Source organism: Schistocerca americana, chromosome 2, assembly GCF_021461395.2.
Source record: "Schistocerca americana isolate TAMUIC-IGC-003095 chromosome 2, iqSchAmer2.1, whole genome shotgun sequence".
Lineage (NCBI taxonomy): Eukaryota > Metazoa > Arthropoda > Insecta > Orthoptera > Acrididae > Schistocerca > Schistocerca americana.
The window spans coordinates 923,718,020-923,862,198 of NC_060120.1; the positions used below are offsets into that span (position 1 = coordinate 923,718,020).

The 144,179-nt window shown below is 43.2% G+C and overlaps 1 protein-coding gene across 1 annotated transcript; it reads right to left on the minus strand.

The window, feature by feature from the left end:
* Positions 1–27,784: 27,784 nt before the first annotated feature.
* Positions 27,785–60,267, minus strand: LOC124594978 (UDP-glucosyltransferase 2-like). Its single transcript, XM_047133505.1, has 7 exons — positions 60,158–60,267; positions 55,488–55,672; positions 47,449–47,630; positions 44,012–44,471; positions 40,009–40,231; positions 33,937–34,156; positions 27,785–30,143 (listed from the first exon to the last, which is right to left on the minus strand). Exons 2-7 carry the CDS (start codon positions 55,662–55,664, stop codon positions 29,864–29,866), a joined length of 1,542 nt encoding a protein of 513 aa, XP_046989461.1. The 5' UTR covers positions 55,665–55,672; positions 60,158–60,267; the 3' UTR covers positions 27,785–29,863.
* Between the last annotated feature and the right edge of the window lie 83,912 nt (positions 60,268–144,179).

Consider the following 144,179-nt stretch of genomic DNA (forward strand, 5'->3'; position numbering starts at 1 on the left):
GTGATTTCAGGGCTCTGGTAGAGAGTAGATTGCGATCCATCTGCCTGATCGCTAAACTATGAGATTTTTGCATTTCTTTCATGGCCGCGATCGATTCACATGTACCGCCTCCATGTCTCACCTCCACCATCGCTCACATCTCGCCAGCTGAAAGGCACGTCACCACACGAAGCAAACCGAGTAACTTACTGCCGCTCCGGCATTGTCAGGGCGTACAGATCTCAGTCACTACTTACTCTCAGCTGTACCTATGTAGAGAAACTTCAGTAGATTTGATCAATCAAAGTCTGCTCAGCGTCAGATCAATTCAGCTTAAGTTGTCCACATTTTTAGGGCCAGAGTACTTGACTCACTGATCACCTAGTTAAACTGTCTTTGCTAACCAGGGTCCACCAAGCGAGAAATTAAATCACCTGTTAGTTGTTTAGGATATTCAATCTATAACTTTTTTAGTATAATTTATGTCTAGTTTGAAAAAATAAATGTTGTTAGTACACTAAATTTTGCCTACATTCTCAATCCATTATGAAGTCCCATGGAAGAGACCTGGAGACACTGGAAGATTTCAGATCGATTACATCATGGCTAGACAGAGATTTAGGAACCATATTTTGAATTTTAAGACATTTCCAGGGGAAGATGCTGACTCTGAGCACAATTTATTGGTTATGACCTACAGATTGAAACTGAAGAAACTGCAAAAAGAGGTAGGAATTTAAGGAGGGACCTGGGTAAACTGAAAGAACCAGAGGTTTTAGAGGTTTTCAGAGGGAGCATTAGGGAACGAGTGTTAAGAACAGTGGAAAGGAACGCAGTAGAAGAAGATGAATGAGTAGCTTTGAGAGATGAGATAGTGAAGCCAGGAGAGGATGAAGTAGGCAAAAAACGAGGGCTAGTAGAAATCCTTGGGTGAAACAAGAGATATTGAATTCAATGAATGAAAGGAGGAAATATGAAAATGCAATAAATGAAGCAGGCGAAAGGGAATATAAACGTCTAAAAAATGAGATTCACAGGATGTGCAAAATGGCTAAGCAGAAAGGACTAGAGGACAAATGTGGGGATATAGGAGCATATATCACTCGGGGTAAGATAAATTAAAAAGACCTTTGGAGAAAGGAGAATCAGCTTCATGAATATCAGAAGCTCGAATGGAAAACCAGTTCCAAGCAAGGAAGGGAAAGCAGAAAGGTGGAAGGAGTATACAGGGGTTCTATACAAAGAAGATATAACTAAGGGTTATATTATGGAAATGGAAGAGGACGTAGAGGAAGATGAGAAGGGAGATATGGTACTGCATGAAGAATTTGATAAAGAACTGAAAGACAGTAAAGGACTTGGAAGAGCAGTTGAATGGAATGGATAGGATCTTGAAAGGAGGATATAAGACGAATATCAACAATAGCAAAACGAGGATAATGAAATGTAGTCGAAATAAATCACATGATGCTGAGGAAATTAGATTAGGAAATGACTCACTCAAAGTAGTAAATGTGTTTCGCAATTTTGGAAGCAAATAACTGATGATGGTCGAAGTAGGGAAGATACGAAATGTAGATTGGGAATGGCAAGAAAACATTTCTGAAAAAAAGAGATATTTGTTAACATAGAGTATTGATTGAAATATCAGTAAGTCTTCCTGAAAGTATTTGTATTCAGTGTAGCCATGCATGGAAGTGAAACGTGGATGATAAACAGTTTAGACAAGAAGAGAACAGAATCTTTTGAAATGTGGTGCTACAGAAGAGTGCTGAAAATTAGCTGAGTAGATCACATAACTAATGAGGAGGTACGGAATAGAATTGGGGAGAAGAGAAATTTGTGGTACAACCTGACTAAAAGAAGGGACCGTTTGGTAGGACACATTCTGAGGCATCAAGGGATCACCAATTTAGTATTGAAGGAAAGCGTGGAGGGTAAAATCGTGCAGGGAAACCAAGAGATGAATACACTAAACAGATTCGGAACGACACAGGTTGCAGCAGTTACTGGGAAATGAAGAGGCTTGCACAGGTTAGCGTAGCGTGGAGAGCTGCATCAAACCAGTCTATGGACTGAAGAAAGCTGAAGATATGAATTGAAAGCTGTACTAGCCATTACACCATTGTAGCAGTATATGTAACACAGCTACACGGACTACCCTAGTCCACTGCGCTCCCTAATATAAACTTCAGTTCCAAACGTTGGTGACTTCGTTCATTTTTCACTGTATAAATTATGACAAAACTGACATATTAAACATTTCAACCACTTGCTGAGACAACTGGCTGACTGGCGTGTTAACCTCACTGCTCTAACACTGCAATATGGGTTGTGCAAAAACCAAGGGAAACAAAACCACGCGCATTGCAGGACTGGTTAGAGATGTGAGACGGATTCGTGCTCAAATGTGTAAATACAAATTCCTGTTTGAATTGGGAGGCCTCCCTATTGAGTGGCATTTTGTGGTGTTCAGCGACGAGTTTAGTTTTGTGGCAGTCAGATCAACGCCAACGTGTCGATATTCGATTGGGGAAATGCAACAGGAAGGAGCGCTTCTCGAGACGCATACGTTTCCAACACTTGGGCTCATGGCGTGGAGGAGTTGCTGATATGACAACAGGACTGTTTTGGTAACTGCTGAACGTAGGTTGCTTGCTCACAACTACGAAAACCATGTTGTCATATCCCTCATGACTCGGATACTAAATGGCATGCATCATCAGGATAATATAGGAACTCACATTGCTGTTTATATCAAAAACGCTTCGAGGAACGTACGCATCCTTGACTAACCTGCCCAGTCCCCTGACTCTTCGCCCCTTTGAATGTGTCTACAATGTGGTGCTAAGATACATACTTTCATTCCAGCCTCCAGCAACCAGTCGTCATGAACTGCAGTAACATATATTTCTGGTATCACAAGTTATTTCTCAAAGTGACATTTCGAGAGGGTTTGCTCCACGCCACAACGAATGCAAGAAATTTAAAGTGCCCATATGGGTCACACACCACACTGTTGTTGATTATGGACTAGTTACGAGCTGAAAATTTCCACAAAGTTTTATAAACGTGGGACTTGTGCTTCGTGGCTTAATGCTTCCGATTTACGCCAGGGTAGGTACAATACGATATTATTTCTGAACCAATCATACACATAATTTATGTAAACCAAGGTGCAGAAATTTTGATCAATATGCATAAATACGAGGGGCGTTCGATAAGTAAAGCAACAAACATTTTTCTCGGCCAATTTCGGTTTCAAAAATGAGGTATTTGTTGCGGAACATTGTGTAATATTCCCTTCCAGCTCCTATAGTTTCATCAAGCTACGATAACTGGTGACACTACACGTAGCCTTCGAAATGGCGTCTGTAACAGAGGTGCGTTGAGAGCTATCATTGAGTTCCTTTCAGGGGAAAACCAGAGCATCGTAGATATTCACAGGCGCTTGCAGAATGCCTGCGGATCCCTGTCAATGAACAAAAGTAAGTTGAGTCGTTGGGCGAGGCTTCTGTCATCATTGTAAGTAGGTTGTGCAAATGTATCGCGATCTCCCGCGCAGGCCAGCCGCATACAGCTGTGCGGACTCTCTCATTCGAGGTGATCGACAGACCACAGTCAAGCAACTCGCTACTCGACTGGACGTCTCTGTTGGTAGTGCCGACATAACCGTCCATCAGCTGGGGTTCTCAAAAGTGTGTGCTCGATGGGTTCCTGGCCGTCTAACGGAAGACCATTACGAGCAGCGAAGGACCTTCTATGTGTTCGTCTCCACAAAAGATGCAAACGAACTTCTCCTTATCCATCACAAAGCAAGTTGTCACACTCGTCTTCTTACCGGAGAGGAGCTCACAGATCTTCATTGAACCATTCTTCCTTATCCTCCTTACAGCCCAGATCTCGCACCGAAGACTTCCATCCCTTTGGCCCAATGAAGGATGCACTCACGGAAAGCAGTACATGCAGAAGTTATTGATGCAAGACGTCGACCAGTAGAGTGGTACCATGCGGGCATACAGATGGCGTAAGACCGTCGCACTGAACGGAGATTATGTTGAAAAATAGGGTGCTGTTGCCAGAAGAGTGGGAATAATATGGTATATTGGAATTCTGAATAAAACCAACATGCTTTCAGAAAGAAGTGATGCGTTACTTATTGAACACCCCTCTTAAGTTAGAGACTATGACGTGGCTGGAAATATTTGATTCGACCTGTGATGTAAGATACCTACTCGGAGGATTTCGAACCCCCTCCCCCCCCCCCCCCCCCGCCACAATGACAATGAGGATAAAACAAAAAGAGTATTCCAAATCTTCACTAATGATCCGAAACCGCAATAGAAATTTTAACTGAGACATCTACATTCGGTATTACATTTATGTGATAAAGGTAGAAAATCGCGGAGATGTATTACAATGCGTCCTATTGCTAGGAGGGCGATGGCCATACATACAGGTCCACAATGTGCAATAAAACTTATCCTTACCTTATCACCTCGCTTCTGGACTGGGCGCGAGATACCCCGTAGGTGCTAGTTTGAACGCCCACCATTTTTATGTATACCGTAGTATCCGCGGTCGTCAGAAGTAAACGATAACGTCAGAGCTAACGAGCACGTTATCGAAGTTTAACTGAAAAGAAAAAAGACTGCAGAACTTAGCTTCAGTATTTTGAAAGTGGGATACGGTGGCATTGAAGGTCACATTGTTAACTTAAATGATAGCAAAACTGCATGGTGTTGCAAGCGAAAGTATGTCAAAGTGTTGTCTCAGATATCACACACAAAAAATTGTAGCTGTCTTGCGAGGATGTATATATGTGACTAATGGTCGAAAGATTAGCCTTTTAACTAATAGCCCACCACCGCACGCTGATAATGAGCCAACGAACATTGCCTCTCCTACACGAGCGTCGGTTCGGGCACTCACTGAGGAGACAGAAGACCGTGTTCAGTATTAATGCTAGACACATAATGGCTTCTATTGGGTACGTTTACACCTGTGCGTCTCAAACCTAGTCGCCGTGCGCTTGTGTTTGCCTCATGCGAGAAGAGGCATATGTGTGTAGTTCCACGCTTCTTTTTCTACATGTGCACATGCATGTGTCCATTCACACCTAGACAGAGCCGCGGCGAGTGACCGCGTGGTTTGAGGCCCCATTTCACGGATTGCACCGCCACTCAGGCAGGAGGTTTGACTCCTCCCTCGGGCATGGGTGTGTGTTTAGTTCTTAGCATAAGTTAGTTTAAGTAGTGTGTAAGTCTAGAGACTGACGACCTCACTTGTTTCGTCCCTTAGGCATTCACACACACACACGCACACACACCTTTGAACCTAGACAGATCTACGCACGCTGTTCCAGTGATCAAGATGTTCACATTGCTAGAAGCAGCTATCACCGTAACCAGAATATTTTGGGACAAATAAAATCCTATAAATAATGGTAAGTACTGGGAGAGTTAACTCCTTCTGCGCAGTGCATGTGTGTGTGGTGGGAGAGGTGAAGATGACAAGGAATGTTCTGTTTAATGACGGTACTCTTGATTTCGAAATAATATTTCATCATGTGGCCAACTGGTAGCGAAGGAAGTACAGGATACGCAGACGCTATACCAGTGGCGACAAGATTACCTCAGGTACGTCGAATTTTTGCTACTATGGACAATTACCCCATTTTTAAGATCCAGTTTTTTGTGAGGGCAGTCACCGAATGTGTGTGCGAATGGCAGTTATTCGTGGTTCGCTAGAAACACACTTTTATTTAGGTATCATTGCATACAGTTATAAACAAGTTCAGTAATTAAGGTGAGACCCAAGACGCAAATGCCGGCAGCGGTGGCCGAGCGGTTCTAGGCGCTTCGGTCCGGAACTGCGCGACTGCTACGGTCGCAGGTTCGAATCCTGCATCGGGCATGGATATGTTTGATGTCCTTAGGTTGGTTAGGTTTAAGTAGTTCTAAGTTCTAGGGGACTGATGACCTCAGATGTTAAGTCTCATAGTGCTCCGAGCCATTTGAGTCATTTGAGCCATTTTTGAACCAAGACCCAGATGACTGGATAAAATGATCGTTTTAAATCAGAATTTATGATGGTTCAGACGCTAAGAGCAGACGTGGGAAGTGAAGTTCACTTGTATATCAAGTCCAAATAATCCATTTGATGTTGAGTTTGGCGGAGAGTTGTCACCTGGAGGATTAGTCCAATTATTATAAGTTATTTTGTCATTTGGAGACTAAATCCAGCTAGAAGATTCACTGTTCATTTAGTCATTAAGTCTAAGGCAGTGGTCTATGGTGAGGACGACAGCTTCATTCAGGCGATGCCTTCGCAGCTCACTTACTGTTCTATTGATGACAACGTTCAGTGAGACAATGATCGATGGTGGGGGCAACGGTTTCACTCTGACGACAGCTTGGCTGCTCGCTGACTTGCTAGAGGGTATTTGGGACTGTCTTCGAAACTTGAACTGACTGACTAGTGCCAGACGGCCTCTTAAGTACTTACTGTATGAGAAGTTACATGTACTGCTCAAGTGGATACATGACCACCATAGAGAAATGGTCTGGTGAACGTAGCACTGCCTGTGGCGATATTGGATCAGTGGGTCCACGCAATGCTGTCCTTAAGCCAGCCAGTATATATGTGTTTACTGACCAGTGGATGATGCATGCTGGTGCGGTAACAGTTCAGCCTTGGCTGAGCTGCAGTGAAGCCGCTCTCCTAGGATACAGCATCCCCCACCCCGACAGGAGAGAGATGGTGTAGCCATATAGATGACGAGTAGTCTTTTCTCGACGTGCATGCCGGCTGGATGAGGCGTCATTGGGTCGCCATTATCGATATCCGTGGTGATAAGGGTGTTGCGTTCTCTCCTTGTAGGTGTGGTCCTGAAGATGGGAATGAATATTCCGGCTGTGGAAGCTGCGGGCTGACCTGGGGACAGGGTGTCTCTGGAAAACAAAAACTGGTGGTACCATTGTCATACAAGACTGAATCTCGGTGTGGACGGAACCAACTGAGGTGCTTTCTGGCCTGGGCCTAAGTTTACATTTGAACTTCCGAGATGGAGCAACCAAGAACTGGGTAAGCCTTGCCTACAATCATTGTCATGTGTCCCGATGATCAACAGACGCAACACGTCGTCCTCGAGCTTGAAGTTACGAAAATGGATGAGCGGCGACAGATCGCTGTGATACATTGGGTTGCTAAGAGGCAAAGATGCTCTATGGGGTGACCGTGTAGGAGTATCGCAGGGTGCACACCATCGGAACGCATTTTTGGCGTGCAGATTCCCTAAAAATACTGCAAGCCCAAGAAACACTTATGTATCATAGTAAAATGCGTGATTGAAAGTTGCAGTGTAATTCGCACTTCAAAGTCCATAACATCAGCAAGGTTGTCGTCGAAGTGAGTTGTGGATTTGTTGACAAGATCCAGGCGAGGTATGAGGTGTAATGGAGCTCCTAACAGAGCGACGGAGTCGAGTTCTGGCAGACCTAATTGGACGGTAGTAGGCTGCTTCGGCATCATTATTGTCACTGGTCAAAGGTAACAGCTGTGTTCAGCCTCACTGTTGGTGTGGGTGCCAACGGAACGGTCAGACGTTGCATCTGATGTTGAGGGAGTATTGATTTCTAAGGGAGAAAGGGAGAGGATGTCTCCATGGAGCGTACAACGTACTTACGTGCCTCATCTGTGTGCAGCCTCTTCCATCAGAACTGGCACCAAACCACGTCCGACAGTAAATTATAATGTAGGGCAGTTGATAATTAGGATAAAAAACGGAGCTTCACAAGTGTCTGAGAATCCTTCCCCCAAGAGACTGGTTTCGTGAATTGTGGAACCAGTGGAAACGTGGGGTAGGTACAGAGAGAGCTGTAATGCTGCTAAAGCAGGTAAAGATGGAAGCCATTGTGGTGGTACTGACCTGATTGCCATACGACCGAGCCTGGTGCTGTGGTTTTGTTGTGGCTTAAATGATGGAAAAGGATGTTGCAATGTTGTTCTCAAACAACATCAAAATTACAAACTTTCTTCTGCAGCATGTTTCAAGTTTCATCCTTGGATGGGGAGTAGTGCATGCAAGCAATATTGAAGCTCACATATATAGTACGGAGCAAGGGTTTATGTCGAGCAACAAGTATCTAGGCCACGAAAATATTTACCGAAACTAAACAGCCTATTTAATGATCCTTGAGAATACCTAATACACCCAGGACAAGTGAATGGATGAGCAAAGAAGGCAACATCTTATTACCAAATTTAGCGTTACATAACAGGAAGAACACTTCAAATTTCATTTTTCAATTATGCAGTCCTCAGATTAACCCGTTGAACTGGTAAGGCCCAACTAAAACAGAGAAATTATAAAACCGTAAGGCCAGGCAGAACCGGCCACAAATGACATAGACAGTGAAACTCTAAGGATTCCTTTTAACAACTGAACAACAAGATCTTATATAATAAAACCGTTTAGTACTAGATAGTAAAAATCTTTAAGAATATTGAACCTTAAGAAACCAAATAACAAAATTTAAGATTTGTGATCTTAACTGCAGATAATGAGCTCTTTAAGAACATTTAAATAACACTGACCTACTCCAACTCTATGATTTTAACTTAGATACTCTTTCTGGCAAACTCAATAACTGTGTTGCTACACCACAGCAGTCAAATTATTTATAACAAACAGCTTACGTACTTGTGATAGTGCACAACAGTTCACTATGAGGTATACGAGAATTTTGAGTTCCACAACTTACAGTCCATTGTAAGATTAGTGTTTAACAACTTAGAAATCAAGCACCCCCCAGGTTAGCCGAGAGCGCTAATGCGCTGTTTCCTGGACTCGGGTAGGGACGCCAGCCCCGGATCGAATCCACCTGGCGGCTTAACGACGGAGGCCGGCGTACCGGCCAGCCTGGATGTGGTTTTTAGGGGGTTTTCCACATCCTACTAGGTGAATACCGGGCTGGGCCCCACGTCCCGCCTCAGATACATGGTTCGCAGACATCTGAACACATTCGGACTATTCCATGGATTTTGCACTAGGCGCAGACAGTTGGGGTACACTAATTCCGTCCTGGGGGACGGGGGGTGGTGGTATCTGGACACCCCTTAAATTAACCTTGCCAAATCCGATTAACCTTGCCGACCCTGCGTCATCGCAGGAAAAAGGCATAAACCAAAGAAAGAAATTTAGAAATCAAGCAAAGAGCAAATGGTCAGTAGAAACCGATCACTACAACCACGATAAAATATGCAAATGGTATTCAGGGTGAATCCTTAGGACAATAACACGTGGAGAAAGTGGAAAAGGTGAGCTCTTTTTCAAGGGAACAGCTCATGCATCGAACACACACGACACTCACCTTTTGCTAACATCATCCTGCCAAACGATGCATCCAGCTGTTTGGGTCAGCCATTTCCTCAAACTATCCCTTCATCAGCGACCACCATACAGCAGAACATACCAGGTCACACCTCGTCCCAAAATGAACAAGTACATTCGACGTACAACAAATGGCTCAGCTCTACCAAGACACCATTGCGTCACGTAAACCACAAGTGGTGCCGGGGACGAGGGACGAGAATACACAGGCTGCCCACAGCTGAATGAGGATGAGGTTTGCCCCTTCTACCTAGCGGACTCGGATATCAACGTGAATACGGCTGTGTCTACACTCCATACGGAATGTGGGCGCAACCCCACAGTTAACACTGACTGATGCACAGCACGTCACAGCCATAAGGCAGAACTCTGCTGTTTGCCTTCTTGGGCCCACTCGTGCCGAGCCCGTCCGTTCACGGCTAGAAGAAGCCTCACCAAAAACCATGGTGGCGCCAACAGAGCGGCCGCTCCCATGATCATATGAATGGTAGCACGCGTAAAATCAAATGGAGCTATCGCACTCGAGCCAGCAGCGAACTGGCTCAACATACAGCATTATTTTGCTGTCTCTAGTGAAAAGTTTCTAACAGTGTGCATCTTTAGCAAGACGCCATGTGTGGTTACACGAGCACCAGCTACCGGTGTGGCAGTTTCTATCGGTTTTGTAGTGCTGTTTTTTCTTGTGCAGTGAATACTGCTTATAAACAGAAGAGTAAGTCTTGAAACTTCATTATGCAGATGTGTTAGCTAATGCTTACCTGGAAGACAACAAACTTACTGATCCTTGCTGGGAAGAGGAAGCCTGACTTTGGCTACTGGATGGATAATAAGTCCAGAAGAAGAAGAAAACTGAATGATGTACGATATGATAGTTTTGCGCACTGGCCAGACTATAGGCCGAAAAGGAAGATATTATAACTGTTGCAGACTTTATTACTGTATATCGGTACACTAGCGCTGCCTGGCGCGGCAGATAGCCAACCAGCTACAACACTTTCGAGACGAGATTTTCGCCTATATGAACAAATATTAATGAGCATTTAGCATCACAGGTTGCCCCAGAGAGCATCCCAGGGTGCCCCAGAGAGCTACAACACCAAGAAGAATCGCTTCTCGGCTATTGGCAAGATCAATGTGTAGCTTTGTTTTAACAGATAAGGATTAAGGATAAGGAAGGGAACTTTATTTATTTTCTATAATAATGAGTCAGATCACCAACGAGTGAGATCTTTTTACAGTTGTCAACACCTTTCACCCACACTGAGACAGATTCCGATTCATTTATTTTACGACGGTTCCTGGTCCTGAGAACCAAAGGTTCTAATCTCTGTTGTACTCTTCACAAATCTGAAATGTCCCATAAGCGATGACATCACGTGAATTGAAATTATCTAGCCCTTTTACTTTATCGACTTTTGGCCCACGTACAAGAGCAACGGTGATCCAGCCGTTACAGTGTTCATTCGTATCCCTATTAGCGAGAGTCCACCGCAAAACCACAACGGACCATGCAAGATGACTTGGGCGCCTACGAAATCCTTGGTAGTAATAGAAATTTTGCTTTAAAAACTGTAAGACGCGAACGCCTGCTCCTCCTAAAATGGCGCGGCATAACTAATCTATCTCGATGCTGCTGCACGTGCGGAATCTGTCTCAGTGTGGGTAAAAGGTGTTGACAACTGTAAAAAGATCGCACTCGTTGGTGATCTGACTCATAATTATAGACATTAAATAAAGTTCCCTTCCTTATCCATAATCCTTATGCATTTCATGTTATCGGTATGGTGGTTGATTGTCGTCGCACGTACTTTGTATGATGTGAAATTTGACAGTTAATTGTTTGCTGTTCGTCTCACGCATCCTATATTATTAGCGATGTCATCCTATTTTATTTATTCTGTAGGGAAGGTATGCTGTTGCCTCTTAAGCTTGACTATTTTACTTCTGTTTCCACAAACCTGTTTCACTTCTGCTGTACAATTTTTATCCATTTGTTTTAAAATACTTGATTTATAAATGTACTCTTTGCCAGACCTTTGTAGGACACTACCGTCCGATTCTTATTTTGATATTCGGTTACCATTGATATCAGCCAATTTCGTTTCTCAAGATGACAATTTAAACTGTGAAAAACGATCAACTGAACTAAGTAAAGGTTTTCTTGTGCACCTGACAACTCACTTTTTACCTTTTTGAAATGTTCTGCAGCTAGCTGAATCACAGCTAGGAACAAAAATCACTGTAGCATTTATATTGAAGCATCCGTGTGCCTTTTTTGTGGACAATGTTACTTAAAGGCAACATACCGTATTTTGAAAAATGGATGTAAAAGTTTTTACGTAATCATACATACCTACTTTAAGTAACTCAGTATTTTTTCTTCACAATATTTCTGTGTGTGCCAAACGAAGGGTTGGTGATGGGCCAAGTCCGTATAAATACCGCGTATTTTAGCCAGTCAGTATCAGTCGCCGCCTGCAACCAGCTACCAGAAGTACTCCAAGTCAGTCATCGTCCTACCTCTGCTAGACAGTCTCATCACTAAGCTGTGGGACTGCCTGCTACGCCTAAGTCCAAATACCAATGCTAGCTGAACTGGTGCCTTCCAGCCAGTTGCCTACAAACTTCCATCGACTGCTTGGGGGGTCCTTGGTTCACGCCCGGGTCTGAAAGGCTGCCTGGTATGGGCATAGTCTACTACTGCCCATTAGCTAGTGTGGCCACACTCTACTGCTGCTGGTTTCCTCTGTGTAAGCAAAGGCTCACGTACCTTAGTGCTTCCTGCACCAGCGCTGGACCTCAAGGGCACCTTCTCCAGAGGCTTGCACAGCTGTTTACGGACGCTTTGGACGGAGCTGTGAATCTGCGGTTCCTCCCTGCCTTAATGCTGACGACAAGGTACTGGACCACTGCAGCCGGCCTATTCTGTGAGACACATAACTCTGTCTGCATCTCGTGGTCGTTGGTTATGGTGCTTGGTCAGTCAGTGTAGAGGCTGTCGGGAAGTAGAAATGATCCCTCCCCCCCCCCCCCCCCCCCTCACCTTGAGGATTAGCAGTTTCTTTAACACTCAGTAATTTTGTTTAGTTTCTTTTTTCACGTATTTCTGACATCACTGAGGCTTTTGGCAGATGATGCTGTGGTTTATCGAGAGGTTGTAACAATGGACAATTGTACTGAAATGCAGGAGGATCTGAAGCGAATTGACGCATGGTGCAGGGAATGGCAATTGAATCTCAATGTAGACAAGAGTAATGTGCTGCGAATACATAGAAAGATAGATCCCTTATCATTTAGCTACAAAATAGCAGGTCAGCAACTGGAAGCAGTTAATTCCATAAATTATCTGGGAGTACGCATTAGGAGTGATTTAAAATGGAATGATCATATAATGTTGATCGTCGGTAAAGCAGATGCCAGACTGAGATTCATTGGAAGAATCCTAAGGAAATGCAATCCGAAAACAATGGAAGTAGGTTACAGTACGCTTGTTCTCCCACTGCTTGAATACTGCTCAGCAGTGTGGGATCCGTAACAGATAGGGTTGATAGAAGAGATAGAGAAGATCCAACGGAGAGCAGCGCGTTTCGTTACAGGACCATTTAGTAATCGAGAAAGCGTTACGGAGATCATAGGTAAACTCCAGTGGAAGACTCTGCAGGAGAGACGCTCAGTAGCTCGGTACGGGCTTTTGTTAAAGTTTCGAGAACATACCTCCACCGAAGAGTCAAGCAGTATATTGCTCCCTCCTACGTATATCTCGCGAAGAGACCATGAGGATAAAATCGGAGAGATTAGAGCCCACACAGAAGCATACCGACAATCCTTCTTTCCACGAACAATACGAGACTGGAATAGAAGGGAGAACCGATAGAGGTACTCAAGGTACCCTCCGCCACACAACGTCAGGTGGCTTGCGGAGTATGGATGTAGATGTAGATGTAAGGATCCCACTCCGCGCAGCAGTATTCTAAAAGAGGACGGACAAGCGTAATGTAGGCAGTCTCCTTAGTAGGTGCGTTACATTTTCTAAGTGTCATGCCAATATAACTCAACCTTTGGTTAGCCTTCCCCACAACGTTTTCTATGTGTTCTTTCCAGTTTAAGTTTTCGTAATTATAATACCTAGGTATTTAGTTGAATTTACGGCTTTTAGATTAGACTGATTTATCGTGTAACCGAAGTTTGAGTTCCTTTTATCACTCACGTGAATTACCTCACACTTTTCGTTATTTAGGATCAACTGCCACTTTTCGCACCATTCAGATATTTTTTTCTAAATCGTTTTGCAGTTTGTTTTGGTCTTCTGATGACTTTATAAGTCGTTAAACGACAGCGTCATCTGCAAACAACCGAAGACGGCTGCTCAGATTGTCTCCCAAGTCGTTTATATAGATAAGGAACAGCAAAGGGCCTATAACACTACCTTGGGGAGCGCCTGAAATCACTTCTGTTTAACGCGATGACTTTCCGTCAATTACTACGAACTGTGACCTGTCTGACAGGAAATCACAGATTCAGTCGCATAACTGAGAAGATATTCCATAAGCACGCAATTTTACTACGAGCCGCTTGTGTGGTACAGTGTCAAAAGCCTTCCGGAAATCCATGAATACGGAATCGATCTGATGTCCCTTGTCAATAGCACTCAGCACTTCGTGTGAATAAAGAGCTAGTTGTGTTTCACAGGAAGGATGTTTTCTAAACCCATGTAGACTGTGTGTCAATAGACTATATTCTTCGAGGTAATTCATAATGTTCTAACACAATATATGTTCTAAAAACTTGCTAAGTATCGACGTTAACGATATGGGCCTGTAATTTAGTGGATTACTCCTACTACCTTTCTTGAATATTGGTGTCACCTGTGCATCTTTCCAGTCTTTGGGTACGGATCTTTCGTCGAGCGAACGGTTGTATATGATTGTTAAGTATGGAGCTAATGCATCAGCATACTCCGAAAGAAACGTAATTGGTATACAGTCTGGACCAGAAGACTTGCTTTTATTAAGTGATTTAAGTTGCTTCACTACTCCGAGGATATCTGCTTCTATGTTACTAATGTTGGCAGCTGTTCTCGATTAGAATTGTGGATTATTTACTTCGTCTTCTTTTGTGAAGGCATTTCGGAAGGCTGTGTTTAGTAAATCTGCTCTGGCAGCACTGTCTTCGATAGTATCTCCATTGTTATCGCCCAGAGAAGGCATTGATTGTTTCTTGCCGCTAACATACTTCACTTACGACCAGAATCTCTTTGGATTTTCTGCCAGGTTTCGAGAGAAAGTTTCGCTGTGAAAACTGTTATAGGCGTCTCGCATTGAACTCCGTTCCAAGTTTCGAGCTTCTGTAAAGGATCGCCAGTCTTTGGGATTTGGCGTCTGTTTAATTTTGGCATGTTTGTTTCGTTGTATCTGCAACAGTGTTCTATCCCCTATTGTGTACCAAGGAGGATCAACTCCGTCGTTTGTTAGTTTATTTGGTATAAACCTCTCTGTTGCTGCAGAAACTGTTTCTTTGAATGTAAGCCACATCTGGCCCATACATACATTATTAATTTGTAAAGAGTGGAGATTGTCTCTCAGGAAGGCGTCAAGTGAATTTTTATCAGATTTTTTGAATAGGTACATTTTTCGCTTATTTTTCGAGGATTTGGGGATTACAATATTTCGTCTCGCTACGATAACCCTGTTTTCACTAATCACTATATCGGTTTTGATGCTGGTTATTAACTCAGGATTATTTGTTGCTAAGAGGTCAAGTGTGTTTTCACAACCGTTTACTATTCGCGTGGGCTCTTGAACCAACAGCTCGAAATAATTTTCAGAGAATGCGTTTAGCACAATTTCGGATGATATTTTATGCGTACCTCCGGAATTAAACATGTATTTTCGCCAACATATCGAGGGTAAATTAAAGTCACCACCAACTATTATCGTATGAGTCGGGTGCTTGTTTGAAATCAAACTCAAGTTTTCTTTGAACCTTTCAGCAACTGTATCATCTGAACTGGGAGGTCGGTAAAAGAATCCAATTATTATTTTATTCCGGTTGCCAACAATGACCTCTGCCCATACTAACTCACAGAACGTATCCAATTGAATTTCGCGACAAGTTAAACTGCTTCTAACAGCAACAAACACGCCACCGCCAACCGTGTTTAGCCTATCTTTTCGGAACACTGTAGGTTCTTCGCAAAAATTTCGGCTGAGCTTATATCCGGCTTTAGCCAGCTGTCAGTGCCTGTAACGATCGTGGATAATTTCCTCCACGATAGGACTTTCTTGGTTACTCAGAAGAGGTCAACGCTCGAGCGCACGTCACATTTCGATGGATACTGCGAGCCACTACGGACGAGAAATACCCATTTGCGAGCTACACTGGGTCGAGAAAACCATTTATGACGTGCCGCGGTTTCTCTCTATGCGCGAGATCTGGAGAAACACACTGGTTGCAGTGGGTGATCTCACTAATTTTAGTTCAGAGCCAGTTATCTAGTAAAATTAGATGGCTCGAGCCCCCAAGTGCTTCTGCACGAAAAAACAAAAAACAAAAAAAACAGTTATCACCCAAGTACCACATAGCATGCATCCCCTTATGGTTCCGTGAAATGTGGTTGGACTTATTAACTAAATTGGCTACGTTAGGTCTGAGGGGTGCCAACCACATCCGCTGCACTGTCACCCGTAATTTTAAATTAATGTCAAGTTTATACAACAAATGTTAGCAGGCAGGAATAATTTTTTAATGAACACAGCACACTTTTAAGTAACTGGGGTTTATTTTATCTTGTTCAGGACAGATTTGACTGAAATACTGTTAAGTGTTCTTGATTTGACCTCAGATATTTACCGAGTGAGTTTAATAGCGCCTCTCAAATATTAATCACAATCATTCAGCAGTTATTCACTTAATGTTTCTTTTAAAATAGCTGAAACTCCAAGATGAACAAAGTTCCAAGCGGAGAATACTTCTCGAAAAAAATAGTAACAATAAACCAAACACAATCCGAAGTCCAACAGCAAGCTGAAATCTGTATGTCCCACAGCGGTTGTTCAGAGTTAAAAGTTCGACACGACTTCGAGGTACAAAAATATTTGAAGTTCAACTCGTGCACGAAATTTTCACAAGTCTCACAAACGCATCACAGAGAATTCTTCATAGTCCAGTTGCACCCAACTGCTGAAAATCACAAGTTCCACGAGACTTCGCGGTCCAATTCGTGCACGGACTTTTGCCAGTCACACGTGCTACCCTTTTCAACTCAACTGAATGACTGCCCTCTACCACAGAAAATGTCCGCCCTTAAAAGCCCTTGGTTTGAAAACTCTGAAGTCAAATCAAGTTTGTTTGCACATAAAATTTACTTTTACAATTTATAGATGCAATAAAATGCGTGTAACACTTCTATTCAGATGGAAACTCTCTGCTGAATTCAGATCATCATCAGAATATCTGTACAGAATCTTATTCTCACATTATTAAAATTTATGTATTCTTCACATAGAACTTTTCATTACTTAAAATACTTTCAATGCATAAATAACTGACATTATTATTGTATTACCTATATCCTTATGTTAACTTTTCTGTACTACCGCTATCTTTATAGTTCCTATTTTTTATTTATCAAAATTCTGCATTTTTAATCACTAAAACAGCATTCTCGCTCCTCATTTGAATTTTTAAAACATGTAGAAAAAAGTTACATAGATATCTTAATACTACTCATTCAGACCTTTCATTTGACACCTCGTTCGTAAAATTTTGTCAAAGCGTCTCCAAGATGTCCAATTTACAATCTTACTTAGTTATTAAAATATTCAACTTATTATCATTCAAAAACCACCAGGGCGACTAGAGGCACGTTTATAAGAGCACAACCGGCTAATTTTCTGCTTTGAAATGAGCCTACAAGCTCCTTTGTGCCACATTGGGATCAGTTTTTATTTATCTCTACATCATACATTCACTTTAGCTCTATGCTAAAAGCGTCCAAGAGAAAGCCCGCCATGAGCCAGCGTGCTGGCCGTTGAGATTCCTCGTCACGTGACTGGACCCCAAACTGACCGTACTCGTTTTAAAGTACTGCCATCTGCCGGTCAGTGCCGAAACTAGGACGATTCTGCTGCTGTCAAGGCGGCTGACTTACACCCATCTTAGATGTAAACACGCCAGATTCTAGACTGCCACTTTGCCGCGATTTTTACTACAGAAACTGCGGTTTTCAGATCCGCCTCCCAAAGTCTGTCACCTCACAATACACCTCATGGCTCTGTGTTGTCTCTCATCCTTTTTAACATTTATGTTAACGATATGCCAGTCCTCCGACACTGCCACCTGGCGCAATACGCCAATGATGCGACGCTCTATACCACCGGCCGCAACACAGGCCAGCTCATTGCTCGCCTCCAGAGGCTGGTGTACGCAACAGTGATCTGGTGTTGTTCAAATAAGATTGAACTCAATGCCGCCAAAACTAAGGCAGTCTACTTCACTAAACGGCGCCCCATCCTCTGCTGCAACATCACTATTGCAGGTGTCCAGGTCCCATGGTCCCCTGATACCAAATATCTAGGGGTCTGGACGGATAAAAAACTGGTCTTCCATCGCCGTCCTGAATACATAACCCAAAAAGGACACAAGCTGATAAAAGCGCACCCAATGTTCACCAGCAGAGAACTGAACCCCGACACCAAGCTCCAGCTGTACCAGATGGTTGTCCTCTCTTTCCTACCCATGACTCCACTACATTGGCTTTTTTTTCCTTATTTTGATTCATTCCCCTGCCCCATATGCGCAGGGGTGGGCTGTCAGTGGCACAATCCGCTGCTCTTCAGCTGAGTGCCATGACAGCTAATAGAAGAAGAAAATGTTATATATAGAGGCGAAAAAAATGGGAACATAAAAACAGAGTAAGGGGAGATAATGGAGGGAAAAATACACTGACATGGAGATGTTCATGGGGAGACAATTAAAAAAGTCCACATAAAGTTAAAAAAACACAGTTGGCTGTTCGTAGACCGCAAAATGGGCACTGAAGTCACACACACAGGTTAAAAGTTGGCCACAGTATTAAAAACACTCCAGAACAACACACTTTAAACCCACTTGGAGCACACACGATGAAGAATAAACTGTCAGGTAGACCTGCCGAGGGAGAGGCCTGAGAGGATGGAAAAGGAGGAGAGATCAAGGTGCAGTAGGTGAGGGGCAGGATGAAAAGAATGGGGGTGTCAGCTGGTGCACCAAGAGGCAGGAGACAGGTGGGGTGGGAGATGAAGAGGGAAGACAAGGCAGGAGGGAGTGCAGAGACACTGAAGGGGAGCACAGGAAAGGGAGGGGGCATAGGAGGGGAAAGTCCCTCAGGAGAGGGAAGGGGGAGGCAGGAGGAAGGTGGGGTTAGAGTTGGTCGGAAGGATAGGTCAGTTCGAAGCTCATCATCCAGGAGGGTTAGATGCTGGAAGTTGCGTTGGGAAAGTCGACGGAGGGTGTGGAGATGTAGAGTGAGTGGGACACAACGGTAAAGGCGCGGCAACGGGCTGGGGGTGAAGAGGAAGGGAGAAACCAGGGGGTGAGGGGGATCGAGGCAGTGGACAATATATAGGGTGTGGATGTGTTCAAGGAAAAGGAGAAGTGGGGGAAGGGGATGAGGTCGTAGAGGATGCGCGTGGGGGACAGAAGGCGGATGCGGAATGCGAGGTGGAGAGCATGGCGTACTACCTCTTGCTTGCAATCTGAACTTTCGGGATCACAGGGTGGTATGGAAGTTCAAGTACCACTGCCACACTTTCAATGTGCGCTCCAGTGATGTCTTTGGAATTACGTCATTGTCGAATGGAACAGTTTCACTATCCACCAAGACAGTCAGACCGTGAGCCAACGGTGAAGTTGTATTTCAACCAGCCAGAAAAAAAAGATTCAAAGGGCAGTCGAGCAGCAGCGAGACGCAGTGGAATTTACACTGGTTACCGAGAGAGAGCAGTGACGCTGCCAGTCGTCATCGTTGCAGTAATGGACGTACCATGGTAGGTGGTGAGCTGTATGAGTCCAGAGTTTATTTTGGCCGATTACGGAAGCAACTCTCGTGAGTGGACGGCGAGGCGTGAGGCTTCACGCTAATATCGGATTGGGGCCTTGCTGCGTCTGGAGGACAGTGTAATCATGCAGAGGCCTGATTACAACCGCCTGCCGCTGCCACCTTCAGCTATGTTAACTGTGGTGGACAAGCTGTTTTCTCGCCCAGGATCGTACAAGAACGATTAACTGGTGGGTAGCATTTTACGATTTTCACATTGACCTATGGTATCTCAAATGCGCTGTCGCTTTTTGTGTATGGGACCTCCTCGCCCTGTAAGTGCCGTTACAAGTACTACCTATAACTATTGCGTAATGTAGGTACTGGGTCCAACTTTCGAAAGCTGTGCAAATTGTTCATACTGTATAGATGTTGCGTCCGGGAAATTCTGCTGGAATAATACCTCTTTATTTGAAGACCAATGCCTGGAAAGTTCTATAAGCGCGACTGTGGTAAAGTCTGTTATGTTGTTTGAAATATGTTGTATTGAATAACAGCGTGTGTAGTCTTAAGTGTTAATCAGTCACATTAGTGGTAACGGTTGCTCCTGTAGTACTAGATTCTGTATTAGTTACCTCTACTCTACTGTGTGCGCAAGCAACTCAAATTATGCAATGCCGTTTTAGTTCTTATTTTAAAGTGTCGACTTCATCTTAATCGTATAATCAGCTGTGCTTTTATTGCTTTGAGAACTGCTAGAGTATTTCAATACGCCTCCTCCTCAACTCATTTGACGGCAAAAGTTGAAATGAAATTCTCCTATGTTCTTTAAAGTATTGCAATTTGCTTTAAGAACTTCGGGCTTATTGGCTGTTTGCGAGGCTGTACGTCAATATCTAAGATCTTGCAAGCAAAATATAGGTTCGCTTCACAGATGGGGAAAAACTGACCATTACTAATACTAATGCATCATCTTGGTTCCGAGGGTTCCGGAACCTGTACAGAAAATTGGAATAGAGATCAACATAAACATCATTTCCGCACTTTTTATTACTCATGAGAACCACGTATTGCCTGTTCCACCATACAGTGAGACCTTCAGAGGTGGTGGTCCAGACTGCTGTACACGTTGGCACCTCTAATATCCATCAGCACTTCCTCTTGCATTGTATACCTGTATTCGTCATGGCATACTGTCCACAAGTTCATCAAGGCACCGTTGGTCCACATTGCCCACTCCTCAGCGGTGATTCGACGTACATCCCTGAGAGTAGTTAGTGGGTCACGTCGTCCATAAACAGTCCTTTTCCAACCATCCCACGCATGTTCGATAGGTTTCATGTCTGGAGACCATCCGCCACTCTGGTCGAGCGATGTCGTTATCCTGAAGGAAGTCATTCAGAAGACGTGCACGATGGGGGCGCGAATTGTCGTCCATGAAGACGAATGCCTCGCCAATATGCTGCCGATATGGTTGCACTATCGGTCGGAGGATGGCATTCACATATCGTACAGCCGTTACGGCGCCTTCCATGACCACCAGCGACGTACGTCGGCCCCACATAATGCCACCCCAAAACAGTAGCAAACTTCCACCTTGCTGCAGTCGCTGGACACTGTGTCTAAGGCGTTCAGCCTGACCAGGTTGCCTCTAAACACGTCTCCGACGATTGTCTGGTTGAAGGCATATGAGACACTCATCGGTGAAGATAACGTGATACCAGTCCTGAGCGCTGAATTCGGCATGTTGTTGGACCCATCTGTACCGTGCTGCATATTGTCGTGGTTGCATAGATGGACCTCGCCATGGACGTCTGGAGTGACGTTGCGCTTCATGCAGCCTATTGCACACAGGTTGAGTCGTAATACGACGTCCTGTGGCTGCACGAAAATCATTACTCAACATGATGGCGTTGCAGTCAGGGTTCCTCCGTAGGTAGCGGTCATCCACTGCAGCAGTAGCCCTTGGGCGTCCTGAGCGAGGCATCCCATCGACAGTTCCTTTCTCTCTGGATCTCCTCCTTGTCCGAACATCGCTTTGGTTCACTCCGAGACGCCTGGACACTTCCCTTGTTGAGAGCCCTTCTGGCACAAAGTAATAATGCAGACGCGATCGAACCGCGATATTGACCGTCTAGGCATGGTGGAACTACAGACAACACGAGCCGTCTACCTCCTTCCAGGTGGAATGACTGGAACTGATCGGCTGTCAGACTCCCTTCGTCTAATAGGCGCTGCTCACGCATGGTTGTTTACATCTTTGGGCGGGTTTGGTGACATCTCTGAACAGTCAAATAAAGTGTCTCTGTGGTACAATACAATACCCCCAGTCAACATCTATTTTCAGGAGTTCTGGGAACCGGGGAGAAGAAAAAACTTTTTTTAAGAAACTTCCTGGGAGATTAAAACTGTGTGCCCGACCGAGACTCGAACTCGGGACCTTTGCCTTTCGCGGGCAAGTGCTCTACCAACTGAGCTACCGAAGCACGACTCACGCCCGGTACTCACAGCTTTACTTTTGCCAGTACCTCGTCTCCTACCTTCCAAACTTTACAGAAGCTCTCCTGCGAAACTTGCAGAACTAGCACTCCTGAAAGAAAGGATATTGCGGAGACATGGCTTAGCCACAGCCTGGGGGATGTTTCCAGAATGAGATTTTCACTCTGCAGCGGAGTGTGCGCTGATATGAAACTTCCTGGCAGATTAAAACTGTGTGCCCGACCGAGACTCGAACTCGGGACCTTTGCCTTTCGCGAGCAAGTGCTCTACCAACTGAGCTACCGAAGCACGACTCACGCCCGGTACTCACAGCTTTACTTCTGCCAGTACCTCGTCTCCTACCTTCCAAACTTTACAGAAGCTCTCCTGCGAAACTTGCAGAACTAGCACTCCTGAAAGAAAGGATATTGCGGAGACATGGCTTAGCCACAGCCTGGGGGATGTTTCCAGAATGAGATTTTCACTCTGCAGCGGAGTGTGCGCTGATATGAAACTTCCTGGCAGATTTTTTTAATGTTTGTAGTTAAACTGGGAATTATTTAACCTGAAGAAAACATGTAACTTTGTCTTCGTTTAATAAATGAGGATCGACAAGTGTCGTAAAAAATATTGTTATGAAACTTTGTCTTAGAGGTAGGACATGTTTAAACTTGGCCATTATGCAACTGTTGGAGTTAAATGCCTTCTTCATTTTCTTCCAACAGTAAGTACAACAATAATTCGCGATCACTAATTTGAAAAATGTGCGTGTATTTCCACGAAATGCTGCGGTTCCTGTCCGTTGAGCGCTCGGGTAGCACGCACGGCGCCAGTCGGCACAAGTAAAACTTCTACCTTTTCAATACTGTATTGAAATATGGCTTTCGTTCCAACTTTAAAAACAATTTCGATATATGAGCTACATTTCGTTCGCAGCAACATATCACCTAAAATGAACGAAACGGAAAGTAGTCAGCGACAGCGTTTTTCGCTGAAAACCCTTCAAAATTTATGCTAAATAGTACTTCGGAACTGGGTATCACAGTAACTATGATCAACATCGCCAAAATAGGCACTTCGACACCAAACTATAATGTAAAACAATAAGGTATTGACAGTGACTTCCTTCAATAAAAGAAGGAATTTTTAAAAGGTGGAACTTGTGACAAAGCTTAGTTGTAAAATATAGCTTTCTTCTTCTTTTAAGAAACAAGAAGGTTTAAGGAAAGACTTTACAGATATTCTACTTGTTCAAAGCAAACACTTTAGACAAAACTATTTGACAGAAGACTAACAAGCCTGGCGGTTCCGGAAGGGTTTGAAATCTTTTGAATAATTTAAAACATCAAAAACAAGCTTCAGTTTTGAAGCAGGAAGGACGGACGGACAACAGGGCTGAAGTGGACTGCCTACCCTTTGTAGACGACATAGCAATAGCAAGTGAGACGGAAGAAGACGCAAAGACACAACTCGACACCTTAAGTAAGGTGGCGAGAAAGATGGGGGCTGAGGATCGCCTATAACAAGACAAAGACATTCAATACCACTGCAGACCGGGAAACACCAGAAAGCACTGTGCAAATGGTGGACAAATTTAAATACCTGGGAGAATTTATAACAGGAAGGAACAGAAGCACGGAGGGAATAACAGAGAGGATAAAGAAGATGAGGTATGACGAGAGAGATATACAATAAGAAGAATATATGCACAGAGGCAAAGATAAGCCACTACAATGCAACAGCCGGCCGCGGTGGTCTCGCGGTTCTAGGCGCGCAGTCCGGAGCCGTGCGACTGCTACGGTCGCAGGTTCGAATCCTGCCTCGGGCATGGATGTGTGTGACGTCCTTAGGTTAGTTAGGTTTAAGTAGTTCTAAGTTCTAGGGGACTGATGACCACAGCTGTTAAGTCCCATAGTGCTCAGAGCCATTTGAACCATTTACAATGCAACATCGAGGAATGCAGTATTATATACTGCTGAGACGATGACACTAGGAAAAAACTGGGCAGAGAAAGAAGAGAGGAAAATACTGAGAAAAGTACTAGGTCCCAAAAGAGGTGGAGAGAGATGGATGCGAAAACCTAGGGAAGAACTGTACCGGGACATGAGAACAATATCCGGGGAAATCAACTCAAAAGGGCAGGTTTTGCTGGCTATGTAATTAGGATAAGTATGGATAGAATGACGAACAGAGTGTGAGAAACAACAGGGAGGACAAGGGGAAAGACAGGAACCAACTGGGTGGTTGAAGTTCGTAACGAATCGTTGGAATTGGGGATCCAGGTCGAAGGAAAGGAAAATTGGAGGAACAAATATACACCGACCAATATGCTGGAGATCAACGACAGAGAAGAATACAGGAATAGAATAGAATGTCAACAGTGGAAGCGACAGGAGAAAAGGACACTGAAGATCTCGGAAGAAGAGCGGTAGAGAAGAAGAGAAAGAACGATGAGGTTCTGGGAGAAGAAGAGGAAAATGCAATCCACGAAGGGGCTACCCGTGGTCCTACAGAGGCCGTAACGCAAGATGAAGACTGTTTTCTGCTATTATCATTATTGCTTGTTTCGATGGCTGGTAAATAAAGTTTGTTGTTGGGATCCTCTGCGAGCTTGGTCCTTTCACTCTCCCACAGCCCTGAGACCTGGTAGCGAAATAACAATTTTGCAACTGGTTTACTTACTAGACTTTACGAGACAATGAACAACAACAATCTAAGACCTGACAGCTGCTCAGATTGTCTCCTAAATCGTTTATATAGATAGGGAACAGCATAGGGTCTATAACACTATCTTTGGGAACACCAGGAATCTCTTCCGTTTTACTCGATGACTTTCCGTCAGATACTGCGAACTGTGACGTCTCTGATAGGAAATCACGAATCCAGTTTCCGAAAGTACGCAATATGATTAGAAACAGATCATGTGGTACGGTGTCAAAAGTCTTCTGAAAATATAGAAATCTATAATACGGAATCGGTTTGAAATCCTTGTCGATAGCACTCCACACTTCGTGTGAGTAAAGAGAGAGTTCTGTTTCATAAGAACGATGTTTTCTAAATCCGTGTTGACTATGTGTCAATAATCCGTTCTCTTCTAGGTAGCTCATAAAGTTCGAACTCAATTCAATTTTTTGCGTAAATTTTAGTGCATTCTTTGTGTGAGGCGACTTTCTGATGGAATATAAGCTGGATATTGTGTGGCAGCAGAACGTAGATTGCAACCAGCGATGTCTTGGGTTAGTGTTACTTTATTTGTGATACAATTATAAACTGATTAAAGATGGATAGGTACTGCAAGTGTTGTATACAGATGCGGGAGGAATTGGCCATTGTCTGTAAACAGGTTGAGCTGCGTTGACCACGGCTGACAGGCTCCAGGCTGTCGCTCTGGGCTGCCGTGATGTTGGTGGACCTGACACGAATGCTTTGGCACCTCTGCAGCTTACATCGCCATCTGGGATCCCTGATACTGCTGCTCCTCCCGCATCGCAGGTGCCGGTGAATGGCGAACGGTGGCGGGGTATAAAATCTCTGGGCAGAAGGTGAAAATGGGTACCAGCCGCACGGCTGTCACTTTATGCCTCAAAACAAAGTATGAGTTATATATGACGTTGCAGCATTATGCAGGCGAAAAATCGGTCAGAAACGTGTTTTATAATTGAAATAAACGGTTGTAGCTCCATTACAATTTGTATTGAGAAGCACCTTTCGTTATTTCTTGATGAGACTAGTTGTGGACACCTGTGTCCAGTTTCAGACCATCTGTATCATGAGTGTGACAATACAGGCGATAGAATATGTACAGAAACTGCAGTGCCGTTTTGCTCATCACTGCAAGGGCTGCTTTTATACATAGGCTATTGCCTGTATTGTCACATTCATGATATAGATGGTTTGAAAATGGACACAGGTGTCCTAAGCTAGTCACCCTGAAGAAATAAAAAAAAGGAACAAGACACACGAAAATTCATACAGTAAGAGCAAAAGATCTTCCAGCAAAATTTACTGAAATGAGCAATAAACACTGAGCCATGCTGGAGCTCGCGTTGGTGCTGTGTAGGTTTCCGCCCTCGGTTGGAACCCAGACCGTATCGTTTAGTTGGCACGGTTGCAGTTGTTTCTCTTCTTCTCGTGTTGACTGGCGCCACTCCATTTCGCAAGCGTTGCCTGTCTGCTAGTGGCAGCAGCGATATGCAGTAACTGCTGCCCTGCTTTGGGGCGATGTCGCTATTTTTATGGGTCGTGTAAGTGTGGAGTCGGTTGGGGACTGAGGAGGAACCAGGTCCACCCAGTGCGAGAACATGCTGGGGCCGCTGATGGTGCGCATAGACTGCCGGATCGAAGGGCTGTGGATATAAGGGTGCACGACCTCGTCGTAAACCGAATCCTGAAAGCTTTAAGATGAGTGTACTTGAATTCAAGTAGAGAAACCTCCACCAGTGTGATATCTCACGATTTTCCAGTGACTTGGGTTGTGTTGTTGCTCGTAGTGTAGCTGAGGCAAAGAGCAGAGAGTGGACTGTCTGGGGAAGGCAGATCTGATTAGCTTTCCTTGACTCCTTATTACTGTTCACTGCGTTCAGCTCGTTACAATTTGTTAAGTTCAACCAGCGGTATTTTTCCTGCCTGGTAGCCTCTAACACCCCAGTTACCTGCCTCGTGAGTTGGTGTATGTAACGGCAGTGTACGTTTCCTCACCTTGCCGATGCTGTCCGGTAAGTTTTGACAGCTTTCTTGATTGTAGGCCGGTTGGTGATTTTTCGACTCTGGTGGTAGTGATTCCTTTCTCGTTCTGTGCGCTCTAAACACTGTATTCGGGGGACGTAGTGCAGACCGCCGGTTCCGGCTTTGGCGTATTGTTCCATCGTTGTATTTGGTTTGTCGGACGTCAGGCAGCTTCAGCAAGTCATCATTAGTCATTCGTTGGACTGACACTAGTCTGAGTTAACATCTTGTGAAGTGAATACAACTCTTGGCTGCCTATCTCATCGCTTGCGAAAGTGTTTGTTCTCAGAGGTCGATTCCTGGATCACCGTCTGTGACTGGTCCTTGTGTTTTATTATTCTATTATTTATTATAATACCTTGTAATGCCTACATTAAAGGTTATGTATGCCTAGTTAATAGTCTTGGTCGCCTTCTGAAATAAATCTAGCAATGTAAGGGTTGTCTTACAAGATTTACCATCATTTTATTTCACCTGTTTTTGGTGATCAGTTGCTTGTTTTTTTTTTTTAATTAACCTTTGCTATTGTGTTTGCTGTTTTACGGCAGGTTTCTAAATTTTTTAATGTAATTGCCGTTCCTGTCGTGTAAGGCCTTCAGCCATAATTGTGGTTACTTGCCTTAAATTCTAATTTGGTATTGGTATTTTTAGCAGTAAGCCTTAAAATCTTATTTACTGCCATGTCTGGCGTTTGATGCCTTCTGCTGTGTTTGTGGCTACCGACCTGTAATATTTTGATATTTGTAAGTTGTAAATTGCAGCGAGCTCTTAAATATTCTTAATTTATTGGCATTCTTGGCGTATAAGGCCTTCAGCCGTGATAACAGTGGCTTGTTTTTAAAACATTATCTGTTGTATCTATATTTTATGGTGATTGTTACGCACTGAAAACAACTATTATTTTACACAGTTCTTCATTCCTTCATTAATAACGAGTGGTTTTTTTATTTATTGTTGAGTATGGAATTACTGGTTTAAAATAAATGTGTATAACTATAAAGGGCAACCAATAGTAACTGACTGCGGCGCTGCCCACAATTGTAACCAAATCCTGCCTTCCCCTGACTACTAGACCTCAGACACATCACCCCAAACGAAACTCATGCTTAGCAAAAAATTATATGAGCAAGATGATCATGCAGAACACAGGAACAAAACAACAGTTTGTGAGAAATATTGTATTTATGCCTAAATAATAAATACAGATATATTTAATCCTCACTGTCATATACAAAACTGTCATATTGATGTAATATTTGTTAATGTTACATCTGTAAATTATTTTTGCCATTAATTCACTGCCATAATTGTTTCACACCAAATACCACTTTATAAAAAAATCACATAAAAATCTGTTTGTAAGAGATATCAGTCAGATTTTGATACAGCACTTATGGTCTACAGTAATAAAGAGTATCTTCTATCAAACTTAAAGAAGAATATTTGCACATTAACATATGAAACACTGGCAAATTTCCAATGACTAAAAACAGTGGGCACCAGGAGGGTGGAATCAAGAGATTAATAAGGCACTGAAGGGAAACAGACGTTTACAACAATCTTCTACAAGAGAACGTTTTAAAATGAAATAAATTACAAACAGAAAAGAAACGAGGCGAAAAGTATTCCGTCATACTCATCGGTAAAACTTAGTTCATTTATAAGTAACATATAACATAGTCTACATGGTAGACAGGAATACGCATACGACAGATTGTAACACTGAATTAAAGAGGAGAAAGACACAGTTGATTTATATGAGGAAGTATGAGACACTCTCAAAACAATTGAAAATTTTGACCGGACGACATGCTAAATTGTGTATTGCTGTTACATCTTTTGAATGTTCTGGAATCAAAAAAATCCTCAAAAAATTGATTTCAGTCAAATTCGTGCCATTTGTTAAGAAGAGGAATAAATTGATTGTAAGAGTTGTATAAAAATACTGGAATCATAAAAAGTGCAGATGTCACCTTGAACGAAGGCTTAAACGGATTCTACAAAGGTTGCTCATAATTTTATTATGTATTTAGTAAGCAACATATAATCTAGAAGTGCTGGCATTATGATTTCAAAATGCACATTGCTTTTTTTGATTACGCAAAAGCGATCAGTAGTGTTTTAAAATAGAAACAGTGTGAAATACTTTCTGACAAAAGTTTTTCGTGCTATATCACACAAGGTACAAAACATATGTAGAATTAGATCCCATTTCAGTAGACAATAATACTTTTGAGGTTAACAAAACCATAAAAATCAACAACCACGCTACATCAGACTCCACTCTCTCTCCATTATTATTCTCTTTATTCGTTGACAAAATGGTCTGAGAATGAAAAGGAGGCAACTACTTAGATTCAGCAACGTTCTCCAGAAGACTGTAAGTAGAAGGAAATAATTTATTTGAGGAGAACCGCGTTTTGATTTAGTATGTAGCATGCTGCTGACGTACTGCGTTGGAGAAACACAAATTAAATTCTACAAAACAATGTCTATACCAGCTCTGACACACATGGGAGAGACAAGGCGGCTAAAATGCACAGTTTAATTACAGAACAAGCAGAAATAAAATCCTGTTAAGAGCTCCTTCGAGAGAGATGACACAAGAACTAATTTTTTTGGAAAAGAACCAGAGATTCATGCTGTAATGTTACGGTAAGGTTAGGGTATAATATCCACTGACGATGACTCCTTTAGAGACAGAGTATACGCTCAAAAACGGGAAGACTGGGAAAGGAAACTGGCCATGCCTCTTCAGGGAACTATTGCCTTAAAGGATTTAGGGAAATCACTAAAACCCACCATCCTCCAAAATATAGTCTAGTGTCTTACCACTGCAACACATGGTTAGTAATGAATATCAGAATAAATAGTTCAAACATGTGACGAGGAAGGAACGAAGGAAGGAAGGTAGGTTAAGGTTTAATGTCTCGTCGATATCGAGGTCATTAGAGATCAATGAGAATCAATCAAGAATATGTACCAAAATTCCAGAATGAACTTCGACGCTACAGTGGAATAGAATATGTTTACCAAAATAAGCTGTACACTAAACTCCTACAGACATATGCAGTGTGTGATGTTCCAAAAACAGGTGTAATTTTAAAATAAAGCCTACCAGGTGCCCCAACGCGTCAACATAATTGTGATGACGACAATTTCCCGTTATTCTTTGCTGAAAATGTCTCGTGCAGGTCTGACGTGTAGAAAAGTCTCAGCGAACTTGGATGTATATCACAGATACGCTTTTCAGTAGCTGTGCATCAGCAGATCTACTCGGTTTTGAATTTCACTCTAAAATCGGAGAGGAACTGAACAAGTCGCCGAGTAGACAGGTACAGCAGGTAGGCTCCAATGGCGGTCACCAGAAGGACGAAAGCGATGACGTCCAGCAGTAGCCGCTGCCACCAGTGCAGATCGAGGGCGGCACTGCGCAAGTGCGGGGCCCCCTTGTGACGTATCACGTACTCCAGCCACCACACCGCGCGCTCTACAGAGTCCGCCTTGTGCTCGCGGAATATTGATGACAAAGTCCTCATGTTGTCCTTGTACCTATAGAAACAAAAGCACAAAGTCATACATTTTAGCGTACTGTTACTTGAGGAAAGGTAGAGACTGAGCAAGACAAAAGTCCAGCTAATCACACAAAATATCAAATATTCTATCATATTGCATTAAGTTTATGCAAAATCTATAGGTGTGATACAAATTACACTACTGCCCATTAAAATTGCTACACCAAGAAGAAATGCAAATGATAAACGGGTATTCATTGGACAAATATATTATACTACAACTGACATGTGATTACATTTTCACGCAATTTGGGTGCATAGATCCTGAGAAATCAGTACCCAGAACAATCACCTCTGGCCGTAATAACGGCCTTCATACGCCTGGGCATTGAGTCAAACAGAGCTTGGATGGCGTGTACAAGTACAACTGCCCATGCAGCTTCAACACGATACCACAGTCCATCAAGAGTGGTGAATGGCGTATTGTGACGAGCCACTTGCTCGGCCACCATCGACCAGACGGTTTCAATTGATGAGAGATCTGGAGAATGTGCTGGCCAGGGCAGCAGTCGAACATTTTCTGTATCCAGAAAGGCCCGTACAGGTCCTGCAACATGCGGTCGTGCATTATCCTGCTGAAATGTAGGATTTCGCAGGGTTCGAATGAAGGGTAGAGCCACGGGTCGTAACACATCTGAAATGTAACGTCCACTGTTCAAAGTGCCGTCATTGCGAGCAAGAGGTGAAAGACGTGTAACCAATGGCACCCCATACCATCACGCCGGGTGATACGCCAGTATTGCGATGACGAATACACGCTTCCAATGTGCGTTCACCGCGATGTCGCCAAACACGGAGGCGACCATCATGATGCTGTAAACAGAACCTGGATTCATACGAAAAAATGACGTTTTGCCATTCGTGCACCCAGCTTCGTCGTTGAGTACACCATCGCAGGCGCTCCTGTCTGTGATGCAGCGTCAAGGGTAACCGCAGCCATGGTCTCCGAGTTGATGGTCCATGCTGCTGCAAACGTCGTCGAACTGTTCGTGCAGATGGTTGTTGTCTTGCAAACGTCCCCATCTGTTGACTCAGGGATCGAGACGTGGCTGCACGATCCGTTACAGCCATGCGGATAAGATGCCTGTCATCTCGACTGCTACTGATACGAAGCTGTTGAGATGCAGCACGGCGTTTCGTATTACCCTCCTGAACCCACCGGTTCCATATTCTGCCAACAGTCATTGTATCTCGACCGACGCGAGCAGCAATGTCGCGATACGATAAACCGCAATCGCGATAGGCTACAATCCGACCTTTATCAAAGTCGGAAACGTGATGGTACGCATTTCTCCTCCTTACACTAGGCATCAGAACAACGTTTCACCAGGCAATGCCGGTCAACTGCTGTTTGTGTATGAGAAATGGGTTGGAAACTTTCCTCATGTCAGCACGTTGCAGGTGTCGCCTCCGTCACCAGCTAATCATTTGCGTCTCACAGCATCTTCTTCCTGTTGGTTAAATTTTGCGTATGTAGCACGTCATCTTCGTGGTGTAGCAATTTTAATGGCCAGTAGTGTACGTAAATGAAGGCGAAAGGGGAGGATGGAAAGGATACAGAAGGAACTAATGACATCAGCTGCATCAGGACTTCATGCAGAATCAGCACGATGAGTGAAACTGTGTGCCGACTGGAACCCGAACCTGGGATTGCCAGCTTATTAGGTAGCTGCGTTTCTCGCTACTCTCCTCGGTTGACACACACTCCCAACTATCACCACCTATCCTCATATCCTCACCCCTCGTCCATGTCCTCCATACTCGCTAATTTTAAATTCTCAAAAGAATAGATACAGCACGTTCATATAGCTGATTCTGCTCGGTGGGTAATTAATCCACAACCTTCCAAGAGGATGCACTTTTGTGTTCAACCGCCAGTGGAACCTGAAATTAACAGTCATGGGGTCTCGGATGGGAACTGCGGATAGGCGACTCTGGATGGGAGTGTGGGTCAGTCAGGGAGTGTACCGAAATAGTCTGCACATTTGTGCTAAACACTGTGTCCAGGTGGTGCAGCTGTTAATGCGACTACCTAGTATGCTGGGGAACCTGGGTTCGAATCCCAGTCTGTCATTCATCGTTGCATTATGTTCCGATGCAGTTGATATCATTAGTTCCCTTCTTTTTGTTTGCTTTCCCCACCCTCCACCTTCAATTACAGTACCAAGTATTCTGCTTCAGCAATAGCATTCACTTTGTGTAGGCAGACAAGTAGTGATAAAAGTCATGGGATAGCTATGTGCACATATACAGATGACGTTAGTATAGCGTACACAAGCTGTAAACGGACAATATATTGACAGAGCAGCCATTTGTACTCGGGTGATTCTGGTGAAAATGTTTCTGACGTTGTTATGGCACACGACGGGAATTAACAGACGTTGTATGCGGAACGATAGTTGGAGCTGGAAGCGTGGGACATTACGTTTTGGGAGTTAGGGAATTCAATATTCCGCGATCCATAGTGTCAATTGTGTGCCGACAATATGAGATTTAATGCATTACCTCTCACCAAGGACAACGCAGTGGCCGACGACCTTCACGTATCGACCGAGCGCAGCGGCGTTTGCGTAGAGTTGTCGCGGCTAACAGACAATAACCACTTCGTGAAATAACCGCAGAAATCAATGTGGGACATACGAGTAGTGTATCCTTTAGGTCAGTGCGGTGAAATATGGCTTTTGGCAGCAGACGACCGACTCGAGCACATTTGCTAACAGCACTACATCGCCAGCAGCTCCTCTCCTGGGCTCGTGACGATATGATTGGGTGCTAGACGACTGGAAAATCGTGATCTGGTCAGACGGGTCCCAATCTCAATTGGTAAGAGCTGATGGTAGGGTTCGGGTATGGCGCATACCCCACGAAACCACGGACCCAAGTTGTCAAAAAGGCAATGTGCAAGCTGGTGGTGGCTCCAAAATGGTGTAGGCTGTGTTTGCGTGGAATGGGCTGGGTCCTCTGGTCCATCTGAAGCGATCATTGGCTGGAAATGGCTGTGTTCAGCTACTTGGAGGCCAAAGCACGATCTAATTTTTTAATGACAGTATGCCAGTCACCGGACCACAATCGTTCGTAACTGATTTGAAGACCATTGTGGTCAGTTCAAGCAAATGATTTGGCCACCCAGATCACCCGACATGAAACCAGTCGAACATTTATGGGACATTATCGATAGTCAGTTCGTGCACAAAATCCTGCACCAGCAACACTTTCGCAATCACAGATGGCTGCAGCGGAAGTATGGCTCAGTATTTGTTCACGGTACCCGCAACAACTTGTTCAGTCAATACCACGTCGAGTTACTACACCGGGTAAAGGAGGTCCGGCAGAATGTTAGGTGATATCCCGTGTCTTTTGTCACCTCAGTGTGTATCTTAGTAGCTGAAACGCTCAATTATAGAGGGTTGGTTAAGGTGCAACGGCCTTGCCGCAGTGGATACACCGGTCCCTGAGAGATCACCGAAGTTAAGTGCCTTTGGGCGTGGCCGGCACTTGGATGGGTGACCACCCAGGCCGCCATGTGCTGTTGTCATTTTTCGGGATGCACTCAGCCTCATAATGTCAATTGAGGAGCTACACGACCAAATAGTAGCGGCTCCGGTCAAAGAAAACGACCGGGAGAGCGGTGTGGACCACATGCCCCTCCTATCTGCATCCCTAATGAGGAAGACACGGCGGTCGGATGGTCCCGATGGGCCACTTGTGGCCTGAAGACGGATTGTCGGTTGTCAAGGTAATGCAGCAAAATCACGTAAATTATGGCTTACTTGGGATCTTGCAGGGCAGTTCGTATGTCTCTCAGCAAGGTGTCCTTGGTGACGTCACTGTACTCCAGCCGTACGCCTATCCCCGCTTGCTGTATCTTGGCAGCGTTGTGCGCCTGGTCGGAGAAGAACGGGATGACGAGCAGCGGCACGGCGTGGTACGTGGCTTCGTTCAGACTTTGCAGGCCGCCTTGCATGATGAAAAGCCGCACGTTTGGATGGGCTGTAATAACAAAACAACATAAACGTTACCAAAACATATTGCTTCAAATTCATCTCGTTTGTATTTGGTCACAGAAGACTCTGGCATTGTTCCCCTGGAAACGGGTGTAAGCTGCGCTGATTTTTAACTGTTTGATTAGTTTTTCTCGTGTTGCTGGTGATTGTATCACAATGTCCAAACAGTGTCATAGTATATCCCGAAATTATTCCACTGCTTAATTTGATAATATCGAAAGCCGTCAGTTCGTTGACAAATACTGAAGAATGTACCATCCTACTATTCGATATATAGGTCGTTTAAAACGGGAGCAGGATTATACAGTTATTTTATGTTGATGTTAACACTCCTGGAGACGAAGAAAAATTTGAATTTCGCTGCACCCAAAGACGATTCTTAGGCACTTTATATTGGTGGGTTGCTACTTTTTCGTGGTCCTTTTTCTGTTTTGTTTATTCCTTTAACCTTTTCCAGTATCTTCGTGGAATTTTAACATATGTGTCTAAGTAATGAACACTTTATAGTACCAGTAATTGCAAAATTACAAGATATGAGAAAAACAAATTCAGATATACATCGAATACACTTTATATTTTTAATATGTGACGAACATTACGCACAATGGTAAACCATCGTGCTTGACCGTACGCTTGTGAGAACTATGCTTCATTTAATAATAACTAACCAGAATGAAATTTTCACTCTGAAGCAGAGTGTGCGGTGATATGAAACTTCCTGGCAGATTAAAACTGTATGCCGGATCGAGACTCAAACTCGGGACCGTCGCCTTTCGCGGGCAAGTGCTCTACCATCTGAGCTAGCGAAGCATTGCTCACGACTCGTCCTCACAGCTTCAATTGTACCAGTACCTCGTCTCCTACTTTCCAAACATCACGGAAGCTCTCCTGCAACTTTTAGAACTAGCACTCCTGGAAGAAAGGATATTGCGGAGACATGGCTTAGCCACAGCCTGGGGGATGTTTCCAGAATGAAATTTTCACTCTGCTGTGGAGTGTGCACTGATGTGAAACTTCCTCGCAGGTTAAAACTGTGCCCCATGTCACCGCAATATCCTTTTTTCCGAGAGTGCTAGTTCTGCAAGGTTGCAGGAGAGCTTCGGTGAAGTTTGAAAGGTAGGAGACGAGATACTGGCGGAATTGAAGCTGTGATGGTGAGTCGAGAATCGTGCTTGGGTAGCTGAGATGGTAGAACACTTGCCTGCGAAAGGCGAATGTCCCGAGTTTGAGTCTAGGTCTGGCACACAGTTTTAACCTTCCAGGAAGTTTCAATAATTAACCACTCTAATAAACCCAGAAAAAGTTTCAAGGAGCCAAGATCGCTATTAATGTATTTATTTCGATAGCCAGTTTATATATACTGCGTTACCAACACTTGATCATGCGATCTTGTCAAGTGTACAGTTACATGTGTAGCCACTTTAATAGGCGACGCGCCGAATGCTCGAATTACTTGTTCGTTTGCAACCTCACTTGCGGTCTGTTCACTTTTCAGCCGTTATTTGTGCAATTTTGTCAACAGCCACCAGTATTCAGCAATAGACGAAACACTAAAAAGAATGAGCCATTTTTTTTTAACTACGTATCTTCGGCGTATTTTCTTACACATTTTCATTCATTCGCCAAGACTGAGAACAGTATCGATTACTGAGGTTTCTGACAGTTATGCAATTTTAATTTGTTCTGACTGTCCGCACAGCTGTCCCTCCCTTTCCGCAGCACAATACGGTGCAGAACGGTCGTCACCATTAGGCAGGAAGTTAATTTGGCTATGGTATAGACTGCTCTCACTGGTAACGACAGATAGCTTGGTACATAGGTGCGAAATTTGTACGCTCAGTGCATAAATACTACGAGGGATGTTCAATAATGAGTGGCACTCATTTCCTAGAAACTAAGTTTCAAAAGTTTTTAAATTCATATCAAGCAGTAAAGGAAACAAAAGAAAAATTTGGAGTAGGTATTAAAATCCAGGGACAAGAAATAAAAACTTTGAGGTTCGCCGATAACATTGTAATTCTGTCAGAGACAGCAAAGGACTTGGAAGAGCAGTTGAACGGAATGGACAGTGTCTTGAAAGGAGGATATAAGATGAACATCAACAAAAGCAAAACGAGGATAATGGAATGTAGTCAAATCAAGTCGGGTGATGCTGAGGGAATTAGATTAGGAAATGAGACACTTAAAGTAGTAAAGGAGTTTTGCTATTTGGGGAGCAAAATAACTGATGATGGTTGAAGAAGAGAGGATATAAAATGTAGACTGGCAATGGCAAGGAAAGCGTTTCTGAAGAAGAGAAATTTGTTAACATCGAGTATAGATGTGTCAGGAAGTCGTTTCTGAAAGTATTTGTATGGAGTGTAGCCATGTATGGAGGTGAAACATGGACAATAAATAGTTTGGACAAGAAGAGAATAGAAGCTTTTGAAATGTGGTGCTACAGAAGAACGTTGAAGATTAGGTGGGTAGATCACGTAACTAATGAGGAGGTATTGAATAGGACTGGGGAGAAGAGAAGTTTATGGCACAACTTGACTAGAAGAAGGGATCGGTTGGTAGGACATGTCCTGAGGCATCAAGGGATCACAAATTTAGCATTGGAGGGCAATGTGGAGGGTAAAAATCGTGGAGGGAGACCAAGAGATGAATACACTAAGCAGATTCAGAAGGATGTAGGTTGCAGTAGGTACTGGGAGATGAAGGAGCTAGCACCGGATAGAATAGCATGGAGATCTACATCAAACCAGTCTCAGGACTGAAGACCACAACAACAACAACTTTTCTTATCCTTAGTATACTCCCCACCGAATGTGATGCAGGTGTCCCACCTATATTGCGACTCGTGGAAGACTTGGTGCAGGCTGTTTTTTGTTATGCACTTCGAACGTGTCTCTAAAGTTTTCACTGCCAGGATTCCATAATCAAAATAACGACCGTTAAGGCCCTTTTAGTAGCGGCGTAGGGAAGGATGTCGCACGGTGTCAGTTCTGTATTGTAAGGTGGATGTGGTATCACGGAATTACCTTTTCCTGGTTTCGGCAAGGAGAGGCCTCGCACTATCCCGACGAAGCTTCCATCGCCCGACAAGTTCTTACGTCTTCTCTGGAATCTGATCCTTTTATCAGTTGGTTCAAGACCTGTCTGTATATGCTGCAGTGGATGCACACTCTGACTTCCTGTAAATGTGCTTTTTTCTGGGCTGGTTGTTCATAGTGGACCCATTTAGTGTTACTTTGTTCATTTCTTGGTTACAACAGTACACCCACGTTTCTTCTACAGTGATGCTGTTTTGCCACAACGCACCTTCCTGATCTTCAGCACACTGTCAAAACTGCACAGCCACTTCAGTTCAGTGTCACAACTCAACTATAAGAGCAGGAGGAATGACGAAGTGGTCTCAGAATAGAGAGTATACAGAAAAGGGAGCAAAAGGAAGCCGTATTCAAACCGGGTAAAAGCGAAACGATAGCTGCTTACTGCTACGGTTAGAAATTGACATTTTTACGAAACGGAACTAACCTAACCGACTAAATGCAAAATTTTACGAAAGGAGACGCTAATGAAACAAGTTGTGACAAATGTTTAGTGAAAACCTGATCGCAACTTCTTTATTGATTACTAGTTTCAACTCATTGACGAGTCATCTTCAGATCAATAAAAAAGACTACTTAACCCTTAACGTCCCAGTGCAGTCTCACAGACCCCTAACGTTCATTGTTACTTTGTTGCAAATGCCCGCCGGACGGGGTGCCCGAGCGCTTCTAAGCGCTACAGTCTGGAACCGCGCGACCGCTACGGTCGCAGGTTCGAATCCTTCCTCGGGCATGGATGTGTGTGATGTCCTTAGGTTAAGTAGGTCTATGTTCTAGGGGACTGATGACCACAGATGTTAAGTCCCATGGTGCTCAGAGCCATTTGAACCATGTTGCTAATGCCCAGAGAGGGGATAGAAGATTACAGTGTTGTCTGGTTGTTCTTTCCGAAGCACTGTGGTTCTACCCTGCTAACAGTCTGTGAGAGCAGACCGCACATGGGACTTCGCGTTATGGATTCCATAGCCAGGTCTTCGTTTACTGTTGATGTTATGGACCCTACCTTTGAAGACACTGTTCTAAAATCATCTGAGGACGGGGGTAGAAAACTTTCACTGTCTGTATTTGGCTGGCAAGGGTCGGAAATGTGGTGACATAAAGCTTCTGATCACTAGTCTTTGGGACAATGTCCTGCATTGAATTCCAAGTCTCTCTGTGATGTCTCATGAAATGAGGGCATGTAACACTGCTGATGGTGATCATTGCGTCGGATGGGGGCGCCAAACCCCGCTTCCCCCTAGGTGCTGTTTCGGAGGAGTAGACCTGCGTTCTGGGACCGCCTTTCACCCTCTCCCTTGCCGTCATCCACAGCTGTACAAACCCGACACTTACAGTGTAAAAGCACTCACTTCAGTCTCCCACGCACACAGATACACACTTGACATTAAATAATGGGCTGGAAGAAGGGAATAGCAGAACACCTCCACTGGGATCTTCCTTAGGATGGCGACCTTAGGATGGAGTGGCCTGCCTATTCCCCGGACAGGGACCCTATCGAACATGTGTAGGATCGGTTGAAACGAACTAGTTTTGGAAGTCCACTACGACCACGTACTGTGCACGACTTAACGCATAGTCGCTATTAAACAGAAAGCCAATTTGGACCACGGCTGGCTTGATGATCCCGTGGATGGTATACCAAAACGGATTCAAACCTGCATACGACCAAGGGGACGTTCCACCACGTACTGACGTTTTAAGGGGAACTATAAAACAAACCACCTCGATCTTACCTTTATATACAGGGTGTTACAAAAAGGTACGGCCAAACTTTCAGGAAATATTCCTCACACACAAATAAAGAAAATATGTTATGTGGACACGTGTCCGGAAACGCTTACTTTCCATTTTAGACATCATTTTGTCACTTCTCTTCAAATCACATTAATCATGGAATGGAAACACACAGCAACAGAACGTCCAAGCGTGACTTCAAACACTTTGTTACAGGAAATGTTCGAAATGTCCTCCGTTAGCGAAGATACATGCATCCACCCTCCGTCGCATGGAATCCCTGATGCGCTGATGCAGCCCTGGAGAATGGCGTATTGTATCACAGCTCGTCCACAATACGAGCACGTAGAGCCTCTACATTTGGTACCGGTGTTGCGTAGACAAGAGCTTTCAAACGCCCCCATAAATGAAAGTCAAGAGGGTTGAGGTCAGGAGAGCGTGGAGGCCATGGAATTGGTCCGCCTCTACCAATCCATCGGTCACCGAATCTGTTGATGAGAAGCGTACGAACACTTCGACTGAAATGTGCAGGAGCTCCATCGTGCGTGAACCACATGTTGTGTCGTACTTGTAAAGGCACATGTTCTAGCAGCACAGGTAGAGTATCCCGTATGAAATCATGGCGGTGATTCGAGGAAGTACAGTACATACTGACGAAACTAAAATGAGCTCTAACATGGAAATTAAGCGTTTCCGGACACATGTCCACATAACATATTTTCTTTATTTGTGTGTGAGGAATGTTTCCTGAAAGTCTGGCCGTACCTTTTTGTAACACCCTGTATACTGATAGTGTGTGTGTGTGTGTGTGTGTGTGTGTGTGTGTGTGTGTGTGTGTGTGATCTGGAAACATTGCTATGAATTTATATGCATGCCTCCAACCCAGTTTTTATTTTCTGTGCCATGAACTTCGAAATAAAGGGTGATGCAGAACTTTTTTTGATGTGTATATAAGTTAAAAAGTCTGGGTAGTGCAGTAACAGAAGTAGAATCAGCGAGTAAAGCTACGTGCCTAGGATGTCCTGCTGCGGCAGCCACTTGCTGACCATGAGGTTGTCTGGCTGGCCAGGCAGGGAGTCGTTCTCCCACTTCCAGAGGACCCTCTGGGGCAGCTCCCGGAATGTTTCGATGAACGCCTGTCGCTTCCAGTCTGGCATCGCGTTGCTGCGCACGTTGGAGCCCAGGCTGAAGTAGATCACTCCGTCTTCCGCCTCGTCCAGGAACTTCTTGATGTCCTGAGGACAGTACAATTACATACAAACTACTCTGGGGCGCATATACGCTATTTTATGCAACTGTCACCAGACCAATAAGGGGAAGGCCTCAGACACGGCCAGCCGATTCGGCTTATATTTTTAAGGTCGTTTGTGCACAGCCTAAAATGAAACACTGAGGTATTTTGGCTCAACATGCTTTTCCCCCTCCCACTCCCCCATTTTCGAGAAAATCACCGCTAAAATTCGCGACGCGCAGTTTAATCAGTATTGACAACGTGGATGGATAATTCAGAACTGAGCACTTTCCATCATTAGATATGGGATCCGCAAACTCATTTTTTCCTATCAATCGAGGAAAGAAACGTTTCTGACTGCCACTTATGTAACCAAAGTTAAGAGCTATTTTACGAAAGCTCCGCTGGCGTAGCGAATAAGGCGTCTGCCTATTGGAGCCGAAAACCTGTATTCCCTGCTAGTTTCATTCCACAAGTTTTTTTTATTTTTTCCGTTTAGAAACTGGTAGGTATAGGAGGATTAATAAGGTAACTAAATCATTAGGAAATAATAAGATAGTCAAATAAATTTCTCAAACAATTTGATAAGTAAAGAATTAAAATTTTAAACGTCATTTATATGAAACGGTTCCGAATAAGAGTGCTTCGAAGACGAGCATTCGACACAATTTATCGCATGAGGGTGAAAAACAAACCTTATCGCACTTGGTAGTATATGTAAAAATGGTTCAAATGGCTCTGAGCACTATGGGACTCAACTGCAGAGGTCATTAGTCCCCTAGAACTTAGAACTAGTTAAACCTAACTAACCTAAGGACATCACAAACATCCATGCCCGAGGCAGGATTCGAACCTGCGACCGTAGTGGTTCCAGACTGCAGCGCCTTTAACCGCACGGCCACTTCGGCCGGCGGTAGTATATGTAAAACAACGCTTCGTACTCAGCGCAGTATTCCATCACAGCGCCTAGAAAATTATTGCCTGAAGTTCTCCTGTGCTTGTAATGCACATATGGTTAATTTGGTTCTCTGTGTATATAAGAGATCAATCGTTTAACCGACTCATTAAAAAATGTTGGCGTCACTTTCTCCAGATCTGGTAAATTGACAAAATAAATTTACAAAATATACCTTGAGAACATTTTAAAATCATACGTCGCTGATAACAATATTGGATTCCTGAGGTGAACAAACTAATACTGTCATGTATGCCAGCATCTTTGTAAATAGCGAGGGTCAGCCGATTTGCACGGGGGAAGTAATACCACCAAACTACACACATGTGTGCCACACGTGTGGTTTTTACTTTCATCTCCAGATTAAACACATTATTTCGAAGCTTCAAACTCGTAATCTGCTTCTGTAAACCAAGCGGGAATCGTACAACAGCACGGATGCAATACTGATTCACAGCATAATTCATAATGAACTTTCAGCACCGACTTTTCAGACAATGTTATCGTATGTGTGGTATGCATCAAAATTAATTCCCTGAAACAGATATTTTAAAATCTAAACCAAGTCTGTTTGCCGCCGTTCTTCGAAAGTAACTGTTTAACAGCGCGAAGATTGCATTAATTAGATGTTGTTGTTGTCGCGATTATATTTGCTTCGAATGTTGGTCTGACAAATGCTACCCGTGCTGGTGTTCAAAAGAAACAAAGAGAGTGTGTGAAACAGTCGTTGTAAAGCGAAAGGCATTTAATTTTTAATTCTTTATTAGTCAAAGTCCTGTGAGAAAATGTTTTATTACCTTGTTACTATTTCTTATTGCCTTACTTACCTTATTAATCCTCCTATTCCTAATAATTTCGAACAAAAAAATGCAAGTAAAAAAAATGAACGCTCTCGGCAATTGAGCAAAAATTCTGTGCTCCTCAGCCAAATGCATGGTTGGTAACCCACGGGCCTTTCGTTGCGGTATGGGTGCATACAGTGAGGTGACAAAAATCATAGGACACTACCTAATAATGTATTAGAACTTCTCTTGCCTGGGGTAATGCAGATACTCGTCGTGGCATGGATTCAACAAATTGTGGGAAGTCCCATGCAGAAATACTGTGCCACGCTGCGTTTATAGCTATCTCATAATTGCATACGTCTGCCGATGCAGGATTTTGTGTACGAGCTGACCTCTCGATTATGTCCCATAAATGTTCAACAGGTTTCATGTCGGGTTATCTGGGTGGCCAAATTGATTCGCTCGAATTGTTGAGAATGGTCTTCAAACCAATCGCGAACAATTGTGGCCTGGTGACATGGCGCACTGTTACAAAAATGATTGGCCTGCAGATGATATCCAAGTAGTTATTGATCGGTTCAGATGGACCAGAGGGCCCAGTTCATTCCATGTAAGCACAGCCCACACCATTTTGTAGTCACCACCAGCTTGCACAGTGCCTTGTTGAGAAACTGTGTCAACGGCTTCATGGGGTCTGGGCCACACTCGAGCCCTACCATCAGCTCTTACCAACTGAAATCGGGAATCATCTGACCAGGTCATGGTTTTCCAGTTGTCTAGAGACCAACCGATATGATCACGAGCCCTGGAAAGCCACTGCAACCGATGTCGCGCTGTTAGAAAAGACACTCGAGTCGGTCGGCTGCTACCGTAGCCCGTTAACGCCAAGTTTCGGCGCACTGACCTAACAGATACATTCTTCGTAAGACCCACATTGATTTCTGCGGTTATTTCACCTAGCGTCGCTCGTCTGTTAGCTCTGACAACGCTACGCAGACGTTGCTGCTCTCGGTCGTTAAGTGAAGGCAGTCAGCCATCGAGTTGTTCTTGGTGAGAGGTAATGCATGAAACTTGCTATTCTCGGCACACTCTTGAAACTGTGGATCTCGGAATACTGAATTTCCATATGGAATGACCCATGCGTCTAGATCCAACCATCATTCCGTGTTCATAGTCTGTTAATTCAACAGCCACATCGGAATTAGTTTTTACACGAATAACCTGAGCACAAATGACTGGTTTGTCAAAGGGGGTTGGGTTGGGTTGTTTGGGGAAGGAGACCAGACAGCGAGGTCATCGGTCTCATCGGATTAGGGAAGGATGGGGAAGGAAGTCGGCCGTGCCCTTTCAAAGGAACCATCCCGGCATTTGCCTGGAGCGATCTAGGGAAATCACGGAAAACCTAAATCAGGATGACTGGACGCGGGACTGAACCGTCGTCCTCCCGAATGCGAGTCTAGTGTCTAACCACTGCGCCACCTCGCTCGGTGTTTGTCAAAGCATTGTTCTTTAATACCTTTTGTACGCTATATTACCGCCATCCGTGCATCTGCATATCGCTTTCCTATGACTTTTGTCACCTCAGCGTATGTGGCAGTCAAAAAATATATTTCCTAGATTTCTATGAAAATGTGCGATTGAGGAACCTATATCAGATGATGAAAGATACTCTGCTTTCAGTTACCGAACGAGCCTGTCAGTTTTGAGTGCTGTTTTCTCAAATCCGGTGGGTGGAGTGGAGGGGCGATTCGAGCCAAAATATGTAGAGTCTTTGTTTTATTTTAGGTCTTACACAAGCGACCTGGCAAATATGAGTCGAATCGTTTAGCCGTTCTGAGGCCTCCCCTTGTAAGCCATTTATACTGGCGTACTTATTACATGGGTCGCTCAATTCTCTTATTATTAGGATTACACTGTTATATGCTGACATTTCTCTCGATTATGGAAATATGGTTTTTCCTGATTTTGTTTTTCAGTGATTCTCAAAATTGCTGTATATAATAAGTGGAATTTGTAGGAGGAGACAAATCTACAGTAGCAGTACCTTGGGCAGCGGTTTCTGTTTTGTGGCGACATGAATCCCGGTGATCTCGATGATGTTGGGCAGGTGCGGACGAGGATATTCAAAGACGAAGTGGTTGGCAGTTATGAGCAGACTGACGTTCCTGTCCGCGTCGTAGACAGACGGAGGATCTGGACCAAAGTACTTCCTCATGACTTCCTCTTGTAAAGGCATGGCCTGGTAGAACCACATGTACATCAGCCGCAGGTAGAAGTACGTGTTGTACAGCCGCTGCCAGAAGTCCATGCGGTCTGAGTACCCGAGCCACATGTCCGGCATGTATGCCGGCTCCATGGGGCTTCCGAAGTTGTAGTAGACGGACGATGGAGCCGTGAGAGACAGAAGCTTCGCCACAGGCGGTGAACCCATCTTGTGTATCAGTCCGTAGAATGAATGGTAGGCGAGTCCCTCCAGAATCGCAAGGTCAAACGTCTCGCCAGACCTGGAAGCAACAATACGGCAATTAATCTTCCAATATCTGCGCGTTGACCGTTTCGTGCGCGAAAACCGCGTCTGTTCGCCGAAGAAAATGAGTTCTGATGCCTTCTTTGGAATGCTTAGACGAAGAAGATCTATCATTCTTTATTCCTGTCACTGCTACCTGGTTCTATACCCGTTGTCACCCCTTGTTATTATTTGACACAATATAGTGTGTTGTATCGATCAAAGATCGTGGTGCCACCCTGTGTTAGCAAAACGTACCGATACGAGAGACATTAGCGATGTTTCACTGGAACCCTCAACGACGAATGGGAGAGGCTAAAGAAGACACGCTCTCTCTTTCAGAGCAGCGGTGCTCCCACAAAGAGGTCAATATAGATCCAAGCGTCGAAGCCGTCTGTCTGGTTAGTGAACTTAACTGAAGCAGTCAGCATCATCGAGTAGGACCAAAGAGTTATTCAGGTCTCAGATGAAAATGTACTTCTGTAAATGATGAACGGTGGACTTCAAGAGAAGGGTTTGCTAATTAGAGAATCAAGTGATCCTTTAATAGTCAGTGACAACTGCAAATACTGTATTCTACGCACTCCTGTGGATGTAGATGTCAGAGTGCTCACATTGGCGTTTCAGCAAGGCAGACTAGCTCTGTAACAGATCATAAAAAAACCAAAAAAAAATTCCAAGCTACTCCGCCGATAGTATTCTTACTGTTCTCTGGCCGAAACGGCCTTCGATACATCTACATCTACATACATACGTCGTAATCCACCACACGGTGCGTGGCGGAGGGTACCTCGTACCACAACTAGCATCTGCTCTACCTGTTCCAGTCCCAAACGAAAGGAGGGAAAAATGACTGCCTATATGCCTCTGAGCGAGCCCTAATCTGTCTTATCTTATCTTTGTGCTCTCTCCGCGAAATATAAGTTGGCGGCAGTAAAATTGTACTGCAGTCAGCCTCAAATGCTGGTTCTCTAAATTTCCTCAATAGCGATTCACGAAAAGAACGCCTCCTTTCCTTCATAGACTCCCACCCGAATTCCTGAAGCATTTCCGTAACGCTCACGTGATGATCAAACCTACCAGTAACAAATCTAGCAGCCCGCCTCCGAATTGCTTCTATGTCCTCCCTCAATCCGACCTGATAGGGATCCCAAACGAACGAGCAGTACTCAAGAATAGGTCGTATTAGTGTTTTATAAGCGGTCTCCTTTACAGGTGAACCACATCTTCCCAAAATTCTACCAATGAACCGAAGACGACTATCCGCCTTCCCCACAACTGGCATTACATGCTTGTCCCACTTCATATCGCTCTGCAGTGCTACGTCCAAATATTTAATCGACGTGACTCTGTCAAGCGCTACACTACTAATGGAGTATTCAAACATTACGGGATTCTTTTTCCTATTCATCTGGATTAATTTATATTTATCTATATTTAGAGTTAGCTGCCATTCTTTACACCAATCACAAATCCTGTCCAAGTCATCTTGTATCCTCCTATAAAACACAACATAGGAGGAAATTCGAAAGCTGATGAAGATGCGTATAAAACTAGGTTATAAGGAAACTCTGTGTGATACTAGCATACTTCACAAAGCAAAAGCGTTCATAAACTATGACTAGAAGACGTCAGAAACAAAGATGCGAAAATTTTAAGGCAGACAGCCAAGGACAACAGTTGTATGAAGATAACGAAACAAGTAGGGTACTTGCACTTGATAGATATTATATTGCATCACTCAGGAAGTCCGATGGCACAGTTATAATCAACAAATAGACTGCACTACGAGTCTTTGAATGTTTCCTCAAAACTTTGAATATCTCAACATTTGCAACAGGCATGTCAGCAATAGATTACAAAGGAACGCGTCTGGTTCACGGTATATATGCAGAAATGTAAACATGGAGAGTTGTTCAAAGCCAAAGTTGCTGGGTTTGACAAAACGTCTATATATGAAAGTGATACCCTATAACAGAAACATGGGCTTAATTTATGCGGCTGGCAATAAAGTGATTACAAAAAAATAAAAAGAATTATCAGCGCCACTTATTTTGGAAATACTCTAACAAGTCTTTCAGATTAACATTAGTTATTAACCAGGACACACAATGGGCAAATGTCAAAATAAAGGAGGCTGTAAAGTCAATTACTTAGTTTAGATTACTTTTTTGTGTTTGAGTCACTGATTTCGAGGCACTTTTATACTCGAGTTCCCCCAAATTTATATGCTGTAAAAGAAGGAATCGACATTCAGCCAATCAAGGAACTTACTGTCGAGAGTGCGTAGACAAGATGACTGCATTGCTCAGATTCAAATACTTGTACCATTGTGAGTGACTTTTAAAGCAATGAAATCAGATTAAAAAGGATTTTTTTTTCAAGATGTTACTGTCATTAACATCAGAAAAACTTTAGCAGAGAATGGATCAGTTCAACAGATCAGATAACTAATTATGGGCCTCAGGGATGATTTAACAACTGGGACGAAAGTGTAATTAATTTGGGGGAAGGGGTATATCTCTACGAACTGACGAAAATGAGAAAATTGGTTGCTTGATTCTTTCTGAAAGGAATAGTTTGAGGCAGTAAATTAATGAACTACAGGTATACGGCGTCACAAAACAGATTGAACATAACTGAATGCTTAATGTTTTGAGACCGTAAAATGTCAAGACGTCTGGAACAAACATTTATAGAACAGAGACCATAAACTGACTGATGTTAGAGATGACAACACTCGGGATAACCGAATAACAGTCTTATTACTGATCTACTCAACGGCGTAAATGACAAGTTACCTTAACACATACTGTTTCATAATATTTCTGTGCTGCTTGCAATAACACGTAAAAGCTTTATACAAAAGCTGTATGCAGAATATGCAGAACTGGTTGTCCGCCAACGGAGGGTATTAAGTGCGTTGTTGAGCTATATATATGGAAGGAAAATAATTGCTAAAGAATTGCAGTTACCTCATAAACTTCTGCACCGAAGAATCGTTGAACTCCATGTCGGCTACTGCATGGGATATGTAGCGTAGCATAGTAACAGACTGCGTTGGTGGCTGATGGTACGTCTTCAAAAAATCATACGCTTCTCGAACGTAGTTATAAGACACTGATAGGTCAATCTCCGTATAGTTTTCGTGAGATATCTGAAACAAGAAAGAAATTCAGGTTTCAAATAGTTCCCTTTCGCTGCAAAAACATTTTGAAAGACATAGAGATGTTAATCATTTTTAAGAACAAAAGAATTATGGTAGATTTAAGAACTCAGGGCGTGCACAAAGAATATTCTTATCCTAGAAGAGTGTAGTCAGAGAGATCTGCAATATCTGTTTACGAACTTTACGTACGCTGTTGTTCAAGAGTTCCCGAATTCTCGCTCTGACATCCCTATATATGTAATACCTCTTCTCGTTTGTGTTTAATAGCATGGAATTATTCAAAAGGAACTGCAGTATCCACTCAGAGATGGAGAAGTTGTTGTACAGAAACGCGTGCCTCATTCAGCATATTTCATTTTCGACAGGATCCCAGCTAAACTGATAAATGGTAGTAATACGCCCCATATTTATAGATGTAAAAGGCTTCCTTGTGGCACGTTCCTTTCTTTCTGTACTGTAGTCTATTGCAGTATTTTAGAGCCTTACAATGTAGAAAGTAGTTTGCTTCATATATGGTGTAGTAACTCTTTTTTTAGACTTTTATAAATTTTTGTAGTAACTTCATGGGAGAAGTAAAACACTTAAATGAAGAAATGTGTTACTCAGTTACTAATAACCTTATTTTGGTATTCACTGAAATTAGCATGATCAAGGACTGGTATTAGACAAGATGACTCTTTTACCCCGATTCTTTTTAATATTTAGCAAAGAAATTCGTCAAACTGCAGTGCAGATTTTTATTTTTTTATTTTATTTTCTGCTATCGGTTTCGGCAATTCAATATGCCATTTTCAGGTCTCAAGTGCACCTCTCAAAAATTATCGATATTGACATACTAGGTCTATCTGTTTCTGGATGTCGTGAAATCTCAAGTGCTTCCGTCTAAGACTAGACTGCAAGTGACAAGTCCGGATTTCCAGTGGTTCGGAGTCTTGCGGTTCCCCCGGAGGGCGATTCGGTGGCGCAGCTGACGGCGGACTGCGACGCATCTTCTTGAATTCACCGTAGTAAGCCCCTGATTGTGGAACAGCTGCAGCTCTCGGTACCTGGCCCAGAAGCTTGCTCGGTGAAAATTACCTTCTGTGGTTTGTGGGTGGGCTTAATTTGGCTGTCCGACGCATAATACTCCACTCACTATTTTCAGTGACGTGTCTATTCTTAATAAACTAATTCGTGCGCGTCGAGGCCTCTAGCCGAGCATCTGACGCCTCTTGGTGGCTGCCGGCTTGACAGCCGACAGGCTGGCCCCTAGAAGGTCCGGGACCCGCCTGGCAGATCTGTTGTGCAGGTGGCTGGTATGCGTAGGGTCTCGAACAGGCTGTATCAGTAACATCAAAACATATTTTAAAAAACAAGATTGCGCTTGTATTGGGCAGACACGGCGCAAACGGTTTCTCTGAGAAGCTGCCTTGTCAGTTAGACCTCGCCAAAGTCTTGACTCGGCCGTCGACGGCCCAGAGTTGGTTGTCGGGGCCGTCGCTTTGTGGCGACGTGTGTCTTGGACTGTTGTCTTGCCTTTCACCTCTGCGACGGGGCAGTGCGTAGAGGATGAATGACAACTGTTGACGGTCGAATGGCCATTTCCTTCACTGCAGGCCGAGAGCAATAGCTCCGAGGAGCCCCAGCGGAAACGGCGCGTTCACTTTTCAGATAGCAGCATTATGAGGCATGTGAAGTTTTTCATGGGGCCGTATTAAAGAGGCGGCATCCAGAGAATCAGATTTTAACCAAATTAAAACTGTGTGCCGGATCGAGACTCGAACTCGGCACCTTTGCCTGGTCAAGTGCTCTACCATCTGAGCTACCCAAGCACGACTCACGCCCGTCCTCACAGCTTTACTTCTGCCAGTACCTCGTCTCCTACCTTCCAAACTTTACAGAAGCTCTCCTGCGAACCTTGCAGAACTAACACTCCTGAAAGAAAGGATATTGCGCACACTCCGCTGCAGAGTAAAAATCTCATTCTGGAAACATCCCCGAGGCTGTGGCTAAGCCATGTCTCCGCAATATCCTTTCTTTCGACAGTGGTAGTTCTGCAAGTTTTGCAGGAGAGCTTCTGTAAATTTTGAAGGTAGGAGACGAGGTACTGGCAGAAGTAAAGCTGTGAGGACGGGGCGTGAGTTGTGCTTGGGTAGCTCAGATGGTAGAGCACTTGCCCAGGCAAAGGTCCTGAGTTCGAGTCTCGATCCGGCACGCAGTTTTAATCTGCCAGGAAGTTTCATATCAGCACACACTCCGCTGCAGAGTGAAAATTTCATTCTGAGATCTTAACCTGGTTATGGGGGCACAACGAGAATGGCTCATTCGCAGCAGAGTTAAAATTCAAACCATCATTGGAATCTGACTGCAAAACCAGCATCAGGGGAGGGGAGGAAATATAGTTGAACACTCCTGAGAATAAGTATTGGACTGGAATGAAACCCAACAAAAACTGGAATTGCATGCAGAACAACATCGAGTGGACTGAAGTTGTAAGTGCAAATGGGGACGAAGTCCTGACTCCCAAGTCATGAAATAAAGTTCCAACAAGAAGTCTCTCGAAAGTATCATCACTAACCATCACTCTTGCTTCAGTGTCTCCACCGAAAGAGTCCCCCGAATGTCATCACCGAATCTCATCACTCTACCGAAAATTTGTCTCTCCACTCTCCAGCTCACTGGTTCTCATCCATGTCTCCCCACTATAGAGCTTCAAGAATACTAGAATTCTTTCGTCACATTCTGTCATTTGCCGACTATACATCAGTGGCAACCAGTAGACGATTCTACCTTGATGCTACTCTTCCTCTTGATCCCTTGCTCTAGAACACCAACTTTCCATTAATGTTAAAATGTCAGCTCAACCACTCATTTACAGTGTAAAAACACTACGCGTTTCGAAGACTTCGTCATCAGACTACTGTACAAGGACCTCTCAAAGTTACCAGCATAAAATTTAACAAAAACAATAAAAATAAAATAGCGTGGCTACTTTCCCTGCAGTCGTGTCTTCTTAAGATGTACATCGAAATCACCGTCAACCGATAAAACAGACGAAACTGGAATAGTGTTCGTTGTCCTGCTCCCACCTCTCGCTCTATGAGGGGGCGTAATGCAACCAGGCACTTCGTCGAACATGATCGTTTCGGTGCTCCAGGTGTTATGGTGTGGGGAGACCAAATCAGTGAAAAAGGGACGCTCAACAGGCAACGTTTCATGGCTGCATTCGACCCTAAATTCACTTTTATAAATTAAAATAAGCGACAGCATCGAACTACGGAACTACACAGTTCAGGAGCTCTTGGAACGAGAGGATATTCGGAGAATGTACTGGCCTGTGCGTTCCACCCCCCCCCCCCCCCCCCCCCCCCCACCGCCCCGTCTTAAAATCCCGTTTAAAATCCCGTCGACCACATGAGGGCTCCTATACGTCCATTTGTTAGCTGTTGGAGGGTTGGAACTCCGTACCACAAGGTCTCCTTGCCAACCTCGTGACAAGCTTCGGCGCACGTCGCACAGCATGCAATGCCGTCTGTGGTGATCACTCACCCTATTAAGAACCATGATGTCCCTACTTTAGTAATGTCCAGCGGACCACCTGAAATCGCGGTACCTTCAGTGCAACTGAATCAGTAATTTTCGAAACTGCTTAAGCCCAGGAAAGCAAAAAAAGCTTGAAATAACTGACTTCACATCAAAAATAGGAATATCAAATGTTTTTCTATGTGTATGATAACAAAGAATAGTCTCTTTCAGCACTGTTAAGTCCTATAATCCATAATTAGTAGCTTCAGAACAGCAATAAATTATTAAAGTTGTAGGATTTACGTTGTTTCTAAAATTACCATTGTACTGTACGGATTCTAAATGTATGCTATTATAATTTTTAATAGGCCTGCTACAACAAACGCAAGCACCTGAAACATGAAGTACTCGCATGTTAATAAAAAAGTAGTACACCCGTAACTTACACTAGCACATTAGTTAAATTTACACTAACCTAATTTGAAGAATACGTTTTATGTCCTTTCTTTCTGATCTTCATCACTTTTTTCAAGATTGTTGATGATAATGACACTAAGCAAAATTACGAATTTAAAATGACGTAAAAGAACACATTTTAATTTACATAACAAAATTAGTGCCCTTTTTCTGTAAGATTTCTTTAACATAGTTTGTATTCCTCAGGAAAATACTTAAGTATCTTCGTAATATGGCTACATTTTGTTTAATTGAGGTTTATGTTCTCACAGGCATTGTCGAATGGAAGGCTTACTGGATCACTAATTTATGTCCTATGGCTTTCTGGTTGAATGTGTGTTGCACCAAACCTTTGGAGAATTCTAAGCAATAACTGTATCCGGTAAGTTGCTGAAGTATTTGAAGTGCCTAAAACTTGATTTCTGGAATTGGATCTTCTGATGTTGTGGAAGATTGATACTTTCTGTAGAATATACATTCTTCTTGCAGCGGTTAGGACACCAGTCTGAAATTTCTGATATCACACAAATCTGCCACTGTAATGGTGTATTTAAGTTTGGAACTTGAATGTATTATTAATTCGCACACCTGTTCTGGTTGATAAATTCTGTCATCCTGTCTTAAAAACCTCTTTATTACCCCCAAAATCACCGTCAGTTGGTATGAAAGAATGTCCCCTTATGGGAAAAAACTCCACAATAATCATAAAATATTTGGTTTCTGTTACGTGCTATGAGAACTCGTACATCCGTCTGGTTCCTGTTTTGCTCCAGCCAGCCATCGGATAGCCGTGACGTCCTTTGATAGACTGTTATTGATGTAGTGTTTTAAATGAAAGATGCTGTCTCCTTTCGCACGTTTTTCCAAATTCAGATGGTTCAAATGGCTCTGAGCACTATGGGACTTAACATCTGAGGTCATCAGTCCCCTAAAACTTTAGAACTACTTAAACCTAACTAACCTAAGGACGTCACACACATCCATGCCCGAGGCAGGATTCGAACCTGCGACCGTAGCAGTCGCGCGGTTCCGGATTGAAGCGCCTAGAACCGCTCGGCCACCGCGGCCGGCCACGTTTTTCACTTGGCATTCGGTAAAGATGTAGAAGTGGACGACAGTATCAATATTAAGTATAGAAATAGCGGTAGTCCCAGACTTACGTACTTTCTGGACTTAACCAGACTTATCGCGCTTTTTTGGCTGCAAGGAAACATTGGGCTGCTTTACTTTCTATGCAGAATGATATAACTTGGCTCAGAGAAGCAGATAAAAAAATTACTGATTTAATTGTGCTGTCTTTGAATCAAAGTGTCATTTCTGTTGGTCTCATTTGGTATTTCTTACAGTTATCGGCTGTACTATGCTCAAGCAGTTCTTTCTATGTGTGGTCCAAGTTTCATCGAGCTATGTTGTTGGAAGTCACACAACATGCGAAAGTTGCTTTCTTTCATAATTTTTGAACATGAATGTAGATTACCTTAATATTAAAGAAACTATCTACAAATCGCTTGCCCTTCAAGGAAGGACAGTTCGTTCCGTATTACTGCAAATTAGAGGAGAGAGTGTTAGGAATATGATAAGCGAGTTGGTGTGGCAATTATTGAAACGGAGACCTTTTTCGTTGCGGTGAGATATTTTCACAAAAATTTTATCACCAACTTTCTCCTGTGAATTCGACTCCCTTCCACGTAGGGGAAAATGACCACCATAATAAAAAAAAGAGTAATCAGAGCTCGCACGGGAAATAGTTGTTCATTTTTACCACGTGCTATTAGACAATGGCGATGTCGATAAACAGTTTGATAGTGTTTCTGTGAAGTCACTGCCAAACATATAAGTGTGAATTGTCGAGTAATCGTGTACATGTTGAGAGGTGGCATGCCTTTAGATGCAGACAGTGACTTGTCCCCTCTCATATTTATATCTTACTCTGAGTAATTCGATTTGGAGAAGTATGGCCGAGTATTTTCATTACAAGGCTAGTATTGAGAACTCAGAAGATATGAATATTTTCCTCTCTAATTGCATGTGGTGAAAAGTTGCTATTGCTTCACACGCGGACTTCCCATGTAGCGTCTTCCGTCACCCGGGTGGTCCAGTGACAGGCGGGTTCTGCTGATCTTGAAAGGGTTATGCCGACGGGTGTGAGGGAGTCGAGTGGATGCTTTCCAGATGCCGACATTGTCATAAGAGCGGCGGCGACACGAACACAGGGCCTGAAGGAGCGACTGGAGCTAGAGGTTCCGTTACTTCGCAGAAAGTTAGTGAAAACACTTTCTGACGGGCTACCAGCGAGGCATGGGAATGACTTGTGTTCCTAGGCAATCTTTGTGGGCAAACTCCCGCGTTTTCTGCAAAATCATAACTGTGCTTGGCTTGCTCAGGGGATAGCTCCGTGACGTAGCAAAATCGCCGCAGAAATTGGCTCCAAGTATCTCCATTGGTGGAATAGTAGTGCTTCGGCAATAGAGTGGAATTTTCCGCCGGTTTTCGAGTTGCTGATTGGAACGTTTAACCACGGCCACTGTCGTTGGGCCGGGAATGTTCTGTGTCTGGCTTGTACGGGTGCTCTTGAAGAGAGTCGCCTCTCGTCTTTCGGTCAGAGTAGGTTACAAGACTGAGCTCTTGCTGCTCTGGACAGCCTGCCTTTCGTGGGCTGTCTAATATTCTTTCATTTAATTGTAACTGTTTGACGAAGTTGCTGAAGTTTCGACTTCAACATAACTTTCCGAGTACAGTTGGCAGTTGAGCGTTCTGCGTATAAGCGGCCTATGTTGTCCGTCTTGAACAGTTTTGGCTAAAGTTGTCTGTATCGGAGTTACTGTGTGACTTCACTTGTTAAAATCAATCACTGTACCGTCATTGATTGCGTAGCGAGCCTTCTTCGTCTCCCCCAGAGGCGTATTTGTGTTGCTAGGAAGTCTTTAGCCTGGAAGAACAAGACCAGGATAATTTGTTTCGGGCTATACTCACAACATTATCATCACCACGACGGGACATCGAAGCAACCATCCATCGCCTCCGGTACACCAGATCGTGTCCTTGCAGTTAAGAAGACAGCTTGGTATTGTATGTCCGCAGCACCGGCAAATCAGGGAATTTTGTTATGTGACAATCAGAGGTCAGCAGAGCGCGCCTGTTCCCGTCTTTTCTAACGTCGTTCTGTCTTGGGTGTTCATTGTCTGAGTTATCACTACTGTAGCAGCAATTAATGTTGGGTTGGCTGGGTGTTTCTCTTAAGATTTGAATTGCAAAGAATTGGCCCCACATACCACTTGGTCATAAATGTCACAATCTAGTTTATGGACAACTTCACCTTCACAGCATTTATTTGAGTATCCAATTTGACGTATTGTAAATGTTTCATGTGTTTTGTTTATTCTTTTGAGTTTAGTCATAATAAATCAAATTGTTATTTTGGACAGAACTTATCATTCTGTGGATCGGTAAAGCAACCCTTTCATTTCTCACTATGTTAATGAAACTTTCCTTTATCAAATTAATTTCTATCAAATTAAATTATTGCAGGTGCCAAACTCTTTTCTACTCCACTTGCAGGGTCGATTACAGTCAGTTCGCGTTTCTTCTTAATCCATGTGCAACAGCAAAAGTCGGAATTAGAAAAGGAGGGCTTAGAGCATCATCCATATGAAGATTCTGGAAGAATATAGTGTTAAATACACTGCTAGCCCTGGCACCTCGCGAGGTGGATTTAGACGTGTAGCTAAACTGTGATGGGTCAGCTCTGGCCGCCCGTCACTGATATAAAAACTATCACTGTTCGTACCATCTTCTCAAATATATAATAGTGGAGATTAGATTCGAATCATTGATGCAGCAGTCAGCTTATACATCCTCTGCGCTATGAACAATTGGCTCCTGTACCTTCGCCGAGTCCGTCGTCATAAGGGTGACTTGGTGGCCCCTCTGGAGCAGCGCCTTGGCCAGGATGTGGAACGGCAGCTGGTGGCTGAACGACGGGGTTGGCGCCATCATCAAGATTCTGGCAGCCGAGCAGGCTGTCACCACGGCCAACAGTGACACTGCAACCGCTTTCAGCATGGTTCCTCCTGCAAAAGACAAGCTCATCTTGTACCTGCCATGTGGCTGTTTTGCGTATCATGTCTGTGAAAAGCAGTACCATTTAAGGCACTGATGGAATAAGACGAACAAAATGTGAGACCTCAGCGGATATGACGTGCGTAACAGTTTGGATATTTTGCTAAGTGTGAATGACGTAATTTTTTCCGTTGACACAAATTACAGGGCGGCGTGTGTTTCTTTCTGGCAGTCCAAGTCGTGAAAAAAAGTGAAAACCGTAGTTAATACTTTTTATACTTCGCAACATCCTTCTGTATTATAGTAGTCACACAGTTCCCGAGTATTTGAGGAAGTGGTAATGGGACAGCCTGAGGTCATTCCTTCTTCAAATGGACTATTCAGAGATAATGCAGACATTTAAGACCGTCATGCGGAGGTACTGGCGACAACTGAATGAGTGTAATGCCTTTCCTTCCACTCTATTGTAGCTCTTTTTGCACCAGTTATGAGTGTGGAAAATCTGAGACACGAAACAGCAATTAAAAACATTTAATGTTGCTGCTGTCGTGACATTTGGATTACTGCCGCTTTGTAACTGGAATCTCTGTTATTGCTGTCACAAATTTAGCCTTCTCTAAAGTTTGTAATGATGTCTTCGTATTGCATAACGTTGCACGTGACAGAGGATGGGCGAACGATTACGACGTTCGAAATGGACGTACACAGGACCCAACTGGGGGCGGGGAATGGAGACAATGATTCATGTTAGTTTCACGGTGAATGACGAGATAGTTTAGTGGTTTTCAGATTTCTTGACCTTGGGTACACTAACTGTTACACAGTTTCCTTTACACGTTCTGTTACTGTCCAAAATGGTTGAGGTGGCAAGATGTCCCTCGCAGGATGCGCTGTTGTTATTATGTTAGCAGAATCTCTAGCTGACGACATAATATCAATACATCTTACGGCATAACTTTCTGGGGCTATAAATCGAAACCATGACATAGAAAGAACGTATTGATTATACGAAAACAACCGCTAAGAGTAATGTGTGGTGTTCATCCAAAGTAATTTTAATGAGACAGACATTCCAACTGCACCTGCGTAATATTTATACTAGGTACTGAAATTCATCATGAAAAATCCATCGCAATTTGAGGATAATACCTGTACAGCTACAGCACAAGAATATAAAATGACGTTAATTGCACATTACTAAACCTGTGACTCAGAAAGTATTTCCATATAAGGTAATAAAAATACCTTATCACTTGCCCAGTAACATAATATTTCTAAAAAATAGAAATAAAAATTTTAAACCTAATCCGAAAACATTTCATCTCGACAGCTTTGCCTAAATATATGAATATTAACTAAATAATCGCATTTAAGAAATATATGTACTGACACAGGACCTAAAAGGCATCACCAAAGATGTATCGTCTCTCACAATACATGGTATAATACGATATTTAATATTATTGGTTTATGACTGTAATAATGTTATTTGTTCAACATGTATTACAAACTGCTTGTGTTACTTGTTTCATGCATGCCGACGGAGATCTGGGAAGAGCCGATGCTGCATCACACTTCACCTAGCACTAATCGTATCTGTTGGTCAGAAATCAGCCTGAAGAAGAAGCCGAAGCGACGTCAGTTATATTGATGTCATTATGATGTGAGAATATGATAAATGAATTGCTATCGAACATAGTGTTTGATTGTATTCGTGAAATTGTATTCAGCATCGTTTTGCATTTTGCTTTGTACAGACGTTTATGTTTTAAAGTCTGCTCTTGGCCATTTAATAGTTCACAATAACTGCACATTATTTTGAGGTGAAGTATATTTGCGTATTAAATGAATAAATAGTTCTCACGTGTTCGATTGAAAATTGATTAACTGGTTTAAAAGTGTCAGTCCATCCCTTAGCCTAAAGAAAGACAAGCTTTGTTTGCTGTGATTATTGGAGGAATGATATTTGGTTGAATATTCTGCCCAACAGTTAATTTAACTGAAAGTTTCAAAAAGTAGAACATACATCTCCTGTCCAAAAAATATTACAACATAAATTAACTGCAGCATAAAGTGGCTTTATCAGAGGAAAGGACATTACCATGCGTGCTAAACCGATAAAAAGTATATGTTACACATAGACTAATACCACTCTGGCTAAATACCTGCGAGACAATTTGTTTGTAATGAAATTATTAAAACAGAGTTAATGCTTCATTGATAATCTTGAAAGTCTGTTTCAAACATCATCGGTGGTCGTTAGGACTACGGCGATAAATAACTGATATTATTATGATCACCGAAAGTTAGACTCAAAAATTTCTTCCTTTCTACAACCTTGTATAGGCACGAATCAATCGAACATGCTAATTACGAAAACGTAAAATCAGAGACATTGAAAACAATTGAATTGGTATATTTCATACAACAGTTCAAACATCGTGTAACTACTTCGGCACTAATTGAATCCTCGATGGCGTACGATGTTGGTGGCTCTCTGGACAGGAAACATATTTTGTGCAACATACCAAATATCAGGTACGTTTTATGTTGTGTTGCCGGGAAGGCACGCAGTCACAAATATTATAAGGTTACGTGACGTTCAAGAAGCTTAGAGGTCCACCGTATTAACATATTTACTTCGTTGTAAAATTTGTGTTTCGCTTATAACATGAGTAGTAACATAAGCTAGTACGTCCATTTTTGCTAAATTTGGTTCATTTTGGTAAATTATCTATAAATGGCAGCTTACTGGCACAAGCACCAACAAGCATTGTATACATAGCCTGTAAACCGACTCTTTCAAAATGGTTCAAATGGCTCTAAGCATTATGGGATTTAACATCTGAGGTCGTCAGTCCCCTAGACTTAGAACTACTTAAACCTATCATCACACACATCCATGCCCGAGGCATGATTCGAACCTGCGACCGTACATTATATGCTGCGTAATTAGTTGGTGATGTTACAATCTTTCAGGGATGATGGACAACGATAAACGTCCCAATTTGAGGTAATGGACACTGAACCAGAAACGAAAATTCGAAAGTTATAAGTGAAATCGTTCTGACACCTCTGATAGTGGAATACATGTACCGATAGTGTTGTTGCTAAGACTATAGGTAGGCAGCTTTCAGAGGTGGTAGCAAGGACTAAATCAAGAACAAAATTTACAGTAAACATAGGTTCTAAAATGTATACCTGAGGATCAATCAGCACTTGTTCATCTTCGCTACTGTGAAACACATCTCCTCTATTGAACAAGTGTTCATAGCTCTTAAGGTACGCAACTTAGAGCCAACTTTCACCAGCCATTTTGTTCTTAGTTTGGTCCATACTACCACCTCTGAAAGTTGCCAACCATAAAATCTTAGCAACAACAGTACCAGTACATGTATTCCACTGTCAGAGGTTTTCAGAACGTTTCTCGCCTATAAGTTTGCAACTCATTCGTTTCCGGTACAGGGCACATCATCTCAGACTGATACATGTATCCTTCTCCATCATGCCTGAAAGTGTGTATCATCATCTCGGAGTCACCATGTATATACATACATATACGCTCTGTATGATCGCTGGATGACGTTTCCAGAGACGTGTTCCCATCCTCATTTTATTCCTCAACACATCTTTTACATTCCTTCGAAGTTTGTCGGCCTAATTTTGAAACACCATGTATATAAGAAACAGGAGCGGTCCCAGCACTGATCCCAGAGGTAAATCTTCCTCCCCCGCCCCCTCCCCCATACACTTAACAGTGCCTTAGTCGGACTCCACGTCATAGCCCTTCTCAACACTGTGAAAAATGAAGTTTTTCTGTCTTTTCCTGAAGTATGAGACGAACCAACTCAGTCCTACTACCTTAATCCATAATAGACCAACTTTTGCAATAACATTTTGTGATCAAAACAATCAAATGCCTTAGTTAAATAAATGAAGACCCCTAGAATTCAAAACTTTTTGTTCAATCCGTCCAGTGCCTCGCAAGGAAAAGAGAGTACAGCATTTCCATTTGTTAAAACATTTCTAAAAACAAACTACACCACTGACGACGAATTAGGAGTACCATTATACAGTACTTGTATATAGAAACTTTCCAATACTTTATCAAAGACTGACGGCATAGAAATAGGTCTACAAGTTTCTAAATTGTCCCTTTTTCCTTTTTTTATAAAACAGCTCCAGTACCAAGCACTTTAATCGTTCAGGAGACTGAACATTCCTGAAAGAGTGCAAGGTAATATTTAATTTTCCTATGTTAAATGAATGTTCAGTGTGTGTGTGTGTCTATTGTTCCAGAAAATAATCAACCGAATTTGCGTTTATACACAAAAAGCGAAACACTTCTGAAACTTTTGTGTTACACTGCAACATGAAAAAGGCGTTTCTGTTTACAGAACTAATATTGCTATTAGCAAGTTTACAGATACTTCAGATCGGTACTCGGAATACCGAGTAGAGTGGTGCTCTAGCATAGGCTACAGGAGATAACATACGTTCCGTGTGAGCTGGTGTGTCTGGTGCGAGCTGCGTCCTCTCTCCTTAGGTCCGGCTGGTTCGCCACTGCCGCCGTCTCGCAGCGGCACCCTATTATAGGGTCGCCGCCATGGTGACCCTGGAGCGTCTCAGCCAGCAGCTAGCAGCCCAGCCCCTGCGCGATAAACGGCTGCCGCGCGCCTTACACTACGTTGCGACATGTGTCGTCACACACAGTATACGTACTCCCGAAAGACCGCGGCTACCATTAAAAATGTTCCGGGAGGAAGCTGTACGTTTTCGGCGACATCTTCCTAAATAAAGTCGGTGAAAACCACTTCACTGGGGATAAAGGACGAGGAAAAACAGAAATCCTGCGGTCCTTCCAAAGATATTGCACAACTGGCATGCATGCATGTCTGAAGGAACGTACAGCGTAAAAATAAATATTACAGTCTAGACGGTCAAAAAATTCGCCAGATGCGAGAAGGACTCGCGAACTGAAGGTTTCGTACAACTTTAATTATGTATACAGTCAGTTCATCCATTCCGAGAAACGAGAACGTCGTCCATTTTTGCTTGTTCCCGACGTGGATACTGGTGCGATACTGGTCCCAGATATTCCGAAATTTTTCAAATAGTTTTAATTTCAATAATGTAAACGTGACATAAAGTCATGCACGAGGCAGGTGACCGTTATTACAATTATCAGTAGTTCTCCATTCAGGCTGACTGGGTCACGATGGTAAAAGTCAATCATCGGGAAGAAATGACTTTATTGGTCATATGACACGTTTCGGAATTTATCTATCATCAGATCCCCAGGAGCGATCACTGCCCATAGATATGGCGTTTCATGTTCTGTGTTACATCAACATTCGCTGACTACTTTTAATTTCAAATTCGACATCTGGTAACAAATGACAAAAGAAATACTTTTCTTGTGATATAATTAGACTATTTTCGTTTTTTTTCCTTTACTTGTACTGTGAAATGTTGCTACTGGCCAAATTTCATGATTCTAGGTGAGTGAGAAGTATGCTATAGGTTTTGAGTTTGCGAGTATCAATATATATAACACATATGTCCGTATCTTTCCGTTGGACTCACTCAGAAGCTTACATTTATTACATTGCCAAGGGACCACAGACCTTGGCATGAGACATGAATTTTAACTTGATATGTCTACCCGCTACTTAATGAACAGACGAACAGTCAGATAAGAAATGACAACAATACGCTTTTCTTGTGATATAACTATAAATTCACAGTTTTCCGATTTTTTCCATTACTTTTACTGTGAAACCTCTCTTCCTGCCAAATTTCATGATTCCAGACCAATTGGAAATAGCCCATACATTTTGATGAGTGAGTTTGCGAGAATAGAAATACACTACTGGCCATTAAAATTGCTGCACCAAGAAGAAATGCAAATGATAAACGTGTGTTCATTGGACAAATATATTATACTAGAACTGACATGTAATTACATTATCACGCAATTTGGGTGCATAGATCCCGAGAAATCAGTACCCAGAACAACCACCTCTGGATGTAATAACAGCCTTTACACGCCCGGGCATTGAGTCAAACAGAGCTTGGATGACGTGTACAGGTACAGTTGCCCATGCAGCTTCAACACGATACCACACTTCATCAAGAGTAGTTACTGGCGTACTGTAACGAGCCAGTTGCTCGGCCACCATTGACCAGACGTTTTCAATTGGTGAGAGATCTGGAGAATGTGCTGGCCGGGGCAGTAGTCGAACATTTTCTGTATCCAGAAAGGCCCGTAGAGGACTTGCAACATGCAGTTGTGCATTATCCTGCTGAAATGTACGGTTTAGCAGCGATCGAATGAAGGGTAGAGCCACGGGTCGAACACATCTGAAATGTAACGTCCACTGTTAAAAAGTGCCGTCAATGCGAACAAGAGGTGACCGTGACGTGTAACCAATGGCACCCCATACCATCATGCCGGGTGATACTCCAGTATGGCGCTGTCGAATACACGCTTCCAATGTACGTTCACCACGATGTCACCAGACACGGATGCGACCATCAAGATGCTGTAAACAGAACCTGAATTCATCCGAAAAAATGACATTTTGCCATTCGTGCACCCAGGTTCGTCGTTGAGTACTCCATCACAGGCGCTCCTGTCTGTGATGCAGCGTCAACGGTAATCGCAGCCATGGTCGCCGAGCTGATAGTCCATGCTGCTGCAAACGTCGTCGAACTGTTCGTGCAGATGGTTGTTGTCTTGCAAACGTCCCCATTTGTTTACTCGGGGATCGAGACGTAGCTGCACGATCCGTTACAGCCATGCGGATAAGATGCCTGTCATCTCGAGTGCTAGTGATGCGAGGTCGTTGGGATCCAGCACGGCGTTCCGTATTACCCTCCTGAACCTACCGATTCCATATTCTGCTAACAGTCATTGGATCTCGACCAACGCGAGCAGCAATGTCGCGATACAATAAACCGCAATCGCGATAGGCTACAATCCGACCTTTATCAAAGTCGGAAACGTGATGGTACGCATTTCTCCTCCTTACACGAGGCATCACAACAACGTGTCACCAGGCAACGCCGGTCAACTGCTGTTTGTGTATGAGAAATCGGTTGGAAACTTTCCTTTTGTCAGCACGTTGTAGGTGTCGCCACCGGCGCCAACCTTGTGCGAATGCTCTGAAAAGCTAATCATTTGCATATCACAGCATCTTCTTCCTGTCGGTTAAATTTCGCGTATGTAGCACGCCATCTTCGTGGTGTAGCAATTTTAATGGCCAGTAGTGTATCTGACATAAATGGCCACATCTTTTGAGTGCATTGACTTAGAGTCTTAAAATTTTGTCGCCGCCAAGATACCGCAGATCTTATTGTGTGACATAAATTTGAACTTGACCCGACAATCTGTTCAAGAAAAAAGTGGATCATAACAGATGGACAGACATAGAGACAGACAGTTGAGAAATGGCGAAAAATATTTTTTCGTGTTATATACAAGTAATTACGAATTAACAGTTTTCAGATTTTTTCCTTTACTTGTATTGTGAAACTTTGCTTCTTGCCAAATTTCATGATTCTAGATCAACGGGAAGTACCCTATAGGTTTTGACGAGTGTGTTTTCGAGTATCAAAATATGTCACAGAAATGGCTGTACCTTTTGAGTTCATTCTCTTAGAGGTTTAAAATTTTTATACTGTTAAAGCACCATAGACCTTATTATGTGACATAAATGTGAACTTGATATGCATATTCGTTCAAGAGAAAAAATGGTCTTAACAGACAGACATATAAACAGATAGACGGACGAAAAATGATTAAAATATTTTTCGTGTTATATAATTACAATTTAATAGTTTTCGTATTTTTCCCTTTACTTGTACTGTGAAACGTTGCTTCTTGCCAAATTTCATTATTCTAGGTGAACGGGAAGTAACTTATAGTTTACGATGAGTGAGTTTACGTTATACAGAGGTTTGTCAAAAATAAAACATTTACAGCCAAAAACACCATGTACACATGGTCATACCCGTATATGTAGCGCTCACAGATGATCGTTACGCTATAACAATAACAGTATTCATCAAAATGTACCCTAGTACATTTGTTCAGGTTAGCTTGACGTATTCCATTCGTTGATGATACAACACTGGTGCCAATCTGCTACATTTTATCCACTAATAAGACAACTTGGCATGACGTTCCAATTCACAATGAACACGTTCTGTCATAAACATTTATTGAAGACCTGAAGATATCATCGTCTGTCGAAACCTAGGCGCTTCAGTCTGGAACCTCGAGACCGCTACGGCCGCAGGTTAGAATCCTGCCTCGGGCATGGATATGTGTGATGTCCTTAGATTAGTTAGGTTTAAGTAGTTCTACCTTCTCGGGGACTGATGACCTAAGATGTTAAGTCCCATACTGCTCAGAGCCATTTTAAAAATAAAGAAATATTTATACGATATTAGCTTTAGAAAGTCTTCCCACAAGTTGAACAGATCGCTCCTTCTTATTTCTCAATACGAGAAAAAAAAAATTGAATCGATACTACCAACGTTGAACACTTTTGTCTCATTAGCCTTGTTGCGAGAATTCTCACAAAGCTGTGGGCACTAGTGGGCGTAGACACTGTGGCATGTTGAGGTACTGATCGACCTTGGAAGCCTGCACGAATAGCAGAGTGTTTAAGGCGCCTACTCACGAAAAGTGAGAAATCTGAGTTCGAGTCCCTCTCTAGCACTAATTTTCATATCACCAATAGTTATTCTTTCACTAAATAACGCAGTTGATATCAAAATTATTCACAATTGCGACTAATATTTCAGAACATATCTACAGGGTTATTACAAATGATTGAAGCGATTTCACAGCTCTACAATAACTTTATTATTTGAGATGTTTTCACAATGCTTTGCACACACATACAAAAAGTCAAAAAGATTTTTTAGGCATTCACAAATTTTCGATATGTGCCCCTTTAGTGATTCGGCAGACATCAAGCTGATATTCAAGTTCCTCCCACACTCGGCGCAGCATGTCCCCATCAATGAGTTCGAAAGCAATGTTGATGCGAGCTCGCAGTTCTGGCACGTTTCTTGGTAGAGGAGGTTTAAACACTGAATCTTTCACATCACTGTGCGTGAAACGTGTCCGCACGCGTTCAACCGTTTTTTCGCTCGCTGCAGGCCGACCCGTTGATTTCCCCTTACAGAGACATCCAGAAGCTTTAAACTGCGCATACCATCGCCGAATGGAGTTAGCAGTTGGTGGATCTTTGTTGAACTTCGTCCTGAAGTGTCGTTGCACTGTTATGACTGACTGCATTTCAAGCATGACATACGCTTTCTCGGCTCCTGTCGCCATTTTGTCTCACTGCGTTCTCGAGCGCTCTGGCGGCAGAAACCTGAAGTGCGGCTTCAGCCGAACAAAACTTTATGAGTATTTCTACGTATCTGTAGTGTGTCGTGACCATATGTCAATGAATGGAGCTACAGTGAATTTATGAAATCGCTTCAACCATTTGTAATAGCCCTGTAGTTGTCATTTTTCTGAAAAATTCACGCCTTCTTATTTTAAATTACATATCACTTACAAGAAACAGTTTTCATTGCAAATATAAAGTCTTAATTATCGGTATCTTATAAACGATTGTTATTAAAGATTGTTTAAATTAAAAGAATACATAACACATTGCCGGCCGGAGTGGCCAAGCGGTTCTAGGCGCTTCAGCCTGGAACCGCGCGACCGCTACGGTCGCAGGTTCGAATCCTGCCTCGGGCATGGATGTGTGTTATGTCCTTAGGTTAGTTAGGTTTAATTAGTTCTAAGTTATAGGGGACTGATGATCTCAGATGTTAAGTTCCATAGTGCTCAGAGCCATTTGAACCATAACACATTAACTGTTTTCATGTTTATATATTCTACGCTTCCCAGAAATGCTTGGCATCACACTCAGGGTGTTCTCGTGGCAGGCGAGCATTCTACCATGCAGCCACACGGCCTGCCAAGAAGACTTACTTTAGGGTTCTTAGGAACTCAGAATACTTCAAAGTTGATATTTCTTGAAACTTTTTCAGAGTAGCATCGAACTGATTGGGGGAACTGATATTTGAATTCCGAACTTCAAGTTCCTTAAATATAAAAAATACAAAAATTCGTTTGCCGTGTTGTCTCCTTGTTAGACATTTTTCGAAAAATAAAGCAGCGTGAAAACAGTTTAGAAACGGGAAAGAGTTTCAGGAAATTACAAACAATGTCCAACATACGACACTTTTCAGTTGCTCTTTTGAAATCGAGCCTACACAGATGTGCTCACCTACTGAATAGGTATAAAGATCAACACAACCAGGTAAAGGCGACCATTCGCAGCCTGGTCAAAATTACTGCCAACATCAAATAGGTGACGGTTCTTGAGTCCACAGATGGAACCGGCAATACCACAGCGAGTTGAGTTAGACAAGAGATAAATGGAAAGAAAATTACCGGACAAGTGCGAGTAGGACACACTGTGAGGGTTCTGTACAAATTTAATTATCTCCATTGATAATAATAATAATACAACAATAATAATAATAATTATTATTATTATTATTTTGTTATTATTATTTCGTATGGCCACCTTGGCTATTTTTGTGTCCCTAATCTACCCCTGTTGTCCACCCAGGGAATGCGAACCAAGTTTTGCTCTCTGGCAACTCCTCACGTCAGTTGCAGGTGAGTGAAGAGGAGGCTAAAACAAAGAGTGAGAAGTCCGCAGGTCGACCGAGATTCAATCCCGTGAGTTCTTACCACTAGACAACCAAATCCAACCCGTATCTAGATAGTTACCACAGTTCGGAACTGGAGACTGAAGTGAACTAAGTGAAATAACGAAACGGTTTCGGTCTTCTGGTCAGACGCAGCTCACAAATTTCATCGTTAAGAGTTCACAACTATGCACGTTTAGGTCCTGGAAGTTAGATATACTCAGTAACAAGGGAGGAAAAAATTGTGGATGTGCATTCTAACTTCCAGTAAGAAGGGGAAGCGAGCAGTAATGTTAGAAAGAAATGTTAGTTCACCTAAATAAAAACAGCTCCGAACAGTTCGTTTCCTGGAATACTTCATTTAAACTAGTTCAAATTGTTGGATGTGAGGTCCGCCAGTTATGCAAAGCACCGTTTTTTCTCAGTACCCAAACATGTTTCGGCATCACTGTGCCATCATCAGTGGGTTTTCGTTTTTATTTATTCTGTAATGTGAACAATTTTGTTAAATGATTATAAAATTATATGCATCTTTAGTTCAAACAAGAGATCGTTTCTTTTTGTAAATACCTTTACATTTGGTGTGTATGATTTTTCTGGCTCACTTGTGTGTTAATTACTACAGGTAGCTTGTCATCTGCAACCAAACGATGTTGTTGAGAAAGTTTTTTGCTGAGAGTTAGCCTATCTTCTAGAATGTAAGTTAGTTTGTCGCGATGTTTTCCCGCCTACATTCTAGAAGATCGGTTAACTCCCAGCAAAAACTTTCTCATCAACATCTTTTGGTTGCTGTGGTGTCACCGCCAGACACCACACTTGCTAGGTGGTAGCTTTAAATCGGCCGCGGTCCATTAGTACATGTCGGACCCGCGTGTCGCCACTGTGTGATCGCAGACCGAGCGCCACCACAAGGCAGGTCTCGAGATACGGACGAGCACTCGCCCCAGTTGTACGGACGACGTAGCTAGCGCTGCACACTGACGAAGCCTCGCTCATTTGCAGAGCAGATAGTTAGAATAGCCTTCAGCTAAGTCCATGGCTACGACCTAGCAAGGCGCCATTAGTAACATTGCATGTATCTATGGAGTCTCACTTATATCGTCAATAGCGATGTACCAAGGATGGATTAAAGTTAAGTATTCCAGAAGCTACGTACTTTTCTTTATAGCATTCATTACGTATCCTGTTACAGACCTATCTCTTGCCTGCTAAACGCGTGCCTTTCGGCTACTTCCGTGGCGTGGCTGTCTTGCTACGCCACAACAGTTGCAGATGACAAGCTACTCGGAGTAATTAACACACAAGTGATCCAGAAAATTCATGCACACCAAATGTAAAGGTATTTACAAAAAGAAACGATCTGTTGTTTGAACTAAACATGCACATAATTTTATAATCATTTAATAAAAATGTTGACATTACAGAATAAGTAAAAACTAAACCCCCTGATGATGGCACATTGGTGCCAAAACATGTTGGGGTACTGAGAAGATACGGTGTTTTGCATAACTGGCGGACCTCACATCCAACAATTTTAACTGCAAATGGTTCAAATGGCTCTGAGCGCTATGAGACTTAACGTCTGAGGTCATCAGTCCCCTAGAACTTAGAACTGCTTAAACCTAACTAACCTAGGGACATCACACACATCCATGCCCTAGGCAGGATTCGAACCTGCGACTGTAGCGGTCGCGCGGTTCCAGACTGACGCTCCTAGAACCCGCTCGCCCACGCCGGCCGGCTTTAACTGCAAACACGGCCAACAAAAGGAGCTGCAAATCAAAATGATGAATACTAGTTTATTTGTGAAACGCTCATCCCTAATTCTGTGTGAGTGGACACTCTTTAGGAGCTATCTAGTGAACGTTAAGCCTTCTTTACACAAGGGAACGTGCAACATCGGACGGGAATTAAAAGTTATGCAGGCGTGGACAAAAGGCGTGCGGTCGTGTTCCGCCCGTATTCGCTTGGGTTCGCTTGCGTTCCGCGGGTTATCGGTGTTTTAGCGAACCATCAAAAAAAGTTCGTGGCCTCTCCCTTTCGGGACCAGCACTACAGAAAGCTCTGGTCTGCTGTCTTATCTACTTTTGCCGCTGTTGGCGTGAGTTAGGTGAGCGATGGAGTTCTCCGAAGGGAAAATCATGTTGCTGACAGAATAATATAGATATCACTCGTGCTTCTGTGATCCACGAGAACCACAGCACAAATGTCAAAGGAAAAGAAATATGAGTGATATAAAATAACTGAAGCAATCAAAGATGCTGCTGGGGGCGTGAGAAAGATGATAAAGTTGGGCATACAGAGATAAATTCATTTGCTGCTTGCACCAGGCGGGAAAGGACTGAATAAACACAGCCTTTGTAGTTCTTTTTATTAAAAAGGAAGCACAATGAATTTCTATGACAGTAAACAAATGCGAATATTTATCTAGAATTCTGATTAAAGTTAAAAATACACGTTAGACCTGATCATTCTCGTTACTTACCTCTGTGATAGCTTTAATTATAAGGCAGATGAATCGCTCTTACGTTAGAGATTTTTAATGATAAATAAATATGCTTTATCTAGGATCACTCTATCTACCATTTAACAAACTATAAAGCTGTTTTTATCAAATAGCGTGACGAATAGTATAAATATTTCACATTTAATTAATCATATTACATTGACTTTATCTTCTCTACACGTACTTTAATTAAATCCTTGAAGCGCTTCAGGTTTCTCACTGTAGACATTGGAAATTATTTCGTACAAATGGATCAAATGGCTCTGAGCGCTATGGGACTTAACATCTGAGGTTGTCAGTCCCCTAGAACATAGAACTACTTAAACCTAACTAATCTAAGAACTTCACACACATCCATGCCCGAAGCAGGATTCGAACCTGCTTGCGTAGCGGTCGCGCGGTTTCAGACTGAAGCGCCTAGAACCGCTCGGTCACAATGGCCGGTGGAAATTATTTGGGATATAGAAACTACTGAAATGCGAAACCATCTCTAACGTAGAGTCTGCTAATTAAAAACGTGGTCGGGATTACACACAGATGGTAAAAGATATCCTCTTAGTTTCTTCATAGCCAAATAGAGGAAACATTTGTCCACAAAGCATTAGTTTACTTTAAATTCTTGACTGAGATACACAAGAAGAGACATGAGTGCAGCTTACACGTCGCGTTTTGACACTGTTTTCCTCTGTAGGTACCCCAAAGGTCCGAAACTGAGTCTCGTCGCGACGTCTAAATATGTTGGGAAATGGAAGTCATTCGCCATTCGTATAAAAGTGGGTGAACGTATAAATTGACTTAAAACGAGTATGACTTGGGAGAACGTGGTAAAGTGATTCCAAAAGTGAAAAAAAAAGATTACTGATCTTTTTTCAGGAACCCATTGTTAACATTGCGTCAAGCGCAAGCAAAATTGCCTTTGAAACAGTTGTCAACGAAAATTCGACGGACTTGGAGTTCTCTTCCACTGCAATACGCGGAAAACTTGGTTTTAAGCATGCCACAGAGATGCCAAGCAATTATCGATACTGTGGTGACTATACGTAATATTATTTATATCTCCATTTTTCTTTGGTTCATATAAAATGTATGTATATGTTTTAGTTTGTTGCCAAATACATTTCTCTAGTGATTAACCCGACCACTATCTTACTTAATAGACTGTAAATGTCTGCGGTTGCTAATAACCAACGTTATGTTGCTTGTCGATAATTACTGTTCTGGTTTTAAATTTACACCTGGCTATAATAAGAAGCCAGTGAAAAGTGTCAGCCGACTTACGTGCAAAGTTTTGGACTAACGTTAAGGAAAACTAGAGCTACAATTCAGTGTGAAGACCACTACCTCCACTCATTTCACGCTTCTAACACCATTTTGCTTACTTCGTCGGAAGCAGTGAGCTCGCCAAGCAAAATAATACTCCGTGAATGTGAAAGTTTTAGATCGTAGCTCTAACTACATGGTGTTGTATACTGCGCTGATTATACAAGCGAATATAGCGAACACTAGCGAACTGTTTGCAAATGCGCATTCACTTACATTCGCCTCCATTCGCTGCGGTGTAGGGGGCCCGTTAGATGAGCTACACGGCGAAATGGCATAGTTGGTTACGAGAATTTTCCTTACTCCTGTTGCGAAAGGCCATCATTTTACTGCTCGTTTAACAGCAAGTGTTAATGTTCCATTTTCTTGCAGTGCGAATTTACAGTCACTAAAGACTTAATCTGGTCGTTTTACGACAAGCACGTGGGGCTGTACTGTAGAAGCCGTGTATGACAGAAGATTTAATGACAGATTCCTTACACCAAAATAAGAAAAACATTTCTAGTAAATAAGGACTCTGAAATACATACTTTAAGAACTCTGAATACTTGCTCATTTTCGATACTGTGAAACACATTTCCTCTCGTGAACAAGTGCTCATAACTCTCATGGCATGCACATTAAGGTCCATTGTTTTCTTTTTTTTTTTCTTGTCTTGGTGTAGGATCTGTTCTCAAAGTCTGCAAAGGGAATTTAGCTACACCGTGTATACACCAACGGAAAAATCAAATGGTTCAAATGGCTCTGAGCACTTTAGGACTTAACATCTGAGGTCACCAGCCCCCTAGAACTTAGAACTACTTAAACCTAACTAACCTAAGGACATCACACACATCCATGCCCGAGGCAGGATTCGAACCTGCTACCGTATCAGTCGCGCGGTTCTGGACGGAAGCGCCTAGAACCTCTCGGCCACCGCGGCCGGCTACGGAAAAATCGCAAGTGCTGTTACATTAATAACCGGTGTAACCACCATAACGTTGGATGCGACCAGGCAAAGGTGCATGCACTGCGAACAGCTGCCGTATGTCAAGTTTGGGGGATGGAGTTCCATGCCACTACCATTTGGTCGGCCAATACGAGGACGGATAATGCTGGTTGTCGATAGCACTGGAGTTATGATCCGATGATGTCCCAGATGCGCTCGACTGAAGTCAGATCTGGCGATGGAGCAGGCCAAGGCATCTACATCTACATGGATACTCTGAAAATCACATTTAAGTGCCTGGCAGAGGGTTCATCGAACCACCTTCATAATTCTCTATTATTCCAATCTCGTATAGCGCGCGGAAAGAATGAACACCTATATCTTTCAGTACGAGCTCTGATTTCCCTTATTTTATCTTGGTGATCGTTCCTCCCTATGTAGGTCGGTGTCAACAAAATACTTTCGCATTCGGAGGACAAAGTAGGTGATTGGAATTTCGTGAGAAGATTCAGTCGCACCGAAAAACGCCTTTCTTTTAATGATGTCCAGCCCAAATCCTGTATCATTTCTGTGACACTCTCTCCCCTATTTCGCCATAATACAAAACGTGCTGCCTTTCTTTTAACTTTTTCGATGTACACTGTCAGTTCTATCTGGTAAAGATCCCACACTGCGCAGCAGTATTCTAAAAGAGGACGGACAAGCGTAGTGTAGACAGTAGATCTGTTACATGTTCTAAGTGTCCTGCCAAAAAAACGCAGTCTTTGGTTATCCTTCCCCACAACATTTTCTATGTGTTCTTTCCAATTTAAGTTCTTCGTAATTGTAATACCGTGGTATTTAGTTGAATTCACGGCTTTTAGATTAGACTGATTTATCGTGCAACCGAAGTTTAAAAAGTTCCTTTTAGCACTCATGTGCATGACCTTACACTTTTCGTTATTTAGGGTCAACTGCCACTTTTCGTACCATTCAGATATCTTTTGTAAATCGTTTTGGAGTTTGTTTTGGTCTTCTGATGACTTTATTAGTCGATAAACGACAGCGTTATCTGCAAACAACCGAAGACGGCTGCTCAGATTGTCTCCAAAATCGTTAATATAGATAAGGAACAGCAAAGGGCCTATAACACTACCTTGGGGAACGCCTGAAATCACTTTTGGTTTACTCGATGACTTTCCGTTATTTACTACGAACTGTGACCTCTCTGACAGGGAATCACAAATCCAGTCACACGACTGAGACGATATTCCATAAGCACGCAATTTCACTACGAGCCGCTTGTGTGGTACAGTGTCAAAAGCCTTCCGGAAATCCAGAAATACGGAACCGATCTGAAATCCCTTGTCAATAGCACTTAACACTTCATGTGAATAAAGAGCTAGTTGTGTTTCACAGGAACGATGTTTTCTAAAACCATGTTGACTGTGTGTCAATAGACCGTTTTCTTCGAGGTAATTCATAGTGTTCGAACACAATATATGTTCTAAAACCCTGCTGCATATCGACGTTAACGATATGGGCCTGTAATTTAGTGGATTACTCCTACTACCTTTCTTGAATACTGGTATGACCTGTGCAACTTTCCAGTCTTTGGGTACGGATCTTTCGTCGAGCGAACGGTTGTATATGATTGTTAAGTATGGAGCTAATGCGTCAGTACACTCCGAACGGAACCTAACTGGTATACAGTCTAGATCAGAAGACTCGCTTTTATTAAGTGATTTAAGTTGCTTCACTACTCCGAGGATATTTACTTCTACGTTATTCATATTGTTAGCTGTTCTCGATTCGAATTCTGGAATATTTACTTCGTCTTCTTTTGTGAAGGCATTTCGGAAGGCTGTGTTTAGTATGCTTTGGCAGCACTGTCTTCGACAGTATCTCCATAGCTATCGCGCAGAGAAGGCATTGATTGTTTCTTGCCGCTAACACACTTCACGTACGACCAGAATCTCTCTGGATTTTCTGCCAGGTTTCGAGACCAAGTTTCGTTCTGGAAACTGTTATAGGCGTCTTGCATCGAAGTCCGCGCTAAATTTCGAACTTCTGTAAAAGATCGCCAATCTTGGGGATTTTGCGTCTGTTTAAATTTGGCATGTTTGTTTCGCTGTTTCTGCAACAGTGTTCTAACCCGTTTTGTGTACCAAGGAGGATCAGCTCCGACGTTTGTTAATTTATTTGGTATAAATCTTCAATTGCTGCCGATACTATTTCTTTGAATTTAAGCCACATCTACTCTACACTTATGTTATTAATTTGGAATGAATGGTGATTGTCTCTCAGGAAGGCTTCAAGTGAATTTTTATCTGCTTTTTTGAATAGGTATATTTTTCGCTTATTTTTCGAGGATTACAGTATTCAATCTCGCTACGACAACCCTGTGTTGACTAATCCCTGAATCAGTTTTGATGCTCGTTATTAACTCAGGATTATTTGTTGCTAAGAGGTCAAGTGTTTTCACAACCGTTTACTAATCGCGTGGGCTCATGAACTAACTGCGAATGCGTTTAGTACAATTTCGGATGATATTTTATGCGTACCTCCGTAAATAAACATGTATTTTCGCCAACATATCGAGGGTAAATTAAAGACACCACCAACTATTATCGTATGAGTCGGGTACGTGTTTGAAATCAGACTCACGTTTTCTTTGAACCTTTTAGCAATTGTATCATCTGAATTTGGAGGTCGTTAAAAGGACCCAATTATTATTTTATTCTGGTTGTGTCACCTGTGGAATCTCCATCGGCCAGCATCTCTGGTTGAAGGAGTACATTGATATAAATACCGAAGAGAGGGTACTTGTAAGAGTGATTCTAAAGAAGACTTTTAAAAATTGATGAATAATTCAGTTTTCAGAAAAACCGTGGAGAATGTTAGAGAATACTGCGAAATTCATGTAGTTTACTGGTGGTTTGGGCGTTACGGCGTCAGAGGTTACGTCACTAGACCAAATTTTAAATGGATTACCATCTTCAATAATGGACTAACCACTGTGGAAATGACCAACGTTTCAGTGCCGTTCATGAAACTTGAATTATCGGTATGTTTGTTCTAGATCTCTTCTAACTTCACATGACTAATTTCACTATGACTTTTCTAAACGTAAGTTCGTTGCTCCCAAGTCACTTTATATGGACGCGGGTAATATCATCCACTGGGCGAAAGGCTGTGATCCATATGAAGCAATTACGTACAGTCACAAGAAATTCGAAACGTCTGCATATGCAGCCAATAATCCTTTTGGGATAACATCTCAAAACAAAAAGGTTATTATCCTGATGAAAGACGAAGCAATTGGTTAGCAGAGTGAGGAGTTTGTGGGGCACAGATCTAAAATGCTCGCTTACCGCCGGTCGGTGTAGCCGAGCGGTTCTAGGCGCTAAAGTCTGGAACCGCGTGACAGCTACGGTCGCAGGTTCGAATCCTGCCTCGGGCATGGATGTGTGTTATGTCCTTAGGTTAGTTAGGTTCAAGTAGTTCTAAGTTCTAGGGGACTGATGACCTCATTTGTTAAGTCCCATAGTGCTCAGAGCCATTTGCACCATTTTATGCTTACCACATAGATGCATGTGCCACCCAGTAGTGGGCTCAGGGTGTACATCATGTGGCCTCAAAGGCTCTCACGATCGAAGATTACAAGAGGTTCCTTCTTGAGGGTGTTGACACAGTTCCACACGTGGTGCGCCAGGTAGTTTTTGTATCGAGAAGCCAAGAGGTACATAATGCACTGCAACTGAAAGCGGAGCTGTTCCAACGTGACAACAAACGGCTCATCTGTGAGGATGGGGTGAAGACCCTCCCGTACTCACGCTGTTGATTGGAGTGATTAAGTGTGTGTCTGCGTATTGTTGATATTGTTATGCGCGAGTGCAGAATAGTTTGATGAACCGCTTGCGATTGTTATGTGTGTGTGACAGAGAATGAATGTCTCATTGCACACTGTGTGTGTGTGTGTGTGTGTGTGTGTGTGTGTGTGTGCACCCTTTTTTTCTTTATCTGTTGCTGATGCGAGTTCCCATTTCCCATGCATATATTGTATGTAGGCAATTAAATAATCAGAAAGAAATTATTGATTAAATGTAAATAGGATGATCAGAATGATGATGGAACCAATCTGAATGAAGCGTAAATGTTGTTTAATATAGAAACAAACTGGGATACACAGTACTTAAGTTTACATAGTTCAGTATGTAAGAATATTGGTTTGAAAGAAAATGTATATAAACCATGTTATTTTTATATAATTGCTATTATTGACAGCCGGCCGCATTAGCCGTGCGGTTCTAGGCGCTGCAGTCTGGAACCGAGCAACCGCTACGGTCGCAGGTTCGAATCCTGCCTCGGGCATGGATGTGTGTGATGTCCTTAGGTTAGTTAGGTTTAATTAGTTCTAAGTTCTAGGCGACTGATGACCTCAGAAGTTAAGTCGCATAGTGCTCAGAGCCATTTCAACCATTTTTATTATTGATAAACCATTTGACATAGAGTACAGTTTACTAAGTTCATGCAATATTTGAACCATACGTAGAGAGATAAAATTATTGCTGATAATTTGCAATTGCATATAACAAACCTGCACCTCTCCCTTTCAGACCTTGAATGAAGAGACCTACATACAGTTGGCCTAGTTGTAAAAGATGATACGGGGCATGAGGAAGGAGAGCTCGAATCTTATTGGGGCGTTGGGTTTACCGCCATTTTATTGTGCTCCCATTGATTCGGAGCGTTTTTCCGCCAATTTTTTATCATGTCATCAAAACTGAATCCACTTGCACACAAAGTGTGCGGGTAAGGTCACGTGATCGGTAACGAGTTATATCATGACACTGAATAGAACTACCACACTTGCCTAAGACTTGTGTTGATTCCCCCAGTGATCTTGAATAATGGCCGGTGGTTCCCTGGAGGAGGGAATATAAATTGCCCAAGTGTAGCCTGACACAGAATGTCCTTATCTAGAGATAAGAAATCGGTTATAATCGATCCTGACACAGAATTCGAACTGATAACCTACTCTTTCGATAGAATGGTCCCAAATTAGCCTAGCGCGATGCTAGTTTTATCGATATGTACGAAGTTTATTGTTCAGAATAACTAACACTATCACCCCTTATAGCATGTACCTTTCCTGTTGACTCACCCTGTATAAACAGGGCGTTTGACTATTATAGATACAAACGGAAGTGATGAGGAAATAATCCTAATATACATGGGTTCGGGAATTAAAGGTTTCCTTGATACAACGTATTACGACTAAGTACATGAAAACCTTACAACAGATACTGCGCGGGATAGTATAGTGGTTAGCACACTGGACTTGCATTCGGGACGACAACTGTTCAAACATACGTCCGACCATATTCGTTTAGGCTTTTCGTGATTTCCCTAAATCGCTTAAGGCAAATGGCGGGATGGTTTCTTCAGAAGGGCACTGCCGCTTTCTTTATCCATCCTTCACTAATCCGAGCTTGCACTCAATCTCTAAGATCTCGTGGTCGACGAGACGTTAAACTCTAATCTCTTCACAACCTTTCAATAGAGTCCCTGAGAATCAGACTGCAGATACGCACGTCAGGACAAACACGTTATAACAAGCGTTCCACATGGCGACTGTTCATGTTCTCGTCGATGGCCGTACATTTCCAACAATCCCAGAAGTGTTCTGAATGCACTGACAACCATCCGCAGAGTGGATCAACGCTATCAGCAGGGCTGGAATACATTAAAGCTTTTAAATATCCCAGAGTAAAAAATTCCAACAGGTTCAAATTAGGCGACTTGAGATGTCATGGTATTGGCAAGTCATCGTTGTTACACTTGTCAAAGATTCACGCTACTTTTTACCTGACAGTTGAAATAAGTGGTTCATGTAATGTTAAAGCAACAGCTGATTCCTCAAACTGGGGGGCTATCAAGTACGGGGTCCCACAGGGTTCGGTCTTAGATCCTTTACTGTTCTTGATATACATTAATGACTTACCATTCCACATTGATGAAGATGAAAGTTAGTTCTTTTTGCTGATGATACAAGTATAGTAACAACATCCAAAAACCAAGAACTAAGTGATGTAATTGTAAATGATATTTTTCACAAAATTATTAAGTGGTTCTCAGCAAACGGACTCTCTTTAAATTTTGATAAAACACAGTATATACAGTTCCAGACAGTAAATGGCATAACTCCAGTAATAAATATAGACTTTGAACAGATGTCTGTAGCTAAAGTAGAATTTTCAAAATTTTTAGGTGTGTCCATTGATGAGAGGTTAAACTGGAAGCAACACATTGATGGTCTGCTGAAACGTCTGAGTTCAGCTACGTATGCTATTAGGGTTATTGCAAATTTTGGTGATAAGAATCTCAGTAAATTAGCTTACTATGCCTACTTTCATTCACTGCTTTCGTATGGCATCATATTCTGGGGTAATTCATCGTTCAGTAGAAAAGTATTCCTTGCTCAAAAACGTGTAATCAGAATAATTGCTGGAGCCCACCCACGGTCATCCTGCAGACATCTATTTAAGGATCTAGGGATCCTCACAGTAACCTCACAGTATATATATTCACTTATGAAATTTGTTGTTAATAATCCAACCCAGTTCAAAAGTAATAGCAGTGTGCATATCTATAACACCAGGAGAAAGGATGATCTTCACTATGCAGGGTTAAATCCGACTTTGGCACAGAAAGGGGTAAATTATGCTGCCACAAAAGTCTTTGGTAACCTACCAAACAGCATCAAAAGCCTGACAGATAGCCAACTAACATTTAAAAATAAATTAAAAGAATTTCTAGATGACAACTCCTTCTACTCATTGGCTGAATTTTTAGATATAAATTAAGGGAGGGGAAAAAAAACAACTTGAATATTAGTGTCATGCAATATTTTGTGTAGTGTAATATCTTGTACAGACATCTTTTATTAACCTGACACGTTCCACATCATTACGAAGTGTCGTATTCATGATCAATGGAACAAGTATTAATCTAATCTAATCTAATCTAATCAGCCACATGAGAATGTGCCTTTGTACCATCATGAGCAACATCGCCAAAACCGTAGTCTAAGACATTAACAGCGTTGTAACATCTGCGAGACTGCATTTGTGCATGTGTCACATCGGGGAATCCACTGAGTTGTGGACCTATGTTTATTAGGATTATTTGCTTGTTTCATTTCCCCCTACTCACCCCTTTAATTTGTGCCTAAAATAGCCGGACTCCCTCTATATGCTGTGTATGACAAAATAATAGCAATAAACACATAGAATGGTTGTAGAAGAAGTCTAAAGCATAGGGATCCATGGGTAGAAACGTCCTCCAATGTCGCTACAGAGCGACAAGTTTACTGCTAAACTCCTGCAGCTAGGCCACCCCTGCGTCAGCTAACGCGACTTTGGACGCTCTCCCCATCTCCATTGCCGTTGTTCTCGACGGTAATATAGTGATGTTCTGATAAGCGTGGACGTGTTCGATGTCAGCCAGTAAAACGCCCTGAGTGCCTCATTACGACAAGCTCAGCTTGCAGGATACCAGCTGCAGGAAAAGTAAATACCACCCTAATATTTATTGCAAAAATCTATAGGAAATGTAATCCATCCACGAAAGAAATGGCTTGCAAAATAATCATTCGACTCTTATCAGGTTGCATTAGTAGAAGAGACAGAGAACATCCCACGAAGAGAGGCACGTTTCGTCACGGAATCGTATAGTAAGCGCGGTAGCGTTACGGAAATGATCAACAAACTCCAGCGGAAGACGCTACAAGAGAGGCGTTTGCTGAAATTTCGAAATCGTCCGTCCCAAAGAGTAGAGCAACGTATCAATTCCTCCCATATCCATCCTGGGAAATGACTACAACGAGAAAAAGGGATAATTTATAGCTCATACGAAGCTTACCAATATTGGTATTTCTCACCAAACATACGCTACCATAACAGTTGAGATTTCCGTCCTTACCCTCCGCTACAGACAGTAAGGTCGCTTGTGAAGTGTAGAGTCAGATGTAGAACAATTCGTTCAGAACGTACGTTTCCCACACGTCTCTCAGATTTCGCTAGAATTCAAAATAAACGTCTTGCAAGCACCTAGAGATTTATTGTTTTCTTTTAATTTTTCTACGTAGCCTCACAATCAGCTGACTGTAGGTCTGAGCAATCTCCAAACGCACTGATCATATTTGACATCAATCAATTACCAACAAACACACACACACACACACACACACACACACACACACAAGAGAGAGAGACAGAGAGATTAATGCCAGGAGCTTGGCGTTTTTAAGTTTGGTGAATATCATCCATTGTACTTTGCGTCCATCTTTTTAATATCATGCAATACCCTTTTGAAGAGGCTCTGACACAGTACTTTATCTAAAATAAACTATTACGTTGCTCAGTATTTTTGAGGAGTGTCATTTTCGGTTCGTTTCTTAACTTCTAGTGGTCTTCAGTCAGAATACTGGTTTGATGCAGCTCTCCATGCTAGTCCATCCTTCGCAACGATCTTCATCTCTACGTTTGTACCTTCTTACAGTATTAACGCCTGGTTCTACCTCTAACCATTTAACCCCCCCTCCCCCGCTCTCCCTCTACACACACACACACACACACACACTTCCCTCCAATACCAAACTGACTATTCCTAGATGCCTCAGGTTGTGTCTTATCAACTGAGCCCTCCTTTTAGTCAATTTGTGCCATAAATTTCTTTTGTAACCAATTCGTTTCCGTACTTTCTCGTTGGCTGTTCGATCTACCCATAAAATCTTCATCATTCCTGTGTAGCTGCACATTTTAAGAGTTTCTCTTGTCTTTTTCTCTGAACTGCTGATCGTCCACATTTCGCTTCCGTACAAGGCTACACTACAGACAAATAACTTCAGAGACGACCACCCAGCACTTAGATTTATGTCACAGGCTAATCAGTTCCTCTTTTTCAGATATTCTTTTCTTTCTATAGCTAATTTCCACTTTGTACGCCCTCTACTTCGGCCATCATCAGTTATTTTACTATATAAACAGCAAACTTCATCTACTACTTTTAGTGTCTCATTTCGTGAAATAATTCCCCAGCAATGACTCATTTAATTCTACTACAGTCCATTACCCTTGTTTTATTTGTGTTTTTGTTTATTATAATCTGTTTTCAAGAAAAATATTAGTTCCACTCAGTTGCTCTTCCAAGTCCTTTGCCAGCTCTGACGCAATGACGATGTGTCAACAATGAACATTTCTAGCAGCTGCTTTCTCGTTTGTCGCAATGTTGGCTTCCTTTCTCTCCATTTCGCATTACTTTTAATTTTCGTTTGTTTCTAACACTGACAGTTGTCGTAATGATTTACGTTCGTTCTTAACGTTTTCACGGTGGGCTTCTCCATTTGTGGTGAATCAGTGTTACAACATGGCCACCTCTCTTTGAGTATTGTACGGTGCGAGTGGACGTAGTACTTAGACAGGTCCAGTTATCGCAGAGCGCTGAGTGGTAACGAACTCTGCAGCTTCGTCATGGCAACAGTAACAGTGACTCGGTATTTCTGGGGACTCCCGTCCCGGTTTGTTTTGACCTCTGCTTCTGGCAGAAAGCTGATAACGCCGCGTGCATGTGGCGATCGCATTATGACGCATTCGTACATTTCATTTGCACATCGTAACAGAAAACGAAACATGGATATATTCCTACAAGCCAGAAAGCCTCAATCAACTGGTTGCATGTTCCACGACGGACCGAAATCCGGTAAATCGATTCGTTCCGGTAAGATGATCATTTGTTTCTTCGTTTAGATTTGGTATGTAGCGACCATTGTTTTAGAGAACGGAAGAACAGATAATACTGAATGGCACACAACAATTTCTTTGCTACATGCCATTGATGAAACCAGAAACAACAACGGAGAATGTTGCATCATGCTTCGACAAGACAATACCAGCTATCCTACAGCTCCTCAAACAACTCAGACAACTCATAAAATACAGGCTTTCACACCAATATTTGCGCTATTGCTGATATTTGTCTTATGGGATAAGGCCTGGTCCACGGCATAATTAACTGCCTAACGTTTCGTCTTCCACTGCTGGAGACTTCATCAGAGGCCTTAACGACTCAGAAAGAGGCTACAGATTCAAACAAGCACAGAAAGTCGAACTGTTTGTATGTACACACGCAGCAGTCGGTTCGTTACGTCATCAGCCTGCTGCCTGCGATCGCGTAGTCTCGTTGACGTATGCTGTGGAGCTTGCAAAAAAAAATGGTTCAAATGGCTCTGAGTACTATGGGACTGAACTTCTGAGGTCATCAGTCCCCTAGAACTTAGACCTACTTAAACCTAACTAACCTAAGGACATCACACACATCCATGCCCGAGGCAGGATTCGAACCTGCGACCGTAGCGGTCGTGCGGTTCCAGATTGTAGCGCTTGGCCACCCCGGCCGGCTGTGGAGCTTGTAGAGGGGAGGAGTTGCCGAGGTCTGATGACGTCACGGACCGACCATTAGTTCGGCTTTCTGAGCTTATTTTGAAGTCCCTGATAAAGTCTCCAGCAATGGAAGACGAAACGTAAGGCAGAGAATTATGCTTTGAACCACGGACTTGAATTAATGTTTCAACAGAAATTTAAAAGGAACTGTTGTTCAACTGGCGAAGTGTGGTATGTTAGATCCCTTCATTGGTTATCTCGGTTAGAGAATATGCAAACAGGAATAATCAGGTTGAAGTGCGGTTGCAGGAAATACAGGAATTACTGTCAAGTGAATAAAGGTTTACAAATACAAAATCAAATAGGCGTAATGCAGCAGTACATCTAGTAATAAATAAGGAAACAAGAATATGGGTCAACTACTATGAACAGCATTACAAACGCCTTATCATACCCGAGATACATAAAAAGCCAATATTCATCGGTACTTTTATATGCCTACTAACTCCACAGGCGGAAGAAATGTATAAAGCTTAGCAAGAAATTATTCACATAGTGAAAAGTGACAAAAATTTAATTGTCCTAGGAGCTGGGGTCAGATAGTAGGAAAAGAAAGAGAAGGAAAAATAAAGGAAGCACGTGGAATGGGGGCAAGGATTAAAAGCCGCATCTTGCACAAATTTAATCATTGAAAATACTTGGTTTATGAATCACGAAATAAGGTTGTACGCGTAGATCTGGAGACACCAGTAGGTTTCAGCTGCAACTGTTTCGCGTTCTGACAGGGACTTATGTCTGCTCTTAAACACTAGCTCTCTGTCCTCCTGCTGCGAGATCACTCTCTTCCTGCCTGAACCAGGAGCTCTGTTGGTACTGCCTCTTTGAAGGTAGTTCCTCCACCACCTCGTTGCAGTTGTATGTGGCACGTCATACCTTATGCCATCTTCTCTGATGGAACGTCCTCCTTCTTCAGAAAGAGTAACGACTCTGAGTTGATCTCTCCCACCACTGCTGGCTCGCTCACTTCGGTCGCGCCTCGGCACCAGGCTGTAGCTGGCCGGACAGCCCATCAGCTATACAGCATGCCTGGCCCGAACCTCACGAGCCGCGGCTATTACGGGCCCAGGCCGCAAAACCATGCTCATCCCTTGAAGGATCAAACGTTTCATCCACCCTACACAAGTCTGTAGTATAAACTAGCTAAATGGTTCAAATGGCTCTGACCATTATGGGACTTAACTTCTGAGGTCATCAGTCCCCTAGAACTTAGAACTACTTAAACCTAACTAACCTAAGGGCATCACACACATCCATGCCCGGGGCAGGATTCGAACCTGCTACTGTAGCGGTCACGCGGTTCCAGACTGAAGCGCCTAGAATCGCTCGGCCACTCCGGCCGGCGTAGTATAAACTAAACCAACTAGATCTACACTACTGGCCATTAAAATTGCTACACCAAGAATAAATGCAAATGATAAACATGTGTTCATTGGACAAATGTTTTATACTAGAACTGACGTGTGATTACATTTTCAAGCAATTTGGGTGCATAGATCCTGAGAAATCAGTACCCAGAACAACCACCTCTGCCCGTAATAACGCCTTGATACACCTGGGCATTGAGTCAAACACAGCTTGGATGGCGTGTACAGGTACAGCTGTACGTGCAGCTTCAACATCAAGAGTAGTGACTGGCGTATTGTGACGAGCCAGTTGCTCGGCCACCATTGACCAGACGTTTTCAATTGGTGAGAGATCTGGAGAACGTGCTGGCCAGGGTAGCAGTCGAACATTTTCTGCATCCAGAAAGGCCCGTACAGAACCTGCAAGATGCGGTCGTGCATTATCCTGCTGAAATGTAGGGTTTCGTAGGGATCGAATGAAGGGTAGAGCCACGGGTCGTAACACATCTGAAACGTAACGTCCACTGTTCAAAGTGCCGTCAATGCGAACAAGAGGTGACCGAGACGTGTAACCAGTGACACCCCACACCATCACGCTGGGTGATACGCCAGTATGGCGATGACCAATACACACTTCCAATGTACGTTCACCGCGATGTCGCCAAACAAGGATGCGACCATCATGATGCTGTACATAGAACCTGGATTCATCCCAAAAAATGACGTTTTGCCATTCGTGCACCCAGGTTCGTCGTTGAGTACACCAACGCAGGCGCTCCTGTCTGTAATGCAGCGACAAGGGTAACCGCAGCCATGGTCTCCGAGCTGATAGTCCATGTTGCTGCAAACGTCGTCGAACTGTTCGTGCAGATAGTTGTTGTCTTCAAACGTCCCTATCTGTTGACTCAGGGATCGAGACGTGACTGCACGATCCTTTACAGCGATGCCCATAAGATGCCTGTCATCTCGACTGCTAGTGATAGGAGGCCGTTGGGATCCAGCACGGTGTTCCGTATTACCCTCCTGAACCCACCGATTCCATGTTCTGCTAACAGCCATTGGATCTTGACCAACGCGAGCAGCAATGTTGCGATACGATAAACCGCAATCGCGATAGGCTACAATCCGACCGTTATCAAAGTCGGAAACATGATGGTACGCATTTCTCCTCCTTACACGAGGCATCAAAACAATGTTTCACCAGGCAGCACCGGTCAACAGCTGTTTGTGTATGAGAAATCGGTTGGAAACTTTCCTTTTGTCAGCACGTTGTAGGTATCGCTACCAGCGCCAACCTTGTGTGAATGCTCTGAAAAGCTAATCATTTGCGTATCACAGCATCTTCTTCCTGTCGGTTAAATTTCGCGTCTGTAGCACGTCATCTTCGTGGTGTAGCAGTTTTAATGGCCAGTAGTGCATTTTGCTATAACATAAGCAGGCACATCTATTTTTGACGTTTCTTACAAATATCTAACTCATGATAAACGTAGCTACTACAAAAGATTTCAACTAGCTAACAATCGCACGACGAAGAAAACTATTCTTTTTCGTAAGCGCTCTGCATTACAGTCGTGCGGGGTAGCCGCGAGTTCTGGGGCGCCTTGTCACGGTCAGCGCGCCTGCCCACGTCGAAGGTTCGAGTTCTCCCTCGGGCATGGGTGTGTGTGTTGTCCTTAGCGAAGTTAGTTTCAGCTGGATTAAGTAGTGTGTAAGCTTAGTGACCGATGACCTCACCAGTTTGGTTCCATAAGATCTTACCACTAATTATCAGTTTTTGCATTCGATCTCGCCTTAAGGAAATATGTATTCTGCTAAAATAACTAAGCGGATTGTAAAAGTAAACAGTTTTGGTGGCAACCTTGCCAAATAATTGTGTATACGTAGAATATCATTTGCATTTTGTGCACTTACAAATTGTATTCAGTGTCTCTGAAATAAAAAATGCTGCATGACGGAAATTAGGTTCTGTTGAGGTACTTCATTTACATTGCTGTAATGCACGATTACTCTGTAATTCGCAGTTAAGTGTTCCGTAAAGGGTTCATAGAATTGCTTCAATTTCTCAACCGTTCCACTCACGTACGAAGCTCGATGAAAACGAACACCAAAATCTTTATATACGATTTATAAGTTCTCTTGTGTTATTACTGTTCTAATATCATCCTTTGTACAGCGATGCAACAAAAACTATTTGCATTCGGAGGAGAAAGATACTGGTTGCAATGACGTGAAAATAACGTGCCGCAGTGAAAAAGCGTTTGTTTTAATATTGCGTCCCCAACTTGTTCCCCTACCCGTCTCCCCTTCAGCCTCAAGGAAAAAAATCAGCGACACTCTCTCCCCTAAATCGCTGTACTACAAAATCAGCTCCCTTCTTTCAACGTTTTCGATGTCCCGTCAGGTAATGGTCGAACAGTGCTCAGCAATATTCCGGAAGAGGTAAAACAACTGTAGTGCTGGGAGTCTCCTTAATAGACTTCTTGGGTCTTCTGAGGGATGTGTCAGTAACCCAACGTATGATTCATCTTCATCACAACATGCGATGTTTCCCAGTTACGTTGTTTATATTTGTAGCCTCTAGGAGTTTCGTTATATCTATAACCGTCAAATTTCTTTAACTTATCGATTTCTCGAAGCTTGACGAAAACTTCTTAATAATCATGTGGAGAACCTCACACATTTTACTGTTTAGGATCAATTGTCACGCCGTCCGCTGTGGCCGAGCGGTTCTAGGCGTTTCAGTCCTGAACCGCGCGCCTGCTACGGTTGCAGGTTCGAATCCTGCCTCGCAGGCCGATGTGGCCGAGCGGTTCTAGGCGCTTCAGTCTGGAACCGCGCGACCGCTACGGTCGAAGGTTCGAATCCTGCGTCGGGCTTGGATGTGTGTGATGTCCTTAGGTTGGTTAGGTTTAAGTAGTTTCTAAGTCTAGGGGACTGATGACCTCAGATGTTAAGCCCCATAGTGTTTAGAACCATTTGAACCATCAATTATCACACTTTTCACTGTGAAGAAATATTTTCAACATCATTTTGAAATTCGCTTTGCTCTGCACTGTGAAGAAATATTTTCAAAATCGTTTTGAAATTCGCGTTGCTCTTATGAGGAGTTTACTAGACGGCAGCAGCACCTGCCAAAAATCTGAGAGAAATTTTCTGGTTGTCTGCTAATATTAGATATTTCGCACATCACGTTGGATATTCGCCTTCTGGTGTTTACTGCCCTGCTTACTAGCTGCCAGCGCCGAATCGGTGGTCTCATTTGTGGATGCAAACTGGCGTTTGATCGATTCTTGTATTAATCGCTGACTTACTAAATCACTAGTAATCTTGACACCCGAATTCTCAATTGCCATAATCAAGGATTGGAAATCTGCTGGAAGTCCACTTAGCATAACCGCAGCTACGAAATCATCGTCCATTTTCTTACCAATGCTTCGAATTTGTTGATCAAGTGATATAATTTTCGACAAATACGCCTCCATATTTTTCTCAGAATTCAATAGTACATTCATTAAGCATTGTAACAGCCCAATATAACTAGATAAACTCTTATCTTCAAATGCAGATTGTAAATTTTGCCATGCTTCTTTAGCAGTCGTTGCTCCACGAAGTTTTGGACACACAGATGAATTTACCGATAAACATAATTTCGATAATGCTTTCTGTACATTCTTCTCATCTTCGGCAGTGCCAGCAATAGTCAGATAGTTAAATAAATAAATCTTGAAAGTTTCTCTGCAAAAAAAAAAAACGATAGCAACACATTGAACACACATTTTGTGGACGTACACAGGCAGTCATTTGAGATACAACTTCCTTCCCCATCCTTCCCAGTTTGTGATTCTGCTCCACGTCTAAGCTCGTTGTCGACGAGACGTTGTACCGTAATCCTTCTTCCTTTGTTTAAACTCAATATGACTACTGACGCAAGTTTTGCACGAAGGTTAACTGGTCGTCACGCTTGGCAGTTATTGGATATGTTGTCACTGCCCATAGTACTAAGTCGCAGAAACGTCCGTCTTCCTGAATGTGGTGATTAATTTATCTCAAAATAATCGTACTTGAAATGGTATAACTTTCTCGATAGCACTCACTCCATACAGCGCACAGGTATTCCGAACTGCCTCCACTGCTTTCACCCTTTTATTAAACATAAACAGAACACAATGTCTCAAATGCTAGAATTTAGTCCGTTTTAGACTCCATTTTCTAATGTATAAACAACGCTCCTCATAACGCCAAAAATAAGAAATATTCAAGTTGTCATGGCACGAGCTATACTACAAACTTGAACGAAATAAGACCATACTTAAATCCGCTTATAACAACATGCCATACAAAATCGCCATAAAACATGCTGAAACATAATATTGTATCAGATACAATGTTACATAATGTTATACTTGCTAATTCGAGGGCAGAAAATTCCGCTGGAGACCATAGGCTCTATGACCGATGCATCGCGATCACTTGTGGGGACAACGGTTTGTTTCAAGTGGTCGCAGGCTGATGGCGCTGAAATTGGTCTTACCATGACAGACACCCACAAGCCCATTCGCAAACGTGTTTCAGGAAGATTTTTCTATTACTGGCTGGTCAGAAAATAAACAAAACTGTCTTGACCTTCTGTCAGACCGATGCTCTTAGCAGACAGACGGAACACAGCTTAAAAAAGAAAGGAAAAGCATAGGTTTAATATCACGGGTTTGTGTTCGCACTGCATGACGTTGACTGTTAGACCACAAATAGGTTATCGACAACAACAGGTCAAGCGGAAGTCAACACTTCTCATACCGTGTGCTTCGTCCCCAACAATGACAAAAGCATGAAGCTAACACATGTGAAATTCAGCAGTCGGTTGGACTGAGGCTAGTTTGTAATGGCAGAGGCGTGGGTTCGATTCCCACTGGGGATACCAGTTTTTAACAGCCACAAGCATATCCTCTTCACCTCCAATGACGCCAAGTAAAGAACGCAGGACTGTGCTGTGGTTCCAAATAAACATTAAACATGTCCATTCGCGATTGACTGGAACAGAGTTGGATTAGTTTTGTCTGTCAGAGGCCTGCTGCCTGCAGAAACTCTGTCTCTAGTAAGCTTTCTTACACTAGTAATGTTATTTTAGATCATCATCCAGTTGTCATGTAAGGTCATAGGAGCTTTATTTCTTACTTTTAGTAACCTTGAGATTTTGAAAATATTGTCACTGAACTGTGACTCGAGCTACAATTCCAAGTTTTCTCTGAATTTCAACCCTTTGAGATGACACTGTCCCATCACTTTGTTGTTTCTTCATGATACCAAACTCCTCCACATCTCCACATCTCTACAAACGGTGTGATCCTAACTACTGGTGAGAGGGAATTTGCTAGTTGACACCTCTTCGTGAGGGGTTAACAACGATGACAAGTGCGGGGTTGGAGTCCCAGGCAGCACAGAACTATTCGTTATGTTACCTATAGCTGAACATGAGCGCTTCTCGCTACTCGTGAACCACAATAAATTTTTCATGTCTGTTCGTAGCTATAAGACAATAGCGAAAGGTGCCAGGTTCGAATTCCTGCCACGCAAAAATCATTTGTATCGTCCTTTCAGGTTACAGTATCACGCTATAGGTGGAGATATTTAATATATGACATCTGATTGTGCTTAGTTAATAACTCATATAGGTACTGGTTTATACTTTGTGTCCATCACCACAACTTCATGATGTTTCATACTTGTGAGTTGCACATTATTACATTCCCTTCGTGCTTACTTCTCGGAGACAATATAAGCTTCAGGGGTTACCGGTGCAGTGCTAAAGGTATCGTCATTTATTTCAAGGTTCGGACATTCAGTCTTGTAAACTGATACTGGTGAACGCTTCAATATTTTACATCTCTTTATGTCTAGTGCTATTTACATAAGGCTATTTACAATTTGTACAGAAACCAGATGGCAGTTATAAGAGTCGAAGGGCATGAAAGGGAAGCAGTGGTTGGGAGGGAGTGATACAGGATTGTAGCCTATCCCCGATGTTATTCAATCTGTATATTGAGCAAGCAATAAAGGAAACAAAAGAAAAGTTCGGAGTAGGTATTAAAATCCATGGAGAAGATATAAAAACTTTGAGGTTCGCCGATGACATTGTAATTATGTCAGAGACAGCAAAGGACTTGGAAGAGCAGTTGAACAGAAAGGACAGTGTCTTGAAAGGAGGATATAAGATGAACATCAACAAAAGCAAAACGAGAATCATGGAATGTAGTCGAATTAAGTAGGGTGATGCTGAGGGAATTAGATTAGGAAATGAGACACTTAAAGTAGTAAAGGAGATTTATTAGTTGGGGAGCAAAATAACTGGTGATGGTCAAAGTAGAGAGGATATAAAATTTAGATTGGCAATGGCAAGGAAAGCGTTTCTCAAGAAAAAAATTTTGTTAACATCGAGAATAGATTTAAGTGTCAGGGAGTCGTTTCTGAAAGTATTGTATGGGGTGTAGCCATGTATAGAAGTGAAACATGGACGATAAATAGTTTGGACAAGAAGAGAATAGAAGCTTTCGAAATGTGGTGCTACAAAAAAATTTTTTTTTAATGCTGAAGATTAGATGGGTAGATCACGTAACTAATGAGGAGGTATTGAATAGAATAGGGGAGAAGAGGAGTTTGTGGCACAACTTGACAAGAAGAAGGGACCAGTTGGTAGGGCATGTTCTGAGGCATCAAGGGATCACAAATTTAGCATTGGAGGGCAGCGTGGAGGGTAAAAATCGTAGAGGGAGACCAAGAGATGAATACACTAAGCAGATTCAGAAGGATGTAGGTTGCAGTAGGTACTGGGAGATGAAGAAGCTTGCACAGGATAGAGTAGCATGGAGAGCTGCGTCAAGCCAGTCTCAGGACTGAAGACCACAACAACAACATTATGTCTAGTCGAGTCTCGATCAGACTCACAGGCTTTGTTTGGTTAACAGTGGGTTCAAATTCGGATAACAAACAACTCTGCATGTCATTTAATGGGTGTGACAAGGCTTCCGAAGTGTACTTATTATAATTAAGTTTAATTTACAAGCGTTAAGGATGTCTCATATCTAATAATGTGTTTTCTAATTTTTGTTATAGTGTGGTATTAGTTTACATCTGGACTGACTGTCCTAATGAGCAGTGTTCTCTAGTGGTCTCTTGTGGTAACCGTAGTGTATAGCCAAACGACTGTAACCCACAGGGTTTCGGCATTTAGAGGACCTGCGACACAGCTACGTTATCCTGGTTGCAGTCAGCAGTGGCCCACATTTTTTGCTGTCAAATGTGCGCATTAAGTCGAACCTTTGCAATCATTACTTCGAAGTACGACTGGGTACTTATCACTGATTTATGAATGGAAGTCATTACGATATTTTTCACGGTCAGTGCCTTGAAACAGTGTCGATGTCACCAGGATCTGCTACATGACAAGGAAAAGAAACAAGCGATGGCATACGTAAATTGTTAAAGGCGATGAAATATAATGAAATAACTGGAAATTTTTTGATGTGTGTTAAACCGCATTGTGCCATTGTATTTGTGACGTATCTCTCCCAAGGCAAAGCTCTCTTAATGTACTGCATACGTTTTCCCAGATTTAAATATGTCTTTCACATTTTATTCTGCCAGTAAGGAAAGATGCATAACAACAGCCGACAGACGCCTTGTATTTAGACCCACCAGTAAACACATGTCGCACTTGGCTCTTGTTCGAGAAGGCTTTCTAAATTACTATTTTTGATTACTGGTTTGTCAGAGTGGTCCAAAAAAATGCATACCTCTTGTATCGGGTCGATATGTTCGTACTCTTGCTCATAGTAAGGTAGTATTCGCGTTGTTAGAATTATGTGCTGGTACATGATGAGTGTTCGAAAACCCTCCACCATCTTGTCTTTCGCTTTATATGATGTGCCATCACCAGTTTAGTGTTGTGTATAAATGTTCAGACTGATGTAAGAATATACTCCAAACATATGAAGAGGTATTGCGGCGCAGGAACGTGGGATGATAATAAAAATAAAAAATAAATAAAGAAACGATAACTGTCGCTGCTTCCAATTAGATCGTATTACATTGCGTTAAGTGTTAAAAAATATCACTGTGGAAAATTATATTTGATTTCCATATAGTGGAATCCTCGATAAATGAGTAGCACTGTGGATTTGGATGTTTATTAGCTCCTTTGATAATATACAACTTCATTTTAACACAATCACAAATTTTGAACAGGTTTTCACCATTTTGGTGTAGCTCCCTAGCGTACACATACACGTCGCTTTAATTATACACTTTGTTTACAGGATTACGAAGGGAAACGTTCGCAGTAGGTCACTTTTATTGTCAAAGCATCGGCCAATGCATCCAGTTTCGTCATTAAAAATCAGCACTCCGCCGAGAAGAAAACAAGAGCGGTGTAAGTGACGAAACTCAGTTGGAGTATGGTGAAGGGGCACAGCTCTCTTATCGCTTATGACATAGCGGATGCTATCTTGACAGGGCAGCTCCAGTATCGTGACCCCTGGGATCAACAGCGCGAGCACGACTATAACGACAGCCGCTGCACATGGCTGACCTGTTACGCGCCCTCACATGCCACCCGCGTGCGTACTGTGCGATTAGTCGCTCGTAAGAGGCGATAACCAAACTCTACACGGCCACAAACGGCGAGTCATGCCAACAGCAGCAACGTGATTCAGCTGAAACCTGTCGGGGCGTCCCTTCATCTCCCTACTACTCCCTACTACTGAAAACGCACTTTCTGTACTTGCGTCTCATTGCGACACCATTACATGCGCTTTCGTCATCGTAGTCTCACAATCACTACTTCTTTTCTTTTATCAGTACTGAACAAGCCACTTCGCCTCTGTATTTATTATTCACGCAATATTCTTCACAATACGTTTTACATGTTGTACAATAAATAGTTGGAGGCACTTGCGCAGCAGTACTTTTGCTAGGGTGACTCCGTCAGGTAAAGGCCCCTGTTTGTCGGTTTCGTTGTTCTATATCCAAGAGTTTGTCAACAAGTTCGCATACGCACCAACAAAGTTTGTCAAATTAACATAAGTTTTGGAGCAGTTTTCACAATGAGTGTAGGTGACGCAGAGCAGTCTCACGCGAATGGGAATGGCTACCAATGTAGACAAAGCACTTTTTTACTATAAAAATACAGCGACCAGCCACTTTTTTTAATGCGTTTTATTTATGCCAATATGCATTTCGGGTTTGCACCCATCTTCAGCTGGCAAATTACATGTATCTTCAGTTTCTACAGTGGTACAATCTCGACAGCAGTTTGGATGCTGCAGCTGGCCTGTGCAAAAGCAACGTTTCCAATCATTTACTTCAATTTCGCGATTTTAAAGCTACACACTATCAGTTGTTCATTTTACTTACATTCTCCTCTCCTTGTTTTTTCTTGGCTTTTCTTCTTTTTTGTAACAACACAAGCACTTTTTGTCACGTATTTTACACAGGTGCACTGCGTTATCCGCCATGTTGTCGACTGACAGTTTTTGTTCACATACAAGCAGTTTATCTATGGACAGAGTTATATTTTACGAAAGTTTTGCTTACCAAACATTGACCTGGGTGATAGAAGTATTCTAAGTACGATGTATACAATTTCGTTTTTTTTGTTGTTTTTTTTTTTGTTGTTTTTGGTTACTTAAGCAGTATTGAAGATAATAAACTAACATAACACATTTATACAAAGCAGTAATTCATATATTTAAAATATAACAAAGATAGAATAAAGATTTTTATGTTGTATATTATTAAATGTATTTGTTGGGTTTATATTAGATTATGTTATTTCTTGATTGTGCTTAGTAAGTGGTTTGATAAGTAGAGTGTGGAAGTTTTTCAGAAATATTCAGTTTGGTAACTCTGTTTGGTCGTTAAGTACGTCAGAAGGGGATACATGTTTATGTGAATAAATTTCGATTTCTTCTAGGAGGTTCATTCATTTTCCTTTGTTGGCTAGGTGGAGAACTTGTAGGTTATGGGATATATCTGTTACTTGATGTTCTTCTTCTGCTACACGTTGGGCAAATGTGGATTTATTTTTTTTAAACGAAGAGCATCCATGTGTTCTCGAAATCGTATGTTGAAGTTTCTCCCTGTTTGGCCTATGTATGTTTTTGGACATGAGTTGCAGTTAAGTTTGTATATTCCTGATTGATTGTACGGTTCCAAATAAAATGGACAAATTGTTATTGACAAAGCATTTCTTGCATTGACCTTAGCAAGACGCTCTTCCAATGGTTTGAGCCTATTTCAGACCTGAAGATGACAGTTTAAACTGTCGAAATCAGTAAAGTGGACCGAATAAAGGTTTTCTTGTGCAGCTGGCGGCTGACTTTCTTAAAACACTGATTTTCTTCTTGATGTCTTCCTGCGTAATACATGGCCGGGAATGACGAAGCACCTCAACCATTTTGGTAATTACCAACGTTCTTTTGTTTTTATCCACATACTCTTTTGATCGCAGTTTCCACAGTTCTGGAAACTCACGATACAGGGAGATAAATTGTAATAAAAACTCTTTCTATCTAAACATGAGCGGCTGAACGTCAACACAAACCAAATCCGATATCTCGTCAAATCGGTCGTCAATCAAAATTACTGTCAACAAACGTCAATCGCTGTCTGTGTCAAATAAATTTAACAAACAGGTTTGACAAATTGTTTGTTTGTTTACAGGAGCTTTTACTGTCTACCAAAATAATCCTGGTATATGGCTCTGCCATCTTCGTCATCGTAGTATACGTCTAAATCTATACTCCGCAACCTATTTTATGGTGTGTGCTAAAGGCTACTTGCGTACAGCGGCATTTCCTGTCCCAGTCGTGAATGTTGCCTCCTCTTCAGCTCGAATCTCTCTGATTTCACCTTCTTGATCTTTCTGCGAGATATACGTAGCGGAAAACAATACATCGGCTGTATCTTCTACATCACGAATTTTTGCAATAAACCACACTACGATTCATCTGGCACCTCGTGTAACGTTTGCCATTGAGCTTTGATGAGCATCTCCGTTAAGCTTTCCCGCTTACTAAACGAACCTGTGACGAAATGTGCTGCACGTCTTTGTTCTCAGTTACCTCTTTCCGACCTTTCTACACTCATGCGCATAAATTAAGGATAATTGCAGAATGTGGTGCCATACAACGTGGCACTACACAAAAGTGGCGCTAATAGAATAAGAACATAGGGAACACACACGACACAGATCTGTAAGTCCACGGTATTAAGTTGAAACCGTCTCGAAACACATGTGCTACAAAACGCCAATGTTTTCTGTCCATGTACCTCGACATCATTGTGGGATAAGATCACCATGCACACGTACACAGGCCGCACAACGGGTTGGCATACTCTGTATCAGGTGATCGAGCAGCTGCTGGGGTATAGCCTCCCATTCTTGCACCAGTGCCTGTCGGAGCTGTTGAAATGTCGTAGCGGTTTGAATAGGTGCAGCGATACATCGACCGAGAGCACCCCAGACGTGCTCAATGGCGTTTAGGTCTGGAAAACAGATAGGCCACTCCATTCGCCTGATATCTTCTGTTTCAAGATACTCCTCCACGACTGCAGCTCGGTGGGGCCGTGCGTTATCATCCAACAGGAGGAAGGTCGAACCCACTGCACCCCTGAAAAAAAGACGGACGTACTGGTGCAAAATGACGTCCCGATTCACCTGCCCTGTTACAGTTTCTCTGTCATAGACATGCAGGGGTGTGCGTGCACCAATCGTAATCCCAGCCCGCACCAACAAACCACGATCTCCATACAGATCCCTTCCAAGGAGATTAAGGGGTTGGCTTCTGGTTCCTGGTTCACGCCAGATGAAAACCCAGCGAGAATCACTGTTCAGACTATACCTGGACTTGTCCGTTTACATAACCTAGGACCACTGTTCCAATGACCATGCGCTGTGTTCTTGACACCAGGCTTTACGGGCTGTCCTGTGACCAGGGGTCAGTGGAATGCACCTTGCAGGTCTCCTGGAGAATAAACCAAGTCTGTTCAGTCGTCTGTAGACTGTGTGTCTGGAGACAACTGTACCAGTGGCTGCGGTAAGGTCCCGAGAAAGGCTACCTGCAGTACTCCGTGGCCGTCTGCGCGCACTGATGGTGAGATATCGATCTTCTTGTGGTGTTGTACACTGCGGGGGAGGGGGGTCGGAGGGCGTCCCATACTGTAGTGTTTCCTGTCTGCTGTAATCGTTGCCATAATCGTCAGATCACGCTTTGTGGCACACGGAGGGCCCGTGCTACGACCTGCTGTATTTGACCAGCCTCCAGTCGCCCTAGTGTTCTACCCCTCATAACGTCATCATTATATGTTCTTTGAGCCATTTTCAACACACAGTCACCATTAGCACGTCTGAAAACATCTGCACACTTACTCGCTGCTCCGTACTCTGACATGGATCAACACACCTCTGCGTATGTGGACTGCTGCCAGCGCCACCGTGCGACGACCGCAGGTCGAATGCACCGCATGGTCATACCCCGGGGTGATTTAAACCCGCAAACGGCCCACCACAGCGCTAGTATGGGTCCCAGACTGATGGACAATACTCATGTCCTGAGCTGAGGAGGATTTTGTACGCTGCTTCCTTCGAGGATGGAGTACGCTTTTGAGAAGTGTTCCTATATGTCTCAGTCTGGAATCTGTCTAATATAACACTGTCCTGTCACATTAATGTGACCACCAGTCAAAAGCCTGAATAACCACATTTTCCAGCGTAGACTGCTGCACGACTTGCAGGAAGAGAATCGGTGCGGTTCTGGGAGGTACTGACAGGGATGTTGAGCCATACCGACTCCAGCGCAGTGGCCAGCTGTGGTAGGTTTCTCTGTTGAGAATCCATGGCCCGTACAGCTCGTTTGAGGTGGACCCACAACTTATCGATTGGATTTTAATCTGGGGAGTTTCGTAGCCAGGGCAGTACATCTACATCTACATGGATACTCTGCAAATCACATTTAAGTCCCTGGCAGAGGGTTCGTCGAACCACCTTCACAATTCTCTATTATTCCAATCTCGTATAGCACGCGGAAAGAATGAACACCTATATCTTTCCGTACGAGCTCTGATTTCCCTTATTTTATCGTGGTGATCGCTCCGCCCTATGTAGGTCGGTGCCAAAAAAATATTTTTGTATTCGGAGGAGAAAGTTGGTGACTGTAATTTCGTGAAAAGATTCCGTCGCAACGAAAAACGCCTTTCTTTTAATGATGTCCAGCCCAAATCCTGTATCATTTCTGTGACACTCTCTCCCATATTTCGCGATAATAAAAAACGTGCTGCCTTTCTTTGAACTTTTTCGATGTTCTCCGTCACTCCTACCTGGTAAGGATCCCACACCGCGCAGCAGTATTCTAAAAGAGGACGGACAAGTGTAGTGTAAGCAGTCTTCTTAGCAGGTCTGTTGCATATTTTAAGTGTCCTGCCAATGAAACGCGGTCTTTGGTTAGTCTTCCCCACAATATTTTCTATGTGTTCCTTCCAATTTAAATTATTCGTGATTGTAATTCCTAAGCATTTAGTTGAATTTACGGCTTTTAGATTAGACTGATTTATCGTGTAACCGAAGTTTAACGCATTCTTTTTAGCACTCATGTGGATAACCTCACACTTTTCGTTATTTAAGGTCAACTGCCACTTTTCGCACCATTTCGATATTTCTTCTAAATCGTTTTGCAGTTTGTTTTGATCTTCTGATGACTTTATTAGTCGATAAACGACAGCGTCATCTGCAAACAACCGAAGGCGGCTGCTCAGATTGTCTCCCAAATCGCTTATATAGATAAGGAAAAGCAAAGGCCTTTAACACTACCTTGGGGAACGCCAGAAATCACTTCTGTTTTACTCGATGACTTTCCGTCAATTACAACGAACTGTGACCTCTCTGACAGGAAATCACAGATCCAGTCACATAACTGAGACGATATTCCATAAGCACGCTATTTCACTACGAGCCGCTTGTGTGGTACAGTGTCAAGAGCCTTCCGGAAATCCAGAAGTACAGTAAAGTCATCATGGCGCTCTTCCAACCACACCCGTACACTGCAAGTCGCGTGACAGGTTGTCTTGTCCTGCTGGTAGATGCCATCGGGACAAAGAAAAACACACTAGTTGTAGGGGTGGACCTAGTCCCCAAGCATATAAGCGTACTTGCGTTGATCCATTGCGCCTTCCAGAACGACGAGATCACCCAAGGAATGACACGAAAACATTCACCAGACCATAACGCTCTCTCCTCTGGCCCGGGCCCTTCCAGCGGTTGTTGCATGGTGTTTGATTTCAGTTCGATGGAACATAAAACGTGATTCACGAGAAAGACTCTGCTGCCAGTCACTGGAGAACGAGTTGCGGTACTGGCGTGCAAATTCCAACCTTCATTGCCGGTGAACAGCAGTCAGCATGGGTGCGTGAACCAAGTGCCTGCTGCAGAGGCCCATAAGTATCAACGATCTCTGAACAGTCGTCGAGTAGGCACTGTTGGTAGACCCTTGATTCATCTGACGAGGGAACCTCCCCATCGCACCCCCTCAGCTTTAGTTATAAGTTGGCACAGTGGATAGGCCTTGAAAAACTGAACACAGATCAATCGAGAAAGAAGGAAGAACTTGTATGGAACTATGAAAAAAAATAAGCAAAATATACAAACTGAGTAGTCCATGTGCAAGATAGACAACATCAAGGAGGGTGTGAGTTCAGGAACGCCGTGATCCCGTGGTTAGCGTGAGCAGCTGCGGAAGGAGAGGTCCTTGGTTCAAGCCTTTTCTCGAGTGAAAAGTTTACTTTTTTTTTATTTTCGCAAAGTTATGATCTGTCCGTTCGTTCATTGACGTCTCTGTTCACTATAATAAGTTTAGTAGACGAAAGGACGTGCCTCTCCAATGGGAACCGAAAACATTTGATCGCAAGGTCATAGGTCAACCGATTCCTCCACAGGAAAACACGTCTGATATATTCTATACGACACGGGTGACGCCATGTTCGTCACATGACAGGAATCTGTTGTCGACCCACGTAACTTGTACACTTGGCGAATGGGGAAAAAGATTTTTCTACCTTGCTCGATTTAGGTTTTCTTGTGGATGTGATAATCACTCCCAAGAAAGTGTTGAAAACATAAGAGTTTGTCACATAAACTGCAACAAATGAATGCAACAGTTTTACAGTCGCACAGTTTTCCCTGTGCTCTGTCAAAACATATGTTTTTAACGTTTTCAAACTTTTCCAGGAGTAGACCGTCAAATCCTGCATATGTCCAAGCAAATCTGAACATGTCCTGGAATTTTGGAGAGCGAAGTTGATTATGTATGAGTGCCTGAAATTTGATAATTGACACACGATGACGTAAACAATACTGCTCTGTGTACCTGTGAAGCTTCGCAAAATAATTGTCGGAAAATAAAAAATTAAACTTTTCACTCACGGGAAGACTTTAACCAAGGAGCTCTCGGTCCGCAGCTGCTCACGCTAACCACGTGACCGCGGCGCTCCTGAGCTCACAGTCTCCTTGATGTTGTCTATCTTGCGCACGGACTACTCAGTTTGTATATTTTGCTTATTTTTTTCATAGTTCCACACAACTTCTTCCTGTTTCCTCGAGTGATCTGTGTTCAGTTTTTCAAGGCCTATCCGCTGTGCCAACTTATAACTAAAGCTGATTGGGGTGCAATGGGGAGGTTCCCTTGTGAGTGATTAGTGGGTCAAGAGTTGTGCGTCCATTCGCCGTACACTTTCCGCAGCCATCGTTCAGCCCTGTCACCCACGGCCCTCGGCGCCGCTTTTGGACAACGCCTTTTTGCCGTGCACAGATTCAAGGTTCATTAACCACGGCGACACGCGAAAAGCTTACAAATCTATCCGTTTCTGAAGTGCTTCCACCCTTGGCCCGAAAGCCAATGATGATGACGACGTTTGCTTTGTGGGGTGCTCAACTGCGCGGTCATTAGCGCCCGTACAAAGTCCCAATTTTTTCACAGCCCAATTTTTTTTACCCAGTCCAATCTATCCACTGTCACGAATGATGATGATATGATGAGCACAACACAAACATACAGTCCCTGGGCAGTGAAAATTCCCAACCCGGCCGGGAATCGAACCCGGGACCCCCTGATCCAGAGGCAGCAGCGCTAGCAACTAGACCACGAGCTGCGGACCCGAAAGCCAATGATTATGTTCCCCCTGGCATGCTTTATACAAGGTGAAAAGTGTTTAAACCGACAAACTCTGGGAGGTTGTAGGGGACATCAACACAAATATTTTCCCTAATGTCATTTTCTCCTATGAGGAGTATTTAAAGCGGTAGAGGAATATTTCTCTGGCGGCAAATTAATTAAACCAACAAACACTTTTCCATTTTTATGACCAAGAGACAACACATTAACACAACCCAATTTGAATTACAGTAGATTTCAAAAATTCCTCCATTGACACGTAAACAAAGGTTACACCGTGGGATCATGTTCTGTCTGACACGGGCAAAAACCCCAGGTGTACCCTGAATTGTTCCTGCTGCTGCTAGTATCCGGGCAACCAAATCCTCTTCTGATGCAACAGGAGTTGCGTAAACGAGGTTGCGCATCTCTCCCCACACAAAAAAAGTCCAGAGGGGACATATCTGGGGATCGAGCAGGCCATGGTACAGGACCACCTCTGCCAATCCACGTTGTAAGTGAAATGGACTAACAATTGCTCTCGAGGAACTGTTCTTACATTCATCTGATTCCTCCCCATGTTACGTGCAATTGCACGAATGCTGTTTGAAGGATCCCGCTCGACATGCTGCGAGACAGCTTCCTCAAATTGCAGCGTTCTTACCGTGCGACGGCGTCCCTGTCCAGGTTATCTGCTAAATGACCCAGTCTCACGCAGACGTTGGTACACAGCAACAAACGTCGTATGATGCCGGATACGGCGATTAGGATATTGTTGTTGATAAACCCGCTGTGCAGCTCGTCCGTTGTGGTGTGCTACGTAGTACGCACCAACCACATCAGTGTACCCACTCCAGGTGTATCGCTCCATTAGTAAACAGAGACAATGCGCAACTACACTGGCGGACAGCAGTTGCCTACAACTGAAGAACGTAATATGCCCTCTAACAACTGAAGATCGTAATACCGTCTCTAACAACTGAAGAGCGTAATACGGCCTCCACCGGTTTAAATAATCCTCATCGGATTATTAGTGATAAATATTTGTTTTAATGTCCCCTACAACCTTCCACAGTTTGTCGGTTTAAATACTTTTCACCCTGTATACCCTCCACTGCTAGTGCTGCTGTCGCTTAACACATGTCCCCCTATCCTGTCTGTTCTTCTTTTCAATATTTTCCGCATATTCCGTTTGTCGTCGATTCTGTACAGAACCTGATTTTCTGTCATATAATTTCACTTGATTGCCGGTTTCTTTCTGCAGCATAACATCTCAAACGCTTCGATTCTTGTCTTTTCCCGTTTCTCCACAGTCCATAATTCACTTTCACACAATGCTGTGGTCCAAACTTAAATTTTCAGGAATTTCATCCTGAGACAAAAGCTTATGTTTTAGATTAATAGATTTTTTAATCGAGGAATTCCCTTTTTACATGCAGATCTTATTTCTCCATCACTTCTTCCCCCATGCGTTATTTTGCGTTCAGAGTAGCAGACTTCCTTCCCTTCTTCTACTTCGTGGTCCTCAGCTTCCTTGTTCTCTCATTTCTGCTACTCCTCATTATCTTCACGTTTCTGTGATTTACTCTCAAACAACATTCTGTGCTCATTAGATTGTTCATTCCGTTTAACAGATACTGTAATTCTCCTTCACTTCCGTTGGGATATCAATGTCAGTAGAGCATTTTATGACTGATATCTTTTCACCCTGTACCTTAATCCCTACTTTTATTGCGTCATTGCTTTTTCGTTGCGTACGTTGAACACTAGAAGAAAGACCGTACACGTATCTTACATTCTTTCTACTCCGATTACTTCATTCTTAATATTCCATTATTATTGTTCCTCTTGCGTCTTACACATGTTGTATACTACCCGCCTTTCCCTGCAACTTTGACGCCTATTTTTCTGAGAATTTCGAATACCTCAAACTATTTTATACTGCCGGACTCTTTCTATACACAAAATCGAAGCATGGAGTAGACGAGTTTGATCTCAATGAATCCACCATTGGCAGGTATGTAAGTGATTAGAGCTGTAATTCTTTGTGATAAGAAGAATGTCCACCAGAGATCAATAGTCTTATTCATGTATAGTGTTGTGAGCCGTGCACGGTTCGCATTTATCCCATTTCTTGATTGTCATCTTCTATTACAGTACTTCCGCCACGTTTTCTTATTCCATTTACTGGCGTCGTAACTTCCTGCCTAACTTGTCCATGAACGGCAGCAGCAGCGCATGTCGATAAGTACACTGTAGTATCATCTCTGGAGCGACCGATAGTAGTTCCCGGTCGTCGTGTGCCTGGAGCCAGTTCGGGATGGACCAGCAGTGCAGTCGGGACGCAGCAGCAGTGAAGTCGGGGACGGAGCGCCGGTGAAGCGCCGACAGCCAGTGCTCGCCGACCACTGGCAACACACATGAAATGTCCGACAGAGGGAGATTGGAGTGGGGCCACCGTTGGTTGGTCGTTCGGTTGGTCATCTCATCGCCTGATGTATACTCGTATTTGGTCCTTTCACCGTTTCCGGACCTGGGCAGTTGGTCGGTTGGCGTGGAGCAGCGAGGAAATCTCTGCAGCGCGTACTTTGTCCAGGCCTGCTGGCGGCCTCTATGCGGTGTTGGAGTGTGTGGTGGTGTTCCCATTGCTATGAGGTCCGTGGCTCACCGATCCTGGACACGAAAGTTGAGTTTTGACTTAATATACCAGCAAGTCACGACTGTTCTCATTGTGTCGTTCGGATTTCGTTGTCGGCTGTTGGGATATTCCTGCCAGCAACAACGCGTGTTTTCAAGTTGGCAAATTTTAGCCACCCTCCAGTGGAGTTTAACTGTTCTTCGTTATTTGAATTGAAGTGCACCAGCGTAATCTTCTGCCTTGTGTCTGTTAACGTTTTGGTTACCTGCCCTGGCATACCGAGCGAGGTGGCGCAGTGGTTATCACACTGGACTCGCATTCGGGAGGACGACGGTTCAATCCCGTCTCCAGCCATCCTGATTTAGGTTTTCCGTGATTTCCCTAAATCGTTTCAGACAAATGCCGGGATGGTTCCTTTGAAAGGGCACGGCCGATTTCTTTCCCAATCCTTCCCTAACCCGAGCTTGCGCTCCGTCTCTAATGACCTCGTTGTCGACGGGACGATAAAAACTAACTACCACCACCACCACCACCACCACCTGCCCTGGTCGTTGACATAAATTCGGGCAGTGCGTTTTCCTCATCGTGTTGTCGCTGTCCAGCATGGTGTGTAGTTTGACAGCTCAATGTATAATTGGTTGTGGGCACCAATACCTTCCACGTTGTTCCATCGAACTCCTTGTTGTGTGCTGGCTGGGCAGCGGAAGTTGTCTTGGTGGGTTCGTTGACTGCCTGTCGGTTACGTTGTCGTCGGATCGACTACGGTTGGGCCGACTGCCTATCCCACCTAAGCGAGCACTAGTGTTTGAATTCCAGGCCAACCCTCAGAACGTCTGAGCGCCCTTGGGTGTACTGCCTTTTTTTGTTTGTTCTCGTTGTTAGTACTTGTATGGCTTCTAGCTGATTTTTAGATTAAGGTTGTTTTGCCCTTAAGGCGTCAGATTCTTTGGGTCTTCAGCCTAATTAAGGAACTGTTTTAAGATAAGTCTTTGCCTTTTAAATTTCTGATTTTGGTTGAGCTTTAGGTTATTGGCTTTCAGCCGTTTTTAAATTAAAGTGGTCTTGCTCGTAAGGCATAAGATTGTACGGCGCATTCAGCCGCTAGTTAAGTTCCAAAATCTAAAGCTGTGTGTTTTTTTAAATTTTTTTTGGCTCTTGTAATGTTTGATCAAATAAAAATGGTTCAAATGGCTCTGAGCACTATGGGACTTAACATCTGAGATCATCAGTCCCCTAGAACGTAGAACTACTTAAACCTAACTAACCTAAGAACATCACACACATCCATGCCCGAGGCAGGATTCGAACCTGCGACCGTAGCGGTCGCGCGGTTCCAGACTGTAGCGCCTAGAACCGCTCGGCCACTCTGGCCGGCATCAAATAAAAGGTTGTATATTCGAGTGTAACTGTCAGCCGCTTATATTGGCCCCTTTACACAACTTAAACTACCTTTCCTATCCTGCGGGCTTAGCAGGGCGTCTCATGTTGTTACCAGGCCTGGTAGAGTACATAAGGGACGTGAACAGCGTCAGATGTCGAGTGATCACTGTGGAGGACAAAGAGATACGGTGTACTCACGTGAGCTAGTATTAGCTATCAGCAGCTGACGAAGTTTGAAAGGGGCCTTACTGTGGGCCTGCACTTGGCCGGTTGGCGAATTCTGCAATATCTAGATTTGCAAAGCGTTCGACTGCCTGGGAACGTGAGGAGAGGCATACACGTCGCCAAGATTCCGGTAGACCACGGCTGACCACCAAAAGGTAGGGTGATCTTGTTGTGCATCAAACACATCGTAATACCTTCACATCTGCTCCAGCTATCCGAGAACAAGCCGTGCACTCCCAGCAACATTCTGTGTCATCGTGCGCAATTTGTCTGGGATTACGAGCAGGCAGACTAGTTAATCACCTTCCCATGTGTAGCTTGCCGTTAATATTAGGACTGTTGATATTTTTAAAAATATCAGGAATCCTACATATCGATATTTAAAAAAATAAAGGGTGGTCGGAAAAATCCCGTTACAGACTTCTGGGACTTGTAGAGGGGAGTGAGTACATCGTATTTTGAATAGGATCCCATGTCTGGAAACGTCATCCAACGAGACTATAGAGCGTCAAAGTTATAGGAGCGGGCGTCTGTAAATGTACGTATACACGGGGTGATTCCGTGATGATGTTACAGACTTTCTAGGATGATGGAGAACGATAAATGTATCAATTTGAAGCAAGGATCCCTGTACCAGAAACGAACGAGTCGAAAGTTATAAACGAAAACCGTTCTGATACCTCTGACTATTGAATACATGTACCGGGTCTTGTGTTGCGAACAGTGTAGGGTTGGTAACTTTCAGTGGTGGTAGTGTGGACAAAAACAAGAAAAAATGTCCAATAAACGTGGGCTCTAAATTGCATATCTGAGGAGCTATGACCATTCGTTCGTCTTCGCTAATGTGAAACACATCTCCTCTGTTTAGGAAGTGTTCACAGCTGTTAAGGTCCGCACTTTAGAGCCCACGTTTATTGGACATTTTTTCCCGTTTTTGTCCACACTACCACCACTGAAAGTTACCAACCCTACACTCTTCGCAACACAAGACCCGGTACATGTGTTCAACAGTCAGAGGTATCAGAACGGTTTTCGTTTATAACTTTCGACTCGTTCGTTTCTGGTACAGGGATCTTTACTCCAAATTGATACATTTATCGTTATCCATCATCCTAGAAAGTTTGTAACATCATCACGGAATCACCCCGTGTATACGTACATTTACAGACGCCCCCGCCTATAACTATGACGCTTTGTAGTCTCGTTGGATGGCGTTTCCGGACATGGGTTCCTCTTCAAAATACGATGTACTCACCCCCCTCTACAAGTACTAGAACTCTGTAACGGAAATTTCCGACCACCCTGTATAATTATTGGCTCTCGATAAATCGGACGGATATATCGACGGAAAAAATATCGACGTAACTGCTTATAAAAATATCAGCTGCACATTGTAAGTATACTGCCGGGTTTAGAGGTGCATATTTAAGTATAGAGTTATTATCAGATATTCTGTTCAAAATGGTTCAAATGGCTCTGAACACTATGGGACTTAACATCTGTGGTCATCAGTCCCCTAGAACTTAGAACTACTTAAACCTAACTAACCTAAGCACATCACACAATCCATGCCCGAGGCAGGATTCGAACCTGCGACCGTAGCAGCCGCGCGGTTCCGGACTGCGCGCCTAGAACCGCTAGACCAGCGCGGCCGGCAGATATTCTGTACATCAACAAGCTAGTAGCCTGCTTATTCCTCTTAGAGCAAGAACTGAAAGGAAAACGACGCATGTTCACGCTTGGCAGTAGCCACCTTGTTAACAATCATAACTGCATGTGAGTGGCACAATAAAAGGTGTACGATAGAGCTGTCGTTCGGTTTCATCACGTACTGGATTTGTCCGGAAAAGTTCATGTCGATTTCCCTGCTTTTTCATTTCTGCGACGCCAGGGACCTAGCAGGTGCAGCCTTAATTGCCTGGTGAAGGTAAACGTTGCAGTTTCTGTTGGCAGTGCCGAGCGCCGATTACGTCAGCATTTCCCCTCACACGTCTCCGCCCACCACAGAGACCAATCTTGTCATTTAGATTTTTGCTCATCATTTTCTTCAACTATTATTGATGAATGCCGATTTGCAGCACTAGCACAATAGTTGCGTTAAAAACTGTTTTTTAACACATCTGGCGTGCTACTTCTTCACATCGGAAATCTTGTTGTTCCATTCACACCGCCAGGCGCCGGTGTAATTGGACTTCTTCCTTTTTGCCACATATACTTGCTCCACATAGTCATAGTGAAAGATTGAACGTGATGAAAGCTCAAAAAGTAGTAAGAATTCATTACATAATGATAGAAAAATTATGTTCTACTACAATTTCAGAAGATCAATTTCAAATAGTTACCGAAAACTATGAAAAAATATAATATAAAATACACTACTCGCCATTAAAATTGCTACACCATGAAGAAATGCAGATGATGATCGGGTATTCATTGGACAAATATATTATACTAGAACTGACATGTGATTACATTTTCACGCAATTTGGGTGCATACATCCTAAGAAAACAGTACCCAGAACAACCACCTCTGGCCGTAATAACGGCCTTGATACGCATGGGCATTGAGTCAAACAGAGCTTAATTGGCGTGTACAGGTACAGCTTCCCATGCAGCTTCAAAACGATAGCACAGTTCATCAAGAGTAGTGACTGGCGTATTGTGACGAGCCAGTTGCTCGGCCACCACTGACCAGTCGTTTTCAACTGGTGAGAGATCTTGAGAATGTGTTGGCCAGAGCAGCAGTCGAACATTTTCTGTATCCAGAAAGGCCCTACAGGACCTGCAACATGCGGTCGTGCATTATCCTGCTGAAATGTAGAGTTTCGCTGGGATCGAATGAAGGGTAGTGCCACTGGTCGTAACACATCTGAAATGTGACGTCCACTGTTAAAAGTGCCGTCAATGCGAACAAGAGGTAACCGAGACGTGTAACCAATGGCGCCCCATACCATCACGCCGGGTGATACGCCAGTATGGCGATAACGAATACACGCTTCCAATGTGCGTTCACCGCGATGTCGCCAAACTCGGATGCGACCATCATGATGCTGTAAACAGAAGCTGGATTCATCCGAAAAAATGACGTTTTGCCATTCGTGCACCCAGGTTCGTTGAGTACACCATCCCAGGCGCTCCTGTCTGTGATGCAGCGTCAAGGGTAATCGCAGCCACGGTCTCAGAGCTGATAGTCCATGGTGCTGTAAAGTCGTCGAACTGTTTGTGCAGATGGTTGTTGTCTTGCAAACGTCTCTATCTGTTGACTCAGGGATCGAGACGTGGGTGTACTATCCGTTACAGCCATGCGGATAAGATGCCTGCCATCTCGACTGCTAGTGATACGAGGCCGTTGGTGTCCAGCACGGCGTTCCGTATTACTCTCCTGAACCCACCGATTCCATATTCTGCTAACAGTCATTGGATCCCGACCAACGCGAGTAGCAATGTCGCGATACGATAAACCGCAATCGCGATAGGCTACAATCCGACCTTTATCAAAGTCGGAAACGCGATGGTACGCATTTCTCCTTCCTTACACGAGGCATCACAACAACGTTTTACCAGGCAATGCCTATCAACTGCTGTTTGTCTATGAGAAATCGGTAGGAAACTTTCTTCATGTCAGCACGTAGTAGGTGTCGCCATCGGCGCCAACCTTGTGTGAATGCTCTGAAAAGCTAATCATTTGCATATCACAGCATCTTCTTACTGTCGGTTAAATTTTGCGTCTTTAGCACGTCATCTTCGTGGTGTAGTAATTTTAACGGCCAGTAGTGTAAAAATTTTGGCGTTCGATACTGACATTTTGATATCGATATATTGGGAGAAAATTATCGCCGATTTATATCGGTACATTTTGGAAGAAAATCGATATATCGTTAATTTACCATCAGGCCTATTTAATACCACAACACGAACATGTGAGTTTGTAGTGGTGCCCTGATAGGGAAGATGGACTGCTGCTGATTGACATCGCATTGCGTTCAGCGACAAATCCCGGCTCTGCCCTGGATGGCCATCGTAGGGGAGAATGGCAGCGACGCGGGAAGAGGTCCCCCTTCTTCAAATGTTTTGGAGAGCAGGGCATTGTTATTCCCGCCGCCGTCGTGCAGAGAGCCCTCGGGTATGACTTGACCACAGCGGGTAGTGATCAGAGAACTCTGACGGAACAGCGATACGACACGGACATCTTGAACCCTCATGTGTCACCCGTCATGCGTGACCATTTTTCGACAGGTCAGTGCTGGTCCACACATGGCGCATGACTCTCCGAACTGTCTGCGTAAAGTTGAGGTATTCCTGTGGCACACAAGATGCCTGATCGGTCTCTTGCAGAACATGTGTGGGACCAGATAGGAGGTCAACAGCCAGAGGACATCGGTTGGTACGTACTTTTCAATTCAATAAACTCTACCAACAGCCGTACACCTTAAGATATTTTGTTTCATTCTGAAAGTAACCATCTTCGGCAATTAATTTTGCTGTCTTCAGGCCCCATACGCTTTTTCCAAATCGACGAATTTAACGTATAGCGCCATAAAATCCTTGTGCAGCTGATTCATGGAAAGCGTGACAGCAGGGATACATAACTTTTTCAGTTTATCTGACAGTATTACCTTCTGTGTTGCGTGGGTGATATTTTTTCCGCCGCGCGGGATTAGCCAAGCGGTCTTGGGCGCTGCAGTCATGGACTGTGCGGCTGGTCCCGGCGGAGGTTCGAGTCCTCCCTCGGGCATGGGCATGGGTGTGTGTGTGTGTGTGTTTGTCTTTAGGATAATTTAGGTTAAGTAGTGTGTAAGCTTAGGGACTGATGACCTTAGCAGTTAAGTCCCATAAGATTTCATACACATTTGTACGATTTCAGAAATTTCGAAGTGTTGACATCTATTTTTTTTTTTTTTTTTTTTTTTTTTTTTTGTTGGGATCCCAAGTCTTCCAAAGCTCTGCCAAACTCTGTCTCTAGTACTGAAACTAAGGAATAATGATGTGCAGTTCTCTGTAGATCTGTATATACTGCCGTAATGTATACCACAGGAAGCAGTTTAATTGAAGAGCAATTGGCATGTTTGAAAAGGGTGGTCGCAGAAGAACATAGAAAGTAGATACAACGAAGATAAATAGAAGAAAAATTGGCTGATAGAAGTAATTCTTAAACTGAATAACAGAAGAAGGAAGTAAAAAATTCTCAGAAAAAGACGTGAATGCAGCAATATCAAATCACTAGGGAGCGAAATCAATGACGAAATGCAGGGAACGTAATGCAAAATGGTTGCAGGAAAAATAAAAAGAGATCGAAAAGGAAACTGTCGTTGGGAGGATTGATTCGGCCTATAGAAAAGAAGTAAAAGCGTCAAAATTAAGACTGCGAAAGGAAGTCCATTGCTTAAGGCAGAGAAGGCAGTAGATGGATGGAAAGAGTACATTGAAGGTCTGTATAAAGGAGAGAAACAGTCTTCTTGTTAAGTGATAGAAATAGCAATGCATGCCAATTCCTCTTCAATTAAACTTCTTCCTGTCGTATACATTATGGCAGTATCTACAGCTATACAGCATCAGAGAACTGCACATCATCATTCCCGAGCTTCAGCCTCCAACTTCCCTCTTTCTTTTAAGTCATCAGTCTTCTGACTGGTTTGATGCGGCCCGATACGAATTCCTGCACCAATCTCTTCATCTCAGAACAGCACATGCAACCTATTTCACTAACTGTTTGCTGGATGTATTCCAAAGTCTGTCTTCCTGTACAGCTCCCTCTAGTACCTTGGAAGTCTTTTCCCGATGTTTTAGCAGATGTTCTACCATCCTGTCCGTTCTCCTTGTCAGTGTTTTCCACATACCCCTTTCCTCTCCGATTCTGTGCATAACCTTATCATTCCTTACCTTACCAGTCCACCTAATTTTTAATATTCGTCTGTAGCACCACATCTCAAATGCTTCGATTCTCTTCTGTTCCGCTTTTCCCACAGACCATGTTTACTACCATACAATGCTGCGCTCCAAGCGTACTTTCTCAGAAATTTCTTTCTCAAATTAACGTCTATGTTTCATACAAGTAGATTTTCTCTTGGCCAGGAATGCTCTTTCTGCCAGTGCTAGTCTGCTTTTGATGTCCACCTTGCTCTGTCTGTCATTGGTTACATTGCTGCCTAGGTAGCAGAATTCCATAACTTCATCTACTTCCTGACCATCTATCCTGATAGTAAGTTTCTCGCTGTTCTAATTTCTGCTACATCTCATTACTTCCGTCTTTTCTCGAGTTACTTTCAATCTATATTCTGTACTCATTCGACTGTTCAGTCCATTCAGCTGAACATGCAATTCATCTTCACTTTCACCGAGGATAGCAATGTCATCAATGCATTTTTTCATTGATATCCTTTCACCTTGAATTTTAATTCCACTTCTGAACTTTTCTTTTATCTCCATCATTGCTTCTTCGACGTACATATTGAATAGTAGGGGCGAAGAACTGCATCCCTGTCTTAAGCACATTTTAATCTGAGCAGTTCTTTCTTGGTCGTCCACTCTTATTGTTCGTCTTGGCTGTTGTACATAGTGTATATTACCCGTCTCTCCCTATAGCTTACCCCTATTTTTCTCAGAATTTCGAACATCTAGCTCCATTTTATATCGTCGAACGCTTTTTCCAGGCCGACAAATCCTATGACCGTGTCTTAATTTTTCTTTAGTCTTGTTTCCATTATCAGCCGCAAAGGCAGAATTGCCTCTCTGGTGCCTTTACCTTTCCTAAAGCCAACTGATCGTCATCTAATCCTCAATTTTCTTTTCCATTTTTCTGTATAATATTCTTGTCAGCAACTTGAATGCATGTGCTGTTAAACTGATTGTACGATAATTCTCGCACTTATGAGCTCTTGTAGTCTTCGGAATTGTGTTGATGATATTTTTTCGAAAGTCACATGGTACGCCGCCAGACTCATACATTCCGCCATCAAAGTGAATAGTCGATTTCTTGCACTTCACCCAATGATTTTAGAAATTCTGATGGAATGTTATCTATCCGTTCTGCCTTATCTGATCTTAAGTCATCCAAAACTGTCTTAAATTCTGCTTCTAATACTGGATCCCCTATCTCTTCTAAATCGACTCCTACTTCATCTTCTATCAGATCAGATAAATCTTCCCTCAGAAAGACCTTCATTGCACTCTTTCCACCTATCCGCTCTCTCTGCGTTCAACGATGGATTTCCCGTTGCAGTCTTAATGTTACCACACTTGCATTTAATTTCACCGAAGGTCGTTTTGACTCTCCTATATACTAAGTCTGTCGTTCCAACAATCTTTTATTCGATTACTTCGCATTTTCCACGCAGCCATTTCGTCTTAGCTTCCCCTGAACTTCCTATTTAATTCATTCCTCTTCGACGTGTATTTCTGCATTCCTGAATTTCTCTGTCCTTCCTTCATCGATTATCTGAAGTATTTCTTCTGTTATTCCTGCTTTCTTCACAGATACCTTCATTGTACCTATGTTTTTTATTTCTGTCCTCTGTGACTACTCTTTTTAGAGATGCCCATGCCCCTTCAGCTGTACCACCTGCTGAGCTATTCTTTATTGCTGTACCTATAGCCTTAGAGAACTTCAAGCATATCTCGTCATTCCTTGGTACTTCCGTATCCCGCTCCTTAGCGTATTGAGTCTTCCTGACTAATCTCTTTAATTTCAGCTTACTCTTCATCACTACTATATTGTGATCTGCTCCTGGGTACGCCTTACAATCCAGTATCTAATTTCGGAATCTCTGTCTGACCATGACGTGATCTAACTTAAATCTTCCCGTATCACCCGGCCTTTTCCAAGTATACCCCCTCCTCTTGTCATTCTTGAACAGGTATTTGCTATTACTGCCTGAAATTTATTAAAGAACTCAATTAGGCTTTCTCCTCTCTCATTCCTTGTCCCAAGCCCATATTCTCCTGCAACGTCTTCTTCTGCTCCTTCCCATACAACTACGTTCCAGTCCCCTATGACTATTAGAATTTCATTTCCCTTTAGGTACTGTATTACCCTTTTAATATCCTCGTATAGTTTCTCTATCTCTTCATCTTCAGCTCGCGAGGTCGGCATGTATACCTGCACTATCGTTGTCGGTGTTGTTTTGCTGTCGATTCTGATAAGAACAACCCTATCATTCAGCCGTTCACAGTGACACACTCCCTGCCCTATCTTCCTATTTAAAACTAATCCTACACCTGTTATACCATTTTCTGCTGCTTTTGATATTACCGTACCCTCATCTGACCAGAATTCCCGGCGGGGTCAGGGATTTTCTCTGCCTCGTGATGGCTGGGTGTTGTGTGCTGTCCTTAGGTTAGTTAGGTTTAAGTAGTTCTAAGTTCTAGGGGACTGATGACCATAGCTGTTAAGTCCCATAGTGCTGAGAGCCATTTGAACCATCATCTGACCAGAAATCCTTGTCTTCTTTCCATTTGACTTCACTTGCCCATATATTTCCCTTTTCAAATTTTCTAGTTTCCCCACCACGTCCAAGCTTCTAACATTTCACACCCAACTCGTAAAACGTTATCCCTTCGCTGATTATTCGATCTTTTTCTTATGGGTCACCTCCTCCTTGGCAGTCCCCTCCCGGAGATCCGAATGGGGGACTATTCCGGAATCTTTTGTCAATGGAGAGATCATCATGACACTTTTCTATTATAGGCCATATGTCCTTTGGATACACGTTATGTGTAACGCAGTGGTTTCCATTGCCTTCTGCATCCTCAGGCCGCTGATCGTTGCTGATTCATCCCCCTTTAGGGGCAGTTTCCCACCCCAAGGACAAGAGTGTGCCTTGAACCTCTGTCTGCTCCTCCGCTCTCTTTGTCAAGACCGTGGGCAGAATGAGGGTGACTTCTTATGCCGGAAGTCTTGGGTAGCCAAAGGTGATTGATAATCAAAATTTAGTCAGTGCTAGATTTCGAGCCTGGGACCGAGAACAGATTACTAACCAAAGATGCTACCCTTAGACCATCTCCTTATCATCCTTCGCCCTTCCATGTTGATCATGTCTGGCGATCTCTTAATTAAAGCCCACTCTACATCATTATTATAAAGTAATCTGAGTCTGTATCTACTCCTGGGGACGCCTTGCAATTCAGTATCCAGATTTCAGAATTACTGTTTCACCAGATGTAATACAGCTGGTACCTTCCCATACCTCAAAACCTTCTCCAAAGTATGTATTCCTCTGGTCAGTCTAGAAACACCTAGGAAGTTTTTCTCTCTTCTTATTTCTACTACCGATCCTATATTCTCCTTTAACTTTACATTTACTTCCTTCACCTATTACAAGTGTAAAAATCGCCCACAATCATAAGATTTTCATTTTTCTGTGTGCTTTCGTAGCTGAGTGGTGCCAGCACAGTAGCTCAGCATGTTTAGTTAGAGGGTTACCTGCCCTCTGTAACAAAAAAACTGAACAAATGGATCAACGATGAACTTGAACATGCATCTCGGGACGTCCACCCTGAACAAATAGAACGAACAATAACGAACAAATGGAAATTTAAAAAAGTGGTCAGCGTGGCTGAATGCCACGCGAGAGGCCTGGGTTCGATTGCCGGCTTGGTGGGAGATTTTCTCCACTCAGGGACTGAGTGTTGTGTTGTCTTCATCACCATTTTATCCTCATCCACACACAAGTCGTTGAAATGGCGTCAACTAAAATTACTTGACCTAAGTGATTGACCAACCTGACAGGAGGCTTAAGCCACGCACATTTCATTTGCCTTTTTAGAGGTGATATTAGACGTGGGTGGGCTGTCAGGATGCGCCATATTAAAACTCGTATGAGTTTTCCAAGTGATTTATTATTTTCAGCTACAGTGTCCCCATTCCTCTTAGTCTGCGTTACCAGGTCTTACAATGCTGGGGACACCTCTTCACTGTCTGTGAAATGGCTTGTCGCAGAATTTGGCTGCCTCAGCGACCCACGCAATGCCCTGCTGTCTGTCGGCCTTGTACGGTTGCGGAATTGTGACGACGTCTGGATGCGCCAGCAGTCGACTCAGCGGTCTTCACCGCTGTTGTCTCAGCGCCGCTCGATGGGAGCTGCAGGGTGGCCCGCTGCAAGCTTCTTCGCCAGAGTGGCTAAGAACGCGGCGACAACGAGCGCCCGTGATCCAGCGTCCGAATCTGCGGCCTCGCCTCGGGATGCCTCCAGCGTGTGTTGGGGGCCAGCAAGACTGCCCCCAGTAGCGAGCCAAGGCGTGGCCCGCCACTGGCTGGCTGTGGACCCCGTGTTGGCCTCAGAGCGTCGAACCAGCGATCTGTCGTGGACTGGAATGCTGGTGCCCCATCTGCTGCTGTGTGTAGCCAGTGGTGTGACATGCCCCACCGTCCAGGATAGCTGTCACATTTGAATGCCTTGTTAGTGAGCTGGCGCCTGTTTATACGTGGATGTGCACCTCTGTTTGCCGGCCAAAGTGGCCGTGCGGTTCTAGGCGCTGCAGTCTGGAACCGCGAGACCGCTACGGTCGCAGGTTCGAATCCTGCCTCGGGCATGGATGTGTGTGATGTCCTTAGGTTAGTTAGGTTTAACTAGTTCTAAGTTCTAGGGTACTCATGACCTCAGAAGTTGAGTCCCATAGTGCTCAGAGCCATTTGAACCATTTTTTTGCACCTCTGTTTTGCTAACGCGCCACTCCGAGTCATGTACTCATAACACCGAGGTAGGCCAGTGGGCCCCTTCTGCCTGTAACTTGCGCCATGCAAACCGCTGCGTTTGCTCTTTTCAGCGGATCTACGGCCCTGTGGCCTCCATTCTACTTTGCAACCGCTGGTAGCGCAACTTACTGTCAACAGGACCACACCTGGCTGTAACTTGTGCGCTCCAAAATATTGCACCAAAGCTAACCTTTTTCCCATCTCAAACGGTGGTGCCGCTACACCTAACTATAAACCAACTGACAAGTGCGGCAAAACCCTGGTGTTCGTTTTGATAATTTTCTATTAGAAACGTAAATAAAAATAAACTGTGTTGGTATTTTAGTTTCTAGGCGCAGCTTCTTCGCGTGTCTGCAACGTGATTTTGTAAACGTCTCTATGGCACCGCCTCTTCATAGATCTACAGACGGCTGCTGTTTGACGTAAGCCTTGTGTGGTTCACAGCTGAAAGCTGTCAAAAACGCTACCAGGTGCCAGGGATTTCCTTAAGCTGACTCAACTGTAGGTATGTCTTACTATTAAAGAATAAACGTATCAAAACTTCATGCATGATGCGGCAGTCTTTCACACATTTCATTGTTTGTGACTATATATCTCTTGACATATGTTTCGTACAATATAATTTTTGCAGGTACATTCAGCTGCATATGTGGATACTCTCTGCAAAACGTCTTGCAAACGGAGTTAGTAGAAAAGAAGTAATAAATTTAAACATCATGCACAACTTGGTAGTTTTCACGAATCTCAGTGTTTATGGACCAACGGCCTCACTGCAGTGATAACACCATTTCCAACCTATTAGCGCTGTCAGGCTTGGCTAGCATGACTAAGGATGACACGGCGGTTGGTTGGAAATGTTGTTCTTTCCCGGGCCTGTTCTCGCACACTAAAATAACTTTTAACATAGTCTATACCTGTTGGTCTACGATAAGGGGTATTGCACAAGCTAAATATTCGATTACGTCATAACGTCGTTTACACACGGAACTGTCAGCTTGCTGTCACACGCAGAAGCCAAGATAAGACACAAGAAATGCCCAGTCACTATTTCTGTTATCATAACGAGGACAAGATCTGCTACAACTCAAGTTGTGTAACTCTGCTGCGACCTCGCACACTATCATCAAGCAAGAGAGACGATTAGTCACCTAAACATCGAGAAACCACTGTTAAAATGAATCGCATTCTTCGTTTATTAACAATGCCTGTAGCTGCATGCGTAGAACACACAGCCTTTATACAAAATTTATGATGGTTATAGCTGGTCGGAACGTGGGATATGCAGTCAGTTCTGGCAAAGAGATGCTCTTAACACTTTCTATTACGTAATTTAGAATAAACTTCTGAGAACACAAGTCTTCTCTCTACGTACACGCCACAGAGAGATCGTAGTAAAGGCGTGTGGAATTCTATACACACTACAATGTTACACGAAATAAAACGGTGGTGAGAGAGGGGGCCGAACGAGGGTCTCCGTCAATCTGCCGACGTCTAAACAACGATGGCCAATAGTAATCGTGCCCAAAACATCGATGTTAATTGACTACTTTATAGAAGACGTAACATTCAACGTAAAATACACCTTATATATTTATTAATCAATAAATATAACGATAATTAACATTAAATATTCGACCACTCTTTGTCTACAGACTGTAATTTTGTTTCTCCTATCTGTGGTAGCTTCAGTAATGATGGGATATAAATAGATTCTTATTGCTCACTCTACACTTAACGCAGGATTCACCTCCATTACTGGAATGCCTATTGCAATAACGTAAATGTTACAAAAAGAAAACAATAAAGTGTCAATAATTTACCGACATCTTTCGTTAGTGAATACGACCTTCCTACGCTGGCGTCTCATTTCGTAATCATCTTTCATGTTAATGCGTGAAAACGTAACCGTGTTGGATGTGTTTATTATTTGTGATAATTATCATTCAACGTAACAAACTAAAAATGTAAAACTATGCAATATGTGACTAAGTTCGCATATTTGAAAAAGTCTAGTTGTGGATATACAGGCTCCCCTGGTGTATTTATAATTATGGGAATCAAACGTAATGTTACCTATCACAGATTGAAAATCTACTTACATAACTGGAAGTATTATTTTTCGCAATTAAAAAAACAACAGAAATAATATGGGTACACATTACTTAACATCACGAAAGCATTCACTGAATGAACAATGAAAGGCATTAGCCGGTATTTAGCTACAACAGTACAATAGCAAATGTTCCTGCCTTAGTTCGTTAAAAACTACTGCTTACCCCCTCCCGCCCACCCGCAACATGGCCACACTTGACAAGACACAAATGTGTTGCACTACTGTAATCCGTTCATCATAAGAATAAATCTGATGTAAACAAACACAAACGCGATGACTGGTCAGCAGCCGTAGCTCTCGTACACCGGTGTCGTTCACTATTGGAAACAGGTCCAGCTTATGTAATAGATATCTTATTACTATGCAACTGTAACTGAAGCTTTAAGACATTCTGATGCCTTAACAGCCATCAACGTTTTTCTTAATCATACTTTCACTACGCAATTTTTATTTCAAAAGTTGTGTACAGTCATAGTCTCTGTAAGCGCTACTTGTGTCCTGATTGTCTCGCTGTTCGTATGTACCGCAAAAATGGATGACACTGCTTCCTGCTTCGTAATGAAATAAGCGCGCGGAACGCCGTTAATGGCTAGAAACAAGTTGTTCAAAAATGGTTCAAATGGCTCTGAGCACTAGGCGACTTAACTTCTGAGGTCATCAGTCGCCTAGAACTTAGAACTAATTAAACCTAACTAACCTAAGGACATCACACACATCCATGCCGGAGGCAGGATTCGAACCTGCGACCGTAGCGGTCGCTCGGTTCCAGACTGTAGCGCCTAGAACCGCACGGCCACTCCGGCCGGCCAAACAAGTTGTTCTTAATGTTTTTCACAAGATTATAGAGGAAAATCAGCTTTGGCGGTTTTCCAGAAATAGTAGGTAATAAATGTATGGAAGAAAACTGCAATTATTTTCGTGGCGTAAGTGTTAGCGTCGTAGATTGATAATCGAGTTGGCTGGAGGGTGATGGTGGTTCTACAATATTTTTGTTTGGTTTGTATACCAAACCATTTAAATATGACATTTATCAAATATATTTGGTAATTAACTCATACTTAACCATGATGTTTTCGAAAAAAATGCACGCCTTCTAGTTTCTACTTACAGATCAAACGCAAAATTCTGGTTTTCACTGCAAATACACATTCTTCATTGTCAATATTTCATAAAAGATTGTTAAAGATTTTGAAGTTAAGAAAACATTACATAATTACATTTTTTGGAGAAAAATGGAAGATCAAATACTCTTTGTTAGAATACGCCCATTGTTTTGTAGGACAGATGTGGTCACACACGCGCCACAGTGATAAGCCTCGTAGAAACATGGAAAACAATAATTTTCGCGGTGTCGAGCACACTGTTTAAATGCTGCATTTTTACAGCTGTCACCTTAACACTGCGATCTGAACCTAGTAGAATTGATCTGGTGCCAAGTTCAGCGATTTGTCGCTAGAAATAGCAAGACATCTAAGCTGCGAAAGGTGCTGGAACTAATGCACGAAGCTTTGTAACACGTCTCTGCCCAACGATGGTGAAATGCACAACAGCACGTCATGAGAAAAGGAGGAGGAAACGTGGACTTTTTAGTGGCTCGGAATTCTGTTGCCGATCACCCTGTTACCGACGTAGCAGTACTGTAACATATTCCTCGGAGTCCGATATGGAAGGAGTTCAGAGATTTCCAGACGACTGCCTGTAATACATTCAGCGGCTTCAATATTTAACTACATGGCAAAATTCCAGCAGTGCACTTTCATGCCGCAAATACCTCATGCAGAAAAATTATCCTTGTTAAAGTCAGGAATTTTCATCACTCTTTTTTTTTTAATTACAATAGTATGTTAGCTAATATCGAGAGCACGTCATGTTTTCCGTTTGATCACCTAAGAAGCCTGTCACCTGACTTTTTTACCATATATTCTCTCCTTCTGTTTGAAAATTAAATGACATTCAAAGCTACATTGTTCCCTGCTTGTCTCTTTTTACGTATTCACTGCAACTGTTCACATCATTGCATATTAGTTGAATCACTTGCCTGGTCGGTGCTGTTCAAGTTAAATGCACCGGTAAAGCTGTTGCCCCGTGTTATCGCTGAGTCGATGTACGCGTAACGCACAGCATCAAACGTGTCCTCATTACCGTACTTGACTGTACTCGAGACAGCTTGGCTTCCGCTCCACGAGAAAAGAAATCCAATCAAACGCAGAAGAATACATAGTGTAAATGACATGAGGTTTATTTTTTTGATGAACGGAGTATGGAAATATGAGAGGTGCTCAGAAAAATATTCGTTCAAATGACGAAAACATTATTGACAGGGGTAACAAGTAGCCTGGTTTTCTCTTGCCAGTATCGAAGATCGATACTTCATCTATAACACTGACATTACGGTGTTATAAAAAGAAACCTAACTCTCCATAATCTGAAAAGTCATGTAATTTACAATCACATATCCAGTGCAAATTTCCAAAGTGAGCAACCAGTCTCGAGTGAAGTCGACTGAAAGTGCCTATTCCACTGTCACAAGACAAGACGTCTATACTACGAGGAAAATCGTCACGTCCAGTCGTTATAGCAGCAGAATGCCTTTGTGCATTGGACACGAAGCTTCAAAATCGAAATTTGTATCCAATCATTCTGAAAGACTGTGTCCTGACAAAGCTAGCTCGCCCCGTCAAGATGTACACTGAAGAGTCTAAGAAACTGGCACACCTGCCTAGTATCGTGTAGGGGTCCCAGCGAGCACGCAGAAGTGCCGCAACATGACGTGGCATAAACTCGACTAGTGTTTGAAGTAGTACTGGTGGGAACTGACACCATGAATCCTGCCGGGCTGTCCATAAATCCGTAAGAGCACGAGCAGGTGGAGAGCTCTTCTGAACAACGCGTTGCAAGGCATCCGAGGTATGCTCAATAATGTTCATGTCTGGGGAGTCTGGAGCCCAGCGGAATCGTTTAACCTCAGAAGAGTGTTCCTAGAGCCATTCTGTAGCAGTTCTGGACGTGTGGGGTGTCGCATTGTGGTACTAGAATTGTCCAATTCCATCGGAATGCGCAATGGACATGAATGGATGCAGGATCAAACATGATGCTTACATACACGTCACCTGTCTAGACGTATCGGGGATCCCATATCAGTCCAACTCCACCATCTTGAACTATCCCCTGCTGACATGCAGGGTCCATGGATTCATGAGATTGTTTCTATACCCGAACACATCAATCCGCTCGATACAATTGGAAACGAGACTGGTCCGATCACGCAACATGTTTCGAGTCATCAACAATCCAATGTCGGTGTTGACGGGCTCAGGCGAAGAGAAAAGTTTTGTGTCGTGCACTCATCGAGGGTACACGAGTGGGCCTTCTGCTCCGAAAGCCCATATCGGTGATGTTTCATTGAATGGTTCGCACGCTGACACTTCTCGATGGCCCAGCATTGAAACCTGCAGCAATTTGTGGAAAGCTTACACTTCTGTCACGATGATCGATCTCTACAGTCGTTGTTGGTCCCGTTCTTGCAGGATCTTTTTCCGGTCGCAGCGATATCGGAGATTTGATGTTTTGCCGGATTCCTGATATTCATGGCACTCTCGTGTAATGGTCGGACGGGAAAATCCCCACTTCATCGCTACCCCGCGAGGTACTGTGTCCCATCGCTCGTGCGCTGACTATAACACCACTTTCAAACTCACTTAAATCTTGATAACCTACCATTGTAGCATCACTAACCGATCTAACAACTGCCCCACACATTTGTTGTCTTACATAGGCGATACTGACAGTAGCGTCGTATTCTGCCTGTTTCCATATCTCTGTATTTGAATACGCATGCCAACACCAGTTTCTTTGGAGCTTCAGCGTAACTTGCAGATTCTAGGAAAAAAATGCATCGTGTTAGCAGAAAGCTAGATGACTGCAGATATTTGAGTCTGGCAAGCCTGAGCGTCCTCAAGGGGGGGGGGGGGGGGGGGGGGGGACAAAAAGGGGGCAATTGTCCCTCCTGGAATGTAGGGTACAGAATTCTCACATAGAACGTTCACGAGAAAATATGCATCATTTTTGACGCGACGGTCATTCAAGACAGATGTGAATATTTACAGAACATTAGTTGGTTGATTGATTTGGGGGGAGAGGACTAAACAGCGAAGTCATCGGTCCCATCCGATTAGGGAAAGAAATCGGCTGTGCCCGTTCAAAAGAACCATCCCAGCATTTGCCTGAAGCGATTTAGGGAAATCACGGGAAACCTAAACTAGGATGGGCGGACGCGGGCTTGAACTGTTGTCCTCCTGAATGCGAGCCCAGTGTGCTAACTACAGCACCTGCCAAAATAGAGTTCTCAAACTATTTTCTGCTCTTGTCGAACTGCGGAAAGAGACCGTTATAATAGGCTGGCGCACGAATTCCGGTGGCTATCAAAGGAAAAATTAACGTGGCTGCAGTATATTTATCTATTCAATATCCATCCCCAAAGTAGAAAAGTGGGCATCATCCTTCTGCTGCATAGTTTCATCACAACAATAGTTTACCACATGTCTGACGTCAAACTAGACCCGTAGCGGCTTGCTGAGGCCACATTCAGTTTTACAACCGTAGGTCTGTTGAAAACTACCTTGAGCAGTTAAACAGAGAACCGACTCGTGTCAATAACATATCAGACCTTCTGGTGACAAACAGACCCGAACTATTTGAAACAGTTAACGCAGAGCAGGGAATCAGCGATCATAAAGCGGTTACTGCATCGATGATTTCAGGCGTAAATAGAAATATTAAAAAAGGTAGGAAGATTTTTCTGTTTAGCAAAAGTGACAAAAAGCAGATTGCAGAGTACCTCACGGCTCAACACAGAAGTTTTGTCTCAAGTACAGATAGTGTTGAGGATCAGTGGACAAAGTTCAAAACCATCGTACAATATGCGTTAGATGAGTATGTGCCAAGGAAGATCGTAAGAGATGGAAAAGAACCACCGTGGTACAACAACCGAGTTAGGAATCTGCTGCGGAAGCAAAGGGAACTTCACAGCAAACATAAACATAGCCAAAGCCTTCCAGACAAACAAAAATTACGCGAAGCGAAATGTAGTGTGAGGAGGGCTATGCGAGAGGCGTTCAATGAATTCAAAAGTAAAGTTCTGTGTACTGACTTGGCAGAAAATCCTAAGAAATTTTGGTCTTATGTCAAAGCGGTAGGTGGATCAAAACAAAATGTCCAGACACTCTGTGACCAAAATGGTACTGAAACAGAGGATGACAGACTAAAGGCAGATATACTAAACGTCTTTTTCCAAAGCTGTTTCACAGAGGAAGACTGCACTGTAGTTCCTTCTCTATATTGTCGCACAGATGACAAAATGGTAGATATCGAAATAGACGACAGAGGGATAGAGAAACAATTAAAATCGCTCAAAAGAGTAAAGGCCGCTGGACCTGATGGGATACCAGTTCGATTTTACAGAGTACGCGAAGGAACTTGCCCCCCTTCTTGCAGCGGTGTACCGTAGGTCTCTAGAAGAGCGTAGCGTTCCAAAGGATTGGAAAAGGGCACAGGTCATCCCCGTCTTCAAGAAGGGACGTCGAACAGATGTGCAGAACTATAGAACTATATCTCTAACGTCGATCAGTTGTAGAATTTTGGAACACGTACAGGGTGATTCAAAAAGAATACCACAACTTTAGGAATTTAAAACTCTGCAACGACAAAAGGCAGAGCTAAGCACTATCTGTCGGCGAATTAATGGAGCTATAAAGTTTCATTTAGTTGTACATTTGTTCGCTTGAGGCGCTGTTGACTAGGCGTCAGCATCAGTTGATGCTAAGATGGCGACCGCTCAACAGAAAGCTTTTTGTGTTATTGAGTACGGCAGAAGTGAATCGACGACAGTTGTTCAGCGTGCATTTCGAACGAAGTATGGTGTTAAACCTCCTGATAGGTCCGCAACTACCTGAACGTCAACTACCCGAGGCGATGGATCGGCCGCCAGGCAGCCCGTGACAGAGCACTTAATCACTGGCCTCCAAGAAGCCCTGATCTTACCCCCTGCGATTTTTTCTTATGGGGGTATGTTAAGGATATGGTGTTTCGGCCACCTCTCCCAGCCACCATTGATGATTTGAAACGAGAAATAACAGCAGCTATCCAAACTGTTACGCCTGATATGCTACAGAGAGTGTGGAACGAGTTGGAGTATCGGGTTGATATTGCTCGTGTGTCTGGAGGGGGCCATATTGAACATCTCTGAACTTGTTTTTGAGTGAAAAAAAACTTTTTAAATACTCTTTGTAATGATGTATAACAGAAGGTTATATTATGTTTCTTTCATTACATACACATTTTTAAAGTTGTGGTATTCTTTTTGAATCACCCTGTATTATGTTCGAGTATAATGACTTTTCTGGAGACTAGAAATCTACTCTGTAGGAATCAGCATGTGTTTCGAAAAAGACGGCCGTGTGAAACCCAGCTCGCGCTATTCGTTCACGAGACTCAGAGGGCCATAGACACGGGTTCCCAGGTAGATGCCGTGTTTCTTGACTTCCGCAAGGCGTTCGATACGGTTCCCCACAGTCGTTTAGTGAACAAAGTAAGAGCATATGGACTGTCAGACCAATTGTGTGATTCGATTGAAGAGTTCCTGGATAGCAGAGCGCAGCATGTCATTCTCAATGGGGAGAAGTCTTCCGAAGTGAGAGTGATTTCGGGTGTGCCGCAGGGGAGTGTCATAGGACCGTTGCTATTCGCAATATACATAAATGACCTTGTGGATGACATCGGAAGTTCACTGAGGGTTTTTGCAGATGATGCTGTGGTGTATCGAGAGGTTGTAACAATGGAAAATTGTACTGAAATGCAGGAGGATCTGCAGCGAACTGACGCATGGTGCAGGGAATGGCAATTGAATCTCAATGTAGACAAGTGTAATGTGCTGCGAATACATAGAAAGATAGATCCCTTATCATTTCGCTACAAAATAGCAGGTCAGCAACTGGAAGCAGTTAATTCCATAAATTATCTGGGAGTACGAATTAGGAGTGATTTAAAATGGAATGATCATATAAAGTTGATCGTCGGTAAAGCAGATGCCAGACTGAAATTCATTGGAAGAATCCTAAGGAAATGCAATCCGAAAACAAAGGATGTAGGTTACAGTACGCTTGTTCGCCCACTGCTTGAATACTGCTCGGTAGTGTGGGATCCGTACCAGATAGGGTTGATAGAAGAGATAGAGAAGATCCAACGGAGAGCAGCACGCTTCGTTACAGGATCATTCAGTAATCAGAAAGAGTTACGGAGATGATAGATAAACTCCAGTGGAAGACTCTGCAGGAGAGACGCTCAGTAGCTCGGTACGGGCTTTTGTTAAAGTTTTGAGAACATACCTTCACAGAAGAGTCAAGCAGTATATTGCTCCCTCCTACGTATATCTCGCGAAGAGACCATGAGGATAAAATCAGAGAGATTAGAGCCCACATAGAAGCATACCGACAATCCTTCTTTCCACGAACAATACGAGACTGGAATAGAAGGGAGAACCGATAGAGGCACTCAGGGTACCCTCCGTCACACACCGTCAGGTGGCTTGCGGAGTATGGATGTGGATGTAGATGTAGAGATGTAGAAGTGTGCTTCATAGCTGTGCCTCAATCTAAAAGAGGAAATACCTTTTCTGCAAGAGAAACAGGGCCTAATTTTGTGTTACGGCACCTCCCACAGAGTTTTTTAACTCTCTGGATTTAAAATACGAGAGCTATTCGGACAGTAAGGTCTGACTGGTAGTGAAATGGAAATCACAGTGAAAATCAAAAAATGTTCTGTTTGCAACAGTTTGTACATATTCCAGCTACTTCTCTTTATAGTCGCTGCTGCGATTTAGAAATTTGTCTGCTTCGTGATGACTGGGTGTTGTGTGATGTCCTTAGGTTAGTTAGGTTTAAGTAGTTCTAAGTTCTAGGGGGCTGATGACCTTGGCTGTTAAGTCCCCTAGTGCTCAGAGCCCATTTAGAAATTTGTCGTTGCACTGTACCAACTTTCCAATGCTCTCGTAATAGAACGAAGCCGCATTGGTTTTTTTCCGCCACTTGTCTATGTTGTCTGTAGATCGTTGTCTGTGTCAAAATGTTGTCTTCATAGCCAGCAGTTCACGTGAGCAGAGATGAACATCAGAGGGAGCTAAGTCAGGGCTGTATGGTGGATGATGAGAAACGTCCAAATCAAAAAGGCTGTGGAAGGTCGTTGCCCCTGCAGTGTGTGGCCGAGAATTGTCATGAGGAAGGAAGTGCATGACAGATACGTTATGTGGGCGAAACCTCGCAACGAGCACCCATATCTAGCGGGAGACACTACTATTCTAGGCATCTTTACGTGATCACTGTCTGCTCGGAACTGAAAAGAGCGATATGACGCGATCGACAGGCGTAATAGATGTGGTATGGCCGCAATCCGGCCGGCCACACATTGAAATACGCTCGCCGCCAGCCACGCAGCCGCGTTTTCTGCGGCCGCCGCCGCAGCACGAAGGTGTTGCCACGAACAATTAGGCCGCTGCCAGTGAAATGCAAGAATCCTCTCCCCAGAGTTCCAGCGGCTGGTTTACTTGAGTTCGAACTTTCCTACTCTGACCCCAATTTGTGTGTTTGTCAGTTAACATTTACAGTTTTTTACAGTGGCCAAGTCTCGACATCTTCTGAATAGACATTGTATTGAAGAGTGACAGACTTACAAACCTTTTACATTTGTATATATCTCCACAGTCAGATTTGCTCTTAGCAATTGACGCTGCAACAACGGCAACTAAGTTATTTATTACGAGGGGTGTCCAGAAAGTAAGTTCCGATCGGTCGCGAAATGGAAACTACTATGAGAATCTGATAAAGCTTTGCACAGATGTGTTGGTCAGTGTCTTTAGTATGAACCTAGATAGCATCACGTCGCTCTTCTCATTTCTGACCTCACAGTGAGCGCATGAAGATGTCTAGAAAATAGTGTCTCCCGCCGAGTACTAGGGCTTGGTGAGAAATTTCACCTGAAGCTATGCAGCCAACATTACATAACTGTCGTGACGTTTCTTCTTCAAAACAATTCCCAGCCACATTCTGCAGGGGCAATGAGGATGCTCCCCCATCGTTTTCAGTTGGAAACGTTTCATTATCCACAATACAGCCCGTAATTGTCTCCCCCTGAGTTTCATTTCTGCTCACATGAACGCCTGGCTATGAATACAACATTCTGGCACAGACAACGAGCTGTAGGCCGACATAGAGAACTGACGGAAAGCACTGGCGGCTGCTTTCTATGATGAGGGTATTGGAAAGTTGGTACAACGCAACGACAATTGTCTAAGTCAGCACGGCGACTACGTAGAGAAGTAGCTGGTATGTGTAGCTAACTGTTACAAATAAAACATTTCTGTTTTCACTGTGGTTTCCATTTCGCGATCAATCGGAATTTACTTTCTGAACATGAACACTACGGACACTGCTCAATACATCTGTGCAAAGCTTCATCGGATTTCCATGTGGTTTCCATTTTGCGATCTATCAGACCTTACTTTCTGAATATCTCTCGTAGTACACCTGTATTAAATCGTAATTTAACAATAATTTGCCACTGATCCGGCACCAGTGAACGTGGCAGTGGGTTAGTAACGCGATGCGATGGGTAGGAAAGTGGAGTGAGGTACTGTATGTGTATGAGAGAGAGAGAGAGAGAGAGAGAGAGTACAGTATACTCAAGTTGAGCGTCGTTCCAAACTTGTGTTCGGTACGTACTGAAAAGCTTCCAAACCGATATGTATCGAGAAGAACTAGGGAGCAAAGTGACACTGCTATGGGTACAGACGGTAGCACCTGTTGTTTATATTAAACCTTGTGGTTTCAATGTTTTTGTTTTAAGATATTATGTTTTAACCACATGAATTTCATAACAGTATTTTGTACAAAATTGTTCTTCATTGTAAGTTTTATCACAAAAACCGAAACTTGTGATTGTCACCGCTTGGGGTTGAAGACGTGCGTTCTGCGACCTAAAATTTTCTTTACTCAAACACAGAATGTTTACAGCTTTCAAAACACATTTTACTAAGCTTTAATTACTCCAATCAACTTTAAAAATAGAGTGCATGAAAATAATGAAATATTTCTGTTAACATGTCAAATGTGAAGGTTCCTGATCAAACAATACTATACGTCGCATAAGTCGAATAACTGCTTTTAAACTGTATTTTCTATTGCTTCACTTTCTTATTTTGCTTTCTCTTCCTTTTCTTGTAGCTTTGTCTGGCATCGACACAGGGTCGCTATGGTTATTAACGTATTTGCTTATTAATGTATTTGCCAAAGTTGATTGAAAGGGTGGCAATATGACCTTCCTTCCGCTAAACCGTTACCCCCTGGACGGAATATGTGTATTCCAACTGTCTGTGAGTACTGTTATGTATGTGAAAGTGAGCGAAAGTTTTCTAAATGTTTGTGATTCAGGTGAATGAGGCGTGGATCCGGTACGAACCTGGAATGCACCTATTGGGATGTCATAAAGCACCTAAAAACCACATCAAGGCTGTCCAGAATACCTACCTTGAAACAATCGGGCGGATTTGATTCGGTGCCGACCCTCTTCGCCATCCCGGAATCGGGACCATCTGGTCAGGTTTCCTGTTTCTTCGCATTCAGGAGTATTAATCAGTATCATTTTTGCTGCTTATTTTTTGTTAATACAAGGCACTTCTAAGTTTCTTATATTAAAAATTACTTTTCAATTTTTTTCGCTCTTGTGTAAATTTCTGCAGTCTCAAGTTGTGCCAAGTGACTGTTCGTAGCACGCACAAACATTTTGATGAAAAGTTTTCGTGCCAAAGCAGAAGCCTTCCAAAGTATATGATACCTATGTTATTGAATAATAATAATAAGCATGCATGCATACCCAGAAAAGTACTCAGTTACACAAAAAACACTGACGCGCCCATTCCGTGCAACTCGCGTAATGTTATAAACAAACCACCTCAAATATGTACATGAAATGTGGACAACCATCAGCTGTATAATGGAGTGACTACAATGACAATCTGGCCGGGACCGGGACCCGAACTGGGATATGCTGCTTCTCGCGAGGGGTCGTTGTACCATTTGGCTATCCATGCACAACTAAGGGTCACGCCCGAACTTCCGAATGTCGTCAGCCATGTGTCTACAACCTGTACTTGTACATCTGTTATGAGTATTCGCGTACAGGGGAGACATTTTACTTGAGAGTCGCTTGCCTGGTGTCGGCGGATAAATACGATATCGCAGTGCCTGCGTATGTACACTCCTGGCCATTAAAATTGCTACACCACGAAGATGATGTGCTACAGATGCGAAATTTAACCGACAGGAAGAAGATGCTGTGATATGCAAACGATTAGCTTTTCAGAGCATTCACGCAAGGTTGACGCCGGTGGCGACACCTACAACGTGCTGACATCAGGAAAGTTTCCAATCGATTTCTCATACACAAAAAGCAGTTGACCGGCGTCGCCAGGTGAAACGTTGTTGTGATGCCTCGTGTAAGGAGGAGAAATGCGTACCATCACGTTTCTGACTTTGATAAAGGTCGGTTTGTAGCCTATCGCGATTGTGGTTTATCGTATCGCGACATTGCTGCTCGCGTTGGTCGAGATCCAATGACTGTCAGCAGAATATGAAATCGGTGGGTTCAGGAGGGTAATATGGAACGCCGTGCTGGATCCCAACGGCCTCGTATCACTAGCAGTCGAGATGACAGGCATCTTATCCGCATGGCTGTAACGGATCGTGCAACCACGTCTCGATCCCTGAGTCAACAGATGGGGACGTTTGCAAGACAACAACCATCTGCACGAACAGTTCGACGACGTTTGCAGCCGAATGGATTACCAGCTCGGAGACCATGGGTGCGGTTACCCTGTTTACAGCATCATGACGGTCGCATCCGTGTTTGGCGACATCACGGTGAACGCACATTGGAAGTGTATATTCGTCATCGCCATATTGACGCATCACCTGGGGTGATGGTATGGAGTGCCACTGGTTACAAGTCTCGGTCACCTCTTGTTCGCAATGACGGCACTTTGAACAGTGGACGTTACATTTCAGATGTGTCACGACCCGTGGCTCTACCCTTCATTCGATCCCTGCGGAACCCTACATTTCAGCAGGATAATGCACGACCGCATGTTGCAGGTCCTGTACGGGCCTTTCTGGATACAGAAAATGTTCGACTGCTGCCCTGGCCAGCACATTCTCCAGATCTCTCACCAATTGAAAACGTCTCGTTAATGGTGACCGAGCAACTGGTTCGTCACAATACGCCAGTCACTACTCTTGATGAACTGTGGTATCGTGTTGAAGCTGCATGGGGAGCTGTACCTGTACACGCCAACCAAGCTCTGTTTGACTCAATGCCCAGGTGTATCAAGGCCATTATTACCGCCAGAGATGGTTGTTCTGGGTACTGATTTCTCAGGATCTATGCACCCAAATGGCGCGAAAATGTAATCACATCTCAGTTCTAGTATAATATATTTGTCCAATGAGCACTCGTTTATCATCTGCATTTCTACTTGGTGTAGCAATTTTAATGGCCAGTAGTGTATGTCCGTAGGAATACTGCATCGTAATTCGGAATAAAACAGGCTTGCAATATCGTATCTTATCGTATCGTATCCCAAAAACGTGTCCACAGGCTTTAAAAATCCAATATCAAGCTGTCTGCAGTCCTCGGACAATCAGAAGAAAGCACTCTTGTTCAAATGGTTCAAATGGCTCTGAGCACTATGGGACTTAACTTCTGAGGTCATCAGTCCCCTAGAATTTAGAACTACTTACACCTAACTAACCTAACGACATCACACACATCCATGGCAGAAGCAGGATTCGAACCTGCGACTGTAACGGTCGCGCGGTTCCAGACTGTAGCGCCTAGAACCGCTCGGCCTCCCCGGCCGGTACACTCTTGTTATAGGTTTGCAAACATGTAATAAAATGGCGGGTTGTAAGTCCGTACACTTCAGACAGGAATTTAATTTTATTTATTTATTACGTGAGGAATCTGAATCTTTGAAAGTTGGCAGCAGGGGTGGTTGGTATAACTGTTATTTTACTAAAGAGCAGAAAAAGTGCAGGGAGGAAGGTGGAGGAAACACTACATTTATGTAATTTTTCAAGCTTTCCAGGCAATCTGTTGACATTTTTGAGGTGTTAGGTGTTCTGCCGGATATCAACGTCGTTCTTACGCGATATTTCGGTAACGTAGTTCATTATCATCCTCAGGTGCTGCCTGAGACTAAGGTAGCACCTGATGAAGATAACGACTTACGTTATCGAAATACCGTGCAAGAACGACGCTGATATCTGGCAAAATACCCGACACACGAAAGATGTCACTCTATGTGTTGGTACTGCTACAATGACAATGTCGTCGTGCATCAGTTACTTACATTCTTAGAACTGGAAGAATATTTTATTTTAAATATTATTTTTGCAACTGAGAACCCGATCGCATCCAAATATACCCGCACTGGATGCACCTCACCTCGTTGCATGACTCTACAAGATATTGTGGTGACGATGACCCACGGATCCGGTGTCTGGCGATCAAAGCACAGTCTTCGAAATGTCCAAACCCGACATAGGGCACCCGCACACGCCACATTTTCCCTATATTAATCACTGTATTTCTGCAGTTCGTACGATACGGTGCTTATATTGATTTAAATGTTTTATCCCTGTCTGTCTTCTTTGGACCTTCTCAATCTCTTGAATCAGACCAAACTGGTAAGGGTGCCATACAGACGAACAATACTCTAAGAGTGAACGAACTAACGTATTGTAAGCTACTTCCTTTGTTGAAGGACTGCATCGCTTTAGGATTCTACCAAGAAACCGCAATCTAGAGTTCACCTTACGCGTTACTTGTGTAATCTGATCATTCCATTTGAGGTCATTTTGAATAGTGACACCCAGATACTTGACTGACGTTACCGCTTCCGCAGACAGATCATTTATTTTGTACTCATACATTAATAGGGATTTTCGCCTTGTTATACGCAGTAGGTTACACTGACTAATATTGATAGATAACTGCCAGTCATTACACAACGCATTTATTTTCACAACTTTCGTGTGATACTACTTTCCTGTTGAATACAGCATCATCGGCAAACAGTCTAAGGCCGCTGTCAATACCATCAACCAGATCGTTTATGTAAATCGTAAAAAGCAGAGGACCTATTAGGCGGCCCTGGGGCACACATGAAGTTACTCTTGTTTCTGTTGAAGTTACCCCGTTCAGGACAACATACTGCTCCCTGTCTATTAGAAAACTTTCTATCCAACTGCATATGTCATCGGATAGACCGTACGCGCGCACTTTTTGTAGCAAGCGACAGTGCGGAACTGAGTCGAGCGACTTTCGAAAGTCGGGAAATATGGCATCAACCTGGGAACCGGTATCTAATGCAGAACAGGTTTTGCTTTAAATACGCGCTCTAACTGTCATGTTACATTTGAGACTGGACACACTGAGTTGACGTTAATCAACAATGCCCATACGACGAGGAAGACGCTATTGTCAACAGCTCACTGAGTTCGAACGAGGTCGTGTATTACGGCTACGAGAAGCTGGATGTTACTTCCAAGATACTGCAAAAAGACTTGGTAGGAATGTAGTCGCAGTACATTACTGCTGATAGGGGTGGCCACGAGAAACTAGTGCCGCAAAAACACAACGCTTCGGACAGATACGTTATACATCCAAGACGGAATACTGTCGCGTTCGACGTATGGCTGTGGCCAATCTTACCTCGTGTGCAGCATCAATTCGAGCAGCAGTTGGCACCACAGTGACACGACTAGCTGTTAAAAACCAGTTCTTCAAGGACAGCGGAGTGTGCGTCCCACTGGCCCCAAATCACCCCCGTTTGCGACGTCAGTGATGTCAAGCGAGAGCTCATTAGAGGGCAGGTGGATGCCTGTTGTAATTTCTGATGAAAGGTGGTTCTGCTTTGGAGCCAGTGATGACCGTGTGTTGGCCAAATGGTCAGTTGAGGGCCTGAACCACTGTGGTGCCATCTGCTGCTCGAATTGGTGTTGTAGACGAGGTACAGACACTGGATGTACTCCTGGAGTTATGGTCAGGGGTGCGATTTCGTATGAGAGCACCCTGACTACAAATCTGTACGTCTTTCTGGTGATTCGACCTGTTGTGCTGTCATTCATGAACAGTATTCCAGGGTGTGTTTCCCAATAGGATAACGCTCGCCCACATAGAAACGTGCGCTACAGAGTGTCGACATTTTGCCTTAGCCTGCTCGATCATCAGATCTGTCTCTTATCAAGCACGTATGGGTCATTATAGGACGACAATTCCAGCATCATCCAGAACCAGCGTTAACAGACCCTGTATTGAGGGACCAAGTGCAACGGTCATGGAACTCCATCCCAGAAACTGACATCCAATACCTGTATGCCACAATGCATACTTATTTGCTTTCAACATTCTGGCAGTTACACCGCTTATTGATATGCCACCATTTCACATTTGCAATGGCTTTTCTCGCGCTTACATTAATCTATGAATGTGCAACGTAAATCACTGACATATGTTACCTAGACAAATGTATTCACAAAATTTCAATACTCTCTATTAATTACATGTTCAACGGAGGTCATAAAATGTATCCACTGTTAGTAAATAATTACGGTAATAATATCAATAATAATAGAATTTATCAATATTAATATAGCTGAAATCAAAGAACTGATACACTGAATGGAACAAAGTCTAACACAAAAATTGTATGCATAAATAAGTAAAATACATTTTTTGCCTTCATATCTTTAACTGGTTTAGAGGTAGTTAAAAGATTAATAAAAAGTACCAGTTTTGTGTTGCGTACAGAATGTAGCAATGTAAATGATGGAGTGAGAACTGCGCTGTGAAAGTAAGTCAGCTATCGCCAACATAAAACAGAGAGCCTGAGAAATTTGAGGAAATGTGTGATGACAAAAACCTAATCGAAAACTGCCTGGGACATCAGTATACAGAAAGAAGAGTTCTACTTTAGTTAGATTTTTTTCTTTCATCTTAATGATTTTCTATATTTTGATGCATGCATTGGATAAGATTATTGGCTAGGTGACAACATTTTTTAAAGTATTTTCAAAATAAAAAAGTGTGATAAAACAGTGGACACACGTGACTGTATAGTGGAAAGGATGCTATATAAATATTGTTTGTTAGTTAGTTTGTTTGATTCATTATGTTTAGCAATAAAACTCAACACATTCAAATATTACAAGAAAGTAAGTGTCTCAGTGTATCTGCATATATCTTTGCCTGTTTTTGACTGGCTAGACTGAACGATCGAGTGTCACCGTGGAGGCGAGAAGAACGCTGATTGATGACTTGCGGTGTGGTTGATGTGTTGGATTTAGTGAGAACACTCCCACCACGTACAACTGCTACTGTTAACCAGCCGTTACCATGGGAAAATGTGTCATTCAAGTCAATGCTGAAATTCAATCTGCACCCACAAAACACAGAACGTCCATCTAGCAATGCGTGTGCGGCAACAGATTTAATTGTATTCTTCTTCTTATCGGCGGCGGTTGTTGACATTTCAACATCTTCAATAGTCTTATACACTGTCTGTTTTGAACGGCGTCTCCACCGCCTTCTATACGACATCTTGGCAGCGTTCAGTGCAGTTGCGTGTGCGGCAACCACGTGCTCGGTCGAACTCTATGCGCTGCAGGGGGGGGGGGGGGGGGGGGGGGAAGGGGCTGCGACCCCCCCCGACCCCCCCTGCCAAAAAAAACCTTCCTGCATAACGCGTTCGCCCGGGCTACGCTACAGTTCAATGTGTCACCTCAATCAATAACTTTATTTATGAAAATACAATGTACAATCTCCAACGAATTTAATATATTCACAAACACCTTTTCCTTTACACCAAATAAATACACTTTCATTTACATTAATTTTAGCTCTCTTACGGGTATACAGGACAAAAGGTGAAGGGGACATATATGATGATTTGCCGAAGTATTTATTAGCATTTTCGGTAACATGATATGTTTTGTAGGCTATGATGTCTCTGTCGACGAAGCTTTCCAATCCAGACACGTTTGGGACACCACTCCCACCACGTACAACTGCTACTGTTAACCAGCCGTTACGATGGGAAAATGTGTCATTCAAATCAATGCTGAAATTCAATCTGCAGCCACAAAACACAGAAGGTCCATCTAGCAATGCGTGTGCGGCAACAGATTTAATTGTATTCTTCTTCTTATCGGCGGCGGTTGTTGACATTTCAACATCTTCAATAGTCTTCTACTGCGTATAACAAGGCGAAAATCCCTATTAATGTATGAGTACAAAATAAATGATCTGTCTGCGGAAGCGGTAACGTCAGTCAAGTATCTGGGTGTCACTATTCAAAATGATCTCAAATGGAATGATCAGATTACACAAGTAACGGGTAAGGTGAACTCTAAATTGCGGTTTCTTGGTAGAATCCTAAAGCGATGCAGTCCTTCAACAAAGGAAGTAGCTTACAATACGTTAGTTCGTCCACTCTTAGAGTATTGTTCGTCTGTATGGCACCCTTACCAGTTGGGTCTGATTCAAGAGATTGAGAAGGTCCAAAGAAGAACGGGAAGATTCGTGACTGGTACATTTAGCCATCGCGAGAGCGTTACAAATCTCATAGAAAGTTTCAAGTGGGACACACTTGCAGATAGATTACGAGCGAAACAGAAGGGGCTGCTCACTAAATTCCGAAATCCAATCTTCACCGAGAATGTAGAGCATATATTATTACCACCAGCTTTCAAGTCGCTTAATGATCATCATTCAAAGATAAGGGAAATAAGAGCTCGCACTGAGGCGTTCAGACAGTTGTTTTTCCCTTGCGCCATCCGCGAGTGGAACAGAGGGGGGGGGGGGGGGATATGACTTTGGCGCGAATCGTACCCCACCAACGCTTGGTGGCTAGTGGATTATATATGTAGATGTATGAAACCATGCACATGCAAAGATTCGCTGTTCATTAAAAGTGCTGTAGCTCACAATAATTATTGTGCTCCATGTTTCTACGGTCAGTATCATCCTGATTCGTACAGTGTTCCATAGGTTACACATTATACTTGCTACACACGTAGATAAAACAATATAAATAAAATGACTATACTGATTTGATTCAAAGTTCTTGTGTAACCCTTTTTTTCTCAATCTCATCACGGAAATTTCTTCTCCTTTTTTCAGGATAAAGGTTATGAAAATGATACACGAATCCTTCAATAATGACAGTTTGCCCATTAATTATAATTACATGGGAAGAAAAAAATTAACTTCAGGCAGAGGTATTCGATCCAGAGACCTCGCTGTGTTGAAACTAACCGCTTAACACGCTGGGCTACGAATTTCTTGAGTAATATCGACCATACAAAATATACAAATATACATAAAATTTACAAACCCTATTTTCTCGAAAACTGTTGAAGTTGCATCTTCCTGTTTACATATGTTGAAGTCGTAGTCGAACCCTGCACATCCCATCAATATGAATCAAATCGATGAAGGAGAGTTCACATGGCAAATTTATACATAAGCGACGTAGATAAGATTCTACCAAATGAAGAACAGTTTATGAATTATTTAACCGGGACAATTGTAAACCAAGTTAAGAAGAAATACATGTTGTGTGATGTGTGTCGTGTATCACTTTCAGCAAGGGAACACTCTGAATGTGAACGAGTTCGTAGATTAACCGAACCCAAAATTAAACGACCGATGAAGGCTTATAATGTGTATCGGAAGCAGCGTTAAATCTTTTCAGATGGCAGAATAAGTTTTCCATGTGAATGAAAAACAAATTTTGTACCCTAAGTTACTTCTAGTACTGAAAGAAGATGGATACAAAACAGAGAAGGATCTCCCTCATAGAATTCCGTCTTGTCACACTGTCACACAGAAAAGTGCACATATATTTTTGAGAAAAGAATTGTATTCTTTTGAGGAAATACAAGGTGGCGCAGATAAAAGTAGCCTGTATAAGAATAAAGGAAATGCGGTGACATTACAGAAACAAAGAGCTACGATGAACTTCCCATTTGTTTACAACGAATCGAAAAATACATTTATTCAGGTCGAAGAAAAATTTGCTCACGCAGACTTCGCAGCGTGATTCTTCACACCCTGGCAGTACAAAAACGTCTCTCACAAAATTACGTCGTGCGAATGTTTCGGACAGTAAATGGACGTTAAAAATTAGAAATCTGGCAACAATGTAATCGCCTGTACGATAACTGCCTGTATCAACGAATACAGTAGCGCTGTGCAGTTGCTGTAGTGTTGGTTTAGGACACAGGAGGTCGAGGCTTATTTATTTTTATTTTCTAAAAGTAGTCCGCGTGGCACGATATCTGGCGTCTTAATCGCGATTCACGATTACAGTGGGTCTTCAATAAAACATTTGCAGTTATCTACTACGAACACAGACTGGAAGTACAATCATTTTCAATGGTTCAGCTTTTAAAGAAGTCTTTTGCACGTCGTGAACGCGAATGGTTTCGTCCCACTGCATCTACTAGATTCCAAACTTGTTGCGTGTATCCCCCCCCCCCCCCCAATGGTCACATCCAAATTATTTGCAAAGCACTTTGCTAGCCCTTCTTGTGATAAGGCCCTAATGAAATATAATGGACCTGAACGTGGCATGAATAAGAGTTGGTATTAATCGATAGGAAGATTGGGAAAAGTACACACGAAATAAGTTTGGAATCTACTAGATGCAGTGGTGCAAAACGTTTCCTTAAAAGCTGATCAATCAAAAAGATTGTAATTTCATTTCTGTGTGCATGGTACGTAACTCCAAATGTTTTCTAGGAGACCCACTGTAATAGTTGTATGACGATTAAGATGCCAGGTACCGTACCATGCAGACTACTTTTAGCAAATGAAAACAAAGAAGCCTCGCCCCAGAATCGAACCCTCGACCTCCTGCATGCTAACCCAAAACGCTGTCCACTGCGGCAACTGGACAGTGCTGCTCTATTCTCTCACAGAGGTAGTTATCGTACATGTGATTACCTTGTTACCAGTTTGTTAATCTTTAACATCCATTTATTGCCCGAAATATGTGCACGACGAAATTTTGTGATAGACATTTTTGTATTGACAGTATGTGAGGAATAGCGCAGCAAAGTCCGAGTGCGCGAATTTTTCTTCACCCTGTAGAAGATGTTGAAAATGGCCCCTACAACATCAGTACACAGCTGTATACATCTAAGCATATTTAGATATACTCAGCGTAAACTTCGAATATCGATGGCGGCAACTTCAGGGCTTTTGCTTTCTTTGAGTTTCTATATTGTGTATGGATTTATTTTATAGACCATGCTCCTCAAGTGCCCCACAGGAAAAAAGTCACATGTTAGATCCGGCGAACGTGGTGGCCATAAATGTTTGCTGACAGTTCGTTCCTCAGTGAAGACATCATGTCCTCGCTCCAGGGATACAAAGATGTGTGGCATCTGCTGGAACATGCTGTACTGTCTGTCATATGTAGTGAGCTGAGCATAAAATGTATCAAAAATTTCCATATTTACAACCGTGTAAAAAACCGTGTCAAAAAATATCGGTCCAATGATGGGCGTTCCAGTTACAGTACACTAAACGCCTGTTTTTCATCATGGCCGCGCGGGATTAGTCGAGCAGTCAAGGGCGCTGCAGTCATGCATGGACTGTGCGGCTGGTCCCGGCGTAGGTTCGAGTCCTCCCTCGGCGTGTGTGTTTGTCCTTAGGATAATTTAGATTAGGTAGTGTGTAAGCTTAGGGACTGATGACCTTAGCAGTTAAGTTCCATAAGATTTCACACACATGTGAACATTTTTTTTTTTTTTTTTTTTCATCATGGAGTGGTTGCTGAGACACAGTGTTAAGAGTTCTCTGTTGTTCGGTACCTCGTGTTCTGTGAATTCACATGGCCGGAAATATGAAACCATGAAACTCATGATGCAATTTAAAGGGTTTAACAAACCATTGTTGAAGTTATACAAAAGCGACGTGCAGTAATCTACACATTTCTGACTGTCATTCTCCTGTAATTGTTGCACAAACGTCACACGATATGGCTTCAAATTAGGGCTTTTTAATATCCGCTGGGAACTCATGCTACTTACCTGCCTGTTTGACCAGTTTCCGTGTAGACTTCTTTGGGCTCTAAATAATGTCTGCAACAACTTCTGGAGAGCGAACAGAAGGAATTCTTTGTCGTTACATTTTGCACAGATCCGCAGGTTCGTCAGCTTTATACAGACTCCGTATTGCTCTCTTTGCTGGTAGTCCTCTATCCAGATATTTGAAGCTGAAACTTTCGCGAATTTCCTTCATTGAACCTGTTTTCACAGATACTTGCATAATTTTAATTCTTTCTGCTATCGAGAAGGTCATTTTGCAGACCGCAAAGAGAAATGTCTAACTTCACTGTGAGATAAACTGAAATGCTGACAGAAGTATGCTAACAACGATTATCGCATAAAACTGTGTGTTTTTGTAGCTGTTTACTCTGCTTCAGAAATCGAAATATTGCATTCACATTCAACGAGGAGATGGGCTACTTTAAGTGCGGCACCCATCATTTGCGCCTCTGCAAATACCAGATGTAGAAGAATATTTTATTCAAAATAATCTCCATTGCTATTTATACATTTTTCCCACCTGCCCGGAAGGCTATGAAAGCCACGGCAAAGAAACAGTTCTTCTTTTGAAGCGAACCAGTCAGCGAACCATTTTCGTATATTTTAGTAGGAATTGAAGCGTTGTTCAGCGACAGCGTCTCCCAGTGATGCAAACAGATGATTATCGGAAGGAGCCAATTCTGGAAATTTTGAACTTTTGTGGTAAGGACTATGGAACCAAACTGCTTAGATCATCGGTCCCTAGACACGCGCACTACTTAACCTAACTTAAAATAACTTACGCTAAGGACAACACACACGCACCCACGCCCGAGGGAGGACTCGAACCTCCGACGGGGTGAGCCACGCGAACCGTGACAAGACGCCTTTGACCCCACGGCTACCCCGTGCGGCCCAAGTCTGGAGAATAAGCCGCATGCCCTAGTATTTCCCAACTGAACGCCTCGATAGTTTCTCTGACCAGTTTTGCTGTGTGTGATGGGGCGTTGTCATGGAGCAATATGACTTTGTGTTGCCTTTTTCCATATTACGGTCGTTTTCTACGTAATTCTCGATTTCATTCGATCATTTGCTGTTGGTAACGATCAGTGTTACGGTTCCACCAGCTCATAATACATGACATCCTTCTGATTCCATCAAACATAGTGCATAGTCTTCTTTCCAAACCGATTTGGTCTTGCAGTGGATGTCGATGGTTGTCTGGATTCACCCATGATTTACGACGCTTAGGATTCTGAAAATATATCCAGTTTTCATAACCTATCATTATTTGATGGAGAAACGACTTTCTTTTGTACACTCCTGGAAATTGAAATAAGAACACCGTGAATTCATTGTCCCAGGAAGGGGAAACTTTATTGACACATTCCTGGGGTCAGATACATCACATGATCACACTGACAGAACCACAGGCACATAGACACAGGCAACAGAGCATGCACAATGTCGGCACTAGTACAGTGTATATCCACCTTTCGCAGCAATGCAGGCTGCTATTCTCCCATGGAGACGATCGTAGAGATGCTGGATGTAGTCCTGTGGAACGGCTTGCCATGCCATTTCCACCTGGCGCCTCAGTTGGACCAGCGTTCGTGCTGGACGTGCAGAGCGCGAGAGACGACGCTTCATCCAGTCCCAAACATGCTCAATGGGGGACAGATCCGGAGATCTTGCTGGCCAGGGTAGTTGACTTACACCTTCTAGAGCACGTTGGGTGGCACGGGATACATGCGGACGTGCATTGTCCTGTTGGAACAGCAAGTTCCCTTGCCGGTCTAGGAATGGTAGAACGATGGGTTCGATGACGGTTTGGATGTACCGTGCACTATTCAGTGTCCCCTCGACGATCACCAGTGGTGTACGGCCAGTGTAGGAGATCGCTCCCCACACCATGATGCCGGGTGTTGGCCCTGTGTGCCTCGGTCGTATGCAGTCCTGATTGTGGCGCTCACCTGCACGGCGCCAAACACGCATACGACCATCATTGGCACCAAGGCAGAAGCGACTCTCATCGCTGAAGACGACACGTCTCCATTCATCCCTCCATTCACGCCTGTCGCGACGCCACTGGAGGCGGGCTGCACGATGTTGGGGCATGAGCGGAAGACGGCCTAACGGTGTGCGGGACCGTAGCCCAGCTTCATGGAGACGGTTGCGAATGGTCCTCGCCGATACCCCAGGAGCAACAGTGTCCCTAATTTGCTGGGAAGTGGCGGTGCGGTCCCCTACGGCACTGCGTAGGATCCTACGGTCTTGGCGTGCATCCGTGCGTCGCTGCGGTCCGGTCCCAGGTCGACGGGCACGTGCACCTTCCGCCGACCACTGGCGACAACATCGATGTACTGTCGAGATCTCACGCCCCACGTGTTGAGCAATTCGGCGGTACGTCCACCCGGCCTCCCGCATGCCCACTATACGCCCTAGCTCAAAGTCCGTCAACTGCACATACGGTTCACGTCCACGCTGTCGCGGCATGCTACCAGTGTTAAAGACTTTGATGGAGCTCCGTATGCCACGGCAAACTGGCTGACACTGACGGCGGCGGTGCACAAATGCTGCGCAGCTAGCGCCATTCGACGGCCAACACCGTGGTTCCTGGTGTGTCCGCTGTGCCGTGCGTGTGATCATTGCTTGTACAGCCCTCTCGCAGTGTCCGGAGCAAGTATGGTGGGTCTGACACACCGGTGTCAATGTGTTCTTTTTTCCATTTCCCGGAGTGTATCTTTCGAACAGAATTTCACAAGTGTTCTTTCGATTCGCTTGCTATCTTTCATTCAGTTCATGCGGAACCAGTTTCCCCACTTTCTGCACCTTTCCCAAAGCTTTCAAACGAAGAGAAACGACTTTCTGCGTTACATTCAATTGTTCCGCGAGTTCCCGTTGAGCTTTATTAGCATCTTCATCCAATATGGCCCGCAATTCGCTGTCTTAGAACTTCTGCAGTGGTTTCCCCGGCTCGTCGCTTCCCACGTCAAAATTACCACTTTTGAATTTTTTTGAAAACTCGAAACATTGTTTTCCCAAGAGCATGCTCGCCGAAAGCTTCGAAAAGTATTCGATGCGATTCTGCAGCGGTTTTCTTCAAATGATAACAGAAAACTAGTACTGGCAGCAAATCGTAGTTCGTAGACACAAAACTCGACATGTTTGCGGGTTTGAAACAGATACCTATGCATGGAACTTGGGTTGCTGTGTGCTGACATTCGTCGTCAGCCGTTACAGGAAGCAGATCGTGCTGAAGACGCGGTCTCACGGTCTCTACACTGACGGCAAGCACCATCTACAGGGAAATTCCAGTTTCATACTCCTAAACCTGGTATGTGTCAGTAAAACTACAGGCATGAGAAACGCGATAAGGTCCTTTTAAGAGGCAGTTACCAAGAAGATAATTTATTTTCTGCATTTTTTGGTTAACTACAATCTGGAAAACTAACAGAAATGACACATTAACAAGTAAATAGAAGAATGCATTTGTGTTTCAGTATGGTCAGCAATTCCCAAATGTCACCCCCAAACAAACTGAATGAGGTCATGTATAACTATTACATTAGAGTTTGTATTGCCTATCACAAAAGTAGTTGCATTGTGAGGAAACTAAAATGCCATGATTTCAGTGACGGACTTAAGAAACTCATCATTTTATTCGCTTTCTATTTCTGATGGAAATTAGGAAACCATAAAAAGTTGTAGTTCATTGTTTACTTTATGTATTAGGATATCACACGCACATGTAGTCCCATTCACTTCCTCTTAAATGAGAATTTAACAGCTCTGTTCGTAGCAGTGTTGCAGCCGCTTGGATCCAAAACGGCGGTCACCACAGAGTTGGCGGTACTTTCTTTATTCAGAGCGTTAGAATGATCATTTCTGTGACGCTTTTGTGCTAAGTGAATCCGTAACGAAATGCGCTGCTCTTCTTTGGATCTTCTCTATTTCTACTATCAGCCCTATCTGGTACGGATCCCATACTGAGAAGCAATATTCAAGTACTGATCGAACGAGCGTTTTGTCAGCTGCCTCCTTTGCTGATGGACTACATTTCCTAACGGTTTTTCCAATGAGTCACAGTCTGAATCTTCCTTACCCACAACTAATTTTATGTGATCATTCCAACTGCTCCGTATGCATATTGCTGGACAGTTTATGGAAGTAACTGCTTCCGTTGATTGTTCTGCAATAGTGTAACCACACAATAGCGAGTCTTTCTGTATATGTATCGCAATACGTCATATTTGTTTATCTTGAGGGCTGGTTGCTACTCCCTGCACCAATTGATAGTCCTCTGCAGGTCTTACTGCATTTAGCTATAATTTTCTAGCGGCGCAACTTTTGTTTGTGCCACAGCATCATCTGCGAAAAGCCTCATGGAACTTCCGACTTCATCTACTCTTATATATATATTACTCTACTCTACTCTTATATACAGTGTGAAAAGTAATGGTCCTCTCAGTTCAGAATGACATGCTGTGCTCTGTTTGCTATAAATACATCAATCCAGTTACACAGCTGGCCTGGTATTCCGTACGCTTGTATTTTGTTCATTAGGCGACAGTGTGGAACTGCATCGAAAACCTTCCGGGAGTAAAAAACGCGGCATCTACCAGGACACCTGTATTCCTTTCGCTTTTGTGGGCATGTACATACGTCCTGACACGCCGTTCCCCAGGTGTTGTAGACGTACGAGGGCTATCCACAAAGTACATTACGTTTTGGAATTAAAAATAAATAAAGTATTGGAAAATGTTTTTATTATATACAGATGAAAGCCACACTTAAATACTACTTTTCTACATAGTTGCCATTTAAATTAAGGCACTTATCGTAGCGATGGACGAGCTTGGAAATTCCTTCGTCGTAAAATTCGGCCGCCTGCGCCTTCAACCACGTGGTTACCTCTTCTTTTGGGACAGAAAAGGTGTGATTTTTGTGGATTTCCTGCAAAGAGGCACTACAATAAACTCTCAAAGGTATTGCCAAACTCTGCACAACCTCAGAAGAGCAATACAAAACAAGCGCAGGGGAAGTTGGGCTCAAAGATATTGCTGATTCACGACAACGCCCGGGCCCACACGGCAAATGCCACTCGTGAAGTGGGAGTTGTTTCCTCATCCGCCGTACAGTTCCGACCTGGCACCGAGCGACTTCCACTTATTCCCAGCAATGAAGAAGTGGTTGGCTATGCAGCGTTTTGATGACGACGCACAGCTTCAAGAAGCCTTGATTTAAATGGCAACTATGTAGAAAAGTAGTATTTAAGTGTGGCTTTCAACTGTATATAATTAAAAAAAATTCTAGTACTTTATTTATTTTTAATTGCAAAAGTAATGTACTTTGTGGATAGCCCTAGTATATACGTGCGCCGCTTGTTATTTTCGACAGTGCTATGCACCTGTGAATTCGTCCTTAGCCGCCGACCTCTCCTCGCTGCAGACGTGTTGCCTTCATATCTCGGTGTTATCATTTGCCTCGTTCAGATACCTTGAATCGTTTATGACATATGACGATTTTCATGACCACATGATACGCGATGCACGAGGAATTGGATGGGCGCGTAGAGCGCTACCATCCTTCGATTATAAAACCCGTCAACTCGAGAACAAAATAAGATTTTTTGCTCTCAATTTTAAACAGAATTTCGATATCTTTTCTACATTTCATTCGCTGTAATATATGAGCTAAAATCAACATGAGCAAAGTTTAAGAAATGAGCTTTTTCCTCTGCAAAATCATTAAATATTCGCGAAGTGTTTTACTTAATTTGATGCATCACGGCAGCTATGGCATATAACGGAAAGACATTCAGTCCTTTATGAATCGAAGGAATCAGATGTGCAAAAATCAAACTTTTTCACCTAATAGTTTCTTAAAAAGGGATGGTAAGTATTTCGTAGCAGCCGGCAGGTCCGCATGGACGGAACTGAGCGGCTCGCGCCGACTGTCCCTCTGATGGGGATACGAAATGACGTATTCTTCTGCTCTCAATTTTAAGTAAAATTTTGATGACTCCATTTCATTCGCTGTAGTGTATGAGCTAAAATCAACCTTACACAAAGTTTACCCAGTGCATTTTTATCTCTGCGAACTCTTTAAAATGTGCTACGATGTTTTACTTAATTTGATGCAGCGAAGTGAAGATATGAGACTGTAAGATGCGCAAAAATCAAATTTTTCCACCTCATAATTTTCATAAAAGTGGATGATACGTATTTCACCTCTGCCGTAACACCGTCTTTCATTACAGGCAACAGCATTTGGCAACCAGTACTGATAGAACAAAAGCCGCCTCAGCACGTAATGCTAAGAACGTGTCTGTAACAGCGAAAGGATAATCACATAGTTGGTCTGATGTTCCGTAAGCTCGTATTTTGTTCATTAGGCAACAGTGCGGAACTGTCTTCCAGAAGTCAAGGAATATGGCATCTGCCTTGGCGCTTGTATACTGCTTTCTGGGTGTCGAGGGCGAACGGAGCTAGCTGGGTTTTCACACGTTCTTAGTTTTCGGGACCCATTAGTACCGATATGAACTCGGTACTAACAAGCATTCCCTGTTTTGCATGTTAATAGTCACGTAGCATCGCAATCACTTTGAACTGAAGTAGACGCAGGGAGTTCCCAGCCGTCGAGAGAAGTAGAACAGGGAACGCACTTCGAGAGGGGCCGTAAAACAGCCGACCCTTCGCAGCGGGAAGGCAGGCACCATTAGCTATCAATAAGCCATTAAGGATTCAGGGTATTTTCCGGCT

What these genes read in the sequence shown, in the direction of transcription:
- LOC124594978 (XM_047133505.1), bottom strand. Translation starts at nt 55,664, where the DNA reads ATGCTGAAAGCGGTTGCAGTGTCACTGTTGGCCGTGGTGACAGCCTGC. An exon ending in TGACGACGGACTCGGCGAAG is followed by an intron (nt 47,631 to 55,487) that starts GTACAGGAGCCA and finishes TTCTTGTTTCAG; the next exon opens with ATATCTCACGAAAACTATAC. An exon ending in AACAGAAACCGCTGCCCAAG is followed by an intron (nt 40,232 to 44,011) that starts GTACTGCTACTG and finishes TACTGTCCTCAG; the next exon opens with GACATCAAGAAGTTCCTGGA.